Below are 144,179 nucleotides of genomic sequence, written 5' to 3' on the forward strand. Positions count from 1 at the left end.
CCTGAAGTAGTATTTCACTAAGTGGATTTCAATAATAAACACGATCAGTAGTTATATTCCCGCAGGTTTACACTAATTTTTAAAGTTTTAGGCCTCTGATCTGCGTGTACGTGTCTGACACCGAAGGGAAGCCCACCCCTCCAGAAAAAACATTTTTTTTTCGATTTCAATTTTCCAAATTGGTATTTGAGCTGAAAATGCACGTTAAACTTGAGAAACATGACAATAAATAGCCTCAGGTTGAGGAAACATGCATCAACTTCGAAATTAATGTCATAAAGTTGACCTCTAAAAGTATGGAGAGCAATTGGAGCCAAATAACGGTAGTTTGGGTAATCCCTTCCTATGACGGTCACCGCATAGTAAGGGTTAACATTGATCTTATAGATAAAAGGGATGCAATCAGACTGATTAATTTTCTAGAGCCCCAGAGTTCACCCCTGATTTTTGTCCTATCTGCAACAAATATTTGGATTGCTATGTGTGGGGATACTAGATGGTCTGTGATAATGGATGGCATTATGATTAACTATTATTGTCCCCCCAGAAACGATTTGTGGGGGACATAAAAATACCAGGCGTCCGTCCGTCCAGTCTTGTTAGCGCTCTTGAGAGTACAATTCTTGCCAGGTTTTTATGAAACTTATAGCGTAGGTTTATATCAGCAATGTCTTGGACGAGTTCAAAAATCAGTGCCGATCAATCATTTTTAAAAGAGTTTTGCCCCTTGGAAACATTAATTATATGGAAAATTGCATCGTTAGCGCTCTCGTTTGAACAATTCTTGCCAGATTTTTATGAAACTTATATCATAGGTTTATATTAGCAATGTCCAAATCAGTGCTGATCAATTATTTTTAAAATAGTTATGCCCTTTGGAAACCTTAATTATATGGAAAATTGCATCTTTAGCGCTCTAATGTGTTCAATTCTTGGCAGATTTTTATGAAACTTATATTATAGGTTTATATTAGCAATGTCTTGGATGGGTTTGAAAATCAGTGCCGATTAATTATTTTTAAAAGAGTTATGCCCCTTGAAAACATTAATTATATGGAAAATTGCATTGTTAGCGCTTTCATGTGTACAATTCTTGCCAGAATTTTATGAAATTTAAATGATAGGTTTATAGCAGCAATGTTTTTGAAGAATTTAAAAATCAGTGCAGATCAATAATTTTAAAAGAGTTATTCCCCTTGGAAATATTAATCATATGGAAAATTGCCTTATGAGTGCTCTAATGTGTGCAATTCTTGCCAGATTTTTATGAAATTTATATTATAGGTTTATGTTATCATTCGAAAATCAGTGCCGATCAACTTTTTTTAAAAGAGTTATGCCCCTTGGAAATATTGATTATATGGAAAATTGCATTGTTAGCGCTCTCATGTGTTCAATTCCTGCCGGAATTTTATGAAACTTATATCATAGGTTTATATCAGCAAGGTCTTTGACACTTTCGAAAATAAGTTCTGATCAAATATTTTTAACCAGTAAATGCCCTTGGAAATATTAATTAGAATGGAAATCTCATTGCATTTGCTCTAAAGCCTTTATTTCTCTAAGATTGATTGATTGATTGTTAGTTGCTTAACGTCCAGTGGCAAATATTTCATGCATGTTCAGGACGAGAACAAATTAACAATATATTTAATGGGTAAGTGTTGTAATTGAGGCCATCCGGGATAAGGTCGGGAAAATTTTGACTGCCACTGGAAAATGAGGGTATATTGGATAGAGACAGAGAGTTGTTGCAAGGGTTCTTAAAGTGCAGACAACGTTGCATTCTCTCCATACAAGACATCAGATTTAACATCCCCATTCTGACCGGACATTGCTGCGTACTTGATACATCCCGCAGTCAAACGGATGCCCCACTTTGGCAAAGGTTTTACTACCAGTCGGAAGAAGACCTGTAGTGACCATATTTCTATTCCCCAATCACCCTTGGGGACTATTTCTCTTAAGATATTAATAAAAAGTTTTAAAGAACAAAAAAAAAAAAAAAGAGTGCTTTTTTTAGTTATTACCAGTGTACCTTGGATAGATAAAATATGTGCAATGTGGGGGACAATGGAACTCTGTTCTTTTATATTTATAAGGTAGGAATGTCAAATATGGCATAGCTTGTATTTAGAGGCCTAGTGTTCTTAAGTTTTAAATCTGACATGTTTGCATCTTCTTTTTTATGATTCAATGACTGTAAATGTCTGTATGACCGATTTCATTTGACCTTGATCTTATTTCATTAGTCATTCATCAGCAGTGTTAAGTTATAAATTTGCAGAGGCAAGTCTAACATGTCTAAGGCGTGCTGTTTCTTGGATGTGCTTTAACAATTTGTTTTAAGTTTTTGATTAAGTCAAAGAAATGGGAATACCTAAATAATGGTAAGTCAATGAAATTTGGTATGCAGTTGCAGAAGCAATAGGACATCTCATGTTCATGGAGAAGTTTTGGTCCCACCTTTTCAATCATATGAATGTAATTAAGTGAGTCTAAGGTTAATAATCAGTACAAAAAATTACAGCAAAATCAAAATTATAAACTTAATCTGCATCAAATTAGGATCTTACTGAGTGAAATATAATTTTTTTATGAAATTAATGGTCAGAATATCCAAAGGAAGACAATAAAACCATACGTTGAAATATAACAGACAACACCATTATTGTCAACATACAACACCATCATTGTCAACAGACAACACCATCATTGTCAACATACAACACCATCATTGTCAACATACAACACCATCATTGTCAACAGACAACACCATCATTTTCAACAGACAACACCATCTTTGTCAACAGACAACACCATCATTGTCAACAGACAACACCATCATTGTCAACAAACAACACCATCATTGTCAACAGACAACACCATCATTGTCAACATACAACACCATCATTGTCAACAGACAACACTATCATTGTCAACAGACAACACCATCATTGTCAACAGACAACACTATCATTGTCAACAGACAACACCATCATTGTCAACAGACAACACCATCATTGTCAACAGACAACACCATCATTGTCAACAGACAACACCATCATTGTCAACAGACAGCACTATCATTGTCAACAGACAACACTATCATTGTCAACAGACAACACCATCATTGTCAACAGACAACACCATCATTGTCAACAGACAACACCATCATTGTCAACAGACAACAACATACAACACCATCATTGTCAACAGACAACACCATCAAACACCATCATTGTCAACAGACAAATAAACAAGCCCACAAAACACTACACAGAAAACTTGAGTTGAGCAAGAAGAAACCCCATAAAAAACTCTGGGTGAACTCATTTGCTTGGGAAGGTTGAACAGTTCCTGTTCCACAACTACCCTCCCCCCTCTGTGTTACTTTTGATTAGACATCCTACACTAATGAATTGGATAATGATATAAAATAAGGGTATGTGGTACTGTGGATTTATTATACTGGGTAATTTGTGGGATAACAATTTGAGTGGATGTAGGCAAACCACATATTTAAATGTTCATCAAAGTACATATTATCTAGCCTTGTATGCAGACTTTGGAGAAACCACAAAATCAAATATTCACGAAAATTCTTTTTTTTTAACGCAATAACATCGTCAAATTTGTAAACCTTGTTATATGTTTATCCCTTAAACTTGACTGATTGTGAATGTTTAAAATAAAAACATGTTTATACAGGATAAAGGATAGATGAATGTTATTGGGAGAAAAAACACATGCATTGAAAAATAAAATAGCACAGAATAAAACCCTGAAAACTTAAGAGCAATTCAAACTCCTTTAAAATAAAATTAGGGGTGAGATCCGTTGCTCCCGAAGGGTAGGCAGGTCCTGTTCCATTAAAGGCATTTTTTGTGTTGCTCATTGAAGTGAAAAAAACTTCAGTGATATTTCGCATTCAGTAAAGAATGGGAGAGAACCATGGATTGGATTTTGATTCATTAAAGGCTTCTTTGAACTGATTCTTGTTGTACATTTAGTGGAACTTTTTTATTCCAAGGATGCAGATGAAAAAGTGTGTGTTGACTTATGAAACTAGTTTAACCCTGCCTCATGTTTATATGACTGTTCCAAGTCTGGAACCTAATCAGTTCTTGTCATCCTGTTCACCATGGTTTTATGGAAATAAGTAATTGGGTATTTATGGCAGATTAGTTGTATTCACAATTCTAATGCAATTATTTTGTATCAATGGTTCTGATTGGATGACAATAAGCGTGAAATTCTTTATCTCCCTGTTTGTAACTAAGGAAGCCGACATTTTGAATTCCGGAATGTATTGACGTAATTTCTCCAATGATAAGCAAAAAAACTTACATTTTGCACCGAGAAATCTTCTTTTTATCAAATTTTATTACATTCTGAAGTGGACAAGAATCCAGAAAACGCCCATTGTTTACGTTTGATGCCGGAAGCATACCTATGACGTCACCTAGTTAAGGCACCAAAGAAGATAACATCATTTCGCAGAATTTTCATTTAATGAAAATTTACACTAAACTAATGACTAAAATTGAATGATTTGTTTATTTTGCATTAGAATAGAGATAACTGTATCGTATTTGAAGCTTTGCGGATGTCCATTGGAAGTTTTACTGTCGCAAATATCCGTTTACCTGTCTCGGCTACGCGTGGCCAGGTAAACTAAATTTGCGACAGTAAAACTACCGATGGACATCCGCAAAGCTTCAAATACGATACAGTTATCTTTAAATAGTACAGGTCTAGATCGTGCAATGTCAAGCTATACCAAATTAGTACAGACCCTTGCCTATCATTGAAGACTATGCGATCATCCAATACCTTCAAGAAGTTGGGTGGCTGTCTCATCATGGTATGACCTACCGATATGTCTCCTAATAAAATTATGCACCAATTTTTAAAATTCCTAGAAATAAAAATTATGACTTATACCATGAAGAACAATCATTAATGCTTTAAATGCTTGGGACAGACAAATCTTAAAACGCATATATACTTTTCTAAAACTATATCCCGACTGTCCATGTGTTTTCTAGTTATAGCTCTTTTAAGTATGGATAAGGGCTTTAATAATAGCAAACAAATTATAAAATATATCATTTAATGTGAAATCATACAAACATAGACTAAAGATCACAACTTAGTACAAATCTCTCTTTCATTAACAATTACATTTACGATCATTATTAAAGCATTAATTTTGCTTATCATTGAGAATTGTCATAACAAAATTGTTGAACATCAAAATAAAAACACAATACTGAAATAATTGTAAAATCAGTCAAAAAGCAGGAACAGAAGTTCAATGTATATAAATGAAAAAAGCTAATTGTTTTGACCAAAAACTGAAAATAACCTTATGTGCAGTGTAAATGATTCAAAAAATTGTTTCTGTGTTTGCTGGTGTTTACCGCCATTTTAAGCACTTTTGGCTTAATCATGGATGAAAAGCATAACAAATGAGTAATTTGCTAAATAATAGACCATAATATCTCATTCCTAAATAAAGGGGCATTAGCTGTCAAATAAAAGAACGTTGCACATATTTTATATTTCCAAGGGGCATAACTCTTTTAAAAAAGTTGATTGGCCACCATTATAAAACTTGTCCGAGATATTGCTGATATTAACCTGTAGTATAAGTTTTATAAAAATCTGGCAAGAATTGTACCCGTCAGAGCGCTAACAAGGCCATTTTCCATAAATTTAATATTTCCAAGTGGAATAACTCTTTTAAAAAAAGTAGATCGGCCACCACTATAAAACTTGTCCAAGATATTGCTGATATTAACCTATAGTATAAGTTTTATAAAAATCTGGCAAGAATTGTTCCTGTGAGAGTGTTAACAAAGACTGGACGGACGGATGGACTCCCTGTATTTCCATGTCCCTCGCAACGGGTTAGGCAGGGGAAAATTAGAGTTCACCAATTTGACTCTAAAATAAACAATTTTTGATGCTTGGATTCGATAATATGTATCAGCATTTTGTGTGTATTTTTGTCTAAATGCCATTTTAGTCAATTAACCATCAAGGTGACCTCCAAAGACTGTTGATGGTCATATAACCAATATAAACATAAATATAGATATAAATAGATAACACGTGCATTTTGATTTTTCTAAGTCTGTTTGATTTCATATCATAGGTTAAACAAATATGTTAATCATTGTTTTTACCTGTATAAGAATGAGTCTTAGTGGATCGAATCAGTCAACCAAAAGGTTTACCCTTGTTTCACTTTCAATGTTGATATTTTTTTCCTTTTAATAGCCAAACACGCCTAGTTTATACGTAACCCATTTCTCGCTAAAAGGTTAAATTGAAGGTCACATGAATACGGATTCAACGAGGGAAAATTATTCACTTGCAAGTGAATAATTCATCAGCGATGTTTCTTAGCCTATTTTGACAAAATTGAACAAAACTGGTTGCTAAAAGCGAATTATTATTTCACTATTTCACTTTCATTAATGATTAAACAAAATAAAAATCATATTTTATTTTTTTTCTTACGCGTAGCTTATGCCCCTATAAAAAACTGAATATGCATAGGTTTAGACAAAGAAAACTACATTGTACATTTTTAGCACATCAATGGTACTAAAGCTGTTTTGCAATCTGTTGACAGTTTGACCCTACCTATGAGCCAAGTACATTCAATTTGAAGACAAATTGTCTATTAACTTTACAATGCTGACATAATAAGTACATGAGCAGGCTTTGTGTTAAAGAGGAATTCTTAACAAATGTTGACTTTTGATATTGTAAGCAGATCATCAATGGTTTTACAGCAATATATTGAATTTTAATACATCAGTGTATAAACTGTCTCCTCTGTAAAAGGAGACCATATATTGATGATTTATCAATTCCTTATTATAATGAATCACCATTTTGTGAGAAGGATGTGTGTTGTGAATACATTTAAAAAGATCCAGGAGGAAACAATCAAACAAAGTTGCCTTTCATAAATGACGGCCTTCATAACATTTCTTACAAAAACATAAAATTGCAAAACAAAATCACATTTCGGAGACACCACAATTATAATCCATACAAACCACCAATATAAACATTATCTGTATATTGTAATAAATGGTTTAATTTACAGTGAAAAAATGTAAGTTACCTGACAAATTGGAGTATTTACACATACTGGGGTACTAAATCCTACCTTTGCTTCTAAGCATACAGTATATGTACATTCTTAGGTCTTTTACCCCACAAAAATAAATACTAAAAGGCAACTTATAAAACTGGAATGCTTCAAATCATGCATTTGATTTACAAAGGTACTACTATATCTTAGCTGGTCCTATTCATGCATATAATATTTGCCACTGAATGTTAAGCAAATAAATGGAGAATGTGTCCCCATGGACACAGATGATGCCCCCCCTTTTGCATACAACATTATAAAGGGACATAACTCAAGAACAATAAAAGTGACGCTACCCAAATTTGTACTTGATCTTAATTTTGTGGTAATAAGTATTGTGTATAGGTTTCATGTTTGGTTGGGGCAAACTTAAGTTACAGAATGGAAACTTAAAATTTTGCAATTTTTCGATTTATAAAGGGCATAACTCAATAATGGTTAAAGTGACACTACCGAAATTCAACTTGATCTGGGTTTTATCAGTGGAAGGCAAAATTAAACATTGCATTCTATAAAGCATTGATTGTAGTTGATTCAATTATAATCATAGACAAAGGAAGATAACTCCAATTTTAAAAATTACTTGAACAATGACATCATTGATATTTTAAGAAAAAAGAAAAATTTAGCAATTTTTCCATTTGTAAAGGGGCATAACTCTAGAACAGTAAAAGTGACGCCACCAAAATTCAAACTTGATCTGTGTATTGTGACGTGGTAATAAGCATTGTGTATAAGTTTCATAACATTTGGTTGAGGCAAACTTAAGTTAGAGAACGGAAATGAAAAATGCAAAATTTTTTCCATTTATAAAGGGGCATAACTCTAGAACAGTTGAAGTGACGCCACCAAAATTCAAACTTGATCTGTGTTTTGTGGTAATAAGCATTGTGTATAAGTTTGATAACATTTGGTTGAGGCAAACTTTAGTTAGAAAACGGAAACCAATTTTGGGATGTACGGACAGATGGACAAGGGTAAAAACAATCTATCAAATCAACTATAACTTAGCATATAGTTCTACAGTAAAGCTCAACTACAGCAAGACTTTGGAGGATTAGGGTAGTGTTAAATTCTCATGTATTAAATTACTGAAGAACGTTCTGATACCACATTTCAGTTTAGAAAAGATGTCTGGCATATGTATGATTTAGCTTTGAACAAGTTAGGCCTACATGTTTAATTATCAATCTTAAATCTGTTTCTCTTGCCACATCCATGAGAATTTTCAACTTTCTTAAATGTCCGAAGAATATTAAGGGCAAATACCATGAGTGCAATAACAAACCATGAGTTGAAGAAAAACAGACAATACCACGGCCAAAAAGAAAAACAATGAAGAGACAAGCAGTTTACAAAACATACACTTTTGAACTAAAAGTTAACCAAAAAAAATCCAAGTGAACTCAGCATTCCAGAAGGGCAGCAGTTCCTACTCCATTAGTGAGTATGAGAAAAAGTCAGTCTCAGTCTTCCATACTTATACAAGAAAAAGGTGAAACAGCTGTACCAATCTCATCATTAAAGTTAATTACAAGAGTTTGATCTAATGGGCTGTGGTTCATTTTAATCTCGAAAATAGGAGAGGCAATTCATGGTCTGTCTTCCTTACAGAAAATACAAATATTTCACATAGTATTTTCAATTGACAATGCTTACACAAATCTCTATTTTTCAGATGTCATTAGGTCAAATGGAGAAAAAAAGGTCAGATTTGGTAGAGTCCTGGAATGTAAAAAAGTGTCTGATTAAAAAATGCCCTTCAATCTCATCAAACTGTAGATTATCATCATCACTGCTAATACTTTAAAACATGTCCTATCATTTTCCTTATTAAAGTGCAGAATCCAACTGGTAAATATATTTCTATGAATTGATACTTGTATTTCAAAGTAGAATATGCAGTTTTAAAACACAGATTTTCAAAAACAGATATTGAGTACCTTTAATATATGTGAGGGGTTAAGAAAAAAGTTCACTATTATCAAATAAACACATATAAATCTACAAACAGTCTTATAAAACCATTTTCATTCAATACCCACAAAAGATAAAAGTGTCAATTACCAAGAAGTTTGGCTTGTGTCTAGAAATATGTTATGTTCATTGCACTTATTCAATTAACACAGGTTATCATTTTTCAGCTTTAAAAAAAGGTGTATATTGCATAGAAATCATCACTGTGATAAGAAAGCATTAAAATATAAAAGTTGAAACAAGTTGGACAGCTAATAAACAAAGCATCAATAACATAACTGCACAAAACAACCTTAACATTATTACATGACGATATGCATCTGAGTAACAAATCACAAGCTAGAAAATGATGTTTAAGCTTTTTACACTATAAATCATTTAGATGGTGCATGTATAACAATTTACATGTACATTAATATATACATTCAGAATACACTGCATTGTTTTCATTCAAGAAAAAGAGATGTGACTAGATCTGCATCCAATTATCTCTTCCATTACGTCAATCACTTTTCATTAGAACATGCATGAGGATTGCATTTATACAAAGCTTTAAAAGTTACAAATTTCGATCAATATAACGCATGTATTACAATTTCTTTACCTCAGAGAATATATATTTGAGCTTTTAAATGCAAACAAACCTTAAAATACTAGTCTTTCACAATTAAAATCTCAATAAATGCTTGTAGAAACTTAGTTTACAAAAAAATAACTTCTTGTAGTATACAATACCGTATATGTTTTTTTTGGTGCGTGTTTAATTTTTGCTTTGTTCGCGGCAGCTAAAGAAACGTGAAAATTTGACCTTGCGTAAATTTCCGTGTATATTTCAACATTTACCATTGTTGGAAAGTTTCAAACATTTAACTGTTGATTATGAGGTCTTTTATGTTGTTCCACGACAAACCACAAGAATGAGCAGACTTGATTAAGATCTCTGTTTTCATAATAGTTCAATTGGCTTATCGTACGTGTCACACCTTTTGACAACACAGCAATCAGTGACATGTTAAAAAATATTAATTAGCGACGATCTATTGATTACTGTCATAACCCGAAAAAATTGCATATAATGTCAAAATAAAATAAAAATAAATCAGATTTACATGGATATCTGTATATCTGTAATGATCAAAAACTTCAATTTTTAGCATGTCCCAATGTACATAATTAACGTTCCTTGAAAGTTCTCTAAATTATGTGTATTAAGGTTTGAAGTACTCATATTTATTTGTAATTGATTACCTGCCAGCCATTAAAATATGTTGTTTACATCTTTAACAATATGATAGTTATTTTTTCACATGTATTTTCCCAATCAGCGAAAATTATACACAGTGAAAATTTAACCTGTCCTTTTTGTCATCAAATCGCAAAAAAAGCTGACGCGATAAAAAACCTGATATACGGTACATATGAAGTTTCAACTGGTGAAGACTATTATTCTGTACAATTTTCAGTTTAATAAATGACTGCAAGCAACAAATGAACTGCCCATAAAACACAAAATTCATAAACATTTTTCCTACAAGCATAAAATTCAAGATTTCCCAAAAAACTTATGTTATGATTGTCCATTTCACAGAACCTAAATGTTATATAAAATTAATCTAGCTCCAAGTAATTTTAAAAAAAGAACACCCAGAATGAAAACAAGTCATACCAATTATAGAAGAGTATCAAACAAGGGACACAAGTCACCTTTAAACCAATAGACATGAAACAAATAAAACACTCCACACTATGTACATAAATCACATGTTTAACATGTTTAAAATGTACACTACAATATCTATATATATATATATATATGTGTACATACAATAATTTTGTTTTCAATTTTGAGAACACATACTGAGTTTTTTTCTGAGACTACTATAACACATACGTTATAGTAGTCTCATCTTTTTTATAATATGAGAAGGTATGTAAAATGTATTTATTTTAACATGAAGGCCAAAACAATAGCCCATGATGATTCAATAATGTGATATACCAGTTTTAAAGCTTTTCTGGGATAGAAGAGAAAAAATAAAAAAAATATAACAAAATATAACAAAAATATACTCTTTTGCAATGAAAGGAGCAAATACTGAAAAGAAAAGCCAATTACTGTGAATTCATAATTGTTCATGGGATACCAATTTTAGTGGATTTCATGGGCATAGGAAAAAAAATTCATATTTTATTACCTCCCCTTATTTGATTTTTTTTTTGTTAGCACAAATTACGGAACTTCAAGGATATATATTGATTATACGCCAAAAATTCAATAAATTAAACATTTCTGTAGTTTCTGTGTACGCTGATTTTAAAAAAAACACAAATTAATATATCCACGTCAGTTTTCCTCAAATTATGAAAATTTGTATCCACGAAAATAAATGAATCCACAGTAACACCATAACAGACTTTTTGTTCTCAGACAATGAAAGTTAATAATTGGAGAAATAACTGAGTCAAAAGTATTTTATCATGAAGACAAAAAAATCTAACTACATTTCGGGCTTGTCAATTTATGTTACATGTTTTGGCAGATTACAATTCAGCAATAATTGTAATAAATTCAATGGTCAGTAAAATAACATTGATTTAATAGAATCCAATTAACAACTGTATTTCTGATGGCATTTTTTTTTTTATTACATTTAAATTATCACTTCATTTTTAAACAAAACAGTGACAAAGAAAGATGAATTTTGAATAACAAAATGTGAGAACTCTGAGGTGTTAAAAAATGATGCTCATACAGGCTGGTGAATTTGAATTAGTTTAGTTTAGTTTAAACATATTTTATCGTTCAAAATGACAAATGGATCAGACACAAGTTTTACAACTTAGTAACTAATTTGAATTAGTAAAATGACTAGTGTTCTAGTCCTTAAATTGTATCTGTATATAATATAAATGCACTTGTTACAGTACACAATAAAGAAAGAACACATTAATGGTTCAAAATCTAGATTCCTAAACTACAAATACACATTTCTGGTTTGGATATGACAATTTTACTATCCAATATCAAAATGATACATTTAGACAGATCAATTTGCATAACAATTGAACAAGATGAGCTATTGATAAAAATCACAACACATGATGAAATGCCCAATCTTCCACAGTAAAAAAACATTATATTTAAGTTTTTTTCGAAAGCTGGTACCCACTACAATTCTTATGCAAGTTATATATAAAGTAAAACAAAAGTTCTTAAAGATTACAATGTACTGATATTGAACTTGTTATGACTATATCTATGGACAATTTTTCCATTCAACTCATAGCTATGGAGTGATAACAGTTCACATAATTACTATATTTATTCAAATGGTTCGATTATTGGAATCAGAGGTTCATTGTCTAAAGTCTTATTACATAATTATAAAACATATGTATGCTATAGAAAATTATAGAATTTATCATAATTTCATAAAATATGAAGTAAAAAAGATTTACTTATGTTCATATACTAATATTAATACTAGGCTAACTGTGGACTCATTTTTTTATGGGTACAAATTTTATTGGATTGAGGAAAAATTGTTTTTTCATGGATACTTGGTTTCATGGCTTTAACAAAACTGCATACAAGCCTTTAGGAAATTTGTATTTCCGTGAACATTTGAAAATGGGGGTTTACCTTATCCTACGAAGTTCATGAAAATTAATTACGCAAGAATAATAATGAATCCAGAGTATATAATTTCTATGGTTTTGAGCATAGGACTGATGTCTTTTGATGTATAATGTAAATAACAAAAGTACTCAAGCACTGGCTACTTCTAGCAGTGTTACAAACTAAGTGGTTTATTAATGGTATCTAATTACCTCCCTTTATTTGATGTTTTTTTTTTTTTTTTGTTATCACAACTTACTGAACTGCAAAGATATATAAATAATTGAAAGTCAAAATTTCATTGAGAAAAAAAAAAGGTCACACGACAGCTATATTCTCGACTTGGTATAAACACTTTCTTTAAGAAATAAATTATTAGATTAACTGAATTCAGTTTCGATGTTAATTGGCCCAGTAATTTTCTCAATCATGTTTCCATCACTTTGATCAGTATACAATTAGATGGGGTATGATTGCCAAAGAGACAACTGTGTGTCTAAGACAAAAGGACAAAGATATAAACAACTATAGGTCACCCTACAGCCTTCAACAATGAGCCAACATCATACAATATTCATAATCATTAATGTTACAGTCTGACAAAATTTCATGAGTAATAAAATCTGTAACTTGGAAAGATTCATAAAAAAAACAACATACAATTTCATTTTAATCAGCTTATAAACTCCCAAGCTTTACTTCAAACACATTGCTATTTCCAATCTCACATTTATAGCACCTGTGAAGAAACTACAACAGACACTGTCTGTGTTCAGTGTCGCTATTTACTCCTAAAACAGAGCAGAAAGACAAATAGATTTCTATGAAATATTTTTGTATGTTATTGGTCAGATCTGATTTGTGTAATTTTTCAAATAAAAATAAAATGTGGACATAAATTTTACGCATTAGTCCTGGCCTGAATGTCATTCCACAAAGTTGAAATTTGAAATAATAATTGGAGTTATTTCCCTTCCTTCATTTGTTCACTGCTGTGTAAAGCAATAGTATATTGAAGTATATATTCCCTGTTTATTCTCACTCAATTCCTTTAAAATTCATATATTAATAGGTAAACATCAATTGCATTATGACAAGGCAATGAATTAAAAAGTATTAAGGAAAATGATTAATAATATATAATTCTCTTGAAATACAACAATCAATGGCAAAATTAACTTTGAATATTTTGAAATAAGAGTATTAAGCACTTTTAAGTAAAATTTTGAAATCATTTCAATCTGTTTCCTTCAGGTTATTCATATTGTTCTTAGATCTGTGTTTGAAAACATTATTCAGATCCAAAAAAAATACTTAAAAAACACACATTTTTTACTACTAATCAAGGGTTCGTATATATAAATAAGTTCATTTAAACACTTGATATCTAATCTATTTTTTTTTTAAATCAATGATCAAAAGCACCCACATGGTTTTGTCAAATGTTTTGATATAAATATGATGTTGCATAATGGATCCATGAAAATTGTAAAATAGTAAAATTGATCTAGGATCTAGTAGATCAGTGACTGTGCAATTTTGTCAAAATCCACCACTAATGGCCTTTTTTTTAAAAGAGTGGTTTACATTGTGCATGACATAAATCATTTGTCAGTACTGCAGGCAAAATAAATTCTTCAATCAAAAAGTTACTTAAGCAATTTTAGGATGATATTAATTATAAAGCTGATGATTCATTAATCTTTTAAGATGAACATTCTAGATAAAGTAATATTTTATTTTGAGTTCATTTCCACTGAATATAAATGATAAGAAGTAAAACCTCTGAATATCATGAAATTCCTGAAAACCTGTTCTAGATTGAACCCTGACACAGAAATAATACACAATGTTATTCTCTGTTCTTCCCATCACAATTTAATACCAACACCCCACATGATAAAATATAATCCTCACAATATATTGTATCATTATATAATATTATCCTCACAATATATTGTATCATTATATAATATTATCCTCACAATATATTGTATAAATATGATGATGATAGAGTCACCTAAATATATTATACATCTCTTAGGCACAAACTATTCTGGAATTGTAGAAGATATCACAGCTGACTTTTGTGTATTTTTTTCGTCAATTCTGGTAACAAAATTACCTGAAAAAAGTTTAAAATATCGATAAAACTTTTTAAAAGTTTGGCTTTTATAATCACAAGATTTATGTAAAACCAAAAAAAAAAAAAAGAAGCAAGGAACAATTAGTCAATCTTATAGCAGTGCCAGTATATCTACTACAAAACAATTTCATTAACTTCAGATCCAGAAAAATAATGTTATAAATAAGCGTTTATGTTTTTTAATAAAAAATCCATTGACATGAAAACAACACACTTAAAAAAATTGTTCAATCTATTAAAAGGGACAGCATATATTCAGTTTTAAAGATTCTTATAAAAGTTTTTAAAATCAACCTTGATTTAAACTTGCTTTCCACATCCCACAAACACAATCAAGCTTTATTTTCTCTAATGTAAGAATGACTGAACTACAGGCAACAGAAAGAGAAGCTGCATCTTTTGTAGCCTTGTCTACTAAAATTACTTTTTATTATATCTCAAACCTATTAACATTGGACATCTGACCTTAAGTTCATACTTCTAACTCACCTGAGACTAGATTATATAAAAACTTTTCATCTTTCAAAATCATTATTTTTTATATCATTTATATGATTTTTATCTTCTTTATTTCCTTTAGCATCATCATTATCATCTTCGTCATAGTATTTTACATCTCTGGCATCTACAACACATATAACATCTTATATATAGCAGGTGACCTATATTTCACAGATGCAGGTATTTAAAGAGATCTAAACAAAACTTTTTGCAGTAGAAGACTATACTAACACTACCAAGTTTTAAATTTTGTCAGCATTACATTGTATTTGTATGCAGCATTTCCTATTAAATGTTGCAATAATTATTCTCACAGTTTTGTTCGTTTATTGAATAATCGCAATAATGCACACAAAAATTTCTGAATTTACAATATACATGTATTAATGCATTCATTGACTTAAGTTACTTAAATTTGTTAAATTTATACATTCTTTAATTAGAAGCAATAATATAAATAAACAGAATAAGATATTTTAATTGAATTTTATTGATAAATGGTTATTTCTTTTTCTTCTTCAAATCTGCTTCAGAGCTAGATATAGACAAGGTAGTACAGTTTGACTGAATCCTTGGAAAAAATAATTTTAAGTGTACCTGACTACCTGTAACTAGAAAAGGATTAAAACAAAACTTTTTGGAATTATACTATGAAAAAAAAAATTAAAGAGGAAAATTAGAGGATACAAATGGTAAAATAGCAATATTGTAAAAAATTGTTGATACAGTGATGTGTCTTGTGTATTTTTTGATAGTATCAATTATGAAAATGTTGAAACTAACATGTAAACCATGCAAAACATTCAAAGACAATTCACCATGGTTGAAGGTGTAGGGCCAAATAACCTCCATTGAAATGAGAAATACCAATGCTAATACTACTGCATATCAAATATCATTGGACTACCACTAGCAGTTCCCCTTAAACTGATATAAATAAAATGCTTCGCTGGGGCGCAGCTTGATACGACCGCAGAGGTCGAACCCTGAACAGTTGGGGCAAGTATGGACACAACATTCAAGCTTGATACAGCTCTGAATTTGGATTGTTATTAAATATTTGACACAGCATAGGTTTCTGACACAGAAAGAATGTGGTCTAAAAACTTGAATTTTTTTAATTTACCTATTATGGTCCAATGTCCAAAATCAAAATACATGGTTAGATTCAGCATATCAAAGAACCCCATATATTCAATTTTTGTTAAAATCAAACAAAGTTTAATTTTGGACCCCAACTTGGACAAACTTATAAAATGGGCACATAATCAAAAATCTAAACACATGTTTAGATTCAGCATATCAAAGAACCCCAAGAATTCAATTTTTGCTAAAATCAAACTAAGTTTAATTTTGGACCCTTTGGACCTTAATGTAGACCAATTTAAAAAACGGGACTTAAAATTAAAAATCTAAATACACGGTTAGATTTGGAATATCAAAGAACCCCAATAATTCAATTTTTGATGAAATCAAACAAAGTTTAATTTTGGACCCTTTTGACCTCAATATGAACCAATTTGATAGCGGGGCCCACAAATAAAAAATCTAAATTCATGGTTAGATTCAGCATATCAAAGAACCCCATATATTCAATTTTTGTTGAAATCAAAAAAAGTTTAATTTTGGACCCCAACTTGGACCAACTTGAAAACTGGGCCCATAATCAAAAATCTAAACACATGTTTAGATTCAGCATATCAAAGAACCCCAATAATTCAATTTTTGCTAAAATCAAACTAAGTTTAATTTTGGACCCTTTGGACCTCAATGAAGACCAATTTAAAAAACGGGACCCAAATTAAAAATCTAAAAACACGGTTAGATTTGGCATATCAAAGAACCCCAATAATTCAATTTTCGATGAAATCAAACAAAGTTTAATTTTGGACCCTTTTGACCTCAATATGAACCAATTTGATAGCGGGGCCTACAAATAAAAAATCTAAATACATGGTTAGATTCAGCATATCAAAGAACCTCATATATTCAATTTTTGTTGAAATCAAACAAAGTTTAATTTTGGACCCCAATTTGGACCAACTTGAAAACTGGGCCCATAATCAAAAATCTAAATACATGTTAAGATTCAGCATATCAAAGAACCCCATATATTCAATTTTTGTTGAAATCAAACAAAGTTTAAATACTGGACCCTATCTTGGACCAACTTGAAAACTGGGCTTATAATCAAAAATCTAAACACATGTTTAGATTCAGCAAATCAAAGAACCCCAAGAATTCAATTTTTGTCAAAATCAAACTAAGTTTAATTTTGGACCCTTTGGACCTCAATGTAGACCAATTTAAAAAACAGGACCCAAAATTAAAAACCTAAATACACGGTTAGATTTGGAATATCAAAGAACCCCAATAATTCAATTTTAGATGAAATCAAACAAAGTTTAATTTTGGACCCTTTTGACCTCAATATGAACCAATTAGATAACGGGGTCCACAAATAAAAAATCTAAATACATGGTTAGATTCAGCATATCAAAGAACCCCATATATTCAATTTTTGTTGAAATCAAACAAAGTTTAATTTTGGACCCCAATTTGGACCAACTTGAAAACTGGGCCAAAAATCAAAAATCTAAATACATTTTTAGATTCAGCATATCAAAGAACCTCATATATTCAATTTTTGCTAAAATCAAACAAAGTTTAATTTTGGACCCTTTGGACATTAATGTAGACCAATTTGAAAACTGGACCCAAAATTAAAAATCTAAATACACTGTTAGATTCGGCATAACAAATAAATAAATGTGATCAAAGATTTTACAAATCTAATGCGCCATACTGTGCAATTAAAGATTACTTCTTGAAATTTTTCAATATTTGAAATTTGAAAAAAAAATAATATTTGAAGAATAATTCTTTTTAATTTCTGAAATCTGAAATGAGAAAAAATTGACCCCCCACAATTTCTTTTTATCCCCCCCCCCCTTTTTTCCCCAAAAAAATTCTTTCCCTCAAGATATGGTCATAATCTCAATTCAAATTTCCAATGGAGTTGGCAACCATAATAACCCATTTAAATTTACCATAGTGCTAACTTAATCTATTTTATAATAGAATTAATAAAAATATAGTGTCAAATCTTTCATATGGATTTTTTTGTAAAAAAAAAAGATGAAAACATTTGCAGATATTTTTACTGGTCTTCCTTTATAAATATGCATTTCTTTAAACATAATTTAAAAGCAGTGTAAGGGAAGTAACCAAAACGTTGTATTTGGATTACCTCCCTTACACTGTTTTAGATTATCTTTATTGTTCATTAACCATTACTTTATACATAATTTAAAAGCAGTGTAAGGGAGATAATTTCAATGATGTATTTGATTTATCTCCCTTACACTGCTTTAAATTATGTTTTGTACTAAAGTATTTGTCCATTAACCAGGACAACCTTGTTTTTCCCCCTTTTTTGCCCCTAATTCCTAAACGGTTTGAGCCATAACCCCCCAAAGCAAATCCTAACCATCCCTTTGTGGTATGAAAACTTGTAGTATAATTTCAGAGAGATCCATACACCGTTCCACAGTTATTGTCTGGAAACTAGAAAATGCTCATTTTTGGCCCCTTTTTGGCCCCTAATTCCTTAACTGTTGGTACCATAACCCCCAAAATCAATCCCAACCTTCCTTTTGTGGTATTTAACCTTATGGTCAAATTTCAAAAAGATCCATTCACTTAAACTAAAGTTAGAGTGCGAAAACCAATATGTATTCGGACGACGACGACGCCAACGTCATACCAATATACGACCACAAAATTTTTTTGCGGTCGTATAAAAATTGGACCCAGACCAATATTCTAAATTTTGTACCAACTACATACCTTCTACTTGATGACCATCATCATTTACTTCCTCTGCATTATTTAGGTCTTTTTGGTCTTCCTGAAATAAGATGTCAGGATTTTATATGTAGTGAAAAAGGCATCTGAGGTTTTTGATTAGTGGAGTGATTGATTGGTGTTTAACACCACTTTCAACACTATTGTGCAATTCGTGGCTGTCAGTTTTTATTGGTGGAGGAAGCCGGACTGCCCGGAGAGAACCACGACCTTCAGCAGGAAAACTGACAATCCTAGTCAATTAAGATTTGAGTCGAGTGCACCTGCCCCGTGCGGGATTTGAACTCACAACCTCAGTGTTGACTGGCTAGTGATACAGTAGTTTGACTACTTAGACCACCTGGCCACAGAGGCCCTTTTGATTAGTGGAAACCTTTATACAAATTTGTAGAGGATCTGATAAAATATGAAGCCCCTATCCCGTTGATGATAATGAATATGGGTTTTCAAGTTAACCTCCAAAATGACAGACAGACTGAAAGATGGGTCAAAAACATTATATCCTTCTTGAGCCCTGGAAAGCCAACGTTTGGAGTGATAGTCATAAAAAGTCTATGCATTTATCATATATGACATGTATGAAGATCCATTAGGGTGGTGCCCCCCATAATCGACCCCCAAGTCAACATCTATACAGATGTCTTTTAAAATCAGCATTTCACTCCATAATGAATGCATGTAATAAATTTTAAATCTAATTTGACCAAAACTATGCTACCCTAAACTTTAACCTATTTTTAATCAAGACTGTCTGTGACCAAAACTTTAACCTGATATGGAATTGACACCTGACCAAAAATGTAATACCCCTCTATTATAGTAGGCAGTGCATAAAAGTACCAACCTGAGCATCAACATTAGGATTATTATCCAACTTCTTATTGTCGTCCTTAAATTGAACTTGCTTTGGTATAACTGGTTCCTGCACCTGAAGGCCAACTGGTCCCTGGTTTTGAATTCTATTATCATGGTCATTCTTAATTTCTTGTCTCTGATTAGCTTTTTCTTTTTTATATTTCTCTAATTCTTTATCAAATTCTGCTGCCTGTTTGAACAAATAAGATACACTTTTATTGAAATCTGAAAGAGTATTTTTTGTGTACTCTTTGTGAGAATCAAATATTTTTTAATACATCAGGCTTTTTTTCCTATTCAGAATTGCAATAGAAATGAATTCTATTAATTTTAAGTCTGCTTTTTGGCAGAAATTAATGAATAAAAAAGTATTTCAAATATGATGATTGAATTTCAAATACTGTAAATTCAGAAATTATTGCGTGCATTTATTATTGCGATTTTGTCATTTTAGACTAATTGTCTTTTTTAAGACAGTAATATACATGACAAGTGTAGTTAGTGTTTATACATCAGTTATCTTAGTATGCTAGGTATAAAACTTTCTTTTTTTTGTTTGTTTGAAATATCTGTATTGATAACTTTCACAGGAACTACTTTTCCTTTTGTAGTTAAATTCTTACGTCTTGTCTTTATTCAGACAAAAAACAATTCACTAATGAACAGGAAGGATGAAACATAACTACCCTTTTTCTTTTCTTTTAGATTCTTTGCACACAATTAATATGCATATGGGTATTACAAAATATCAGATTTTTCAAAACATTGTATTATGAAATCTATGTAGATGTATCATGGCTGCTGTTAAAGCATGATTTCCTTGTCAAATACTTTATATGCTTTGCAAATGTGAGAAGATATTCCGTGGTGTACAGAATCACACTATTTCTGATTTGTTGTCGTCATCTTTTATATGGAATAATGTTTTTGAAATTATTCACCACATCAATTGCTCCTCTTATCTGAAAATGCCCTTCCTTAAAAAAAAAAGATGACATGCACTGTGTATAATTTAAAAATAAAAACTTGTATCAGAAAAAGAGCAAAAAATACATCAAAAAGTACACCAAAAGAATCACAAAACACCAGCTTTATGAACTAGCTAAAAATAAATGTCTATGCAAGAATTACCAGGTTGAATATGCAGGTACTTGAAAGCAGGGCTCATATACATTGAGTGCAATACATCTGAAGACCATTAACAACTAGTGAAATGAATAACATAAGGATGTGTTGAAGGTTTCTTCTTGGAAAGTAGATGCACACATTGTTTTTTCACATACATTTACCAAACTATGTACCTTTAATTATGCCCAATGTATAGCTTTTATTTGTAAGTTTTTTGAAGTATTGAACCAAATAATTTATGCAAATCCAAAAAAAAATAACACTGTTACGATAGTTACTTAATCCTGGATAATATTTGGTGTTTATTACATAAAATGATAAATAATTTACTACTTTTATCAATTACTAAGCACTGTTTACACAAAAAAATCTTAATAGAAAAAGGAATTGTTAGTCATGAAAATATCAGAATAATTTCTGAACAATTTTGTTTTTAAGATTTTTTTACATAGACATAGAGATACCATTTTTTATCAGGAGCAACATTCTTTTAGCTATTTGATATTTATGTAAGCATTTAGTCAAGGCAAATAATTTGATATCAAGGAACCAAATATAAATTAAATAATCATTTTGAAAGAATGCAAGCAGCATGACAGCACAGTAACTAATTGTTGACAAGAGTTGCATCAGCACAAAGCTTATGGTTCAAGTCAAGTTATTAAAATCATACAAATGAAACATTTCATTCAATGAATAATTTACAGAAAAAAAATCAACTAAAAAATAAATAAATGCAAATTTGGTTTAATTATTGTCTGTAAAATAAACATCCAAAAACCTGATAATTACAAAATTCAAATAAAAAAAGAAATAGTGAATTAGAAAGGTGATGTAGGATGTGATAATATACACTAAAGAATGTAGCCGTCACAACCAGGGTAATTAATCAATACTAGCCAGGAAAGAAAAAGTAACCATTTTACCTTATGGTTACAAAAGTAAAAGAAAAATAACCACAACCTTTATCATGTTTATCATGCATCTTGCCACTGGTCAGTTCAATTTAAATTTTATCCACAAATAAAATGCTCCGCTGGTTGCAGCTTGATACAACTGCAGAGGTCGAACCCTGATTGGGGCAAGTATGGACACAACAATTAAGCTTAAAACAGCTCTGAATTTGGATTGTGATTGAATATTTGACACAGCATAGGTTTGTGACACAAACTGAATGTGGTTAAAGAACTGAAAAATTTGAAATTGGACATTTACCTATTATGGTCCAATATCCAAAAAATAAGTACATGGTTAGAATCAGCATATCAAAGAACTCCAAGAATTCAATTTTTGATGAAATTTAGGACCCTTTGGACCTCAAGGTGCACCAATTTGATAACGGAGCCCAAAATCCAAAATCTATATACATTACATGGTTAGATTCAGTATTTCAGAGAACCCCATAAATTCAATGTTTGTTGAAATCAAAGTTTAATTTTGGACCCTGATTTGGATCAACTTGAAAACTGGGCCCAAAATCAAAAATCTAAATAAATGTTTATAAACAGACAATATAAGCTTAGTTTTTAAAGGAGTTTGCTTCATCAAAAAAAATAAAAAAAGGGAATGTGTCCATGGGACACAGATGATGGCGCCGCTTGCTTTTAACGTTATAAAGCCTTAAACGGACATAACTAAAGAACAGTAAAGGTGATGCTACCCAAATTTGAACTTGATCTGAGTTTTGTTGTAATAAGCATTGTGTATAAGTTTCATATCATTTGGTTGAGGCAAACTTAAGTTAGAGAACAGAAACGAAAAATTCAGCATTTTTCAATTTGAAAAGGGGCACATTTCTAGAACGGTAGAAGTGACGCCACCAAAGTTCACACTTGATCTGTGTTTTGTGGTAATCCGCATTATGCATAAGTTTCATAATGTTTGGTTGAGGCAAACTAAAGTTAAAGAGCGGAATCCAATTTCTAGACATACAGATGTACAGACAGACGTACAGACGGACAAGGGTAAAACTTATTATTAATATTATGTTTGTCATTCTCTATGTATTATTAAAATTGATATGTATATTGTGTTTTTTTATCATGAGCACAAAAATAAAGAACCATATCAATAAACAATGATAAAAGTTAGGTAAAAATCGATGAGGCAATCACCAGACAACAGATTATAATGCTAATAATTAAATGATAAATTCTTAGCACCATGCGGCAAATATTTCATGCAGATTAAATGATAACATGTTCATGTCATAAAATAGAACATACTGTACTGTATTAGATTGACATACTGAGTTAAGATTTCTAACATGCTAGTTTACAAGGTGACAGTTTGACAGTCTATGAAATCATCTGAACATACCATAACACATTATTCTGACTCTGAGCCAGTTTGTCTTTGTCCTAAGTCCTAAATGTGACATGAATGAAATTTAAGCATCAAACACCAATTTTAAAGTCTGGATGATCAAACCCAGAAACTATCAATCTCAAAGTGCAGATGCCGATGCAAGACCACTGAGTTTACTATAGATGTTTATGATAATAATCCTTAGACATCAATCTACGCTCAATTTCTGTGCCAACAGTCATATTTGAATAGAGATTCTCCTATGTGTTCTCCTTTTAGTATGAAATTTGTGTGTGAGAACTATTGCCTACAACCAGCACACAACAGTATAAAATTGATTCCTTAAATACATAACTCAATGTACCAGTATATAAAAAATGATTGTCAGTTACTTACTGGGGTCAGATATTTCAGTTTTATTAATCAGTTAAACTACACCAACTGTGTCAGAAAACAACCAAACAGTATGACTTGAAAAATATTGGATCTGATCATCTACCAGTTGTCATTTATCTTCATAACTCTGCCAGGTTTCATGACAATTTCAGTATAATTTTGTGATTTAATTATTACCACGCAATGTCAATGTTCTTAATTAGAAAAAACAAGGCTGTAAAATCTCTTAAAAAAAATGCACCAAAATCAACTTTGATTTCTTCAAGGACAATTTGAATCAGAACATATTATCAAACATTGACAGATAGAGACATTCTATAAATATAAGTAAATAAGAAACCGTCAATTGTTATTTTTATTTTTAGTTGAAAACTTGTTTCAATACATGCACTATCATTACGCAAGTATACACAAAACATAACACACATTATACAATTAAATAACATTCTTCATACAATAACATCTCAAAAACACATTTTAAGTATACATCTCCATTATACTGATAAAACTGTTACCATAGAAACATGGAACTATTGTACTAAAAGATTTCATAAAATCTACAGCCAACTTAAGCACAAGGCACTAAATTCATTTAAGGACCAAAGTTTTAAGTGATATATATACCAGCCAAAATACTGGTGGTCATTTTATTGGATATACCAGCAAATGATTCATTTTATTGACCGTACGTCTTTATAAGTTGTATTTTAAGAACAGTATGCTACGCTAGTGTCATGTGACTCAGGTGAAAATTTTCAAGCAGTTCATTATTCTAATTATCTTTGACATTATTATAAGCTGAAGTCTGTCACTTAAAAAGGGCTGCAGGTACCTAATTCAAACTAAAAATGGTTATGATATTTGCATATCTATAGAATTTTTAAAAAATTGTGGAAAAAGTTATATGGTTCTTCATTGTGAAAATAGGTCTTTAATGATTTTTGGTTGATGGAATTTCCAACATAGTCTTCAGAGGCAATTGTACTTGAACATTTGACTATAGCTATTTTAGTTCAGTAATCTGAACAATGTATAAAGACATAAGATATTTTATAAAAGTTCCCCTCAAACATTTGGGGAATAATAAAGCATTAATAAAATGATTTAAGACTGTGAGAAGGGTTTTATTTATTGTTATAGTAAGTTTTTTATGGTTATATTTTCACGTTAGTTATTTCTACATATACTATTGATACTACATATATCATACTAATTAGCACCAGCATACATCTAAATGTACTGTCCCACTTAATATTTATATAAATTACATACAGACAAAAACAGATAAGTTTACATCATTATCCTGTTAAAACAAAATTCTCCTATAAAAGAGCCTGATTTGCTCTCCCGGAATTTTTTTTTAGATCTGGCATCAACGATTAAGTATCCATGTGATGGCAATACGCTCACATGACCCTTTGGGGAAGGTGAGCTAAAAATGGTCGAGAAAGTGGATGCATCTCCAAAACCTTAAAACGGCATCATAAGTTATGTAGGGCATGAAATTTGCACTAAAATATATAAGATTAACAAATCCCCAAAAAATAATGGATATATATGACAGATACTACAAAAATAAGACAATCACAAGACCATAAAACACTATACAGAAAACTAAAGTTTGAGCAAGAAAAATCCAACTAACTGTTGGTGGACTCAGACTTCTCTAGGGTAAGCAGATCCTGCTCTTCTATAGCCCCTATGTCACAAACAAGAAAAAGAGGACAGGATTGTGGCTACAATAAGTGGAACATATCTGTGGCCAACTGAACTTGAATAAAAAAATGAAACACACTCCTGTGTGCTTTGAGAATGAATTTGTTTGACTTTGATTTCAAGATAAACATAGCATATCTTAAAAAGATTTAGCCACTGTTAAAATTACCTACTTGTAAAAAATGTTGAAGGCTAGATCCAAAATGGACAACGGAAATTGTATGCTTGTACAAAATTTATCATACCTAATATGTCTATGTCTTTAGATTGAAAGGGCTAAATTTGAAACCTCACTTTTCTATATTAAAGGTAAGATTTGCCATTAAGCGCCTAAAATTTAAGTACAGTTTACAAGACAAATCAATCAAACAAAAAGAAAAAAAAAATGCATTCCTTGACTGCATGGTTAAAGACACAGACACAAGCAATTACACATAGAATGGTTATAAAAAATGCTATAGAGATCATAATATATCAAGCTAAATACAATGTACAACATTGAAAACATAAACTATGATGCCATTATCAATAGCGTAATTATGACCTTCACCAATGAAGAAGACATCCCCTTTAAATCCTTACTGACATTTTTACATAATATACTGTGTTGAATGTACAATATAAACAAAGTTCACACCGTACAATGGACTGGTAACATATTTTCAAAACCTGATAAATACGATCACACACTTCTGTATACTTGAAGAGTGTGTCAGGAAGTCAGAATTTCTTTCTATTTTCTCAAAATTGTGGTGAGCTATTTCGATAGTATTCATTAAACTGAAACAATTAATAGCTTATTACTTTCAAGAAGTGAAGATATAAAAAGAAATATACAAAAATTCCTTCCTTGTGCTAAATGACAACAGCGGTACATAATTGTATCCATCAGGTTTCAAACAAGATGATAGGGGTTGGTTGTATGGTGTGAACTTATACATGATAAATAAAATAATATCACAATATAATGAAGCACTATACGATCACAATGTTAATAAATCATCTACATCATCAGCAAAAGCTTTCCATGATCTATTAATGAAATGCCATACAGAGCATATTCGAAATTGATGCACATTTTCAGTGACAAACATTCTTCTTTTACATTAACACAGCCATGATTAATTACTGTTGTTTTAACGCCACTTATAGCACTACTGGCTATATCGTGGTTTTCAGGTTTTATTGGTGGAAGAAGCCAGAGAGCCTGAAGAAAACCAACGTTTGGCAGGCCTAGTCAGTTAAGTCAGGAGTCTAATGCAACTGTCACATGCAGGGTTCGATTATACATATTAATAAACTGTGAACACTGAGAAATACTTGGGTCCTTTGTGGCATCGTGATCTATGTAGTTCATTTATAGTGATCACATGGCTGTCAACTCTGAGGCTGTGAGTTTGAAACCTGCTTATGGCAGCTGTATGACTCCGTTGTTAATTGACAGAAGGCCAGTGGTTCAGTTAAGGTACTCTGCCTTCCTCCACCAATTTAACCTGACCCCTATGATATAACCAAGTGATAATGAAAGTGGAGTTAAACACCAACAATCAATTAATCAATCAGAGCTATATTTAACCTGTGTGACCTTATCACAAACTTAAGCAGCTGATGACACAGATGTCATAAAAAGCTGCATAAGTCTTACTTATGTAATTTTCATCAAAGGCAAGACAAAATCATTTATCTGGTACTTAATTTGATATGAATTTATGTGAAATGTGATGAGAGGGGCGAAAGGCCCTTTTTAGGACTTCAGGATTGGACCTTTATTTTTGTAGAAATTCTGGACTTAAACCTATCTGGACTCTGGAATTGAAAATTTATTTTTCAGGATCCTGGAAAGTATGCTTTATTTTTTTCGGGAATTGAACCTCACAATTCGGAATGACACCCCCTCCTACCCCCCTCTGATTGACTGTTTGGTGATAGATGTAATATGGGTTCTATCTAATGTACAACTACACTATATCCTTAGTTTGGTACTATATCTATTAAACAAACCTCCATATTGTATTTCAAGTGAAGTGTAAGTAAAGAAGCTCATTTTTATTAGGACTTTTATAAGAATATGTAAATAAGATTCTTATTAGAAAAAGTTTATAGTCACAATATATCCCATAACCCATTCAAACAATTCAAAAAGGTTTTATAATGGTCATCCCCTTGGCTTGGTACAAAAAATTTAAATTTTGATAAGGCCTTCACAAAGTCTAAGTCTTACATATTTGTCTCCATTTGGAACAATGAAAAGTGATAAAAATGTCAATGATTTGTAATGGAGGAATGGATGAAAAGCTTACAAGAAACTCTTACTAAAATTGGAAACTCATCTTCTATAGGAAGGGATGAAAAGCTTACATGGAACTCTTACTATACTGCAAAACATACTGGATTTCATAAATGTGTAAAATAAAGGATGATTTCGTAAATGAAGAATAGTCTCAAATAATATGGTGTTGGGAAAAAGAAATTAATACAGTTATCTCATGTATCTATAAAGTAATAAATATAAAAAAATATACTTTGAACTTCTTAACAAATATTATTTAAAGAAATGTTTCTCCAGAACATGAGAGCACCTCAAAGTTGTGAAACCAGGAAGCTCAGGACCTATAACCATGAAATTTTTTTTGAACTTCAGAATATCTGAAAGACACATATCTATTTCAAGTAGCTGTGATTATAGAATTGTTACATCTGAGGCAATGCTGGCTGTTTTTTAAAGTCTTCCTTTGAATCGTCAAAAAGTTTCGGAACATCTACCACTTTTTTATTAGGTACAATCATTTTATCTGGTGGAGGTATATTTAGCTCTTGTACATTACCATCAACTACTGGTCGTTTTTCATGAACACCATCACCAACATTTGGTGGAGGAATATTTTGTTGTTGATTAAGTTCGTTTGGATGTAATTCTCCTTTATTGTAAGTGTTTGATGCCAATTTTTCACTGTTTTTGCCACTTATTTTATCCTTCTTTAAAATATCAAGAAGGCCCCCTGGTGGAGGCATTTGATTATGATTTACTGAATCCTTGTCACTCATTCGGTCATTCACTTTCGGTACATCAGGTTTTTCTTCAGATTTTTCTCCATCTCTTTTAAAATTTGGTGGTTTGATATTAGGTCCGTGGGAAACTGGTTTTGGTGTTTCTTTACTCGTTTTTCCAGGTTGAAGTTGGAGTTTGTGATCCAGCTGCAGATTTGTGATACAAAATATGTATAGACATTTGGGTAATACACACATTTACATGCATACACAACTAAAAACATGCTACTATACATGTAAGCATGGAATAATTACATGAAGTGTTAATTTTGAAATTCTCTGGACTTTTTTTGTATCTTGTGGCTCTCTTATAGTTCAAAGAACTACTATTACAGATTTTGTGAGGGAGGCAGATAGCAAGCTCGTATGTGAAGTATTTTTAATTCTCAACTAAAATTCCGTGTTTACATGCAGTACAAAACAATGTCATGTGACAGCTATTCCACTTAAGATTTATGCAAGATAGTTCAAATAATTCTTATTTCCAACCAATTTAAATAATTCTTTTTTTTTAAATACAGGTTTCATCCTTTATCAAAAGTCATATGCTTCCATCACGGATAAATTTAAAAGAATAGCCATATATAACATTAAAAGCCATGCAAAAACAAATTCATTTGCTAAATATTTTGTAATCTGATTTTAATCACATGTATGCATCTGTAGTGTTAGACATGTCTATTCTATAAAGGTAGTCTATATTTGGATATTTGTAAAGTTAGTAGAAAGCAAAGACTGTTATGTTATTAATTGAGACAGGGTTTATAGTACATTTTACAGATTTTGGTCAAATTATTTTTTATCTCTTTTTTTTATTTTGCTGATTAAAATCATTGAAAATATTAATGCAATTTTGCACTGTTTTACTTTTTTCAATGATTCATTTTTGTGAAGACTTCAATTTTTTTTCAACTAACAAACTCCATTTTCTGTCTCTAAGAAGAAATATGTTAATCTACATTTATAACAGAAACATATATCTAACCTAGTCACAAGTCCAAATACTGTAAATTCAGAAATTATTACAAGGTTTTTATGAATGTGAATAATTGGACTGGGTAAGTATCGCAATAATAAGAACTCATATTCTGATATCTGATACATATAACTGTATCCAGATTTTCCATTATTCACAATAATTAATTTGGCATTTTGGTCCATTCTTTTAAAATCCTAATAATAAATGCATGCAATAATTTCTGAATTTACAGTTTTATAAAACAGAAAAACAACCATTCATAATTCCTTACCTTATCATCATCATTTTCATGTTTATTTGGTGGCGCCACCTGGTGTTGTTGTTGCTGTTCTTCTATCAGTTTATTTTTAGCTTCTTGGTCTTCTACAAAATATTTTTGTCAATATTTCGTAATAGTAATCAGTGTTGGTTTATCATTAATATCTGAAATTTCTTTTTCTTGTTGATTTGAGGGCTTTATTTTTTCTTATTCTGTTTGTAACTTTTGTTTGTTTGTACCCTTCAATATCAAAGGAAATTTTCCTATCATTATTATACAAATTTTGGCTTTATTTTTCATTTTGATAAAAGCAAATACATTTTTCTGAAAATTCTATCCAATGTGAATTTTAATAAATCTATCGACAGAATGAAAATGTTGTATACTTTGTACAATTTTCTGTAATTGCTTACAAAATAAAAACAATTCGTTTAGATATATAAAAAGATTTTTCTAAAGAGAATAGAGTTAGAGGTGTACTGAAATTTGTAGGTCTCTCTCTAAAACTATTGATTCAAAAAAAATTTCTCAATATATCCCCAGGTTTAACAATTCAATCCTTCATTGAAGCAGATCAAGAAATAAAAACATTTTTTTATAATTCATTTTTCAATTGTGATTAAGTATTAAGAGTTAAAACAATCCCAGACTCAATAATGAAATTTAAGGAACATACCAGTTAGAATTCATGTTAACATATATTAAGTAGCTATAAATTTCAGCTGCTGAGAAAAATGTTGACTAAAATTTAATATTTCAGTATGAAATTTTAAGAATAAATGTTTTCAGGCAAACAGGAAGTAGAACATCAAAGGTAATGCAAGTTACACAGTATAGGATCATCAGTTATAACACTTGTTCCCATTTATCAAGATACTAAACTTCAAGTTGCCAAGATGAATAGGACAGAAATGAGTTATGGACAAAGGAGCATTATATCCCTCTGTTTTAAGACCAGGGGTACAAATTTTATGCAGAATTTGACCATGTTAAAGGCTTGAAAGAGACAAATTGGTCTTGACAAGAAGATCAGACCTTTTACAAATAAGAATCAAATGTAGAATCTTACTTTCTTTATCTTTCTGTTGCTGTAATTTGTTCTGTTCCATCTCTTCTACATTCTGTAATTACAAAAAAGAACATCATGTGAAAAAATTCTTGCTTGAATAAGGATATTGTGTAAAACCATAAATCTAATTTTTGTTCATCTAAGAAACTTGGTTTTCATGTAAGATTTTCATTGTTTCTGTTCCAGTCATTCACATCTTATTTATTCTCCTAGCAATTGAATAGCCACTTGTCCAAAACAGAAGGCTGTATTGTAACGTCTCAGGCTAGATGTCAGAGAAGAACTTGAAGAACTTTTTAAAAGTTCTTAACCAATCCAAGTGAGCATTAAGAATGGACTTTGTAAATGTGAATTAATTCCTTTGGAATAATTTATACTTCTCAAGCAAAATCCATACCAGTAAAGTTTTCATGGTTTTCCTAGAAATGGACTGTTTGTACTCAATCTAAGTGTCATGATTTAGGACAACAAAATATGTTAAACTATTAATAGTTACATACAGTGGAATAATACACAGTATTATACCATATTAAAGAATGCTAGCATGAATTTCTTACAACAGAACAATTTCTATGTGAATTTTTAACCATTTTACCTCACAATCAATGATTTCTTGTATTTCAAAACATTAATACATTCTGTTCTTCACACAATTAATAATTATGAGAGATGGTTATAAAATATAATACTTGATTAAATAATATTATGGCACATGAACATATTTCCAAAACAAAAATGTTTAAAATGTTCTAATATAACTCAAAACAATTAAATTTTGTTGCAGAATTAAAATCATATAATTACTACTGTGTTGCATATTCTTGTTTTATACTATTACATTAATTGTTACTTTGTTGCTTGAATCAACATAAAAAAAAAATAAATCAGAAAACCTCGTGTTTTTCCATCAGTTTTTGTGCTTGTTCTCCTAAATTTTTCATAAAGTCTCCAACCTGTCCTCCACCTAAGCTATTGGCTGCCTCTTTGATATTTCCTGCAAGTTGATTGGCTGCATTTGGAAGATTTCCTATGGCTTGATTGGCTATATTTTTAAGGTTGCTGACAGGGTTTCCATCAACAACAGGATGTTGTTGATTCTGTTGTTGGTGTAGGTTTTGTTGTTGTAAATTCTGTTGTTGTAGGTTTTGTTGCTGTAAATTCTGTTGTTGTAAGTTTTGCTGCTGTTGTAACTTCTGTTGTTCAAAACTTTGCTTCAATAATCCGAACTGTGTCTAAAATAGAGTATTTTGTATTCTACTATTACCATGATAAAAAAGTAAACACATTTATTCTAAAACCAGATGTTGGCATGATACGGATTATGTTCTTATATCTTATATTTTATGATGGTATGATACTCTACCCCTAATGGGAGGGATTGTGCTTGATTTTCATATGATGAAGACATAATCTTTCAATCGTTAAATTTAGGTCTGGAGCTGGCATGTCAGTAACTGCTGGTATTCCTTTGTTAATTTATGTTGATTATTGTCATTTTGCTTAGTTTCTTCTGTTACCTATTCTAACATTGGACTAGGACTTCTTTTAAATAGAATTTTACTGTGCGTATTGCTGTGTGTTTGTTTATTCCACATTGGCTAGAGGTATAGGGGAAGGGTTGAGATCTCACAAAACATGTTTAACCCCGCTGCATTTTAGCGCCTGTCCCAAGTTGGGAACCTCTGGCCTCTGTAAGTCTTGTATGTTTTTTTAAATTTTGGTTCATTTGTATGTTTCGGAGGTTAGTGTTCATTTTAGCTGAGTATACATTGTTATTTAGGGGCCAGCTGAAGCCCGCCTCTGGGTGCAGAATTTTCTCACTGTGGCCATTGGTGGCCTTGGGCTGTTTGACGCATTCCCCGTGTCCATTCTCAATTTTACTTCACAAATTTCACCTGGCATGGAATGGCTTAAATAGCTATATAGCTAGGGCATATTCTATTAAGAAAACGTAATTCTTACAAGTGTATTACATCTGTATACATGCATGATGATAATTATAATACTTAAAAAAAATCACTATTTACTTTTCTCAAATAGAATTTCCCTAATATGTACAGCTTTTTAATGTCACTCCTAATCAAGTGAAACTACAATACTAATCTTCATTGCTGTCATATGTACATCATTGCTGTCATATGTAGGTTTTTTTTATAAAGTGGTGATTTCAAGGGTCTAACATGTCTTTGCTTTATTTGATAAATAAATTGTAACTGTCTTTGACTACAAACTTCACTGCATAAAATATTCACATTAACTAAAGTGTTAATCAAGAATTCAGCTTTAATAATTTTTTTGAAACAAATATTAATTATTTCAAATTAGGAATTAAAAGTACTCATTATCATGATTTTCCATACTGATCATGCTGATATAGTTATAATTCAGCTACAATTCACAATAGAATTTTTATGGTAAGTTGGGAAATGTGAACTAGCGTAAAAGCATTTTACCTCCTCTTTTCCTATAAAAGGATCATTAAATAAGAGAAAAATAACTTCAGATTTTATATAAGAAGTAAGTATTGGTCAGATAAGAATTTCTAAAATCAATAATAAATAAATTGCTTCGTCGAGCACAGCTGGATACGACCGCAGAGGTCCAACCCTGAACAGTTGGGGCAAAAATGGACACAATATTCGCACTTGATACAGGTCTGAATTTGGATTGTAATTAAAAATTTGACACATAATAGGTTTCTGACACAGAATATCTGTAGTCAAAGAACTTAGAATTGGTTATATGATTTGAATTTATATTCAATTTTTTGCTTTTGTGCAATACACTATGCTGTTGCGAATTGACACCCCCATCAAAAAAAAAATATTTGAAGAAATTTTCTTTTAAATTTCTGAAATCTGAAATGAGAAAAAATTGTCCCCCTCTCACAATTTCTTTTTACCCCTCCCCCCCCCCCCAATTTCTTTTTTAACCTCCCCCCCCCCCCCCCCCCCCCCACCCCTACCCCTTTTTCCCCAAAAAAAATTCTTTCCCTCAAGATATGATCATAATCTCAATTCAAATTTCCAATGGAGTTTGCAACCATAATTACCCATTTAAATACATTATAAAAGTCTTAAATACAAAATGACATACATAATCATGGCTAAAATTAATATTCCCTAATCAGCATTTTTAAATAGTAACTTCTAAAAATAAATTGACAGCTAATCACCTCAAGACAATACATTTCTTTAAACATAATTTAAAAGCAGCGTAAGGGAGGTAATCCAAACATAACATTGTACTTTTTTTTTAATTGTCCATTAACCACGAAACCCTTGTTTTTCCCCCTTTTTTGCCCCTAATCCTAAACAGTTTGAGCCATAACCCCCCAAAGCCAATCCCTAACCACCCCTTTGTGGTATGGAAACTTGTGGTATAATTTCAGAGAGATCCATACACCGTTCCACAAGTTATTGTCTGGAAACTAGAAAAATGCTCATTTTGGCCCCTAATTCCTAAACTGTTAGGACTATAACCCTCAAAATCAATCTCAACCTTCCTTTTGTGGTTATAAACCTTGTGTTTAAATTTCATAGATTTCTATTTACATTTACTAAAGTTATTGTCCGAAAACCAAATGTCTTCGGACGACGCTGACAACAACGACTACGACGTGATACCAATATATTGCAAAATTTTTTGCGGTTGTTTAAAAAATATATCGAAACTTGTTTCTAACCCAAATACTATCATGGAGCATCAACTAATAAATAAACATATTGTTTTCTCCTACTATAATGTATGCAAAAACTGATATAAATATATATATATATATATTGGCATTTAATACGTACCAGGTATACAGATATCAAATGTTTATAGTCACATGCAAGAGTAAATAAGAAGAAAAAAAACCTTGAGGCTAGTTATATCTTTCCACATTTAAAAAAAAAAAACAAAAGCAAATGGTTTTATGATTGATCATCCAGGAAATTGTTCAAGAGGAAATAATTATACATGTACCTTATTACCATGTGTGTTCAAGTCCTAGAAAAATTGTTTTATTCAGAGTTTTGAAAAAAATTATATATGTATGAAGAATCATAAACTATGTGATACATTTTAGGTGTAGAAGTATTTATTTCATGTATTGGTTTCAGGGTTTGCAAAAAGCTGGGTTTTATAAGTATTGCCCAGCCCAGTAGGAAATACTGGGAAACCCCAGTTATTATTTGGTATTACAAGGTAATACTTGGACAAAATGAACAGGTCTTAAAACTGAGATGGTGTTAAACAGAGGATCTGAAAGAGTCAGCGGTATCCCTACTAATAAGAAACTAGAAGTGACACAAATTAATTTTCAAAATAAAATGCTCCACTTGGCGCAGCTTGATACGACCGCAGAGGTCGAACCCTGAACAGTTGGGGCAAGTATGGACACAACATTCAAGCTCGATACAGCACTGAATTTGGATTGTGATTAAATATTTGACACAGCACATGTTTCTGTCACAGAATGAATGTGGTCTAAGACATAAAAAAAATTTTAATTTACCTATTCAAACCATATCATTATTATTTGCTTTTATATATAAATCAGAAATAAATCAATTTAAAATGGAAAATTTTAAAGAAAAAAAAATCCCCCCCCCCAATTTTTTTGAACCCCCTTATGATTCATCACCCCCAAACTCAATCCCAGCCTTCCCTTTGTGGTATGGTACCTGCAGTACAATTTCAGAGAGATCCATACACTTGAACACAAGTTATTGTCTGGAAACTAGAAACATGCTTGTTTTTTGGCCCCAAATTCCTAAACATTTAAGGCAATTACCCCCAAACTCAAACCCAGCTTTCCTTTTGTGATATGGAACCTTGTAGTACAATTTCATAAAGATCCATACACTTAAACACAAGTTATTGTCCTGAAACTAGAAAAATGCTTGTTTTTTGCCCCTTTCTTTGCCCTTAATTCCTAAAATTTTGAAGCAATTACCCCCAAAATCAATCCCATCCTTCCCTTTGTGGTACGGTACCTTGCAGTACAATTTCAGAGAGAGATCCATACACTTGAACACAGGTTATTGTCTGGAAACTAGAAAAATGCCTAATTTTGAGCCCCTTTTTGGCCCCTTATTCCTAAACATTTTGGGCAATTACCACCAAACTCAATTCCAGCTTTCCCTTTGTGATATGGAACCTTGTAGTACAATTTCAGAAAGATCCATACACTTACACACAAGTTATTGTCATGAAACTAAAAAAATGCTTGTTTTTTGCCCCTTATTTGGCCCCTAATTCCTAATATTTTGAGGCAATTAGCCCCAAAATCAATCCCAGCATTCCCTTTGTGATATGGAACCTTGTGGTACAATGTCAGAGAGATCCATACACTAACACACAAGTTATGGCTGGAAGTTACAAAAATGCTTATTTTTGGCCCCTTTTTGGCCCCTAATTCCTTAACTGTTGGTACCATAACCCACAAAATCATTCCCAACCTTCCTTTTGTGGTATTGAACCTTATTGTAAAATTTCAGAAAGATCCATTCAATTAAACTAAAGTTAGAGTCCGAAAACCAATGTGTCTTCGGACGACAACGCCAACGTCATACCAATATACGACCCCAAAAATATAAGTCAAATTGACTTTATTGCAAATAGATACAATGCTGACCTGTTTAAAAGAACTAATTTTTCAGTTTGAATGGTTTTACACTAGTAATTTTTTGGGGCCCTTTATAGCTTGCTGTTCGGTGTGAGCCAATGCTCCGTGTTGAAGACCGTACCTTGACCTATAATGGTTTACTTTTATAAATTGTAACTTGGATGGAGAGTTGTCTCATTGGCACTCATACCACATCTTCCTATATCTAATTAAATGCAGGCTCTGATGGTCCTATAACCTACAGCGTCTAAAAACAAACTTTTCAACAATCAATTTAAGTATTTCAGCTATAAAATATATGTCTCGCAAGCCTATAGCTACTAATGAAATGAAACATATCTTCTCTTCAAAGCACATATCCTTCAAAAATTTATATGCTTATTTGTATTTCTGTGGCTATGACAGGGCTCTTGATGTGCTTACATATATGAATATTGTCATGGAAGAAGAGAGTACAACTCCAAAGGTCCCTTCAACTTCTTTAAGCCAAATAATGGAACATGTATGCTCTAATGCATGACTTAAGTTTTTCTGCGTGACTTTTATCTATTAAATGCCTACCTCTAATGCTTTATTCTGTTCTTGTAAAGTATTAACCGACATCTGGTAACTGTTAACCTGCTTCTGTAAACAGAAAAAATAAACATTATGTTAGTTTGTAAGTAGGGTTGTACTTGTTTAAATATCTAAAATACCACTATAAATCTTTAATTTCTATTTGCACAGACATTTTAATTGTGATTTGGAATGATTTTATTGAATATTTTTTTTCCTTACTACATTACCCATAATTATTATGATGCTTTTGAAATATCAGTATTTCTGTTATTTAAAATTTGGACTGAATATCTAAATATCTCTGACCTATGTCACTGTTTAAATGAAGGTGATGAAATGAAAGCAATTTTCTTAATTTTCATGAAATATGAGAATTCGTGGAAGCTGTTTAAATTGATAGTGAAATTATTCAAGAAGTTTTCACTAATGGCAACAAGCTTCATAATATGAAATAAATGCAGGATATTATGTGAAAAAAAGAAAAGGAAATTTACAATATTTCATTTAAAGGTCATTATGTTACACACCAAGCAAAATAAGCCTTATCTAATAGATTCAAAACATAAAATACACAAATTTTGTTATTTACAGCACTATGTAAAAGAATTTCTACACTGAAAATAACTTTACATATGTCAGTATAAAGGTGATGTTGACAGAATCTTTAAAAAGCAAATTTGACTGTTGACAAACTTTTCCGTACATTCTGTACAATAAATCTGCATCACACTATCACTTGATTGATATTTAATACATTTCAAATAATCTTTTTAATACAAAATAAAATGCTCTGCTGGGCACAGCTTGATACAAATGCAGAGGTCTAACCCTGAACAGTTGGGGCAAGTATGGACACAACATTCAAGCTTGATACAGCACTGAATTTGGATTGTGATTAAATTTTTGACACAGCATAGGTTTCTGACACAGAATGAATGCGGTCTAAGAACTTAAAAAATTTTGATTTACCTATTCAAACCATATCATTATTATTTGCTTTTATATATAAATCAGAAATAACCAATTTTAAATGAAAAATTTTGAAGAAAAAAAAGGGAAAAAAAATCCCCCCCCCCAATTTTTTGAACCTCCTTATGATTCATCACCCCCAAACTCAATCCCAGCCTTCCCTTTGTGGTATGGTACCTTGCAGTACAATTTCAGAGAGATCCATACACTTGAACACAAGTTATTGTCTGGAAACTAGAAAAATGCTTGTTTTTTTGGCCCCAAATTCCTAAACATTTAGGGCAATTACCCCCCAAACTCAAACCAAGCTTTACCTTTGTGATATGGAACCTTGTAGTACAATTTCAGAAAGATCCATACACTTACACACAAGTTATTGTCCTGAAACTAGAAAAATGCTTGTTTTTTGCCCCTTTTTGGCCCCTTATTCCTAAAATTTTGAGGCAATTACCCCCAAAATCAATCCCAGCCTTCCATTTGTGGTATGGTACCTTGCAGTATACTCAATTTCAGAGAGATCCATACACTTGAACACAAGTTATTCTCTGGACACTAGAAAAATGCTTATTTTTGGCCCCTTATTCCTAAACGTTTTAGGGAATTACCCCCAAACTCAATTCCAGCTTTCCTTTTGTGATATGGAACCTTGTAGTACAATTTCAGAAAGATCCATACACTTACGCACAAGTTATTGTCATGAAACTAGAAAAATGCTTGTTTTTTGCCCCTTTTTTGGCCCCTAATTCCTAAAATTTTGAGGCAATTACCCCCAAAATCAATCCCAGCATTCCCTTTGTGATATGGAACCTTGTGGTACAATGTCAGAGAGATCCATACACTAACACACAAGTTATGTCTGGAAGTTACAAAAATGCTTATTTTTGGTCCCTTTTTGGCCCCTTATTCCTTAACTGTTGGTACCATAATCCCCAAAATCAATCCCAACCTTCCTTTTGTGGTATTGAACCTTATGGTAAAATTTCATAGAGATCTATTCACTTAAACTAAAGTCAGAGTGCGAAAACCAATGTATCTTCGGACGACGACGACGACGACGACAACGACGCCAGCGTCATACCAATGTACAACTGCAAAATTTTTTTGCGGTCGTATAAAAAGATCAACAAAATTAATACTCCTTCACCATCAATGACCATGGAACATTGACATGCATTTTTTAGTTTTAATATTTATAGAATTCTTAATGTATTTAATTGTTCAATGTATTTAATCTGATCATTTCAGAAATTGACATATTAATGTCATAACCACTCAAGAAAAATGAACATACAAAAAGGGAGGCAATATATACTTCTTCATTTAGAAATTTAATAATGGCTATATATAAAAAAATTGTTTGTATGATCCTTTCTCTAGTACCCATAACTATTATGATGCTATTTTCATAACCAGCAAGTGCTTCTGTTAAAGAATATTTTACCTTTTGAAAAGACACTTGACCCAAAATTTTGAATACAGTATGTATTTGGTCAATATATTTCACCCTTGTTTTCTAATAAATGATTCACTGGACAATAATTAGACAGAAACATTGAACTATTATGACAGTCCAGATACCCCATTCATAGAATGGATGATGAGAACAAGATTAACAATGATAAAACTCTTTCTTTAACCCAACATTCTTGAATTTACAAACTGATTTCTCCCAGTTGTTGAATTTTGACATTTTCAGCTGTATTAATGTAATTTCAACTATTTTTTGATTTTCTATAGATATTAACCTAACTTTTATATTGGTAGCTAGTGCATCATGATGAATGGTAATTCAAGTTTGGCTTCATTCAAGGCCATGAACTGTTTTACAGGAATAAAAGCCTTCTGACTTAACATGAAAACTGAACTTGTACAAACTGCACCAAAATATCCTTACATAATATAATAGAAAAGCAAAGGATATGGGGTATCCATGACACAAAATCAGTACATGATTTCTGACATTTCAAATTACTGGAAAACAAGTAATAAAAAACAAATTCTTGGTACATGCATGCACATTCTGTTAAGCTACAAAGTAAAATGTTTGTTTCCTTCTAGTAAATCTGAACCTAGTTTATATTAAAATTAACTGACGTAGAAATCGAAAAATGAACATACAAAAAGGGAGGCAATATATACTTCTTCATTTAGAAATTTAATAATGGCTATATATTCAATTTAAGACCAACTCTTGGTAAAACAAGCATCTGAAAGCATGTACCCAGCAAGCAAAATTGTTTTCAATAACATTAAAATAGCATCAATCAATGTTGATTAAACACTTTTATCAGCTGAGCAGTTGACTTGAACAATAAATCATAGGTTGTCTGCATATTTGAAATCTGTTGAAAACATGCATCCCTGACCTAGCAATCACCAATATAGAAATATATAACCTTCAAGCTGCCCACTTGTATCTCCAGATGTAAACGCTCCTTCCTTTCTAAACTTTTTTTTTTCTAATAAGCAACAAAAAATCTGATATATCTACTTCTACTCTAATCTATTCTACATTTACTAATGACACCATTTATATAAGGTTATTCTATTTCAACATAACTTTGGTCCCAAGAAAGGAAGGTAAGGGCTATTCCATTAAAATGTATGTTGGAGGGTAGGAAGGGACTTTCAAAATATCCCTACAACCAAGAACCATTTTTTAGATAATTTTGCATAATGGTAATAGACGCATACTGAAAAAAAGACCCATGACCCACATTCAATAATGAAACTTCCCTTCCTACCCTCCCACATACATTTTAATGGAATAGCCCTAATTAACAACTAGCAACAGAAGTAATTTTCAAAACTGAACAGAATTTTGTTTATAAAGTATTTGAAAAATATTGAAACGGTAACAGGCATTGAATTGATTTCAAAGTGTCTTGTTTGTGAGCATGTTTAAATGGAATAAACATTTCTTATTTGCTTTCTCTGTGTTGAACATAATTTTTAAATTATCAATTCAATAAAGTGTGGAGACTGATTGTAATTTGAAAATAGTATTAATTTTTTTTATATGTACATGTATGCAAAATATTTGTGAATTAAGTGTCTGATAAAAAAAAATTGTTCACAATTTCAATGTAAAATCATGTAAGCAGAAAGTATGAAAACTATGATCATTTCTTTTATTTATCAAACTTAATATTCTTAAATACTAAATGAACTACAAAGCAGACCATTTAAGGAAAGCTTTGGAATATTATAAGTTATTCAGTAAAAACATGCCAGTAACACAGAAAAGGACATTGTAAACAGAGGAACCACTTATAAGAGACAAGACATGAATGATTGATTAATGTTAGTGACAAAACATTTAGTGTGTTCTACCTTTACATAATTTGGTATTGTTCCCTGGTCTTTGGTAGTCTCAGATGAATTTATTACCTACTTGTCTTATCTTCAGACAATAAAGTGCATGACATGTGGTATAGACACTTATTTATTGTTGAAGAGGGTGTGTTGACCTCTAGATGTCTTTCTGACTTGTTTTATTTTCTTTTTCTTTTTTTAAGTGCCAGTCTTTGTAAGAATCAGGCAATTTTGAAAAAAATCCAAACATGGCCGAAAAAATCCATCAACCTTACCATCCTATTTTGAAGTTACCCTCATCCTGAGTTAGAAATGGTAGGTTTTTCTTTTAAGCGAATCTGGAAATTTGATAAATCTCTAAATTTTGGTTAGAATGATAGCAAATTATGGAGTTAGCTCCCCTTAATTGTTAATTTCTAGTGCACTTCAACCAAATTATATCTTGAATTACCAGAACAGGACAAGGAAACGAATGTTATATTGGTGCACCATTATACATTTTGAACATTAATTAACGTCAACTTGAGTGGGTTTTTGTTTGTCATGTTTTCACCACTGCCTGATTCTTAGGCAGATTGGCACTTCAACACGATAGACTCCTCAATGTATATATTAATATATATAACTAACCTGACTGACATCTAAATCTGCTTGTAATTTTGTAAGCTGGTCATTTAGACTATCTTTATCTCTCTTTGTATTAGCTACTTCATCTGAAGAGAGAACCAACAGTAATTATATTTTTTCATTTCAACCTGAACTTTCAGTATGGATTTTGCTTTTTCCACCGGCCTACCGTGGGCAGTCCACCCGTGCCCACTCTAGCTATAATCTCTTTTTTGTAAAAATATTGATTACAAATGCTTATCTGCTTTTTTCAAGTGATTGTACTTGCAAGTCTTTAGATGAAACATAAGAAATTGAATGCCCACTCCTACAGGTGGGCAGAGTGGACAAGGTACAAATTTTGCCCACCCGGTGCCCACTCCCATGGTGGGCCGGTGGACAAAGCAAAATCCACCCGAGCTGTAGTGTACATCACCAATTCAATTCATATGACAATGAGGCATTTGAATGTTCTGACAGAGTGCCAGAAAGCACTTTTCATTTTTATTCTACTATGTTTAAAATTCAATTTAGTATGTCATTTATTACCAAAAGATAGACTTAACAAAAACTACCATCAAAGTACAATAGAAGTGTTTTCTCAACATACAAATGATATATGAATTTGGAAAAGAAAATTATCACTATTTTCTTTAATTTTTCTTTGATCTTTTTTTTGTGATAAAGTTTTCATTTTATGTTACTAAGAGTGATATGGGTGACAGGGTCAAGTAGAAAAAGGATGTATGATATCATAAGCGTACATCATTGATGTTGCCTAGGAAAACAGCGATAAACAGATTACCAAAAGTCTTTCAAACTCAAAGATGAGTCCCTGCAACATCTCAACTCAGGAATGTACCTTTCGATGAGAATACAGCTGAGAAACACCCTCTAGTTTGAAATAGCATTGATAATATATAAATATCAGCTTTAACTGATTATAAGTATTTTTCTGTCTCAATATATATAAATTGTAGACTGACATGCACACTACAGGGTTAACAGTTCTGTTATGAGTCTGAAGAGTTTACAAAAAAATAAACATACAATGTTAAGCCTGATGTATTGCTTCTTCTCAACACAAAACATCTTTTCAAAGTTTAATCTTACTGTGATAAAGCATATACATTCAGAAATTTCTGCATGCATTTTCAATTGACATTGTTGGTCAAAGGAAATAAATTGTGAGAATAATTATGATTTCAGGAAATGCTGTGTACAAATAATTTGCAACTTTTTATTTCACATTGTATAGCAAATATTTCTTAGTTAACAGTTCTGTTTCATAGATATAGGAAGATGTGGTATGAGTGCAAATGAGACAACTCTCCATCCAAGTTACAATTTATAAAAGTAAACCATTATAGGTCAAGGTAGGGCCTTCAAAACGGAGCATTGGCTCACACCGAACAGCAAGCTATAAAGGGCCCCAAAAAATTACTAGTGTAAAACCATTCAAACGGAAAAACCAACGTTCTAATCTATATAAAAACGAGAAACTACATAAACAGACGACAACTACTGTAATCAGATTCCTGACTTAGGACAGGTGCAAACATTTGCAGCGGGATTAAACGTTTTAATGCATGTCCATTTTAGTTATTACTTTGCACATCTTAAGTTACAAAATTTTGTGAAATTATTTTTAATAAAGGAATATATCTCCCTCATGCAAAACTCTGATTCCTTCTCCGGCTTTAGCTACAATTTTTTGTCCTTCTTGGATTTTATGCTCTTTATTTTTTAAACAAGTTTGGATTTATAAATATTTTGGCTACAAGCATCACTGAACATTTATTGTCGAAATGTGCATCTGGTGCAGAAAATTAGTACCTACTCAGTGTTCTCCCCAGGATTTTTGGATAGCACCAGGGTAACGCGTGTGAACAGCTTGGTGAAATGATTCATACAATCAGTTGTGTCGTGTGGCATCGCTATATTTCTAGTTACTACAGTTTTTATGTCTCTTGTTTTGTTTTAATACTGTGGTACTGTGTTATGTCAGAATATTATTGGTTAAAAAGATCAATAAAGAGTTTGTATACTTTTAATATTTTTTTATAAATAAATAAAACATGATTCATTACATAATATTCATCTAAATTTAAAGTAATAAAATCTTTTATAAAATCCATGATCAATAAAAATAAAATATCATTCAAACAGGAACATATATGTTAGATATACTGTTCCCAGATTCAAAAGAGAACAAAAATGTACAATTTAAAAAACTTTCTAGTTTCTAGAAAGAAAGTTGTTGTATGTGAAAGGATTCCTGTCATAAGGAGATACAAAATTGTGTTATAATTTTAACCAGTTTCTATCTTAAATTTTAATAAAAAGAAATTTTTCATAAATTTTAAAACATTTTGCCATAGATTTCATGTACATGTAAATATTAACCTTTCTTGTCTTTGGTGATAATCAAACATAGATACAGACTTAATACTGCACTAACATGTAAATCTTAATTTGTCATGATCCATTTAAAAAGAATTCCTAAATCTATAAATTTATCTTAGGTCTATAGATCTATAAGTAACCATATTCAATGTCAACAACAAAGTCTCCCTATTTTCCCGCCTAAATGAAAGGAAGCAGATATAAATAGATTTAACATGTGCTTATGGATTAAAATTGCAAGATCACTTCTGTTATTCATTAATGATCATATGGATATAGATATCCAGTTTGAAGGTACAGTCATGCATTTTATTTATAAAATAGAATAGATTGCAGTTAATTGTAAATAATCTTGAATATTCTACGTGAACTAACTGGGTCATGTGATCCTTCCCCTGTGAATTACTTGTTGACAGTTTGAAACCGGAATATCATGCAATAGTTATGTCATTATAAAAGATAATTTTGGCCATGGTTTAATCAGAGACATATAAAACTATAATATAAGTATTGGGCTAACTTTATAATGTACAAAATATGTACCGTCGTGTGCACAACTATCGGGTCAACCTGGGAACAGTATATATAAAAAAAAAAAAGTCAATATATATGTTCCTGGGTCAACACGGTTTGTGTTCAAAGTATTTGCCGACTTGTCAGGCGGTGAGTGAAGCCTTAAAATAGTTATCTTTGATCATAAAGTTATGATCTCTAAATTAAAACACAAAAGCATCATGTAAAAAGTGTTAATTACATCAATTAAATCCAATCAACAAAGGTTAACCTCATAAAGGTAAATCGATCACGTGGTGTAAACAATCCGTGTTGAACTGGTTTGAACTGGTCAAATTTCACCTGGAATTTTATACCGCACGGAAAAGATTTAACAAGTCGTTTAAAACTTTACCGATTTACGATTTTTTAACTGAAAATTTTAGCACCACGGAGAAAAATTATACATCGCGGTAAGAACGATACCACCACGGTAAAAAATTATACATCGCGGGCCCGCGGTCCTTTAAGGGCCTGGGGAGAACACTGCTACTATGTTATTAAGTCAGTCCCAAAATTAATCAGTGAGGATGTCAAGACGGGTCTACTAATAATAAATAATATAAACCTTTAAGACTAGATATTTCTAAATCTTTCTCTTGTTTTAGCTGCATATACTCTTGGTTTTGTTGTGCATCATGTAATTTATGATCATCTTTGTCTTTTTTTAAATCATCACGTAAGCGTGTAAACTCAGATTGTAGATCTTCATGCTGACTCTAAAATATAGTGGAACACATAAAAGACTATTCCATAGCAAATTTGGTTTTTGCATAACTCAATTCGAAGAAAAAATCTTTTTTTTCTTCAATTTAACATGTTTAATGGAGCTGAAATGCAACTGAAATTTACTTATCTTGGTTTGTTGGATTTTATTAAAAAGATAAAAACTGTGTTTACATGTGTAGATAGCAGGCATACTATTGTTGTGATTAAACAAATTGTCATTAATTGGTATCATATCACATTTGAATTTGTGAAGTGTACTGTGAATTCATTTTTTTCATGGGTATTAAATTTTGTGGATTGAGGAAACTTACATTTTCATGGATATTTGATTTCATGGTTTTGACAAAGTCTGCATACATAGAAAACTTGTTATTCTTTGAACATTTAAATTCGTGGTTCACCTGTACCAACAAAATCCACAAAACGTGGTATCCCATGAATAATAATGAATCCACAGTAAAACAATTGCTAATAAAATGCTTCGCTGAGTGCAGCCTGATACAACCGCAGTGGTCGAACCCTGAACAGTTAGGGCAAATTTGGACACAATATTCAAGCTTGATATATATACTATCTGAATTTGGATTGTGATCAAATTTTTGACATAATAAAGGTTTCTGACACAAAATAAATATGGTCAAAGATCTTACAAATCTAATGTGCAATACTGTGCAATTGAAGATTTCTTCTTGAAACTTTTCAAAAATAATAAAAATTTTGAAAATTTTGAAAAAAAAATATGAACCCTTTCAAAAAAAAATTGGAAACCCCCCTTCTCCCCAAACTTTTTGAATCCCCCTTTTAGCATTAACAATCAAACTCAATTGCAGTCTTCCCTTTGAAGTATGGAACCTTGTAGTACAATTTAAGAGAGATCCATACACTTAATCACAAGTTACTGTCTGGAAACTAGAAAAATGCTTTTTTTTTACCATAAAAGCCCATTTTTCATCACCTCCAAACTCAATCTCAGCCTTCCCTTTGTGGTATGGTACCTTGCAGTACAATTTCAGAGGGATCCATACACTTGAACACAAGTTATTATCTGTAAACTAGAAAAAAGCTTGTTTTTTGGCCCCTGTTTTCCCCAAATTCCTAAACATTTAGGGCAATTTACCCCCAAACTCAAACCCAGCTTTCCCTTTGTGATATGGAACCTTGTAGTACAATTTCATAAAGATCCATACACTTACACACAAGTTATTGTCCTGAAACTAGAAAAATGCTTGTTTTTTGCCCCTTTTTGGCCCCTAATTTCTAAAATTTTGAGACAATTACCCCCAAAATCAATCCCAGCCTTCCCTTTGTGGTATGGTACCTTGCAGTACAATTTCAGAGAGATCCATGCACTTGAACACAAGTTATTGTCTGGAAACTAGAAAAATGCTTATTTTTGGCCCCTTTTTCCTAAAGGTTTTGGGCAATTACCCCCAACTTAATTCCAGCTTTCCCTTTGTGATATGGAACCTTGTAGTACAATTTCATAAAGATCCATACACTTACACACAAGTTATTGTCATGAAACTAGAAAAATGCTTTTTTTTGCCCCTTTTTTGGCCCCTAATTCCTAAAATTTGAAATTTTTTGCGGTCGTATAAAAACTTATGATATAAAAGTTAGCCAAATTTATACCTGTTTGAAAAATCTACTTTTATGTATCTCCATAATTGTAACTGTACATACTGTACTTATACTGAACATATTCTGAACTTTTATTAAAAGTTTTAATTGTCAAAAAACAAATAAAATCGTTCTCATGGTAATATAGTATAAATCTTTGATCATAACCTGGAAATGCTGTATTCTGGTCATAGTGATAAAGTATGGATAAATTTGATTTAGTCTGTACTAATGTTTTAGTCTGATTTGTGATGCATATATGTCTCTTTATATTCATATTTGTTTTAAGAATTGCAGCTACCAGTACCTAAACTAAAAGCAAACTACGTCTTCTTAAAGAAATGCAGTATTCAACATCACAAATAGCCAAACATTATCTGTTCTTTTATTGCTTTGTATTGTTCACATGTACACATCAAAGAAAATAATATTACGAGACAACAGCTTGGACATTATCAATTTCCTCAACTATCAATTTTCTGAGAAACAACATATGTTTTATTTAATAAAAAGACTGTAGTAATGTGATATTTCTTACAGTTATATCTACAAGTTACAATCAAGTAGACAACTTTCATAAAATTTAAAAAAATATATGATAATAACTGACATATACTGTGAACCTCATCTCTTAGTTAATTACTAACATATACTGTGAACCTCATCTCCTAGTTAATTACTGACATATACTGTGAACCTCATCTCTAAGTTAATTACTAACATATACTGTGAACCTCATCTCCTAGTTAATTACTGGTATATACTGTGAACCTCATCTCTTAGTTAATTACTAACATATACTGTGAACCTCATCTCCTAGTTAATTACTGACATATACTGTGAACCTCATCTCTTAGTTAATTACTGATATATACTGTGAACCTCATCTCTTAGTTAATTACTGACAGATACCGTGAACCTCTCTTAGTTAATTACTAAAATATACTGTGAACCTCATCTCCTAGTTAATTACTGATATATACTGTGAACCTCATCTCCTAGTTAATTACTGATATATACTGTGAACCTCATCTCTTAGTTAATTACTAACATATACTGTTAACCTCATCTTCTAGTTAATTAACGACATATACTGTGAACCTCATCTCCTAGTTAATTACTGATATATACTGTGAACCTCATCTCTTAGTTAATTATTGCATAGCATGATATTATTCTCAAGATGTGAAAAAAAACCCATAGAAAGCTTTCCACGACCAATCATACCAAACTTTGAGATAGATACTTTGTGCCTTTTGTCTTAATGTTTGTTTTTTGTGCTTCAAGATGAGGGCTGTTCCAGAAAATACTATGTCCCCCCCCCCCCCCCCCCCCAAGGGACGGCACTTTTTTTTTAACTCCCACAACCCACAGAAATAAAAATAAATTTGAACAACACTCCCTTTGCATTTTGGTATTTCAAATACAACCAACCACATAAAATTAAAAAAAATGCCTTCCCTGGGGGGACATAGTATTTTCTGGAACAACCCTTATATGATGGGTCTATCCCTTTTCAATAGATTTTTTAAGTTTGTTCTTCTGCTACACCACTGACCCGGGTTATATGGATGGTTACATCCATATCCTTTGGTCTCTTGTAGATAGTTGTCTCATTGGCAATCACACCACATTTCCTTATTTCTATATTGCTTTAATAAGGAAAACAATTAAGGTAGAATTTAAAATACTGTTCAATAATTTTCAAGTTATAGAGGGGAAATGAGATGCCAGTAAGAACACAGTAATCTGAAATACATCACCATTCTTATAACTATGGTGTCCTAGATAGCTAAAGAAAGAGGGACACACTTCCCCTCTGTACACCCGTGCCCTATTCATTTTTGTTTTCTGGAGTAAAATTAAAAATAATAAAATTTAACTACTGGGAAAAGCTTTTAACAATCAAAAAATACTACAAATCCAGCAAAAATGTTTTTGATTATTTCAATTTTCTATTGACCAACATACTCAAGTTGACCCGTTTCAGACAAGAGAATGAGTTAACATGCCCTTAATCTTAAAACTGTGCATATCTAACCTTAGTCCTAGCTAGAACAGCTAGATATCATTGAGATGGGAGCCATCTCTGTGGGCCCCGCTGTGAATAATGTGTGGTAAAAAATTTGTATCTTTATCATTGGACATGGGGTTGTCAACTGAAACCGAAGTTTATGACCTTGACCTTTGACCTAGGAAGTTGTACATACATTATGACACACCCTCTGGTGTTGGTTTATATACATGTCAAGTATAAACTTTGAAATCATAACGGTTGTCAAGATATAGAGCAGTCACAATCTTTACCATAGGACATGGGGTTGTCAACTAAAACCAAAGTTTTTGACCTTGACCTTTGACCTAGGAAGTTGTACATACATTATGACAAACCCTCTGGTGTTGGTTTATATACATGTCAAGTATAAACTTTGAAATCATAACAGTTCTCAAGATATAGAGCAGACACGATCTTTACCATAGGACATGGGGTTGTCAACTAAAACCAAAGTTTATGACCTTGACCTTTGACCTACATAGTTGTACATACATTATGACACACCCTCTGGTGTTGGTTTATATACATGTCAAGTATAAACCTTGAAATCATAACGGTTCTCAAGATATAGAGCGGACACAATCTTTACCATAGGACATGGGGTTGTCAATTAAAACCAAAGTTTTGACCTTGACCTTTGACCTAGGAAGTTGTACATACATTATGACACACTCTCTGGTGTTGGTTAATATACATGTCAAGTATAAACTTTGAAATCATAACGGTTCTCTAGATATAGAGCGGACATAATTTGTTACGGACGGACACACTGATCACTATAGGGTGGGGCCCTAATTACCAAAATTTTACATCTCAAATACTTGTCAGAAGCATCCTGGATTTTATCCTGTATATGACTATACCTGCCTTCTAACGTCTAGTATAATTACCTGTATCATTTTATACTGTATATGACTATATCTGCCTTCTAACGTCTTGTATAATTACCTGTATCATTTTATCCTGTGTATGACTATATCTGCCTTCTAACGTCTAGTATAATTACCTGTATATGACTATATCTGCCTTCTACTGTCTAGTATAATTACCTGTATATTACTATATCTGCCTTCTAACGTCTAGTATAATTACCTGTATCATTTTATCCTGTGTATGACTATATCTGCCTTCTAACGTCTAGTATAATTACCTGTATATGACTATATCTGCCTTCTAACGTCTAGTATAATTACCTGTATCATTTTGTACTGTTGATTAGAAGAACTTAGTCTGTTTTGATATTCTTTCTGAAATTAAGGAAAAATACTGACATTTTTGCTTATATCATTTCCTTTGAATAAGGATGTTACTGCATTTAAGCATGACAAAATATTCTTAATATAACTGTTGAAGACATTGCTTAATGGTTTTCTGACAGATCACAGTTAAAATAGTTTGTAAACTCAGAACATTATAATTTTGTGTAAACCATGTAGTCTCCCTATGTGAGCTTAAAAGTAATAAACAACATTTTTGCTACTGAAAACCATATCAAATTTGGTTTTCATACTCATAATCATGTTTAAAATAAACTTCTGATTTTGAACAATTGTTAGTAGATATAAGATGTGGTATGAGTGCCAATGAGACAACTCTCCATCCAAGTCACGATTTGTAAAAGTAAACCATTATAGGTCAAAGTACGGCACCTTGGCTTACACCGAACAGCATATTTTATATGCAGCAAAAAATTGTGCATATTTGTTGATTACAGAAGTAAATACACCATTCAACAGTGCAAATGTAGCAGTTTTAGCATTTTTGCTGCTAGATACAGGAAATCATATCTGATAAACATGTTGAATATAATTAAAAAAACAAAAAAACCAATAAGACATAATTGTATGTTACCTGATATCCAAAATTACATGTCTCAAACTACATGTATGATGGACAAAAAATTGTTTATGGACTGAATATATAATATACCTGTTCACCAACTTTTACAGCTTAAAATCCTAACTAAGATTTATGCATTTTTTTGTCTGTTTTTTTTTTTAATTAAAACTAGTCTGCTTTCATAGTGTGTGTATGTTTTGTATTAATCTGTCAACACTGATGTTTAAACTAAACCTGAAGAATGAATCAAGGTGTTCAAATTAGTGTAAGTCCTAGGTCTGGAACTTAATTTTTCTGGTAATGGATTTTTCATTTTCAAATTACATAAGTTAAGAACCTGCCATTCTTTACACTGATGATTTGTATAGGAACTTTGACAATCTGTAGGAGGATCTTTCACTAGAAATTTCAATTGTTATGGACCTTAAGCTTTCATTAAGTAAAGCTAATATGAACACCTGGATATTTGTTAAATACAAACCCTTTCATTGTCACATCTCGACTGTAAATTTTCTTTTTCTGACCTAAGATCTGAAAAGAAATTACATAAACATTATTGAAAAAATTGCATCTTCCCATCAAGAATGTAATAAAATGTATTCCTGACAATCACTTAAAAATTTCCGTCCTAAACATGCTTCAACAAATAATTTAAACAGAATTTTACATACATGAGTATAAGACTTGAATTTCAGGACTTTACATCATTATTTTTCTTATTTTTTGTATTACCATGATTACTGTGTAATTTTGGAAAAATATTTTAATGAAAAGTCCTATTTTTCACAATACGTTTTTTTTTCCATGTTTACCTACACATGTACATGCTACATTGTATATACAATATCCTATTCCTTGATAGTAATATGCTCACTCTACATGCATGTCACTGAGAAATCCCATGAACAGATCCATTTTTCATCATCATGCTCATTGAAAAAAAATGGAAAAACATAGTAGTTGACTTAATACCTCCAAAAAAGGAGTACCCCTTTTAATTCTTGAGGTTTGAAATCAAATTGTTTTATATTATGTTGTACATTTTCAAAAATTATCCCAAAAGAAAAGGATTGTATTTTCATAAGGTCATGAAGGTGACCAACAGACTATTCCCACTGGAATGCATGATAATGAATGACCAGTTTGATCAAAATTAGGAATTGAAAAAAATTGCTTGATATGAATAAGAGTCAAGCAACACAAAATTTTAATCCGTAAGTATTCGAATAAAAAATTCCACACATAAATTTCTTTATTTTGGAGTACAACACTTGTTAATTATTAATTTGTTATCACATACATGTATGGACAACTTTTTTAGTTTGAATATGTAGTAAAATTCTGACCAGCAAATCATTATGGAACTTTTCTTATCTGAATGAAGGGCATCTATCAATGGAGCCTCTCCTTCATATTTATTATATAATTACTTCCTGGAACAAACAAATGTTGATGTCTCATTGACTTATATTTTTATACTATAGATTTTATATTGTCATGATTGTAATGTCTTATTGTTAACTAAATTACTCCAATAATTTTATCTGATTTATACATCATGTACATGTATGCTCGTTATGGGCCCTGTAATTTGGAAAAATATTCTATTCTATTCTATACTCCACATCTCATTTTATTGCAATATCGTATCTTTTGAATGTGAGCGTGTATGTTTAGGCTAGTCCAACTCTGTTGCAAAAGAGGAGATTTAAGAGTTTGATAATTTTTTAAGCAACTTTAACATTTATGATCAGTGCATAGCAGTCAGGACAGTACTAGATTAGATAACATAATCCTGTAACTCTCCAAACAGAGTTACAATTCATAAATGCAATCTTTACTCTCAAAACTGACAGTGGCTAGGATTGCACAAATGTTTGAACATGTATATGCCTCAGAAGGAAGCATAAATGGTGGCAGGGTTGTTTCGGTCTTTACCACTATGGCACTGATAAAACTTCCACAGCATGGTGGCTTATACATTTTTTCCAACTCTTTTCTTTTAAGGATTTTTCATTAAAATTCAAACATCATAAGGGGCATATAATCTCGTGCAAATTTGTATATCTGATGGCTGGAATATATGATTATACAACCATAAACATAATAAATAGTAGCTTATGGACATTACACTTGTTGTACCAGATCATAGTGTTGTCATTCTTGTAATTAAATTACAAAATCATTTAAAGTACAATGTACTATCTTTTATTTTTCACAAGGAATCAGATAAATCTCCTTCTTTGTGCATATTTTTAAATTGGAAAAGTCAACAATCACTTTTTGTCGAGCTTTTCGACTTTAGTCGAAAAAGCGAGACATAGCGATCCTAAATTCTGTCGGCATCGTCGTCGTCCACAAATATTCACTCTGTGGTTAAAGTTTTTGAAATTTTAATAACTTTCTTAAACTATCCTGGATTTCTACCAAACTTGGACAGAAGCTTGTTTATGATCATAAGATAGTATCCAGAAGTAAATTTTGTAAAAATAAAATTCCTGTTTTTCCGTATTCAGTAAATGGACTTCGTTTTTCTGCCGGGAAACATAACATTCACTCTGTGGTTAAAGTTTTTAAAATTTTAATAACTTTCTCAAACTATCCTGGATTTGTACCAAACTTGGACAGAAGCTTGTTTATGATCAAAAGCTAGTATCTAGAAGAAAATTTTGTTAAAATTTTGTACCTGTTTATCGATATTTTACTTATAAATGGACTTAGTTTTTCTTCCAGTTAACATTAATTATATAAATACAGTCTGCAGTTAAAGTTTTTAAAACATTTATTAGATTCATAAACTATCCTGGATTTATACCAAACTTTGACAGAAGCTTCTTACAATCAAAAGATAGTACTTATCTAAAGGAATATTTTTATTGATTTTTTTCCTCATTTTGTTGAGCCTTCGATTAACAGCAAAAGTAGGCGAGACACTGGGTTCCGCGGAACCCTTACAAATTTTTATATTCCTAAACAAGAAAATATATATCCTAGTATTCTAGCTACATGTTAATCTTTTCTACACAATAATTTAAGTACTAGAATCATGCAAATAAAAAGAGGAAAAAGGTTTATAAGGTCATCATCAGTATACCATATAAAAAAAAGATACAACACTTTTTCTAGAGCACAAAACAGTGTGTTCCAAAAAAACGCTGCAAAAAATTGTATCCTTTGAAATTGTTGTCACCACCAAGGATTTGTATAGCTATACAAATCCTTGTCACCACTAAAACCCCCATGTGGATTTTCAAAAGTTGGCAGGTATGTATAACTAAAACAACATGCAAAATCAACTTGTTAAAAACCAATATCCATTGTGTAACCTACTAATGTAAATTGCAGCTCATTAGGTAGCAAATCTGATAGTTTATGAGGGATTGCAAAGCTTTCAAGGTACAATCGTGTGACCGTTTAGTCACAAAAGGTGTCATAAAGTAGAAGGCAGCTCATCATTCTGATCAAACTTATTCAGTGATTGCATTGTTTTAACACCATTGACATATCAACATCATGTAACATATAAGGTGTGGCTTAAGTTTACCAGCTAGCTGAGAGGACAAGGCTTCTTGTTCTCTTCGATATCTGTTCGCAACTCGCTCTGTATCCTTCAACTTCCCACTTGTTTGATTGAATACATAAAAGAAGTACACAGCTCCTACAACAAAAACTGCTGCTGCAACAATTTTTGCAACTGAACCATTTCTTCGTGTCATTTTCTCGAAAGTGTTTTGGGCCTCAATTGTTACGGAATTAGTGCAATAAAGTGAGGAATTAAGACAGGTAAATGTATCCCTATCGAGATAACATGGCGACGTGTCAATATTGTTTTCCGTCGCTGTAACTTGTTTGGCTAAGTTTATGTACCATGTCCCTTGTCAGTAAACGTACAAGTGACTTTGATGGAAAAGGAAAATTATTCAGTAAAGAAAGTACCGAAAATATATTATGAAATTGAGGACCAACAACGTACCATATAGAATCATGTGCAAAACAGTGTAGCCGAGACCATTGATTGGCGCGCTGAAATATCCCATTGACTGGGTCAGATTAGGTGAACGTTCGTCTGTAACGCCCACAACTCACGACGTATTTATTATAAACATTTAAACTGTGGGGTTGCCAAAGGGTTTCAGTATATATACGAACTACAGTGCACAGTATATTATATACATATTTTATTTGCGATCATAAAATGTACGAAGTCGTCCATTACTATGTAAATTGGGTCGATTAAAAAAAAGCTGAATATGTTTCTGTTGCCAAGGGTTTTTCACAAGTATAGTAGTTAGCAGAAAAGATCATCAAACTATACATTTTATACTGAACTGCGGCCAAGCTTAGCGAAAGGTCGTGCAACAATAATCAGTCAAACAAACTTTATTAGATTAACTCGTTAAGGAACGATCGTTTTCATTGGTCAATTCAAACCTTCGACCTCACACCTGCGAAAATAGAACACGCGTACTATAAAGCTGAATGGACTGATCAGTATTCACGTAGCCGATCAAGGTCGTTAAAAACTTCCATCGTCATATTCACGTACATGATTGTGTTCTTGATTATCCCATGGCAATTCTAGCTTTTATACATGTGCATGTAAAATTTTAAACTTTAATCTTAACAGTCACGTCGAAATATTTAATTCAACTGTCTCCTCTCAATTGGTTCTGGATTAAGGGAGCTACCATTTTATTTTGATTGGGGGTGGGGGACTTGGATGAAACATTTTGTCCTGCATTTTTTTTAGTTGTTATCTCTGTCCTGTCTTTCTATTTTTCAGTCTGTTAGGTCCTGACTATATTTATTAGTTTATCCTGATATTTTTACATAAATCGTCATCCTGCCTTTTTTTGTCAAGTTGCTCACCCTGCCTTATCTTTTATTCAATGGACTTGATGAATTAACGTTGTACTTGAAATGAAACCGTACTTAACTACAAAAATAACCAAATTACATACTAAAGATATTGCTCGATTTTTATAGTAAATGGGTTTGTGTTATAAACTGTCATGCCGATTATTATGTTCATTATTCATATTCTTTCATAAATTTTAGGATAGTGTGATTTTTTTTTCTGATTTAGTTTACTTGATTTTGAAAAAAAAATCCCGAAATTGTAAGTAAATTCAGAACATGTTACCAGCCATGCTTTGTTTAGAGAAAAAATGGAGATGGCAAACCATGGCACAGTGGAAGGAAATGTACTTTATAAACTCCAGCGATATACTTTCTTAATTTATAATTAACTGTTTTGCTATCCTCGGTTGAAAATTATATATTGTAAATATTTAAATAGTTGCATAGAAAACAATCAGTTTTAAACAGTGTGGTTATTCACTAAATGTATTGATAAAAGGTGACTCCATTTTTGTACATACTTTTACAGTAGTCATCCTTAATTTCTTAATATTTCGATTATAATTTTATCATATTTTACATGTATTTCATTTTAATACGCACGCATGCCACACGTTACTTTGGCGGATAGTTCAACAATGTTATGCAAAGCTCTATTCTTACGGTATGAAATTAAAGGATAAATTTTCAACCAATTAAAATCGAAAACAGTACATTTATATAGTTCCTTATAAACTACGACGTTTCTCACAAGTATTTATTTATTTTTTAGTTCCACACATGCAAAAATAAAATCTTCGCCGATGAAACATTTCAAACCTTTTTACACCAACATGCCTTCACTGAATTCATTTGAATTTCGTGGTGACCATGATAGTACATTGCATAGTACATCTATATTCACGTGCACACATGATACGATCTTTCGGGGACAATTTGCTCGTTTATGACACGTCATTTCTGAATGACCAAACGCTTAGCTACTTTATTTTCGTTTTATAGCATGAAAACAATAAAAGAGGAATGTGCAACCCATCATAAATTTGAAATGGATCAGTATTATGAGATCCTTATTATAAGTAACTACGACATTGTCAGGGTAATAACCTAGCGTCAATATGAAAGAAATTAAAGTGGTTCATACATTCATCCGTATAAAAGCGGCACATGTATTTTATTTTATCCTTATATTTTTCATAGTGCGGTACAAGTGCTGCATGCATAAAGAATATTACTTGACACAAATTATTAGTATAATATTTCGACCCCACTATTTGAAATTCACAAAATACTTATTTAATTATTTCGACCAAAAATCATTGTTTTTTACGTTCGTAGTAACGTAGTACATTCCATTGTCGGTCACCTGTGTCAATTCACGTGCACACTACAATTGTTGTTGTATTTAAATCTTTCGGCCAATGAAATGAGACGTTACAAGTTGTTTGTTTGTGATACGCCAGAATGTTATCAATGAATTATCAATCGCTAAACTTGACTGCATTTCAGTGTACCTATTCAAAAACGTAAATGCAAATTTCACATGGCTTGATCCAAATAGCCTTTTTACTGTCTAATAACTTGCAAGTATGAAAAAGACAGGAAAGAAGTATATTTTGTCTATATGTTTTGTGTTTGCACACTTTTTAAAGTTGATCATGCATTCGTTCTAAAATAAAATTTTGACCAGATAAAAGTTAAAAAAGATGACATAATTGGACAACCGCAATTGTTAAATCGCTTTGACGTCCGAAAAAAAGATAATAATCAACACATCCATTGTAACTTTTAAAGCCAGTTAAATCCATTTTTGCTGAAAGAACGTCCGATATCATAAAAATTCATTATCAAAACATAACAAAAACACAAGTAAAGAACGTTTAAGTATTCAATATAAATCAAAACACAAAGGTTATTCCTGATTAGTTTTTCGAATTATTTTATTTAGGCGTTGAGACCCTTTGGTGACCCCACAGTTTAAATGTCTATAATAAATACGTCGTGAGTTGTGGGCGTTACAGACGAACGTTCACCTAATCTGACCCAGTCAATGGGATATTTTAGCGCGCCAATCAATGGTCTCGGCTACACTGTTTTGCACATGATTCTATCAGCTTGAACATTGTAAATAAACAAACAGTTATCACTCCCATATTCAGGTTATTGATTTAAAAAAAAAAAAAAAAATCAAGTAAATGCTCACGCCCATATTTTTAGTTGAGACCATAGAAAAGTAAATATGTTACTGTCATGGTCTGATCATGAAAAGAAAGAATACCATGTTAATTAAATAAAATAAAAAAAGATATCCTTTAATAGAAAGATAACTAGACCATATAAGTCAACACTTATCTTAATGCCTGAGGCTGGTCCACATAGTAAGTCGATACCGTGAACAGAATTAAGCATTTATTTTCTTTAATAAATGGATATAATTATGTTGATTTCAAGTTTTAATCAACTAAATTATTGATAGCATGCTTAGTATTGGATGTTTTGTCTTGTAGTCATAATTAAACTGTAATTATTCTGCCATAATACGGACACTGTGATTAGTAAATAAAATTTGTATTTAATATGAACGGTAGATATTTTTATACATGTGAGGGACACATCAGCATTCGTTATGTATATTTTTAACAAAAACTTGCATCTATTTTTTTTTGTACACCGTGAATGTTCTAAAAAGGTTAAAGAATCATCCTTTCAATTTGAACAATACCAATGTATACTGGCTTCTTTAAGGGACGAGAAACTTAATGAATCAGAGTACTGTCTTGACCATTTTGACAAAGGTTAATTCAAGACATATGATACTCAGAATACTAAAGTTTACAACAACGTTTAGAATAATATTATTATGACTGTATATAAATCTATGTTTTAAATAGCACATATGAATAACATATATGAAAACCGTAGATAACTTTATCATGTACACAATCGGACTCAATATTATGGATACAACATGTATTAATGAATAATCAGCTATCATACTTTGAATATTTAACCTTTTTAACCGGACTTGCCAACTACAACGCCTTCTACATTGGCGAGAAGTTTCTTGTTTCTCACAGCAGCTCGAAGATCAGTTTACATTGGAGACAACTGTTCCATGCACTTTCAAAATGTCCAATCTTGCATGATTGTATAAGTAAATTCCAATGTTTCAAAGATTTTCCATGAGTTTGAAATTTTGAACTCGAGGAAAATATTCATTGCGACAGAGACATATTCAAATTGTATTATATGTCTCTGATCGCGATAACAAGATAAGATGAGGGAATTGCATTTCAGTGGTATAACGACATTACCACTTTCATCTAGTCCATTCAAATTTACGTTCCGAGTCTTTTTATAATGATCTTTCATACTATAAATATACTGTCTCAGTCTTCAAATATGATTTATTTTAAACATTGAATGAATATGCATATGTAAAAAATAGTTCCACATTGTTCTATTTGTTGCAGTTAGATGTCTTTAACTTTTTTATAAATTTTTTTATATTGTAGATAATGTGTATTTCTTTTATGTAAGCTGTCTTATTTTATAATGGACCAATTTTCAACTCTGAAAATGACATATGAATATTTTTTACTTGTCTGTATATATTCATTGCATATGCTGTTAGACGCATTATTTTGTGGATACCCCGTCCGCATGTGCCCACGTTGTAAAGGGGTAGTTTTTAGATAAATATATATATTAACCTAAAAAGTAAGGAAAATCTTATCATCCGAATGAATGAATGATTTTATTCTCATAAACTAGTACATAGTTACAGAGAAAATAACAGTTCATATATAATACATATTTTGTTTCGCATGTGTGAAAATAAATAACAATATAATAATATTACAGTTCCTCTAACCAGGAGGACAGACTTTCACTGATATGTATCGTATAAATCTACACAATTTTTCTAGTTCAACAACATTTTCAGATGAGAATATTTGATTAAATTTAATAATGTTAGCATTTTTGTTACAATAATGTGGTAAAATAATATATGTTGAAATAATTGCATGACATTATGTAGTGAAATTCATCGCCAATATCTGTAGAGCTGCAGACGATGATTTCCGCATCTAAATTTTTACACAAAGTATATAAAAAATTAAAAGGCAAAATCGATAAATATTTTTCAAATTTAAATTCGGTCTTGTAAATTCTAAAACATAAACTTTTCGAGGATTGATGTAAATCTGCAAACCAGTCTTGTCGAAATTGGACTTTTAGCTTTTGCTCAATACTTAATTTTATCCATTTTTTGTTAAATGGATCTTGGCAATGCCATACATTTGACATGCCACATTCATCAAATATTTTCTTAATAAATAACATCCATTTATTTCCAATACCATAATTGTTACAATTAATGTATAATAGTTTATAAAGTATACTGGATAATTTATCTTCATTTGTATTATCAAGAAGGCGACACCAAAAGTTGATCATTCGTAGTTTAGCATATAAAGAAATAGGGTATCTCCCAAGTTCTCCATAAATCATAAAACTTGGAGTCGAGTTTTTAAGTTTTAAAATGTGCTAAATTCCCTTACAGAATTTCAAATGCACTCACTCAAGTATATCAAAATTTTCGTATCCCCAAATTTCAGCCTCGTATAGAAGAATGGGTACAACAGCTTTATCAAACATATTAAGTTGGTATTCAATCGATAAGTGGTTTAATCTGCTCTTCTTGATAACACTGTACATAGCTTTAGATGCTTGGTCTCGTAAATATTTCCTAGTTTCGAAAAAGATGCATTTCTAGAGAAAATAACACCAAGGTATTTATAATGTTTAACTATCTCTATTTCTTCTTTTTATATAAAACTTCAAATTATTTGATATTCTTCCTCTTGTAAAAACCATCACTTTGGTTTTGCTAACATTGATTCTTAATTTCCAATTATTACAATACTGTGAAAAATTATATAAAAGTAACTGTAAATCTGAACTTGATTCAGCAAGTAAAATAGTATCATCGGAATATAATAATACAAACAGTTTAAGGTATATATTTATTAGTTCATTTTCTATATCCAATGTTAAAGATTGTACACCACTAATGTTAACATTTTCTAAATACTGCTACAAATCGTTCAAATATAAAGAGAATAACAAAGGAGAAAGATTTTCCCCTTGTCTAACACCAATTTCACTAGCAAACATGTCAGATAAATTATGGATTATGTACAATACGTGATTTAACATCATCATACATATTTTTAACAACTCTAAGAAACTTTCCTTTTACATTACTCAAAAGGAGTTTATATAATAAAGAATTACGGTGTACAAAATCAAAGGCCTTTTCAAAATCTACAAAAGCGCAAAAAAGCTTTTTCTTTTTAACACTGAGAAGTTCAAAAAGTGCATATAAAGAAAAACTATGATCCGTAGTAGAGTAACCATATCGGCAGCCGGCTTGATTTTCATTTAATATATTCAATTAACGAAAAAACCCAACCTGTCATTAAGAATACATGTAAATATTTTCCCCAAGCACGACAATAAAGTTATCGGTCTATAATTTTTTGGATCTAATTTGCACTCCTTGTTCTTAAATATTGGTATCACATTACCCGTAGTCTGAGACCTTATTTATTTGCACTTAATCTATATTTTCGTTTTATTTTGTTTTTTGTTTTTGTTTTGTCGTGTTATATCTATTCATTTATAAACGTCTGCAAATAGTTCTGTGTTATTAACATGATTAAAAACATAGACAAAATGGGTTCACTCCAATGCATTGTTCGCTTAACTTGAAATGTCAATTGTGATTTTTTTTTAGTAAACAAAAATCTTATGCCCCCACGTATAATACACAATCATACACATACAAATACTAATTACAAAAATTAATATATCTTTTTTAATACAATTTATTTGTGAACGACGACAATTTTTATTTTCATGAAAAATGAATATTGCAGTCAAGATAAAAAAAAATCGTCCAAATAAATGGAACTGCTAGAACATACATTTTTCAATCAATTTGACAGCAAATTGTTAGATTCTATTGAACTCAAAAGTCGTTTTCCTGAATGACAGATCTATCATTTTGAACTAAAATTATAAATTCTATATGAGAAATAATGTAAATTAGCACGTTTATGGTATTACACAATCTTTATAAGCGTATCTCGTGGATGTTAGTGCCGGTCTGATGAGTCATGTCGTTTCGAATGGATGTTCATAGTTTGCTCTTATGTTGTTCTGTTACACCACTGTCCCAAGTTAAGTGGAGGATTGAGCGCGCAAACACAAGTTGAACCATCCACATTCAATATTTGCCTGTTTTTCATTTATTGTTTTAAATAAACCAGGCCGTTTTTTTTCTCTTTTGTATTGTTTTACAGTTTGTCACTTCGGTATATTGTATGGATTTTCTCACTTTCGAATGCCGTATGGTGCTCTATAATTGTTTACACCATCTTCCATTGTTCTTTGGCGGAAATTATAATACTGTTGTCTCATTGGCACTCATGTCGTATCTCCTTTTTATATGTTATGGAAACTCCAGATTAATTTAAATGTATTAAACCTCAACCGATATGTTAAAGTTTAGGTCAATGATAGTATGTAACTTAGTTGACAAGATTTATACCTGACAGACCATACATATGAAAACTAGGCATTACACTGTTTAATATTCACTATGTAGTTTGTGTCCCGATCTTTTCCTTCAATCATTTTCAACTCAGCTTATCGCCATATATACATGGCTGTTGTCTTTTTTCAGTGCATTATCTGTTGCTTTTTGTTAATGTAAAAGATGTTATTAAGCAACACTGGTGAGTCTGATGTTACAGTAGACAAAGCGCGAGTCTGGTGAACCAAGTAATAAGATTGGTATCTGATGAGTTTATACAACCACTGGGTCGTTGCCATTGCCAGTGGACGATTCTTCGCCGAGAATATCATCAGTCCAGCAGTCAGCACTTTTGTGTTGACATGAAATATTATTGAAATGTGTTCATTTTATTTTTATAAATTTTGAATTATTAAAAAAACAAAGTGTTTCTATTCCGAGGTATATATAAAAATATGAAGATGTCGTATGATTGCCAATGAAACAATTTTACTCTCCACCAGAGACAAAATGACATATAGAAGTTAATAGATATAGATCACCGTACGGCATAGATTGCTTAAGCCGTATTTGACACTTTTTGGAAGTTTTGGTTTGGAAGTTTTGGTGATTAATACTCTTCAACCTCGTATTTGATTGGGGCTTCCAACTGTTTTGATTCGAGCGTCCCTCATGTGTATGATGTAGACGAAACGCGCACCTGACGTACCAAACAATAAGCCTGGTACCTTTGAAGATCTTTAATCTCTAATTCTATACTGCCCCTTGCAGAAATGCGGATTAGAGTTAATTTCCAAACTAAAAGGGTTTTATTATGTTTGAGTCTTTGTATGTATTAATTATGAATGAAATAAGTATTTTCATTTATTAGTGAGCTACATTCCTTTGCATTAAAGCAAACTATTGTACAGATTGTATATATATATTTATTGTTAAAGTTTGTATGTTGCCCTCTTTTGGCTACCTCATTCACGTTCAACATAATATTCAAAGCAACAAGTGTTGAAAGCAATATATATATATAAGTAAGTCTAAATTGAAAACAACGTTCAAACCTATGATTGCGTTGGATAAAAACCACAATTTTTATACTTGTGCATGGAAAATAAATTTTTGTTAGAGTGGTCTAAATACAGCACAAACAATATTTTCCAAAAAACCAAAAAAGTGAAAAAGTATATTTAAACAAAACGCATTTGACTAACAGGTCGAACAACGGATGTTCTTAAACCCTGCTGACTGTCATTGACGATTGCCAAATAAACGGATCACAAGATGTAACAAAACCGATCTTTATTGATAATTTAATACCAAACAGAAAATAATAAACTTGCGGAAAAGATGGTATACCGCAAACATAAGGTGCAAAAATTTGTACACCATATTTGGATTTCGACAATTAATGTCTCTTCAGTGATGTTAGGAATCGAAACGGTATTCGGAAGGCCTATATATATATATATATATATAAGTCTAAATTGAAAACAACGTTCAAACCTATGATTGCGTTGGATAAAAACCGCAATTTTTATACGTGTGCATGCAAAACAAATTTCTTGGTAGAGGGGTCTGAATACAGCACAAACAACATTTTCCCAAAGATCAAAAAAGTGAAAAGGTATATTCAAACAAGACGCATTTGACTAACAGGTCGAACAACGGATGTTCTTAAACCCTGCTGACTGCCATTGGCGATTGCAAAATAAACGGATCACAAGATGTAACAAAATGGATCTTTATTATTAATTTAATACCAAACAGAAAACAATAAACTTGCGGAAAAGATGGTATACCGCAAACATGAGGTGCAAATATATGTATATATATATATTTGAATTAAAAGACACATAAAGAGCCAAAAACCCTCTATAGTCAGTCAAAGAATTCGTTTATATTTCGTTGACACATACATATATATCTTGCCAAGAAACAACGTTGCGAATAACCATTAATGATTAATTTTAAAGCCATCTTTACATGGATATAATTGAAAAATGCAAACAAGTAATGGCTTGGAGCTTTCTTCATTTGTTTTATTCAATAAGATCTATAATTATGAAACAGCACAGATCATAAGAATTTTGTATTTGTTCCAAAAATACCGATATTTCAAATATTCAAACAACAAACCAACCAAATTGCATATAAAGAATTTTTGAATTAAAAACTAAGTCCGACAACATATTCTATATGTACAGGTATGGGTATACACAGTTATATCCATGCAGGAGGGAGAGGTCCATTTTCTTCAGTATTTTCAAAATCATACTCCATCATCCCCATTAGCTTTTGACATGGATACCACAAGGCAGTTGCCGTTGGAAACTTCACCGCAACATTTTCAACTATGTCACCCAAGGCATTTCTTTTGACTGGTCTCCTTTCCGATATAACCTTCTGACCTTGGGATGCCCAATGTGTCGTCGTGGACAAGTCCTTGAAGACTTTTTGCTTCAATTCAAGATCATCCTTATCTGCCCACAAAGCTGGTGTCATGGTAACTAACGTGATGGCGGCCCATCGGTCAATATTTTTCCTGCCGCATTCTGGGAGCACAAAGTCGAAAACCATCCTTGCATCCCACAAGAGCAATCCACCTTTAGGAACCGATACACTGACAAGGTTGCAGCCTTTGTTAAAATACCATGTTCTTTTATTCTTTGTCAGTTTAAGAGACTCAGTTTTCTTGGATTTGGACGCAGCTCGAGGAAAATCGTCAAAGAATTCTGAATGATGTTTGTGTGATTCTGTCAACACACGAAAGCAGAAATCTTCGTCGGTTGATTCCTCAAGATAAACTGCACCTCGATATGCATGTAAGCCTTGCCGACGAACACCTTGTTCCAAGTGTAAATTACAAGCATCCGGGGTACGGAAATCACCTTCACCTAAAATTATTTATAGATATAAAGTTAATAGAACAGTGAAGATGACAAAATTCTAACACAATAAAACAATACAACTAAGTAATACTATGTTTTGACGAAACAATGCAAGCATGCGATAATATACTAGTGCGCATAATGTTTTGTACGTATTTTATTTGTGGATTGAAGTGTTATTATGAGTTTTTTGTGCTAATTGATATATTTGAGATTAAGATCACTTCAAAATTTTTATTTCAAAACAACAAAGATGTAACAAAATATATATTACCCGACATAAAACCGTGACTAAAAAGTAAATTTTGCTATGTTTGTTTTGGACACAATGTAGTCGATCAAATGCTACCAACACAAATGTATGTGGTGGAATAGTAACTATTGTGCATAGATCCACCGAACATAACAGCTCTTGACAAAACTATAAGGATTGATGCGATTGGCGCACATAACAACAGATTTGAAAGTAAGTTTTAGACCCACACTACACACCTTTTTCTGGCGGGTTGAATAAAATAACTCCTTCTACACTGGTCAAAAGTTTATCAGTTTCCCAAACAAGACCAAATAACTGTCTGACTTGACCACGTATACCCCATGAAGCTTCAGAATGGCTGATGCGATATTTATTTATGACGTAATCATCACATTGAATGGAATTCCCAGTTTCTTTGAAGCCTGCCAACCATTCTTGGTATTTCAAAAATTTCTCATCACATCTTTCTGCAGCATTAGGTATGATCGCATAACCGTTATTTTCTAATTCCTTTAGTAAACTGTCCCTTTATATAAAAAAGGACAATAATTATTTTGTATGATATATAATACCTAATAAATATACATATACCATATACCACTACCAAAGCATAGATAATTGACACAAATATTTTAATATTCTACCGTCATACTGAATATACTAAAGGCCGTTCTGTAAAGGAAAAGATTGTAAACATATTACACTTGTCTTTTAATTTTATCAAAGCAATATCAATTGCAAGGCAGGACTTATGTCATATTCATCATGATGGAAACATAAAAGTCTTTTAAAGAGGAAGAACTTCTTACCTGTTAATCTTCGATAGCATTGGATGAGTTCTATTCCGTCCCATTTTCAAGATAAAACGCGCTGTGGGTGATTTCGCCTTTGGGTTCGGCTTTAAATCAAACAACCAGGGTTTCTCTTAATATTAACCAATCAAAGTCATTGTGAACAATAATTCAACCAATGACAATACCAACCATCGACGTCATTTCCTAATTTTGTATTACTAAGTCGTTTGGTTGAACATGCGCTTATAGTTTTTAATCATTTAGTCACATGGTTGTTGTTGAAGTTGTTGTGCAAGAAATACCTGTCGGACGTAATGGTTATTTTTAGAATAATATGCAAGATCAATTCTATCATTAGAAATGTAAAAGGTATTTAATGATTGTAATGGTTGATTATGTTGCGCAGTACATGGCTGTCGAACGTAATGATTATTTTTAGAATCAGGTGAAATGTCAACATTGTATTTTATGGTCGTTATGGTTGATTTTGTTGTGCAATACTGGCTGTCGAACGTATTGATTATTTTCAGAATCAGGTGACAGGTCAACGTTGATCATAAGAAATGGTTTAATGTGAAATGTATTCTATAGTTGTTATGTTTGATTATTTTGTGGAATACTGGTTGTTGAACGTTATATTTATTTTTTTAGATTAGGGTGAAATCAACTTTGGTGAACAATATTGTTTTGTGTGACATGTATTAAAGTCTACGCATTAGTTTCAGTCCAATAAAGATATTTAAATTTCAGTATTAAAATAACTCACATTTCGACTAAATATAAACCACATGACTTTGTGTGATATGTAATTTACCTGAATACGATTATTTTTCAAAGGAAAATTAAAACTACACATTCTGTGTTTAGCCATGATGAGTTCGATCAATTTTTAATTATGGCATATGTATCAGCATTAAGGGATTAAAATGTCTGTTTGTACATTAGAGTCTTGTTCGTACCTTTATGAAAACAACAACTCATTGGAGGATTTTGATTTCCAACTTACATACACATGATACAGTAAATCATGTTAAATTCTGTATATCTAAGGTTATTTTTTTCCAATAGATTTATCATTGTTTATTGAAAGGTCTCCTTCACAAAGAATAAAGATATCAATTTTAATTGTAGGAATGTCTAGAATAAATTGTATACAAACACCTATCAGAAATCTGAAAAAAGTACAAAATATACATATCCTGCGACACAGAATAAGGAAGAGTGTTAATATATCCTATGGCTGTATACTTTAATAGTTTCAATTTCTTATCACACAAAATATCACAGTTTTTTAGGACAATTGCTATTTTTTCATTACGCTCACTTTGATTGACATGCATGCAACATGTGTAATTGGTATTTGCTTTATATAATTAACATTCTGAATCAATCATGTAAAAATCAATTATCAAGTAGGTATGAAAAGTGAAAAAGTTTAAATATTGTTTTTCATTCACATAAATTCTTATAGCCGCATATAAATTTTTTTTAACAATTTACAGTCGAAACCCTTATGGAAGAACCGTTTTCGTTTTTGTGTTTGGAGTCTTAGGCAACAGGATTGCAATGGTTCGTTAAACAAATTGAAAGAAACAGTTTTATATTCATACTCTAACAATTAAAATCTTATGAAAAGGAACATTTCTTACCTGTTAATCTTTGACAGCATTGTATGATATTTTTCGTCCCATTTTCGAGATAAAACGCTCGTTGGGAGATTTAACCAGTGTGTTTAGATTTTCTACCAACCCACCATGGTTTCACTTAACAGTAGAAACTCAGGTTTTAAGAACGACAGTTTAACAAATGACAATACCCATCATTGACGTCAATTGTTATTAATAGTCTGAATTATTAAGAGCGTTTGAGATTTTCGTCAGGTTTTAATCTGGTTGTTGTCGTTGATTATACTGTTAAATACATGACGGTCGAAAGTAATAAAATCTATTAATGCAATCAGTAAGGTTTCATTCATTCACACCCATTGTTCAGTTCAATGAATGATGACATATTCAAAAGGCTTCTGCCGCATCTGCCGTTTAGTGTCCACCATCATTTCTGATTATTCTGCTACTTTTGGTCAAACTACGGCGTGCGAATACGCTTTATACAAAGAATTTCCAAAATAATTAACAAACAAACCGTGCCATTTTCAATTTATCAATTATATGTATTTTTCACTGTTATATTTCAATATCATCAGCAAAAGGTATCTAACTCTGGATAATTTAAAATTTTTGGACATGTTGGACATTAAATCGTATATGGACCATGAATCTTGTTAAGGAAGAGGATCGTACTTTTTTTTTAATTGCATAAAAACGAACGGTCATTACAATATACACATTGTTATGTATAAATGGATCGAAAGTGCATTGAACGGAAACGTATTAACCAACCCCTTTCTTCGCACAGTCTACGTTGTTTTGCTTCATAATTGGAGTTATTTACCCCTCCAACGACAAATGTAGGTGTTTAATAGGACAACACAATCAAAATCGATAATGAGAAAGGTCATTCACTTATTTTAGTTTGATGTCCTCGCGTCATAGCATTCTATGTCACAATTCTGGTTATATACATTTGATCATATTATATTTTTTTGATTTTTGACTTTCAACTGTAAGTGAATACGTGTTTTACCACATCTTCTTATTTCTATATAAGATGCTCTGGTTGATAACATGGTAAAACCTATGTAGGCCAAACAGTGAATATAGTGCTTTATAGATAACACAACATTACATAATACATATATTGCACATTTGCACCTGGATATATATACAATCAAGTTGTGGTGGTAAGTTATTTCTTTTGAGTTGCGTTATTTGCTGCATTTAATGTTCACGTGAACACACACACATACATGTACAAAAACACACATGAATATAGATTTACACAATCATAGAAAATAAATGAGAGCGAAAGAGCCATGTATGTTATTGAATTAATTGGTTTGCACTGTATACTTAGACAGACAAACACACGGAATCCATCGTAAACTAAGTGTTTTTCTGGATTAAGTTTAGGGGCAACCATTTAACTTCAAAAGAGGGGGGGGGGGGGGGGGGGTGTTATGGTTTTTTTGTCTGAGTCAGAAAATAGGTTTTCGACGCTTTCAATTAAATTATTTTTTTCAAAATTTAACACTGTAAGGTATGGGGAAAATCCGGATTCAGAATGTTTTCTTTTGCCATCTGCTTGACCACAATATATTTTTTCATCAAATTGGGGATCATAATTATTTTTTAGGCCCCTCCCCTCTTGAAGTTATCTAGAACGACTTGTGAATTGTTATTGATAGTGATGCATTTTGTTTAGAACAAATCAGAATGGTTCTAAACGCATTACTTATAACCTGCTACCTCGGACATATTTATTTTATTATTATCCTTAATCTTATTATTATCATTCCACATACTGAAGGTAGATCTTTGTTTTTGGTTTAATAACTACGTGTATTGCCGTTATAGCGCTTTTCTGTGTCTTTTTTGAAGATCTTGTGTTGACTTCTTATTTTAATATTTATCACTGAAACAATACAAACAAACGTTTAAACCCGCTGCGGTTGTTTGCGCCTGTCCTGGGTCGGGAATCTGGTGTTCAGTGGTTGTCGTTTGTTGATGTGGTTCATTGGTGTTTCTCGTTTCTCGTTTTTTATATAGATTGGACCGTTGGTTTTCCCGTATGAATGGTTTTGCACTAGTAATTTTTAGGACCCTTTATAGCTTGCTGTTCGGTGTGAGCCAAGGCTCCGTGTTGAAGACCGTACTTTGACCTACAATGGTTTACTTTTATAAATTTTGACTTGGATGGAGAGTTGTCTCATTGGCACTCATACCACATCTTCTTATATCTATAAACACATTACTACGTTTTCATGAATTAAAATCGATTATTTTCATACTTGTTGTCATTCGTTGATAATAACTGTCAGTAAAGAAAGAAAAGTTTGGACACCAAGAGGGAGAAACGTAATCATGGTAACGTTTTTCGAAAGATGGGAAGTACACATCAACGAGAAAATAACCTAACGACTCATATATGCATAACAACAATTTTGAAAATAATAGATTTTAATTCGTGAAACGTAGTTATATGTTTATTTTGTTTCAGTAATGAATATTAAAATGAGATGCTGTGTTTTGATTGCCAATGAGACAACTTTTCAACAGAAACCACATGACATAGAAGTTAGCAACTATACAAAACTTACAGATAAATAAAAGCAATATTCGTATTTAAGTTTATTTCGTTAATTCTCAAATACTATTCCAATAAATGGTTTTGATTGATTGGTTAATTGGTGTTTGCTTTACGCCGTCTCAGCACAAATGGTTTTGATTGATTGGTTAATTGGTGTTTGCTTTACGCCGTCTCAGCACAAATGGTTTTGATTGATTGGTTAATTGGTGTTTGCTTTACGCCGTCTCAGCACAAATGGTTTTGATTGATTGGGTAATTGGTGTTTGCTTTACGCCGTCTCAGCACAAATGGTTTTTAGATTGATTGGGTAATTGGTGTTTGCTTTACGCCGTCTCAGCACGAATGGTTTTGGTGGCAAAGTATAAATATAACAAATATAAAGCACTAGTGACTGACATCGAATTGATTTTTACCGTAACTGGCCATGGGTCAAAGTGGGCGTTACAAAATACAAGTATGCATTGAATACCAAATATCTTTTTAGTTAAATCAACAACAAGGATCATATCATGTTCGTTTACTTAATGTTAGGTAAACCTTGTGTGATATTTTTGTAACATAGTTACATTAACCTTGTGCGATATATGGTTATATTTAGAACTGTAAATGTGTAAATATACACGATAACAAGATCAATGTCAATACAACCGTTTGCAATATGTATAAAATTGAGAATGGAAATGGGGAATGTGTCAAAGAGACAACAACCCGACCATAGAACAGACAACAGCAGAAGGTCACCAACAGGTCTTCAATGCAGCGAGAAATTCCCGCACCCGGAGGCGTCCTTCAGCTGGCCCCTAAACAAATATATATACTAGTTCAGTGATAATGACTATAACAATAAATTAACGACAGGTAGAGATAAAAAAAAAAAACAAAAACTAACCAAAGAAACCGGGCTTGTAAATTTGTACCCCAGACGCACGTTTCGTCTACAAACACTTATAAGAACGCTAGATAAAAAAAAATGAAAAGGTCAAATAAAGTATGAAGTTGTCATGAACAGGATACAACATCGATGGACCATAAAACACTAATGACAACAGAAAAATAAAGGAGAAACACATTAAATAAATGACATGTTATTTTGAAATGAAAACTGACTAGAGAAAGTAAATATCTGGTAATCACACTTTAAAGATCACATAAAAAACGATTTGCATTCATTTGATACTGACTTGCAATATCCATTTATGCATTGCAAAACTGAAAAAAAACCAATCTCATAGGATCTTGAATCGCTTAACTCTATCAAACCCTAGGGAATATCAAATCCAAATTCATTATTTCTGTTTACAGTTTCATATATAATTTTAAAAAAAAATGGGTATTAACTCTAGTGAGAGGTCGATTAATGATTTTCATAATGTTTGACCTGTGTTGCTCTTGTCATTTGAGTTACGATGACCTAATTGTAAAATTTGTTTTGATCATCATTGGTCTTTTTATTTTTTTTATATATCTCGTATACTTTCAAATAAAAGCAAAAGTCAAAAATGGGAAACAACCCCAATAAGACATCCATTAAATATCTATGTCATATGACTTTTTTTCAATTCTATGAAGTAAAGACTTTACAAATTTCGTGCGTCCGAATATTATTCAAGATGATAAGAGATAGACATGTTAAAAAATAGAGGCGAAAGATACTCAAACGCATAAGTCGAAACCAAACTGAGTCAGGAACCTGTTGTTCAGTGTTTGTTGGTGTGGTTCTTAGGTGTTTCTCGTTTTTTATTTAGATTAGACCGTTGGTTTTCCTGTTTATATTGTTTTACACTAGTCATTTTGGGGCCCTTTATAGCTTGCTGTTCAGTGTGAGCCACGGCTCCGTGTTGAAGGCCGTACTTTGACCTCTAATTGTTAACTTTTTACAAATTGTGACTTGGATGGAGAGTTGTCTCATTGGCACTCATCCCAAATCTTCTTATTTATATTGACAATGTCATGGAAAAACACGAAAAACGACCAAACGACAAACAACAATACACAAAACACAACAAAGAAAACGAAAGACTGAACTCCACCAAATTGATTTATATCAAATGTTCTTTAAGGACAGACACTTGCTTAAGAAGTCAACCTAGAATAATGGTCAAACAGACATTATTTTCAATCTTGTCTTGTGAAACATGTTTTCTGTTTGAAGTTTGTTTATAATTTTTAAGAAAATGGGCAAAAACCGAAATAAAAAATTGCAAAAAATTATTTTGTTATGTATGTTCAATAACTTCTATAAGCCGAAAAATAACTATCCAAAATCACTACACAAATAACTAGATTCAGCAACACTTTCCCTCCAAATATGGTGCATGGTCAGGCCAGTGCTTTAAAAAGGTAATCATTTCCTGGGCCACTAGTGGCGTTCGATGTGTTTTTGTGTCTAGTGATGCTTTTGTTAAAGAACGTATCCGTGGTCACAGATATCTTTGAAACGCAATTATGATAATAATTCTTTAATCTAAGAGGGTTAAACAGTTAGCTACAAAACTAATCTTCCCTGGAGCCATCATAAAATACATTGAAATATAACAAACAAAGAATTACAAAATAGAAAAAACAAACACATACATAAGAAAGAGTGAGACATTGTTATGAACTATAAAATTTTCAAAATAGGTGAAAATAGTAAATTCATATAGTATTGGCATCATTCATATATACTTTTACGGTCAATTAATCATCATGATGTCCGTAAAACTTCCGTAGAGATAATTTCAGCCAGCTTTATCTCATCAAACCCTTTATCCAATAGCATATATTAGCATGAGCAATAATCTTTTAAAAATACCATGACAGGAAACGATAGCCCTGAAATCTTGTATCAAGTTAGAGATTGGAGATATATGCCATATACATAGGCGCTTCTGAAAATGTTGCTACAGAGAAATGGAAAATTCAAAATGGAAAAATTGCAATCATCTATGCAACTGTCATACAAGTGAGAGGTTTAACTAGCTATACAACCAGGTTTAATCCACCATTTTCTACATAAGGAAATGCCTGTACCAAGTCAGAAATATGACAGTTGTTTTCCATTCGTTTGATGTGTTTGAGCGTTTGATTTAGCCATTTGATAAAGGACTTTCCGTTTTGAATTTTCCTTGGAGTTCAGTAGTTTTGTTATTTTAATTTTTATGTCATAAAGTTTATCAATCGATCATCATTGTCAATTTTCAAATAAAAGTCAAGGTATGAAGAATATTTAATTGTATCTGTTGCATTTCAAACTCGATGGGTTGGACACCACATATATAGCTTCTTCTCATTGTTTTCAGACGCTCCCAATGAGTTTTATTAAATATAAACGAGGAAGCAAGTCGACAATAAAAAGGATACTTGAGTTTTCAACCTGTATGGTTCGTGTTGCTTAATCTTTTGTTTCCTTGAAGTGTTTTGTTGACTGTTGGTATTCTTTTCGTCCTTTTTTTTTTGACATGGTGGTGTTTTGTTTCAGACTTACAGTAACTGTTATTAATTTGTTTCAGGTATTTTCACTTTATTATATCGTATAACAATGCTTTGAGCCTTGAATGATCAAGGAAGGTCGTCAATAATAAGTAAAAGTTATCCCATGAGGACGCGGTGTGTCAGTGTAAGATCACCCCGACAGTCGGAGGCCAGAGGGTGATCTTACACTGACACACCAAGTCCGAATGGGATAACTATTTTACATCCCAGCTGTTTTAGATTAGACGAAAAACCATTTACAATTCATAAAATCTAGTTGAGAACGCCACACAACTATTATAATATACTTTATATATTACTATATAATATATACCCTTTATGTCCCTCGAACGAAGTTTAAATATGAAACCATGTCAACTCGCCCCATTGGCCAATTGGCCCACACTAAATCGCCACTTTCTATAAAAATCGCCCCACACTCTTGTTTAACAACTCACCCCACTTATGAATAAGGGTAAAATGCCATTGAACAATCAGTCTGACAACTCGCCTTATTTATGAAAAGAGTTAAAAATCCCACTGAAAAAGGTCTGCCAACTCGCCCCACTTATGAAAATATCTTGCTTCCTTTAAATATGTTAAATTACTGAGAGTTGGTATCCAGTCGTCCTGATCTAGGGGTATGTGTCGTGGGATGATATGCTAAAGGTCTTGAGTTTGATTCCCAGCATAGACAATGGATTTTTTCTACATAAAGTTTGAAAGTGTGTCTTTTCTCAATAAATAATTCTAAGTTTTATTGTGGATTAGGCATTCCCGCCAAAATGTTACAAAACAAAGAAACTCAAGCTGGGGTGATCTGGTAGGGATGATCCGGCTCAGATCACCCCTGGTAGACCAAAGGAGCTGGGATGTAAGCTAGTTTATTTAATTGAACTATGTCGGAAATTCGAAACTAACATTCTGATTGAAATAAATATATCTTGATCCTGTGTCCACGCTCTGTTAACAATGATTTGACAGTCCTTTTTTCTACGTTCTGTTTTAGGGTTATCTCTGGTTTATGTCGTAATTATGTATACACACTTTCTAAAATTTGAAGGTTGTCATTTCATTCGCAGTTGCATTGATTATCAGAATAGAAAAATGATGTGTACTTCAATCAGATTGGTCTGGATATTTAAAAAAGTGTACTCGGTCGATCAATATTTCGAAAGCGGTTGTCCATTTCTGACAAAGACCAGAAGTTAACAGACAAGGTACCCCTTTTGTCAAGACTAATACATTCGAAGATTACGTAGTAGAGAATTGATAAGAAGTATTGGATTCGTAAACGATAATCAACGAGCGACTTTAGTTGCATGCTGATTATCGTTTCCGAATCCACTACTTCTTATCAATTCTCTAGCTTAACCCATTTCTAGTAAAAAGACTGTCTGTTTTATGTTTTGACAATGAATCAACGGAATTTCATAAAAATAATTTCTTTTTCTGTCTTTTTTATTCTACAATAGCTGGAAATGATTATATCCACACGGTTCACGTCTATATTTAAGTTAACATAAGTTTAATATAACTTAAATGATTGTTAGCTCCCTTTTTTTTACCAGATTTCATACTTGTAAATTTATATTTCATTTAAAGTTTTATCATTACAAAGTATTTAAATTATATAGATTTTGGTATTTATGATTTATTCAAAAAGACATATATAACTATACAGAATTTATATATCTTTTTTTGAATAGTTAAAAAAATCTAATAACCAAAATTTAGAAACCTTTGAAATTTACATATATAGTATTTAGCAATCTTTTCTTCTTTACAGCTGATTAAGGATTGCCTACAATTTAACCGTACTAAATTATCAAGATAAAACAAATTTGACCGTACTAAATCGAATGCATAAATTTAGCGTAGTTGCCATAATATTACAATTTCATGATGCTCCAGTTAATGATGCTTTCCGAAATAAATAAAATAATTGCTTAACATCTTTTTTGAACAATTATACATGTATTTTGTTTAAACTGTTTCCCTTTCATTAAGTTTAGATTATTTTAACGTTATTACATTTGGCATCCATCGTAAACCAGTCAATAAACTAGTATTATCTGTGGTACGCATTCTGAATCTCCATCGGAATTGCTCGTGCTACAGATGTACAATGTATAATTATGTCAATTTTTTACTTTCATGATTCAAGCTGTTCATAGCCGTGATCGTCTAGTCGTTGGTACCAAAAGACATAACTGTGATATTAACAGTGCAAAGTTCAAACCTTGTACCCGAATTGAAATTTTTCATTGTAATTTTCTTCTCGACAAACATATTGTTTTAATCTTAGAGGTATTATATACTTCATTTTCATTTTAAGGCGATGATTTTGTTTCTGGTTTTACAGTCAAAGAAGTAGTTTTACGGTAGTAGCTTATATATCACACTTTATTCAAATTAGAGTCCGTTCAATGTTGACGTGATGTATATTTGGACTGGGACTATTATACTAACAATATGGCGTATCGTCAAGTCTCGCGTGCGTTTTAACGACCGTGATCTTGAGTATAACTACACTGAACAGCGTAACGGTTTCCAGACCCGTTAGTATAATAGTCCCTGATTTTGACCATTTATAATCAAACAAAGAAAAAAATATTGATAGTTCGATATCATTATAAGACTAAAACCATAAGTAAGCATTTGCTATGATGAAAAGGAAAAGTCCCTGTACGTTAAAAGTGTCGGACAAGTGTAATGGGCATATGGATGTTTATTTTATCAAGGAATTGTACTAATATATACAATTCCTTGATTCTCTAGTGTTTAGAACCAGTGTGTAATAACCACAATCGTATAAAGACTCATTGGTTCATTATAACGATGTTGAAAATCGACCAATAGTCAAACCTGGTTCGTGAATAAACTCTTTTTTAAGATATTTCCATACTGCTTTATAACTATACCCAAGAACGTTCAAATGTAGAACATTATCTTCCTTAAAAAATAACGCCCAAAATAAAACAATTTACATACATTTGAAAAGAACATGAACAAATCCAGACATAGTATATATATTTTATTAGATAACAAAAGCGATTTATCTCTGAGATAGAAATACAGTTTATTGACATGTATTGACAGTTGTGCGCTTTAAGAGTGTTATTTAAATATTGATTTATGTCAGCACTCGTGGTATAGTGGTATCATGCATAGACTGAAGACTCTACTGATTACGAAGAAAATACGCGCGAGTTCGAACCCTTCATATGCCTTTCGTTTTTGAGAGGATAAAAAATCGGAAGTTAAAAGTTTAAAGATATAAAATAAGTTCACGAAGTGGTCAGTGGATTCTTGAAAAATAATCTGCTGTAAGAACAATAGACTGACGTCAGAGAAATGGGTTAAAAGTTTGGCATTTTTATACTTCATTGTACGTTATGTATTCATACGTCCGCCATGTATGAAATAAAGTCTAATCGTTTTATTTTTAACAGTTCGTCTACAGCAAAGAGTGCACATCATGTCAAACGCCAGAGAAAAATCAGTACTAGCTGCTTTTGGAATGACAGGACTTTCCTTGGTAGCATGGAAAACAATGTTTCCTTGGATACAATATGATCTGCAATCAATGAAGACAAATCTCAAAGTTGCTAAATACATGAGCAATAGTGCAAACAGCAAAGGCTTCGTAATTGACAATTTTGAAACGACAGTTGCGCGCTTTCCAAAGAAAACATATATCATATGTGATGATAGGTGTTACACATTTGAATACGTCAACTCTCAAGCGTGTAAAGTGGCAAATATAGTCATGCAGTGGGATTTGAACAGGAGCGACGCCGTTGCAATTTTTGTACACAACAGCGCAGAATATATTTGGACATTCCTCGGTAATTTTTAAGTTTAAAAAAAAGATTATAAATCATCAAACACACAATGGCATGTCGGCAGAGTTAAATCAAAACATCGAGTCAGGTAACATTTAAGATTTCAGATACTTTTGGAAAAGATCTTCCATGAAAAATAAATCTTCGATTCTCTATATTTCAATATAAATATGTTATATTTTAAATATTGATACCGCTACAAGAAATATTCCAGTTACCATTCCGATATTTATCTAAATTTTTATGAATCAACAATTGATTGACGGATCAGTAGATTACACTTTGTCTTTAAACTACAAATCTGTTAACCACTGTCAAATAAACTCATCATAGATACCAGGATTACATTTTGTACGCCAAACTCGTTATTGTATGTAACGTAAGACGAGCATTTCGTCTACACAAGATTCGCAGTAGCGCTCGAATAAAACCACATGAATGGAGAAAAAAAAAGATAACGGATCATGACCATTTCAATTATATTTTTTTGTCATCAAAAAGTGCTACCTACTGAGCTGGTGATACCTTAGGGCAAACTTCCATCAGAAATGACATCTACCCAGTGTTTGTAAAATCTCATCGAAGATACCAGGCTTATAATTTGTGAAGAAAAATGCCGGGAAATGCAATATTTAATGAAGATTTACAGAGCTTCGTAGTGTTACTTGATATTAACTACTTACAGTTTGCTTCTAGTCACTGTTAACATTCTTGGGTACGGTATTCAGTGTGTTGTTTATTATAGTTTATTTCTTCGAGGGCCACAGGCTATCTTTTAAACACCTGTCGGGTTATGCATTTATCTTTTTTTTTTTCTTGTTCCTGTATGTAATTTTTTTTCCTAAAATGATTAAAAGAAGACGGATTGATATTTAGAAAAGACTAATCTGTACCCCTTTTGGTTCATATACAAATTTTGGAACCTCACGTGTGGTTGCCTATAGTCCTAAGGTTTTATTGTAAGAGAAATAGGCTTTAAATAAAAATTTTGTATAGACTTAATTAAAGAAATAAGGAGATTCACTCTACCAGACTCGAGGAATTTGGCACAAGTTATAGGCATTTCACGACCATGTGTTGAACTGTAGACGTATTTTGAATTTGTGTCGTTGGTTGCTGTCTTATTGACATATATTCAACATCTCCTTTTATTCACATGTATTATTTATAAATGTAGGTTTACTGAAAATTGGTTTTCCTGTAACCTTATTGAACATCAATGTACGAGGAAAGTCTCTGTCAAATGCGATCCAACAAACAGACACAAAAGCTATCATTGTTGGTCAAGGTGAGAGTTACTGTTAATTCAAAAAGAAATATTGCGTCCATTTTTGCAAAATGAGATTAATTATTTCGATTTCTTGAAAATAAACATACAAATGTAATCCGTAGGTATCTAAATGCGATACTCACCCAGTCGCATTATTCTCATGAACAAAAACCTAACAATAATTTCTGAATTTACAGTACATGATGATAATTTGTGTAAGCTGAGGTTCAATCGAAAAAGGACAACATGCAATACATCGTTGCAACCAATATAAAATACTCAAGATAAAAATCAGCTTTTAACCACAAATGATTGCCAAAATGTAAAAGTTATTACACACTTTGCATATTTACACATAAATCCTTAGATTCATAACAAAACTTAAAAATGCACAGTACATAAGACCACAAGACTCATATATAGGCGTAAAAAATAATTTTCACATGTGCAGATATATATATTCATAAAATAAATAGTAAAATAAGTAAACAAGTTAACAGTTCCAGTTCAATCGATTTCATCCTTCCATTGGGACTCTTCAGGATAACTGATTTAGCGTCGTTATGGGCGACGTCGTTAAGGAGGCTTGTAACGGTCCGGCATTGATCATAATTAAAAGTTCTCGGGATTTAATCTTGATCGGAACGTTCTATGAAATAACTTTCCATCTCCTTTCGATAAGCTTCATCCCGTCTACATTTAATAATAGGCATTATTTGAACTTGTTTACTTATTTTACTATTTATTTTATGAATATATATATATATATATATACAAACAAGTCTAAATTGAAAACAACGTTCAAACCTATGATTGCGTTGGATAAAAACCGCAATTTTTATACGTGTGCATGCAAAACAAATTTCTTGTTAGAGGGGTCTAAATACAGCACAAACAACATTTTCCAAAAGACCAAAAAAGTGAAAAAGTATATTTAAACAAAACGCATTTGACTAACAGGTCGAACAATAAATGTTCTTAAACCCTGACTGCCATTGGCGATTTCCAAATAAACGGATCACCGATGTAATAAATGGATCTTAATTATAAATTTAGTACTAAACAGAAACACAAATAAGTCTTTCAGACTTGCTGGTCTCGGAAAAGCTAAGACAGGAGGTTTGGGAAAGATCTTGGATAAATAGTGGTTCTTGACAATAGTTTATTAGATTATCAATTTGAAATATTAATATAGAGGATCGGGAATTATATTTTGTGATAAAAATTCTTGTATATTCAATTTGACATTTTGTTTTAAATGAATACACTGAATTGAAATTGTATGTAATGCATTTGTTCAATAGGAGAAGATTTATACGAAGCAATTAGTGAGATTAGAAATGAAATTGACATACCAGTCTACGTCATGGGAATGGTTTCTGAAAAATGGCAACATAATTACCAGTCATGGGACCTGTTAATGATGACATCATCACCAGTAGAGATTTCTCAAGTCTTCAGGAGTCATATAGACATGCATACAATTGGTTGTTATATCTTAACTTCCGGAACAACAGGTTATATTATTTTAAAATATGGTATTTAACAAAACGTATCTACAACTAAAACAATACCAAATTACTCACTAGCATAAAATACAAATAGTGTAAAGGAAAATAACAAAAATATTGAACTCCAAGGAAAATTCAAAACGGAAAGTCCTTTATCAAGTGGCAAAATCAAAAGCTCAAACACATCAAACGAATAGAAAACAACTGTCATATTTCTGACTTACTAGCAGTACAGGCATTTTCTTTTGAAGAAAATGGTGGATTAAACCTTTCACTTGTGTGCCAGTCTTAAAGAAACTGAAATTAATAAACCCACTTTTATAGAAATCACACCTATTTCCATGGTTATATCCACAGCTGTGCTTCAAAATAATTGTCATACAGCACTTGTTTGGAAAGAGCAGGAATGCATGACATTTTGTGTTCACAGAATTTAAAGATCGAAAAACAAATGGAACATTTCAATCTTGTTTCAAACTATAGATAATTTAACTGATATTACAATTATTATGTTTTGTAGTACGGTCCTTCTTACAAAAATGCTTATACATATTTTTATTGTTATACGAGCTGTTGTAATACTTTACATGCCCTACCTACGATAGTAAGACATTATGTCTTTCGATATGTGTATCTGTCCGTTTTTGCATTCATCCGTCCGCCTGTCCGTCCCGTATCAAGTTTAAATTTAAAGAAGCGCATGAACTTGAAACTGAGTAAACATGTTCATTATGATGTAAGCTTTTAAAAATATATGTCAAATGAGGGTTTAGACACATGTTTTGAAGTATATCGACCAGGTAACTGTTTCGGTTAAGGTTGTTTTCCATGAAGTTGTGAGATCGTACTACACGTGTTTCGAATGCTGTGTTACACTATATGTATACCAAATTTGTGTATTGATCTTGATTTAAAATTGAGAATGGAAATGGGGAATGTGTCAAAGAGACAACAACCCGACCATAGAGCAGACAACAGCCGAAGGCCACCAATGGGTCTTCATTTCGCAGTTGCCATAACTTTGAAATGAAATAGTATGTCTTATTTGACAAAATGGGTAAACAGGTTTTGTTTTGTTTTGCAGGTTTACCAAAGGCAGTACGAATCCCACATTTTAAGCTTGCATCTTGTTCCAGATTAATGCGTTTGTGTGACCTGCAACCAGAAGATGTACTGTACACTGTTTTGCCCTTTTATCACGTGGCTGGTATTTCCGGATGGTTAAGTGGGGCCGAAATAAGTTCGTTATATTATAAAAAAAAAACATTTGCATTTACGGATTTGACTAGTAAAATTATTCAGCGTTAATCAACTCTAGCGCTAAAGAGATTACATGTATGGACAAAAGCCTGAAGACTAACAACTGCTGTACAAAATTACTATAAAATAGAGGCGAAAGATACCAAAGGGATTATTATACTCATAAGTAGAAAACAAACTGCCAACACCATGGAAAAAAAGGAAAACGATCAAAGACTGACAGCAGTATTCAAAACACAACATAGAAAACTAAAACAACTGAGCAACACGAACCCAAAGAAAAAAGCCGGGGTTGATATTAAGTGTTACGGAAGGGTACGCAGATCCAGCTTTACATGTCCTACCCGTCCTGTAATGCAAGACCATGCTGTGAAATAGCAATGTGTTGTCTCATTTGTAGAAATGCAACAGCATTGACAAACTCTGATAAGTACTATAATATAGTACTAAATTGTCAAATCGGTGAATATGAATTTGACTACTAATGCACTTTAACGTGTTTACATTAACAATAACACATGCCTTAATGAAGTTTATACAGTTGCTCGAATCATTTGATTTTTGTTTGAGTTTTCATAGACACCTTAAATTGTTTAATTTAAGTTTTTTAAAGTTCGGTGTTTTTTTTCTTGTTTGTCGTTTCGTCATCTTTTCGTTTTTTGCCATGACTTTCTCTCGAGTTTTGAGTTTCCCCTTGTTCCCCTTGTTCCCCTTGTTATTATTCGCCTTTTTTATACGGCGATTAAACTTAGATCAAATACTACAAATGCTGTAGGGAAGGAATGTAGTGAAAAATAATAGTATATATATTTAAGTGAACAGAAATTTACATTTCAGGTAACACTGTAGTGATACGTAAAAAGTTTTCTGCCAACCACTTTTGGGATGATTGTAGAAAATACCATGTAACTGTTGTTCAGTATATCGGTGAATTATGTAGATATATGTTGGCATTACCTGAGGTAATATTTAAGCATAAACATCATGCATATAACTTGACCCGCTATAGCTATCATACCTTATCTTCTAGGTAAAACAAAATCATACGAAAATACAAATCAAATGCGCATTTTGAAATTTTATATCTCGTCAGAAGTGCTTAAAATCAAACATTGGACATACACAATTGTCAAATATTGAAGAACAATGAACCAAAATAAGACCAAATAAAGGTACAAACCAGCAAAAGATTACTTGTAAATCTGGAGTATAAACTTAAATTTAACACATTTTGTATATATGTATAAAGTATTTCAACATCGATGTAATGTTAGCCTTTTAAGACAAATGACTGGTTACCGAATTGTAAAAACATCGTGGCCTTAGTTAAATCATTAACAGCGCTAGCATCGACCTGGCGGTATTTTACCAAATTACAAGATATCGAAATAAATTTGATATATCATATAAGCACCGTATCATTTTAACAGTGAATAACAAAGATATGACACAATAATTAAATTCAATAAAACAATAATTCAGACAACCACTCACGAGGTTCTTGGTTTACGGAATGGCACATGCACTTCTGGAAGGACACGAAGACACAACTAAATCAAAACGCAGGAAAATTAGATAAAACCTTTTTCAATATTTGTTCGTCAAAACAGTGACTTCTTCTGCATTTAACAACCTGCAAAGTAACTAGAGTATGAATATATATGTAAAAATTACAGAACCCAAAAGATGGCACTAATAATATCAAATGTTTTATTGGTAACGGGCTTCGTCAGGATATCTGGCTGCAACTGCAGAAACGATTTAAAATACCTAAATTCGTAGAAGTTTTTGGAGCAACTGAGGCCACAGGAGGACTAGTAAATGTTTGCAACAGACCAGGAGCAGTCGGCAGAATTTCGCCTTTAATGGTAGGTGTTGTTAAGAAATTTTACTATTTCAAATAAATACGATAATTTTCTTGAAATGAAAAAATCTTGCAACTATCCAAAAAGAGTAGTCAGTGTGTTCCCAGATGCCGGATAAGGAAAGCCATTGTCCATCGAGTGGTAATGTATTAATACAGAACACCTGTTCGTGGACCACAATGCATAACGTATGTGGAAAATGTAACATGTAAGGCATATTACTTTTGGTAAATTTTGAGGAAGATTGACGTATGTCATAAGACAAACTTATTCGTCCCATCACAACTCTACACCAATCTCTTATAGCAGTCGAAACTCGTTTAATATATCATCCAAAAATCATTTTTATTTCGTGTTTTTTGTATAAAGTCCGTTTTCTCGAGTCGATTCACGAGATTCAACATCAGTAATCTACTGCCGCCTTAATTTGTTTCCATCGCATCAATAGCTTTTTATGGGTTGCCTTGGCGTGAACTAGTTAATTAGTTAATAAATCTTAAATTTTTTTTTCCAATCTATTGTTTTAACTCTACATTCTTTAACAATATTCAACAGAACTAATGAAATAAAAAATGCAATCAGCATCGAATTCTCCGATAACAAACTAGATGGAGTAACGACATTTTTTTTATTCGGAGAGTAGGACCTTCTGTAGGAACAAAATAAAAAGAAATACCAAAATCTAGTAAAGGTTTTATTGTTTATGTAAAATAACATGCATTTGAAATTTAATTATTTAGTTTCTGTCATGCTTTAAATCTCTTCCAGGTGAACAGGTTTTTCTGCACTCTAAAAATATTTTGCAACGTGAAAACGGCCATGTTTTTAAATTAATTCTAATGAATCTTAATATTGCGGAGCATTTATTTATTATGTTATTGCTGTGAATCCTGAGATTATATTGCACTGAAGCAATTGTCAATAGAGTATGCTTGCTGTACATTTTCTAATTTATGACACAACTATCGAATTAATATTCTATTTTAGAATAAGCTGGATCCTGCTCCCAAGTATTTACTAAAATATGACGTTGTCACAGCAAATCCACTACGTAATAAATTAGGACGCTGTATGGAAGTTCAGATAGGTTGGTATCACATGCGTATCTTTATTCGAGCTTGCTATATTTTTGAATATTTACGTTACCAATATATTTTGAAAAGTAGTTGCCCATCAAAGAGAATAGGTTATTAAAGTTACTTTCTCATTGAATCTTACAATTTATTCCTTCACTACAGCCTTTAAACGAATTTGTTATATTTTCCGATAGATTTAGTAAAAGGTTTCCATCATCTAGACACTTTGTTAACATGACATATCTGTAATACCAATTTTCATGTAGGTGAACCGGGAATATTGATATGTGGAATTCCTCCTTCTCATCAAGTTGAAAAAGGTTTATACAAAGGTAACATGGAAATGACAGAAAAAAAGATTGTACGTAACGTGTTTAAAGAAGGGGATGCTTACTTCAACTTTGGTGACTCATTGTATCTAGATAAAGATTACTTCGCTTATTTTCATGACCGAGTTGGAGACACTTTCAGGTAATTATATTACTTAAAGATTACATTGTTTATTTATTTCTTATTCTGGTATTTTAAGCTGAAATAAAGATTTAGGGCACTTAAAGTAAATAGACGTCCCAAATTGAGTGCCCTTTTTTATGGCTGTTAATATACAACATTTCATAGAAGATTGGATTTAAGTAATAGTTAAAGTTCAATGATAAGTTAATATTGATATTAAAAGAACTCCGAACAAAAAGGGATTTGAACAGCCCTTTTTGTGCGGAGGTCTTTTAATGTCAATATTAACTTAATCATTGAACTTTTACTGACTTACAAACCGTCAAAAACATAAGAAAAGTACACAAAAAGCACTCGCAGAAACCTAATTCCCCTGAATTGGACGAGTCTAAATATGTTTACCTAAATGATAGTTAAAAAGTACTCAGACTGATATATACAATTAACAGTTACCAAATTGCAACGGAAACGGACCGATTAAATGGCAGTACATCATTCAATTATTCATTTATTATATTTTGTTTAGCATTAAAATAACACCAAATGATAGTTTTACAAAATTAGGGGGTAAATTTATATTTTTGATCCAGTTTTTCAAAATAACGATTTCTTATTTAATAAATGAGGCATTCAAAACCCTATACATACCTCATTTATAACTGACCAATGAATATTCTGCACAACAACTTCTTGTTATATATATTTATATATATATATGATGTTTTTAATCTGTCAGTAATCATGAAACAGATCAGACCTAAGAAAACAGTAAGTAAATTCTTCCACCAATTAGCTTTTTAAACAGCTTGTTTCAGAACTTTTAATCGAACAGACCTAGATGCATAAGGTCCTTCACAATATTCATCCGGTAACTGTTCATTCCTTTTTGATTCTGTAATTTTCCTACACTACGTTACATGCGAATGCAAAATAATTAGTGTTGTCTGTTCAGTCCAATTAATTAATAGATCTTGCTTTGGTTTTTTTAAAATAAAAACTATGCATGCAAACTTCAATGAATAAAATCGTATTAAAAAGCATAAATGTGACATCTATAGCATCAACTAGGTTTCACTGACCCGATCAAAACGTGTTTAGGTGACATATTCGTAGGTTCGATGTATTATATGAAAACAAACTCTTTTATTTTAGTCGTCCGTTATTCCCATTTCATGTCCAACTGAAGCAAAACACCTGAAATTTTTTTTTTACCTTTCTTAGTTTTATCCTTTCCTGACAAAACATCATGTTATAAATCGTATTAAAACAGTAGATAAGAACCATAGTAAAAAAGTATTAAAACTTTTTTATATCACTTATGTAATAAATTGAAGGAAAAAAAAAACACCAAAAAAAACATAAAAATTTATAAGAAAGAGTACCTCGTAGCAATTTACAAGATCTTGTCTTTGAGTGCTAAGTACATTGAACAATTTATGAAGTTGATTGATTGGTGTTTGCTTTACGTCCAGTGGCAAATATTTCATGCATGTTCATGACTATAACACATGAAGTCTTTAAATAAAATACTCAATAGGTAGGTCGTGCAATAGGAGGTCGACAGTGAGATTGGACGTGAAACTTTAAAATACCACTGGAAAATGAGGGTATATTGAATTAGGACAGAAATTTAGACTTGCAACAGCTGGCCACATTCGGGCCACCCAAATAATTTGTGCAAGAGTTTTTAATTTGCCGAGAGCGTTGATCCATGAAATCTACACTAAAGTCGATCATCGATGTTTACGTGTAGTTTACAATATCATTTCACGCATTTAATTTAGGTTAGATACTTTTAGCTCGCTTTAGTAACTGTGAGAAGTCTGTGAAACTGTATTGTTTATTGTACTTGAGGTTTTGGTATATTATGTACTACCGCTCTACTGGTTGGTCTCATGTGAAGGTGTTCCCCTCGAGAGCGGGAGGTCGTTTGTTCGAATCCCGACCGGGCCAAACAAAGACGTTAAATTAGTATTGGCTATTAATTGGCGCTTAAAACGTGACATCATAGAGTAGGAGCACATACTGGTCTGCTCAGAGTCGGAAATGTGTCCGGGTCGGGTGACATTTTTTCCTGCGAACTAATATCTTGGGAACTGACGTATAAAAACACCGACTCAGCGTGTCAGTCTAGTAAAAAGCGGGGTTAATATTCGTATTGTATCTACATGTTATCGTCCTGAATATTCTTTTTATTTGCCGCTGGTCGTCATCCATTATCATCATTTATTTTACCGTTTTATTATACAGTGAAGTGTTTTTCTTCTACTGGTTTATATTACAACTTCTTAAATTTTCACCGATCAAAATTAAAATAGGGCAGGTGAAATTTTTCAACCAGAGACTAGTGATTGTTGGGATATCTTTGACGGGATATATAATATTTGACGGTAATTATTATTGAGTTAACTCCTTATACCTTTTATAGCCGGGTAAAATGGAGTTCCGACGATATGGAAATCAAGAAGGAATATTTCGCTCCTTAAACTTTTATTTTAGCAGTCCGGCAAGACCGAACAACAAACTCCAAACCAAATGTAAAGTAACATACAAACAATAACAATATATATATAAGCACAAGCAATTAAAGGATTAAGAAGATTAACATATGCCAAATAGAAATAACAATAGATTAGAAGAGTAATTAATGTCCGACACGTATAAGTATATTATTGTCTAAACTGTTACCGAGAATAAATAATTAAATGAATAGAGTAAATGAATTTAAGTCCTTTGTCCAAGATTATGACACATAATCCGTGTAAAACACTTATGCCTAAATTTACGACAAAGTTCAGAATAATAAAGTAAATGCAAAACAAGAATATACATTAAAACAATTGAATTCATAAAATGTTGTTTTAAAACTAATTTCATTGCACAGTCCAAATTGTCCGGTCATATATTCCCGCGGCCCATGAAGACACGACCCGGGTCTTACTGTTCATCTGAAATTGTTCCGAAAGTTTATTCTGTCGTTGTGGCGTCCTCTGTAACGATAGTTTTGGTTTGAATAGTTATCTTCTCTTGTATTTTTCCGAAAATTGTCCAATTCGTCTTCTAGTTTGGTGATTCGATCCCGCATATGTTCTTTATCGCGTTGTAGATTGAATTGCTTATCGATTGCTTCACATCTTTGATCGCACAGGCCAAAATTTGATTCTTCAAGGTTATTAATGCGTTCACGTACTTTTTCCATTTCTTTTTGGTCATCTGCGTTTTGTTTTTGAAGTTTTTCTAGATTGCTAACAACACTGGTATGCTGTTGTCTGTTTTATGGTCGGGTTGTTGTCTCTTTGACACATTCCCCATTTCCATTCTCAATTTTATTTTGAATTAATTCTTTAAATTTCTTTTCATAGTGTACACTTTTAATTTTGAATTTAACTCTCTCGGAATTGAATCGGTCGTGCCTGAGTCTTACGTTATCTATGAATTCCTTGTTATATTCTAAGGTTGGAAAGAAGTCAATCAGTTCTATGGTATTAAGGAAACATTAACATAGCTTTCTGTTCTTTGAATTTTCTCATTCGTTCTGCGTCACGACGTATCTTGGATTTCGATTTAACCTTAACAACTTTCACGTCCGGTTGTCTGTGAAAATTACACATTCTGGCGTAATGTCCAAAACTTCTGCACTTATAGCAAAATGACGTTTTTGCTATACATTGTCTAAAATGAAATTGATTGTTCACAGTCTTTCCACAAAACTTACATAGGTAGTTGTCCATATGTTGTAAATTTCTTGTCTGAAAGGTAGTTCCATGATCAGACATCTGGTATCTCCAGTCTCGGCCAAAATTTCTGGTTCTCCGCGTATCCATTTTTCTGTTTGCTGGGGGATCAGCTTCACAGGTAGAACAAGGTATCCGATAGTTGCGTTGCCCGGATGTCCTAACACCAGATGTAGCCGGGTAAAATGGAGTTCCGACTATATGGAAATCAAGAAGGAATATTTCGCACGACAAAGTTCAGAATAATAAAGTAAATGCAAAACAAGAATATACATTAAAACAATTGAATTCATAAGATGTTGTTTAAAAACTAATTTCATTGCACAGTCCAAATTGTCCGGTCATACTATTATTAAGTCATTAGGCGGTTTTCACTGATTATTTTTCTGTATACGGATCTTTCTATAAAAAAAAGACTGAAAGTTGACTATAAATGTTTTGATATGTCTGTGTATTTGTGTTGCTCTCGCATTAATGTACAGTATATCTTTATCACCTTTTATTCAAAATCAAATGATTCACTTGGGTATAGAAATATTGACATCTCGAGACCTCTCCCGTCCCACAGTATACCCTTACTAAATGTTTGGCTTATCGGATATATAAATACGCAGTTTTGTCCCATCGAAATAGGAATGTATATCAGATTCCTGGTGTAGTGAGAATTTCACGCTATCTATACGTTAAAAAAACATTAGGGGAAAAACGATCTATGCACGAGTTGAATGATCGAAATGTGTTATATCAACAAGAAAGGTCAGCTAAATCTTTTCAAATAAGTCGCATGGCTGATTTTAACACATTTTTTGCGAATTTTGCTAGGACAATTGTAGATGAAAAAAAAATATAACGAAACCGATTAGCAAAACAATATCTAAAAAATAAATAAATGAAACGCCCAAAATAGGTTGAATCCTTGAAAAATTGTTGTCAACATTTTTTTTATCAATTTTTGCTTTTATGGCAACTATTATACCAGTCTGAGATATAAATAAACTTGAAACAGCAAATGGTGATACGTAGACGAGACAGCCGTCATTGTTCGCTTCAATATATGAGTTATTGGCACTCAATGAAGATCGTTTTTCTGTTCTTATCCCCTCTCCTATTAATTTTGCTAAAGGATATAATGTAACCCCTGATGTGTACCACAACAACGTTTTTGTAATGATAAAAAAAAAGATTAAATGCAAAGAGAAAAATGATGGAAGAAAGATTTACTCTTAAAAATTCATACTTAGATAAAAATGAAATATAAAAATTGGAAAACTGTTTGAGACGATTATTTATTGATTGTTGGTTGCTTAACGTCCAGTGGCAAATATTTCATGAATGTTCAGGACGAAAACAAGTTAACAATAAATACAATAGGTAGGTGTTGTAATAATAGAGGCCATCTGGGATAATGGTCGGGGAAATTTGGACTGCCACTGGACAATGAGGATATATTGGATAGGGACAGAAATTTTGCCTTGCAACAGGCCACCTACGGACCCCTCAAAGAGTTGTTACAAGGGTTCTTAACGTGCAAAGAGCGTGGCACTTTCTGTACACGAGGTATCGGATTTAACGTCCCCAATCTGACCGGACGTGGCTGCAAACTTGATACATCCCGCACAGCCAAACGGACGCCCCACTTTTGCAAGCGTTTTACTGCCGGTCGGAAAAAGACCAAGTGACCATATTTGTATTCCCCACAAGGGTGACAATTATTTACTGAAACAATATGATTATACGTCACTAAATGAAGCTGATTAATTAATTGCTCCTTTTATGTCCAGTGGCAAATATGTCATGCATATTTACGACGAGATGCAATGTGGATCAACCTGAGGCAAATGATTACACTTTTTACAATAAGGCAGAGCGTTCGCTAGAAGTAAAACGTATGCCGTAATAGAATACAGTTGAATCATGATCAAGTCGTAAGCTAAGCTATTAGCCCTCTTGGGGGCCTCGGTGGCCGAGTGGTCTAAGTAGTTACTACTGTAATCACTAGCCAGTCAACACTGAGGTTGTGAGTTCGAACCCCGCTCGTGCGGGTGCACTCGACTCCAATCTTAAATGACTAGGATTGTCAGTTTTCCTATCGAAGGTCGGTGGTTTTCTCCGGGCACTCCGGCTTCCTCCACCAATAAAAACTGGCCGTCACGAAATAGCCCAAAAGCGGTGCTTAAAAGTGGCATTAAAACACAAAAAATCAAAATCAAATTAGCCCTCCTTCCCTCTTTTTTCTCCACGGTAGACGAATGCCAAAAAACAGAACGTCATTAATTTACAAACAATAACGGCCACTATGAGTAAATGAGATATTTTTTATTTAGATAAATTCCTATTGCAGCCAACATCTCTCGATTCGGGACAGGTTAGTATTTCCACCGATTGATTATTGAATGGAGATATTAAAGCAACCAAAAGCATTTTGAATCAAAAATTTTCTAAAATTGTAAATTATGATATTTTGCTGGGTGTTATTTCCCGATCCTATTTCGGACCCCTTGATTTTAAGAGGGCGTATCTAATTAGTCAAGCCCGATTAACTTTTAGTAAATTGAACCTCAACTTAAAGACCTACACCGGGTATTTAAGTTCGAGGTACAATAAGAAGACAATAGAAATCCATTGTGAAATGAGATCGTCCCAGGTATCTTAGATAATTATTTTGCGTTGAATAACAATGAAAAATGCACGAGCAGGTTTGTAAAGTAAAAAACAAAACATGCGTATAACTATATATCTTTATGGACTTTTTTTGGGTCTCGTTGGTTTTGCAATTAACGAATAGAAATATTTGAATTTCACAAGGATTGTATTTAAACGATTCACGCTAACTGATTGCGAATATTTATATGATTTAAGGCAGAATGATTTAACCATCAGGTTTTGTCTGATAATAAAATTTAAAAAAGACGGGTACTGGGATGCAATATAAGAACTAGACCAGTTACGAAGAAAAAAGTCATAACGCGGAAACCGTTTTACATGCTCCATTGAATATTTCGAACATGTATCGATTTAAATCATTAAAGTCTTGAATTATTTTGTACAGCACTGTCATTCTTTGGATATCAGAGAGTAAATTTATAGTATATATTTGGGGCCAGCATTATCTATCTTGCTGATTTGTTTCTTTACTAGTATGATGCAACTTCATTCAGGAGCTTTTCAGGAAGTATGAAAAAGAAGCTAGTTTTATCCTTTAACTCTACGTCCGCTATAAAGATGATGTTCTCTCAATAAATAGGTCAAAGTTTGGGGACGATGTTGAATGCATCTGTCCCGTCGAATTTTAAATTAAAGATACCACAGACACATTTAAGTCTGTCTCATATCTGATCTTAAATCTAGAAATAGACAATAAAAGGTCAATTGAGAACAAAACTTCACGACAGAAGGGATGATTTCAGTTACACAATTGTGAACGTACCAATTGAATGTATCAATAGTAGCACCTGGATATGGAGAATTTATCTCCCAGCGGTACGATATTCCAGAGCATGTGTTTTCTTCCGTAGTTTCTTTGATAGAGGGTTGCTGCTTACTAGGAAGCTAACGAACCAAGAGTTAAAGTTTTATTCATCCAATCAAAAGTTTTACGAACGCCATCATGAGTTGGTTGAGCGTTATAAAAAATCTATGTCACAGGTGACAACAAATGTGTTTCTATTGTCGTAATAACATTTGTTTCCTCATTTCCACGATTGTGACATCACCAAATGTGGATTATCATAGAATTTGTATAAACATTATCCTGAGCCACATGACGTGTGCCATTAGTGGAGAAGGATCTGCTTATCCTTCCGGTGCAAACAGCCCCATCCCCAGTTTTTGATACAGTTCATATTGCTTTAGTTTTGTATATAGTGTTTTGTTGACCTGTTTTTTCGCCGTCTTTCGTTATTTGTCATTGCGTTGACGGTATTTCATCGACTTTTGAGTTTTGAATATCCCCTTGATATCTTCCGTCTCTTTTTTTAACACATTGCAGATGGAAAGGCGAAAACGTATCTACGACAGAAGTTAGTAACATTATTTCACAGCTACCATTTATCTTAGACGCAAATGTATATGGAGTATCAGTTCCTGGTGAGTATGATACATGTATGTGGATTATATGTTCCTGGTGAGTATGTTGAATGCATTTGGAGTTTCAGTTCCTGGTAATTATGTTGAATGTATATGGAGTATCAGTTCCCGGTGAGTATGTTAAGCGTATATGGCATGTTAGTTTAGTGTGAGTACGTGTATAAAATATATACGAAGAATCAGTTTTCGGTGAGAATATTAAATGTAAAACGAGTATCAGTTCCCGGTGAGTATGTTTAATGTATATGGAGTACTAGTTCCTGGTGTGCTCGTTAATGTATGTGAAGAGCAGTTACTGTTGAGTATGATAGTTGTATATGGATTATCAGCTCCTGATGAGTACAACAAATGTATATGGAGTATTAGTTTCCTATGAGTACATTAAATGTATATTCAGTATCAGTTATTTGTAAGTATGTTAAATGTATTTGAACTATCAGAACCTAGTGAGTTTGCAAAATGTATATGAGGTATATGTTCCTGATGAGTTTGTTTAAAGTTTATGGAGTATCTGTTCCTGATGATTCTGTTTAATATATAAGGATAAGAATAAGAAAAAGAATATTTCATTGTCTAATTAAAGGGCCCAATAAAGAGCTTTTATCACATTACATACACATAAGATTAGACATAACTTGAGAATAACTTAGATCCAAATATTTTTCAAAACAAAATAGAGTTTTAAAGGAGAAATAAGTATTAAGTTTGCGTTGATCTGATTGTAATACTTCTATTTTCCTTCAAGAAATGGAGATAGATAGTGAAAGAGTAGATACTGGTTTTTAGTTGCATGTTTGTAGGTCAAGCTTTTTAAAAATACATTCTATGCTTTAGAACCATGTATTCACTCCATTATTGCGAAGTTCTTTAGTACATATATATGCATCATATAATAACTATTCTCAGAATTATTTAGTCGATGATAATATTTTAAAATTCCTAATATAATATAAATATACATTGGGAATCTATCTACCTAGCTCAGAAGTCACAGCAAGATTACTGAATTGTTTGTTTACACCTTATACATATTTCTCATAAATTTGATATTTGATTTTTCAGATGTATTGTTTGAAAACATTTTTCCTAAAATATATTCATCATTTTTCTTTCATGCAGATTAGTTAACTGAAAACATACACCAAACTTCACATCAATAGGTTAAAATTGGCTTTACAGTATGGTCATAAATGAAGTAAAGATGAAATAGTAGGGTTTGAAGATGACATACATTGTTGTAATTTAAAAATGCTTTCATAGACTTCTTGTACAGTTCATCTATATATTGAAAAAAATGTATGTAAAACCAATAGCTTTCTCACCTAGGTAAAAAGGGAGATTAAAATGTCTCCCTGCTGTATTAAAAATGATACCTATTGTCTTGTTCTCTTTTACATTTAAACACCATTTAGAACAGTAACTATTAAGCATAGTTTACCTCTCTTGCAATCCCTCTGTTGAATATGGGAGAATTACAATGTCATCAGCATACATTAAAAAATCAACCCTTTGGTTATTAACACTGACATGGTTAGTACATAAAGGGAAAACATCAGGGAGATCATTAATAAGACGTTTGAATAAGTTGGGGCTAAAAATATCCCCTTGCCTCACTGCAATAAATTATCTAAACAATGGAGTTAATTGGTCGCCAATTTTGACACATAGCTTACTTTTATTATACATATCTTTAACTATAGCATAAAACTGTCCTGCTATGTTGTGTTGAAGTAGTTTATGTTATATAACTGTATGAATAACAGAGTCGAATGCTTTTCTGAGATCTACAAAGCATGCAAATAGCTTATCATTTGTGTTATTAATACACTTGTCAATTAATGTCTAAAGAACAAAAATGTGATTGGATGTTCTTGATTTTTTTGTAAATCCAATTTGACAAATGAAGTACTAGTATCATGTAGCAATGAGTATATTAAGTGCTCAATTAAACTATAAACAATTGGTGTCTTACTGATGCATCTGAAACCAAATTGCATGAATTCTGCTGTTCGTGCAGTTTATGTATATGTATTTTCTCTATACAAACCTTGTGTTTAAAGTTATTGCAAATGGCTGATATTTTTGTTCGAGCATATTGTTTTTCTTTAATTGTTTAACATTTCTTACCGATATAACATGTTACTTTTATTATTCTTCCCTTTAAGTTAGTTTATTTATTTTGTATTTACATTGTGTCATAGGTCAAATTTATTTGTTCAGTGTATGTTCAATGGTGTTAATATGTCCTTTGATTGAGTTAAGCTATTTCAGTTGATATTTTATAGTGTGTCTTTCTATGTTGTGATGTTACACTATTGTTTCAGAAAAAGGGTGAAGGTTTAACCCCGCTGCATTTGTTTGCACCTGTCCTAAGTCAGGAATCTGATGTTCAGTAGTTGTCGTTTGTTGATGTGGTTCATAAGTGTTTCTCGTTTCTCGTTTTTTATATAGATTCGACCGTTGGTTTTCCCGTTTGAATGGTTTTACACTAGTAAATTTTTGGGCCCTTTATAGCTTTCTGTTCGGTGCGAGCCAAGGCTCCGTGTTGAAGACCGTACTGTGACCTATAATGGTTTACTTTTATAAATTTTGACTTGGATGGAGAGTTGTCTCATTGGCACTCATACCACATCTTCTTATATCTACTTTCCATGTTTTTTGAAAAATTGTTTCTATGTGTAAAAGTACAAACTTGAATTCAGAAATATCCAGATTCCTATAAGTTCAAATTTGTACTATTCATTGTCTACGACACATACACTATCTGTTAAAACTGAGTGAAGAACAGGTATAGTTCCAACTCCACACAATTTGCATGTCCTTCTGATCGTCCAAAAGACTTACATGGTACCTTGTTTGTGTAATGTCTAACTCTGACGGTTTTTCGTCAGCAGTTGTCATAATTTATCAATGATTAAACACAGATAGCAATGATCATCTCCTTCTTTTAACAGATTTTTCAAACTGGTCAGTAAATTGCACTGGAATGTATTTTGCAGGGATAAACAATGATGATGTTCTAGAGTAACTGTTGTTTGAGTTAGGCAGAGATATACATCTTGTAAGATAAAATGAATTAAACATAATGAAATAAAACACTTATAAATTATATGCATCCGAAAGCGCTTTCTGGATTTAGACTCATCAGGAACGCTTCAAGTTAAATATTTGAAATCCAAGGATGTATAAGAACCGTAGCAGGTGAAAAGCGTTGTGACCATCATGCATACAGAGCATTGTAATATTAGCCAAATCCATCTAAGGTACACTTTGCTTGAGGGAGTTGAAACCTTAGTTTCTTAATGATATCTAATTTTTTTAACGGACTATTTAAAAAAGGTATGTTATAAAGTGTGTCAGTACCGAAGCACTGACTAAGGAGCTGATGATATCCTCGGGAACTGATAGTCCACCAGCAGGGTATAGACCCAAGGCTACAAAAAGGAAAATAATGCTTTATAAGTTGTATGCGTCCGAAGCGCGTTTTTTATTTCTTTTAAAGTGTTATTTATATTCATTATCTTTTTCAGGTCATGACGGGAAGGCGGGTATGGTTTCCCTGACACTTATGGAGAACATCGAACTTACAGCTGAAAAGTTACAAGAAATCTACACTCACTGTGAAAAGGAATTACCAAGATATGCAAGACCTTTAGTATTAAGAATTGAGAAGGACATGCGAACAACTTCTACATACAAACAACATAAAGTAACTCTAATGAAAGAAGGATTTGATCCTAATGTAGTGTCTGATCCAATGTTTTATTTGTCAGCGGAGGCCAACACGTATCTTCCTCTAAATTCAACAAATCATCATCTTATGATACAAGCTAAACTATGAAAAAGACATTTTGAAACTTTTAAAATAAGTGTTGTAGCTCAATATTCAAAAGTTATTTGATTTTTTATGCAATTCCACTTCATGCGCACTTTTTCATTTACAGGAAGATCACAGTTACAAGTAAATAAAATTTATAAACAGGCTGAGTTTGAAGCGATTTTCTTGATTAACCTGCACCAGGAAAGCTCAAATCCAAGCTTTTGAAAGTCAAGTGTTGAGAAAAAATATATGAAACGATGAATATTTCATTTGTATAAGAAACAACATCATAGGATAAAAAGTAAAATAACAAAAATACCGAACTTCAAGGAAAATTCAAAACGGAAAGTCCCTTATCAAATGGCAAAATCAAAAGATCAAACACATCAAACGAATGGTAAATAATGTCATATTCCTGACTTCGTATATGCATTTTCTTATGTAGAAAATGGTGGATATTTGTAAAAGACATTTGTAATCAAGAATATAACGTTAGTTTACGGTCGACTTTGGACCAATGCTAAACGTTTAATAAAAGATAAAAACAAATACCCGTGACAATGCAGGTAAACATAGACACATTATCAAACAACAGTAATGAATGCATTTATGTTCTCATTTGTTTTCAATATGACATAAGGTATTTACCTTAATGTTCTATATTCCAACTGATTTTTATATGATTGTAAAGAAATCAAAAGCTCTTGATTCTATCTATGTAGAACTTTGAATTCTACCAGTAATATTCCACGTTTTGTGAATGAATTATTATTAAAAGAGACAAACTGCATGCGGTAAAAAACCGACTGTGTAGCATTCAGTGAAATTGTTAAATGGTTTACTGAAAGTTGAACTTCTAATTTATTATTGTTTTGTTTATCAGATTTGTTGAATCAAGTTCGTATATTTGGTTTGCTATGCTTTTGATCACTTTTTCACGGAATTGTTGGTCCTCAGTGCTCTTTAACTTCGTACTTTAAGAACGTAAGGGGCCTTAGTTAAATGTCCACGGACTTTTCAGAGCTCCCGAAAAAGTAAACTGATTTCATAGAAGAACTGTCTTATCAACGTATTTATTGGGATAAATATTTGATAAATAATCAACCTAGAAGTATTTATCTTGAAGTAATGGTAAAAATGAGTAACGAAGAGTCCTTTAATGAAAACTCTGAAAGTGACCAAACAACAACAAAAATGGCGTCGTATGCGGATGCCTCAAAAACTGAAAATGATAAAAGTAATGCTCAAAACAGTGACAACGGGTTCTCTGCAGCCAAACCCGTATTCATATTAGAGACTGATCTCTTCGGAATTATAAAACCAAAACCTGTAGATTTTTTACATCATGCTGAGTTGTACAGTGATATTGGCCATGTTGTGGAAGACAGCCATTTGAAAGGTCTTCAAAGGGTAAATGGAATGTGGCGGGTTTATCTTGATAGTGAGTCAGATAGGGAACATTTGATAGCTAATGGTCTCACTATCAGGAAAAAACACATACATGTATATGACAGAAACCCAAAATTTGTAGTTAAAGAACACATCAACTACTTACGCATCCGGATAAAAAACGTACCCTTATCAGCAGACGACAACCAAATTGGTAGATATCTTGAGACCGAACATAATCTCAAAATTCACAACTTCAATCGGTAAAGGCTACGTATCAACGGATTTCTTACCAACTGCCAAACCGGAGACCGGTTATTCATGGTAAGTCCAGTACCTGGTATACAGCTACCTAGATTCATCAGTATAGGAAAATACAAAGCGCTACTCATCCACAAAGACCAAATTGTAGTAAATCCTTATGCTAAATGCAACAAGTGTTTACAGACGGGACACAAACAGGAGACCTGTGACAATGACTGGGTGTGCAACTCCTGTGGTAAATCAGGTCATAAAGCCAAAGAATGTCAACAACCGATGGACGATCCAGCAGCAGATCAAGATCAGAATGGTGATTCGAATGTTCCTGATAGTGTACCTGAAGCTGCTAACGTTGATAACGTTCAAGATGAAACTAAAGATAAGCAACCTGCAAGTGAAAGTAGTGATGATTCAAATGATGATAGTGAAGATGATGAACAACAATTAGTAGTCTCAAAAGAACGTAAAAAAATTACTACGAACAATAAGCAGACAAATAAAAAAGACAAAAAGACAGATAAAAAAAATTAAACAAAAATAAATCAAACAAACAAAATCTGCCCAAGTCAGCTTCTGGAAAATTGGGAAAAGGCAAGCAACAACACCGACTGATGAATTACATAAACGAGTAGTAGAGCCGACAAAACAGAAGACAAATCCCTAATCAGTGACCTAGTTAACTTTAATGTACAGTAGTGTGTTTTTCAATGCACAGTTTTTGTGCATATGTATATATGTTAGTTTTAGTTTTATCTTAACTGAAAAATGTGAAAAAAATAATCCATTGTGTGATACAATAATATTAGATTGTATACACTCTGTAAGAAAAAATATATTAAATGTTGATATGAAATATTTTATTATGATTATCATGAAAACAAATGAACATGATCAAATAGTTGATCCATTGAAAGTTATTATCATCTTTTTATTAACCAAGAATGAATTCAAAACATGTGTAAATCCCAATCTGAATGGTTCCAGTATGATTGGTAAATTGATTAACTGTAGCTGTGTTCCACATCACTTAGTTGATGAAATCACTTCCTTGAAAGATGAAATCCACGTTAATAAATGTCTCAATTCCTCACATACATGTACCAGGAATAACTTTATAACTGAACAAGATCGGCCATACACATGTACATTATCTCACTTAGTTCACCTGGACACAATTAGTATCAATTTCAAAGATTGGCAAATTAAAAACACCACTATTGCCTTAGGTACCCCAAAACTGAAAATTAGTTCCTTCTATATAGTTCATGTATTTTTTGTACAAGCTACTTCCACATCCATGGTGATTGCCACTCTAAAATACCTGAAAAGAATTGAAACATATGTAAATAATAGTTATTTGTTTGTTCTTTTACAATTAAGTTTATATCAAACGCACACATCAATAAACAACTATTTAAGTAGGTCAATCAATGTAGTCGTCAAAGTAAACATGTATCATCTGTCAAACACAAAATTTCTGCAACTATATTTAAATGTTCAAAAATATTTTCTCTTTTTAATTTGCATTATCGTCATACATGTGACATACCTAACTAAAAACAGTATAACTACAGTTATATTCATGCAGACCCTATTCCAAAAATCCACAAATTTCTCGGTTTTCACCGAATCTAAAAATAGATTACTCGATAAAACAATTCAGAGATCGATGGGAATCATGATAGCGTCTTTCCTGATTATTGGAAAAGTGTATAGTTATTTGAATGATATATTTGTATATTTAAATACACTTAAGCTTTGTTATTCTTATATTAGATACATAGTATTGATATGTAAACAAACAAAATTTAGCTCGAAAGTGGTTAGCATAATCAAATCTGTTATTTATTTTATGTTACACTGTTATAATGGTCATTTCTTACAACTATCCTTCTTCATAATGATATTTTTATTACTATATTGTGTCTTTGAAAAAAAGAAGTTAACAGTGCATTTAACCTTGTGTATATACAAACATGTAAAGAATGTAATAAGGCATGTTGTTCTAATAATAGTCTCATTAACATGTACTATTGGGTGGGTTATTACACTAATTATGAGTACCATAATTGTACAGTTACATTTAATGTATAAAAGTGAACAATTCCTAAGTAAAAACAATGAGTGACAATATACATATTATATCCTTAAACTGTCAAGGTTTAGGACAGAAAGAGAGAGATTATATTTGTGGAATAAACATCAAAAATGTAATATATATTATTTATACAAGAATCCCATCTAATAGAGAAAAATGAACATATTATTAATAGTAAAGTAAAAGGTAAATTTTTTCATAGCTATGGAAGTTCCTAATCCAGAGGCGTTTCAATAATGATTAAAGACAGTTTAAATTATAAACTAATAAATGAAGTTAAAGATAATGATGGGAGAATTATTTTGATCAACATTGAAGTTAACGATAACATTTTTACCTTAATAAATGTATATGCCCCTAACATTCATACTAACAGAAATAAATTTTTTAAAAGCGTAAATAACATCAAAGAAAATAATCTCTTAGGTATCTTAATTTTAGGAGGGGACATGAATGAAACCCTATTAAATAGCTCTCATAAATACTACAAACCAGTAAATAGTCTTAAACAGCTCATTAAAAAAAACAAATTAATAGATATATGGAGGGAAATAAATCCAAACAAAACTCAATTTACATGGAGAAGGAAAAACAATACGAACCTCACAAGTAGAATAGACTTCTTTTTGATCAGTCCAGACACAAGGCCACACGTAATCAATTCTGATATAAGACCTGCTATGATATCACATACTGATCACTAAGCCATTTCGTTAAAAATAAGACAAAATCCCCATGGCAGAGGAAGAGGTTTCTTTAAAATAAATAATAGTTTTTAATAGATGATAATTATAAAAACCATATAAACAACCTTATTTTAAAATATGAAGAAAAGGCACTTACCAGAGATTCTAGAGATATTTGGGATATCTTCAAATCTGAAGTAAGGGACATAACTGTAATGTATTGTAAAAACAAGTCATCTGAAAAGAAAAAGAAAATAAAAGATTTAGAAATGAACTTACAAAGATTAAATAATAAAATTAATCCTTCAAAAAAAACTAAAGATGAAATAGAAAAAATTGAAAAAAATCTAGAAAATCTTTATAAAAATGAAGTTAAAGGTGCACAAGTAAGATCCAGAGTCAAATGGTTAGAAGAAGGGGAAAAAACACAAAAATTCTTTTTAGGTTCAGAAAAATCAAGACAAACAAAAAAAAATATTTCGGCATTGAAAGATACGCAAGACAAAATCATAACAGAGCCATCAGAAATTTTAAATTTAGAAAAATGTTACTATGAAAATTTATATAAAAGTACAAATCCAGATGTTAATAATATTAAGCAATATGTTGAAGAAACAAAAATAGATCATAAATTAACTGATAACGAGAAAAGCTCTCTAGGCGGCAACATCTCAATAGAAGAATGCACAGAAGCCATTTTTAATATGAAGCTAAACAAATCACCAGGTATAGATGGTCTAAGTGTTGAATTCTATCGCGCATTCTGGGATAATATAAAAGAACTAGCTGTAGAAGTTTTCAATAAGTGTTATGAGAAAGAAGAATTAACAACATTACAAAAATAGGAATAGTATCTTTATTGTACAAAAAAAAAGACCCACTATCCCTAGACAATTATAGACCTATAACTTTAATAAATGTAGACACCAAATTAATAGCCTATACTTTAGCCCAACGGTTAAAACCTGTTTAATCGAAAATAATAAAAAGTGATCAGAATGGATATGTAAAAAATAGGTACATTGGTTTCAATATCCGACCAATTCAAGATATCATAGATTACTCTGAAACTTTTAATATAGATGGTGCTTTATTATTTATAGATTTTTCAAAAGCTTTTGATTCGTTAGAATGGTCATTTATGTATGAAGCTCTTAAAAAGTTGGTCTCCCACATTCGTTTATTAAATGGGTTAAAACTTTATATAATGGTGTCAAAGGTTGTATGCTCAATAATGGGTGGATTTCTGAAACCTATAGCATCTTTCGTGGTATTAGACAAGGGTGTCCCTTGAGTTCGATTATTTTTGTTATAGCTGTAGAGATTCTGGCATGTAGAATAAGACAAGATACAGGTATTAAAGGATTTCAAATCAAACTTGATTCTAAAACACATAGTCTTAAAATCTCACAACTTGCAGATGATACTACACTTTTTCTTAAATCAAAACAAGAAAAATGCCTGGCATTAAATTTAATTGAAGAATTTGGAGCTCTTTCTGGTCTAAAACGAAATAAATCAAAAACTAAATGAATATGGCTAGGTAAATTAAAACATTCTAAAGATAAATATGAAAACATTAGCTGGAATAAAAGCCCCATTAAAAGTTTAGGTGTATATTTTGGAACTAATAAAGTTGAATGCAATAAATTAAACACAGAAAATATATAAGTCAGAAAAAGCATTTCAAATTGAAAGAAAAGAAAGCTTACAATGATTGTACGAATAACAGTAATAAAAACATTAATTATACCAAACAAAACCTTTTTAGCATCAGTAACCAATTTATCGAGAGACTTTCTAACACAATTTAAAAAACTAATATTTAACTATATATGGCAAAACAAAAATGAGAAAATCAAGAGATCTACTCTATGTAATGATTATCAGGAAGGAGGTTTAAAAATGATTGATACAGATAGTTATATAACATCAATTCATATATTTTGGGTTAAAAGGTTAACAACAGAAGAATTTTCAAACTGGAATGTTATACCTTTATATTACTTTAACAAATTTGGAGCTAACTTCTCTCTATTTAACATGAACCATGAAAATATGTATGACATACCAAATTTAAAAAAAATTGCCAGAATTTTATTTAGAAATATTAAAAAGTTGGTATAAAGTACATAATAGTTCCAAGATAAGCAAGGGGTTAAATTTCAAAAGTGTAATACAGCAATTCATTTGGGGTAATCAATCAATTAAATTAAATGGTAACAGTCTTGTTTTTCCAAACTGGATAGAAAGTGACATTTTTTTTATTAATGATATCATAGATAAACAAGGTAATATCTCCCAAAAAGTAATCTTAAATAAATTGAAAGAAAAATCAAACTGGATAGCAGAACTTTCTAAACTAAAATCTGCAATCAAAAAGTAAGGGAAAATCATGTAAAAATCAAATCAATCAATTTCAACTAAAGTTCAAATAGACAGAAATCTTTGCTTAGAAGCAAAAAACAAAGCCAAATCAATCTGCATTAAAACATTAAAAGCTAAAGATATATATAATTATATCAAAGGTATAGAAAGTGACACACCTATTGGCTTCATAAAATGGAAAACAATATTCAATCTAAATTCTTCAAATCATATACATGATATATTAAACTTTACATTTCACCAGTTAAATGATAACAAACTAAAAATGTTTAGGTGGAAATTGATCAATTATATATTACCATGTAAGCAACTGCTTTATCAATGGAAAATAATGAAGGATAATCAATGTCATATATGTCACCAAGTAGAAAATTATGATCATTTTTTTAAAGAGTGTGAATTTTTACAAGAATTTTGGATTAAAATTGGGTTACTACTTGATAAAATAAAAATAGGTACACATATTTTATCAATGCAAAATTTAATACTTGGATTCAAAATTCATGACAGTTCATATTTTGATATTAATGTGTTGTTAACAATTGTTTTATTTGCTGTTTACAAAAGTAATTATGCATCAGAGTTAAAACACAAGTACATAGATGTATATAGTGTTATTAAATTAGAATTCTTAGAATGGTATGAAAATAGTATACTCTTAGAAAGAAAATGTAGTATATTTTTGAAAGATACATTTAAATATATCTAATTAACCGCAAAGTAATTCAATAGGAGAGGTGTGCAAGTACTCATGGTTGAGTAGTTGTGTGACAGGGAGAGTGAGTGTGCAAGTTTTGTGATCATGTTTTTGTGTAGGTATATGTGTGTGTCTCTGTTTATGTGAAAGTTAAGACATTATACTCGTAGAGCAACACTATGTTTCTCATTTATGTTTTATGTAAACTGTTTCTCTGTTTACACGAAACGATTGGCAATACTTTATACAAAGTATCAACAAAAACTCATTCTTTATCCATGTTTTTGATCATGTTAACTTACCATCAGAATGTCATCAATGATTGATATGATTTCCGAGTATTATCACTCAATACTAATACTACTAATACAAATCAATGCCTCTAATTGTACTAACTTACCAAATATCCTATGATACGCTCTGGTAATATGTTTCTCGTTGCGTCCTTATTCCCGCCAATACGCCAACTCTCGTTACCTTGTAACTATCCGAGATCGTATCCTGAGTTAGGCAGTTTACAATGGATCATTCCGGAAACCGGGCTACGCGGTATATCTAACTACCGTACTGTCTACATAGTAATGTCACGTCCATTATGCCATATTACACAACACTCCCCCCACTTTGAAAGGAGGGAGTTTACTTCCTATTCGAATATTCACTATCTTCCTTTAGTCCACCCCGTCTGGTCGCACCACGGGGATAAAAATAAATCTCCAAATATATCCAACGTTGACATTTCAACGACAGACATATATTTTTTCAAAATTCAACAATTCTTCCGTCTTCGCTCTGCGGAGTTATTTTAAAATTAATATATCATTCCTTGATATATATATTACACACAATCTTCACTGTAATGTCCAATCAAACTTTACAACTGATTTGCGTTATCCTCTATGTACACACGAATCTGCTCTATATGTACATCATAGTATCCTGTTTTATATTTTAAATTACCTTGCGGTACTAGAGTCCTGGCACCGTGGACATCTGAACTTTACCATAGTGTCAGCCAGCTCTGGTGTCACATCTATACAAGCTCCAAGGTACCACTCATGACAGAAATCACACTGTATCATAAACAGTCCATCATCTGGTTTTCTGCACAAACAGTACAAGTCTGGGTTAGTCGCCTTGGTCACATCTTCACCGTTCTGTAACCGGTGCTGGCACTGTTTTAACCAGGGTGGTACTTCTCTGTCTTTACATGGCTTTAAACGGTCATGATTTATTGTCAGTACAGTTTTTTGCAATTTTATCTTGTACACATACGAAGATAATTTGGCACATACAAGTCCTGGACCTTTCCAAGGTGGGTCCAATTTCTTCGCCCGACCTTTAATCTTTGCCGTGTCCAAAACATAAACTAAATCTCCTATTTTGTATTCTCTCTCCAGAATACGTACATCATAATCACGTTTCATGGTATTCTGTGTAGTTTTTAGCGTGTTGCGCGCTATTTCATGTGCAGATGTTATGGCATCTCGGAGTCTTATCACATACTCATCTTGTGACTCGTCTGTTTTAGCACCAGGTACGCTGTACAATAAATCAACAGGCTGGTTAACCTCTCTCCCAAGCATCAGCATGTTTGGCGTAAAACCAGTACTTCTGTTAACTGACGATCGAACAGCTCCTGCCAACTGTGCCAAATGTTCATCCTAATTGTCTTGTTGTTTAGAAACGAAGCAACGGACGGCGTCCATTAAGGTTCTGTTGCAACGTTCTGCTTGTCCGTTTGAGGATGGTCTGTACGGAGTTGTTCTCGCTTTGTGCATTTGCAAGATTTCACAGATGGATTTGAAAAGCTTGCTTTCAAAATTGCGTCCTTGGTCTGTAAAAACCTGGAATGGGAATCCAAAACGAGAAAAAAACTCGTTCACAGCAGCTCTTGCCGTATGTTCTGCAGTTTGTGCTGGTAACGGAATACATTCCATCCATTTGGAAAACTGATCAACCATAACTAGTACATGGGCATTCCCAAACTTCGTCTCTGGCAGTGGTCCTAGAAAATCTAAGTGGACACGCTCCATTGGTGCACCTGCATGAAACTGGGTAAGCGGACATTTAGCTTTCCTGTTCGGCTTCTTATATAAATTGCATGTACTGCATGTTTTGACAAAGTCTCTTATTCGTTGGGTCATACCATACCATTGATATTTTGCCTTGATTCTCAATGTGGTCCTATTCATACCTTGGTGACCTGCAGCAGGAATATCATGACATAATGATATTACTTGTTCAACAAGATCTCTTGGTACCACAAGTCTTGGTGTTCTGTCTTTCTTGTCCAAATTTCTCAATATTCCATTATCATCTAAATAGAACATATCTTTGTTTATCCAATATTTCTTAGCTATTGGGCTGCATCTGAATATTGTAGCCTCTGATGACTCTGTTTTGTCCCTGAACCATACCAGTATTAATTCCAAGTCTGGGTCTTTAGATTGATAATCTCGTAATTGCTCTGGTGAATAAGTACTAGCTTCTATACTTGTCTCAGTAATGGCATTTACATTTGGAAGGTCCAAATATGTCGCGTAAACTGACATACCAAGTGGTGTAGTGACTATTTCATCTGAACTGTGACAAACATTTTGGTTCTGGCTTATTGAATCTTGATTGGTACTGTCAAATACTTGTGGCTGGACAGGAGATGTACCTAAATTCTCATTCACGTGACTTGTCACGTTCTGGTCCCCGTCTTGTGATATTGAACTATCTGGTGTAGCATTGTCCTCTATAATTACATTTGTATGTTGTGCAATGTTCTGTTTCAGTAAATTGTTCTCAGAAATCAAAGAACTCGGTAGTACTGTAAGTGGTCCTGTACTGTGTGTTTGCTCAAATGTTTTACAGTCTTGATGTGAAGCTAAAGGAATAACGTTAATTACGTCTTCTTGAAAACCAAGCAAACTTTGGTGTGCACGAGTACAATAATCGGATGCTCCACAGGGTAGATTGTGTTTTAGCACGTTTCCAGCTGCTAATCTATTCTGTGGACAGGCTAAATCTGGCAGACGTGATAATGCGTCCGCATTTTGGTGTCTATTACCTGGCCTGTGCTTTACTGTCATGTGATACTGGCTTAGCTCCTCTAACCACTATACTTGCATCTAACATTTTCTTTAAATGGTTTTCTTCTTCGTGTGCAAAACACATGGGTGTTCGTCTTATTCGCTGTTTGATAGGGCGCGCATCACCTGTATCAATCTCGTGTTCAATGTGGTTAAATGTTCACAAGTAAAAATCATCTAGTGCAAAAACATCAGCAAATTCATGAAGTAAATTTGCAACTTTCGATTTTTGGTCTGCAGCAAGTGTACTGGATTTATCCAATATGTTCTGCAACTGTTCCGGTAGTTCATTGTTATCTCTGGTTATTCCAGTTGTTGCTACTGACGGGGCGTGCCCAATTTCAACAACATCAGCTTCAATTGCTTCGCCTAATAGAGTTCCGTTTTGCAAAACTATCTTGTTGTTCGTTACATTAAGTAAACTGACACATGGCCAAGAACTAGCGTTGTAATAACCACGTGGGATTAACAAATCTATCTCTTTGTTAGGTTCAACTATAAAATCAGTTAATTCCGCTGACAAATCTGACTCTTATTGTACGACTGAATTAGGAGGTATGACTGTTCTATGTGGAACGGTAATTTTAGCTACTCTTGCTATCACGTTCACAGGCGGTACCAGTCCATGTACCATAGGTAGTGCTTCTCCATTGATGAAAAAAATTAATTTTCTGCAGTCTAAAATTACTTTTGCTTTGACTAGAAAATCAAGTCCTAATAGCATGTCATTATCAATAGGCGCAACATAAATATCTGTCCTATATGTTCTTTTACCAATTTGTAATTCAACTGGTCCAACTACAAACGCATCCATGTGCATACCACGCCCTGCTGCCTGCAGTGTTGTTTTTCTTTTCATGGGTGGTTTTTTGCTAAGAGATTCATAAACTTTGTCAGAAATGATTGTTACTTCTGCTGCGGTATCTACTACCGAAATTACAGGCTGTCCATGCACTTTTAAAGTGAATCGAAGCATAGATGCTGAGCCTAACTGGCAAATAGTTCATCTTGCAACTGAAGGTCAATTACTTTCTGTAAATCATTATCAGGCTCCGTTGTGTGCAATGATGAATTAGACAGAGTATCTGTGGATGTTGACATGTCACATATTTTCAACGGGGTAATCTTGTTTCTTTCGTTTGAAATAGTGTTCAACGTTAGGCGGTTAGGTGTGGTCTGAGTCAGGGTTCCGCCCTTTAGCCCGACTCTTTCTAGTTTAAATGGTCTGTGTACTTATTTCCTGTCGGTGAATGTAATTCAGGACAGTCCCGTTGTATGTGTCCAAACTTATGACAGAAATAGCAAGCCATATATGCTAATTTTTCAGGTTATATAGGTCCCCAGCGCCTTTTAAATGGTGATTGTAGCTGATTATCTTGCTTATTATCCCTGTTACGCCATTGTTGGCGATTACCTTGATTTTGCTGGCTGAATGGTTGGGTTGCTGGCTGGACTTCATTTTGTGCATGAAACTGTTTTGCCTGCTGTTGTTTTTGAAGCTGCTGTTTAAGGTCTCCTATTTCCTGTTTATGAAATGCTTCCATAGCAGTCATCTTCTCTAGCAATGTTTCCATTTGTTTAGACAGTTCAGACTTTGTGTCTGTCTTACCAATGGCGTGGACAGCTAGGTCGCTATCATAATCACTTGGTTCATCCTGATTTGGTGTTGGGTCACGTCTATCGGTTGGTTTACGAAATATAGCTGTGTGGTTATGTTGGAACCATTTTATCTGGTCAATTGCTGCTTCAACAGATGTTGGTCTGGCTGTGGCTCCATGTTGACCAGCTTCTTTATCTGAGCATCCCTGGCATATTTTCCAGATAGCTTGTGTATACATATAACTGCCGGGAAGATTTCTAAAGGCTTTACAGGCTAACGAGAGAACTCTGTCTGCCCAATCTTCCAATTTCTCATTTGTATTTTGTCGTGCACTCATGAACTGAACTTGCAACGTCTCTGGTAAGTCTTGAAAATTAAACCTTTTCTCTAATTTGTGAATTAATTCAAAGTAATCCACACCTTGGTCTCTATCCAGTAAATTTGCATAGTAATCACCTGCTTTACCATGTAAACACCAACACAGTTGGTCTTTTCGTTCCGTGGTAGTCCACAATAAACGATCAGCATACCTTTGAAACTTGGTGTAAAAAGTTTTCCAACTTGAGGAACCATCATACTTCAGTCCTTTTGGTATTTCTAGGTTCTTTGATTTTGGCTTTGCTGGAGACATTAATTGCGGTGACTCTTCATAACTTAAATATGGTCTTGGAGGGTACATATTTCTATTTATCGTAGAAGAGTATGTTGGATTTGGTGTTCTCAAGGAATATACTGGTTCCCTAAATATTTCTGGTGAAGGTATTCTGCGACGGATTTCAGGTGAAGGTATTCTGCGACGGATTTCAGGTGTAGGTATTCTGCGTCGGATTTCTGGTGAAGGTATATGTCATCTAACTGTTGACGACGTCTTTGGACTGGAACTGGCCTTTCTAATCTAGTTTCGTGCTCGTTGGGCCCTTGCTGCCATCCCAATTGTGATGTCTGCTGCTGTGTATTTTGGTTACGTGAATAATCACGTTTTTCAATGTTTTCCTCAACATTTAATCTGATACTTGGTTTCGTGTACCCTAATTCGTCTGTTCTATGAATTCTGTCTGGCTTAAACTGTCGATCAATTGAAAAATCTTGAACTTTATCCTGGTCATCATACTTGGTTTGTAGTAATGGTTTTCTTTCATCAGGTCTTGACAATTTTGTTGAATACTGGTGGTCCCCATACTGCAAAGTGTAATTTAAAGGCTTGCTGAACTGGGACGTGATAACTCACGTTTGACTTCCTCAGGCTCAGGTTTAAGCAAACATTCATCAGAAGTTGTGTCAGAATCTGAAAAGTCATTGATTTCTGCTTCTCGTCTTGCACATTCCGAATGAAATGCAGATGTTTTAACTTCACCATAGTCAACATAATCTTGTAAATCATAACTTGACTGAGTCCGTGATTTGTATTCTTGTTGCTGTGTATCCGGTGAAAAATCTATCAAATCCATCAGTTTCAGTAAGTCGTAGTCTTGGTATTTCAGAAAGATGCTCAAACTGAATATTACCATATGTCTCTCTCAAAGAGATAATCTTGTCAGCTGTGACATTTGCAACACCAGGTAACAATAATAATTCTTCATAAGTACAGCTATTAATCTTAGTACGCTCCTTCTGAAAAGCTAAGTCTGCCATTATGTTATGATAACACAAATACAATTCAATTAATTCACTGGTTGCTGAACCAGAAAAAAAAATTAATGTGTATGTGCTATATGGCTAACCACAGAAAAAAAACGGCTAATTTTTCCGAAAGTGGCTAATTTCCTCTAATTTGCTCTGATAACGGCTAATTTGTCTAATTTCTACACAAAACGGCTAATTTTAGCAAAACGTGAAACAATTTTCGAAAATAACTTCTGTAATTAACGCTTTATATTTAATTAAAGTTTTTATGCTTATATTATCTCCGTGTTCAAACACTTCATAATATACCAAATATAGCAATATGAACTTCGCAATTACACGTGACGTACTCACTTCTGTTTCTCGATTAATTCGTCTTTTTAACACAGGAAACCCTGCTCGCCAAGCGCCAGTGATGTGATTTCCGAGTATTATCACTCAATACTAATACTACAAATACAATTCAACGCCTCTAATTGTACTAACTTACCAAATATCCTATGATACGCTCTGGTAATATGTTTCTCGTTGCGTCCTTATTCCCGCCAATACGCCAACTCTCGTTACCTGGTAACTATCCGAGATCTTATCCTGAGTTAGGTAGTTTACAATGGATCATTCCGGGAACCGGGCTACGCGGTATATCTAACTACCGTACTGTCTACATAGTAATGTCACGTCTATTATACCATATTACACAACAATATATACTCATAATGCTTCAAGTTTTCAGTATTCTGTAGCGTGTACAAGTTATCGTTAAAGAAAACAAAACATTTATTTCATTAAACTTAAAACTTACCAAATAAGTTAAGAATATTCCAACACACAAGAATGAATAAAATACACGTGTTCGAGATACATAATAAACATCTATACCACGTGATATACAATTAAAATAAGTAGAAAAACGTAAACAGAGAAAACGTATGTTTTCCGGATTTGTCGCTATGCAGATTTTGTAAACTATATCGATTGTAATGTTCCATTAACCACTTTTGAAACTTATAATAAGTTTATCTTGTGAATCCCCTGGTTCATTTGATAATTCACATAAATAAAACGTGCAAGTTAAGCAATTATAAGATATCAAGCTGATGACAATGAAAAAGAAAACGAAAAAGAACAAGTCTCAAATACGAGTACTACCTACAGGTTGTTATGTTTAAATATATAAATTCTGTGGGATTTTCAAATGATAAACTTAAACCCCTTTTTGAAAAAAGACAAACAATAAGATAAATGAAATAAAAGATTAAAGGTATTATACAGTCGCTTGTTAATTTTTGGGAATTAAATTATTCTGTTAAGTGTTATTTAATTTCAATATCAACTACAGTTGTTGGATATTTTATTTTTCCCATATTTTTAAAGACTAAATAACAGGTTCACATCTATGCATGGTATCCAGTAGTTTTGCAATGTTTTTTTCTATGTGAATTTTCAAGGTTTAAGATTAAGAAAAATATACACATACGATGGACAGACAGACAAAACAAAACAATATTGTTCACGTTAGTAGATATAGGAAGATGTGGTATGAGTGCCAATGAGACAACTCTCCATCCAAGTTACAATTTATAAAATTAAACCATTATAGGTCAAGGTACGGCCTTCAACACGGAGCATTGGCTCACACCGAACAGCAAGCTATAAAGGGCCCCAAAAAATTACTAGTGTAAAACCATTCAAACGGAAAAACCAACGGTCTAATCTATATAAAAACGAGAAACGAGAAACACGTATGAACTACATAAACAGACGACAACTACTGTAATCAGATTCCTGACTTAGGACAGGTGCAAACATTTGCAGCGGGATTAAACGTTTTAATGGTACCAAACTTTCTCCCTTTTCTGAAACAATAGTATAACATCACAACATAGAAAAACACACTATAAAATATCAATTGGAAGGCTGAACTCAATCAAAAAACGTAAATTAACACACAATGAACGAATAAATTTGACCTGTGACACCTGAATGCAAATACACAGTTAAATAAAAAATTACAAGGGATAAATAATTAAAGTCAAAAGTAAATAAACAAAGTTAAAGTATGTATCACTGTGAAATTTCAAACAATTTATAGAAAATCATCACTTTGGAAGAAACCTGCGTCATATTATACACAGGTAAAGGAAATTAATTTTGTTGTTAAGTATACTTCTTCTTCTGTGTGTATAAAATCTTTCGTTTAGAAATACCAAGAAATGTCTTTAATATCAATAAAACTAATCTAACACTTGGTACATATGGGGTGCATCACAATTATCACTTAAAAAGAACTATGATGATTACATGTAATCTCGAAAATCAACCAATTCTTCCATATATTAGGCAAGTAAAAAGAGAAATATATTCCTCTCTAGGATAATTTGGTTGCACATGTCGATATGCTGGTACTCATTTTTTACAATTTGCTTATGATTGAATGGATTCCCTCCAATCTTTAACTTTGTGTCAAAGACTTTCATATCTAGCATTAGTAGCATTAGTAATTGTCATTTTCATTGTCAATGCAATATCGTGAAGATTTGGCGATTTTCATTGATTTTTTTTAACAATTTAGAACATGTTGTAGCATACTGAATCAAATGTCCGAAAGGTTACAGACGTATTGAGATTGTTGTCTTTGTGTAGTTTGACACTTTATTGTTTTATAGCTATTTTTTGATAAAACAAAGAAATAGAAACATACCAGGAACATTAACTGTAATGTAAGCTAATTACGTAGAATGCAGACAATATAAGTTAAACTCATGATCAACTATACGTGTGCAGAGACATCTTATAGGTAATCATAGTCAATTACTTTTATCAGCCGACGGTACATAATAAATGTCTGAAACTCTTTAGCACGCTCAACGATGGACTTAATTGTATAGCTTTAGTATGAAAACCTTAATTTCTCCTTTTGTAGCATTATAATATTCGAGACTTCTTGGATCACTCTTTTTTCTAAATAGTGTGAGAGATTGACATCTAAACAGTACAACTTAACATGGAAATCTGGTATTATGCTAACATTTTCGCAGCAGTTCCGGATTTTTCAAAATGACAATTTCCTTTAAAATGACATCGATTTAAGAGATTATTACATAACCTCCAGACCAGGACGATAATGTTTCGATTTTTCTGCAGTCACCTACTTTGGAGACTATGAAAATGTAAGTTGTGACAACAACATCTAGATACGGAAAAGGAAATTGTACTAATCTATTTACATGTTATGATGATTTGACTTTATAAAAATAAGGAGATGTGGTATCATTGACAATTAGACAACTATCCACCAGAGTTCAAATGAAGTTGATATAAGTAAATATAGGCAATCGTACGCAAATTGAATAATGAGAAATACTCTTACCGTATAGTCGACTATAAAGGACCTGACATGAAAAATGTGAAACAATTCAAACTAGAGAAAAAACGGCCTAATTTATAACAAAAAAATTTACTAAAAACAACTATGATAGACATGAACCCACACCAGCCACTGAACTACAGGATCCTGACTTGGGACAGGAGCATAAATTTTGTGATTGCTTAACACTCCCCCATACCCGAGACAGTGGTGTAACAGCTCAATAAAAGAACACACTGTAAAAATCAGTTGCAATTAGGTTAACTCAAAAAGATCGATACGAGATATAAAACAACTAAAAATAAAAGATACACAGTACCGTTATAAGAGTACTCGCAGTTACTGAAAGCGAGTTCAAAGCTAATTACAACTGATGAGTAAATCATGTTGTCCCAGATTAAAATATTTGTGCTTTTGACGATGCATTGGTTCAAATGCATTATTCTAGACGTCTTTATTCCAGACAAAACATACAAAACAGATGAAAACCAGGCATTTGTAAATTATCATCATATTTAGTAAAACGAAAATCTACTTTGTTTCTGTTGAAATGAAAACAGAATTTGCAATGTAAGGGTGTAACCCATGAACACACAATTCAGATAGGGTTCAACTTTGAAGCTGTTACAGCATTATACATGTTATATTTATATATAGCCTAGAAAGTATACAAACCAACTGCAATATTTAAAAAAGGAAACAATTATCATTAGTATATATAGGAGCTGAAATACTCATTATTAATGATTGACTGATTGGTTCATTGATTGTTTTTTATTAAACGTTCAGTCGAAAATTTAAAGTGCACTTCTGGACAATAAAACGTAAATACATATATGTACCTTGCTTTGTAGAAGATCGACTCACTGAGCTAGCTCACAAGAAAGACGAAAGATACCAAAAGGTCATTCAAACTCATAAGTCGAAAACAAACTGACTACGCCATGGCAAAAAAACGAAAAACGACGGAAAGACGAACAACAGTTGACAAAACACAACATAGAAAAATAAAGTCTGAGCAACACGAACCCCACCAAAACCGGGGGTGTTCCGTAAGGGCAAGCAGATCATATTTTACATACGGCACCCGTCGTGTTTCTCATTTAAGTACACACCCGATGATAAGTCTAATTCTGTAGATCATATTTGAGGAAAGGAGGACGGGTTTGTCGTTACGACAATTGGAACATATCCTTCGTCATCCGTGAAACAGATATTCCATAATGATCAACCAACTCGTGATAGCGTACTTAAAATGTTCGAAGGAATAACTTCAACTTCAACACTTGAAACTCTTGGTTCAATAGCTTCCTTGTGAGCTGCAATCATCAATGAAGGAAATCATTATATGAAATGCATGTGTTTGTTTAACGTATCAACTGGGAAATATATACTCCATATGTAGGCGCTTTCTTAATGTTGCTGCATAGAAATAAAAAGTTCACAATTGGGAAGCTGAAATCAACCCTTTTGTCGTAAAGCTATGTACTCATCTGACTCTCATTGTCAATTCTTGTCAATATATAAAGCAGATATGTCATCATTTTGAGATATATTATTATTATATTACCAACCAGCCTTTGTACATACTACTAAACGCCTCTTACTTTGAAAAAAAAACACATAAAATACCAATGTAAAGCCTTCTTCAAACCAGAGATCGAACAAATGAACTCTGCTCACAACGAGAACGCTACCTCGACAATGCAAGGCATTTATCAGTAATCACGACTCAATGAAGAAGAATTGTTTTGATTGATTTGATCTGAATCCTATATATACTTGGTAACTTCTTCTAGTAACAGTAATGTATTAGGTTGTAGATTTGTATTCAACATGACCATTTTTTTTAGGAGGTACACTCCGTTACAAAAGCTTCATTTTATAGGTTAATATGAGATTTCCTCTTTACAAAATTAATCGTACTAGACAATTAATGTTAGATAGAAGAATGAAATCAATATAATTTTAAGAGCTTTTGATCTCTATTAAACTGAGTGAAAATATACTTATCATAAATTAAAAGTTATTAATAAAAGTTGGTTTTGGTTAAAATAAGTCCATTGCTACTAAAATTTGTCTGGCACTTATTTTCCTAGGAAAAATTGTCCTAAGACATGTTTTCTAGTAAAATTATTATCATGGACTTGATTACCTAGGAAAAAAGTCTGGGACATTTACAGTTTACATTCAGAAATCAAAAGACAAGGAACACTTTTTACCGGATAAATACAATGCCATAGATTGACTATGATTAACTAAAACTATTGACAAAATGTAATTTAATTTTCACCTGCATATTTATATACATGTATGTTTATTTGAATACATTTTTCATAGGTATTCATAAATGCTTTTTTGTTTCCTTTCCTTCCGTGTTTTCCTTTCTACTTGTTGAACTTCAACATCTGAATTCATACTCGATTGTGAAAGATTAAAATTAATTGCCAAGGTATTATCATCTGATTTCTCATCATTTTCATCTATGAATTTGTTCTTCGTCAGAAACAAACTGTCATCATTATCATGCCCTCCGCCTTTTCCTCCATCTACATCATCCTCATCCAGTTCTGTACTGATATTAGTGTTATCAGTCTGATCATCATTATCATGCCCTCCGGCTTCTCCTCCATCTACATCATCCTCATCCAGTTCTGTACTGATATTAGTGTTATCAGTCTGATCATCATTATCATGCCCTCCGCCTTCTCCTCCATCTACATCATCCTCATCCAGTTCTGTACTGATATTAGTGTTATCAGTCTGATCATCTTGTTCATCATCTCCAGTGGTATCATCACTGTCACTTTCTGGGTTACTTATCCAAAGTTTAAAATTCTTTTGGTTATGAGGACCAACTTTCTTTGATTGTTCATTGTTCCAAAGAAAAAAGTTCCCTTTGCCTTTGTATTGTATTATTTTGTACGGACCAACATATTTCCTTTGTCCAATAGTAGCCATAACAGCTTTCTGTCGGAAATTTATTAGCAGGACATATTGACCAATTTCATATAATTTAGTATCAACATTTTGACGTCTGTCATATGCCTCCTTCTGCCTTTTTTGTGCCTTTTGTACATTTTGTTTAAATTTTTCAGTGACCTATTGTCGAACAACTTCCAGATTTGATATAACATATTCAGTACTCTTCTCTATTACTTCATCCCCTACATTTTCAACATAATTGTCTAGTGTCTCATTAGGCAGTACCGCCTGTCGTAGATATATACCGCTGATTGATATATTCAGATTTTTTAAATTTATGAAATAGTTGCTTAAAATTCCTCGAGTTTGTTAAGAGTTGGCTTTTCATGTGGAAATGTGCTAAATATATTATTGTACGCTTTTTTAATAACTCCTTTCTTTGAAAGTTTAAACAAAGTCTTGCATTAATGAGCATTCAGCGTTGTTAATGTGTGAAAGAATTAAATAGATCAGATCATGGATCGATTTCACTGAGGGTCTAATATTTCAGCTCGGTGTGTTGATAACAGTTGAATGGGCGTGTGCGGATTACTTAAGGTTGACACTTTCATTTTCATTTTAAGTACGAATTATAGAACAATTATATGGGAATTTAGGTATTTTGCTAGAATAAATATAAAAATGGAATCATTTGTTTTGTCATATAATTTGTAGTGTCCAGATATATAAAATTTGCCAACTTGGCTAGACTGCTCCACGAAACCTCATTCTAAATTATCAACATCAATTTTATCAGCAATCAAAGCCGGGCTTCAAAGTTATTGTGAAACTGCCTATTCTAGAGGTGGCGTGAATCAGATGTGGATACTAAAAAATTCCAAAGATCTTTTAGAGTACATACAATCTAAGACTCTTTCATCTTGCAATAGTATTAAAACATTTGACTTTTCTACACTTTACACAAGTATTCCCCATTTCAAACTAAAAGACGAATTGAAAGAGTTGGTATTGGTTTGTTTCATAAAAAATATTGGCCAACGTAGATAGAAGTATCTTGTCTTAGGGAGGGATAAATCCTACTTTGTAAAAAATCACTCTGATTTAAACAAAAAATTCTCTGAAACTGACATTATCATGATGCTTGATTTCTTTATTGACAACTCATTTGTTATGTTTGGAGGACGTGTTTTTTATGAAAAAGCAATACCAACTGTTTCAATTTGTCTTTTATGAATGGTTCTTTCCTAGGCAACGCCAATAACATAGGCTTATTACTGCATACACATTTTCATCTTTATTTTTCTTCTTCTTTGTTTTCGATGTCATTTTTGTTTTTTTTATATATACATCTAATTGAATATTTCAACTTATAAAAGTTATAAATAATTTACTTTTCTTCTCTTTTTTTCGATGTTATTTTTTTTTGCCGCATTTAATTGAAATATAAAAGCTAAGCAACTGTCAAAGCAGATAATACATTAAGTATAAAAAGAGCAATTCAATACCTTGAGACATTACTAGAAATTCGAGATATATAAAACAAGTTATATTTTAAACAATTGTTGACTTTTGATGTCAGTTAGTACAACGATTTATCAACCAAATAGATAAGACATTCACCATTGGGAATCGGCCTCGATGAATATCATATATCTAGTTGATAAATCATTGTACCAACTTCATCAAAACTCAATAATAATATAATAACACTGGACATCCATGTACCAATTTAAGGATATGACACTTATTCTGCATTAGTCCCGTAAGTTGGTATAGTTGCTAGTAGAGCATTTCATTTTGTCAGGTCTTTCCCCTTTTGACCTTAGAGTTCTGTATCTTTATTTATTATGCTTACCCTAGTAGATAAACTCATCATAGATACTAGCATTAAAATTTTGTACGCCAGACGCGCGTTTCGTCTACAGAAGACTCATCAGTAACGCTCGAATCAACAAAGTTATAAGGATTGAATAAAGTACGAAGTTGAAGAGCATTGAGAACTCAAAATACCGCAAGGTTTGTCAAATATAACTAAGGTAATCTATTCCTGGGGTAGAAAATCCTTAGTATTTCGAAAACTTCAAAGTTTTTGAATCAGTTAATTTATAATAAAGTAGATTTGAAACTGATATTCCTAATGTGTTAATTGTATTGGCATCTCATACAGCCAACTTTAGACTCCATGAAAATTGAGTTAACAGATTGTGCGATTATCCAGGTAAAACGAAATTTATGCCAAAAATATAATAATTTTAGTATTTAGGACACTGTATTCCTGAACATGCTTTGAAAAAAGTAAGCAATTACTTTAAATTTGTGAATTTATTTTTATAGTTAATCGAATAAACAGTTGACTTAATACTTTTTTATATGAAGATGCGTTTCTCGCTTCTCTCTAGATAAACCTTTATCAAAACACTCACCATTTTTAAAGCCAAAATTGTATGATCTCAATCTTCAATTTGATTATTATGTTTTGTTGTTTGTCTTCCCGGCATGTTTTCCTTTTTGACTATGATCTCGTCATTTTGTATTGTTCTTCTATTTTATTACCCCTTTCGCATCTTCTCTTTCTTTATACTTGAATGTAAGAGGAACTTTATTATAAAAAAGTAATTAATAGATTAGGCAAATCTATCAAAGTTCAACTTTGCTTGATGGAGTTTGAACTTCAGCAGTATATTATATTATTAAACGACAGACCTCTCCATGTGAGATGTTTATTCTTTATCAACTGATTTGTATGTCCTTACTCAAAATGTTTAATAATTACTACACAACTAGTTGGTAGATGATGGCCTTGCCAATTAGTATTTGGTAGGTACGACATGCATAGGAATATGCATAACATTTTTATCGCGTCTGTAAAAAGCAATTGATACCATATGTTCCTGGAGATAAATAAGATTAAATAATACAACGAAATACTAGTATACTAGTTCAGATCATGCAATCGTTATGACAGCTAAGAAAATGGAAAATAAAATGAAATCCACGCACTATATTTAGCTTTGTGGAGAATAACTTATATCATTTTTTAAGGACAAAGCTTAGGTGAAAGAGGAAATGAACTTCCTTAAACGTTCGTGATCAAAAGATCTGAAACATTTCACAAATTAAATAAAAGTATGTACGTGATATTACACTGTCTGTATACTGTTTTGTTCTTCCGCTTATTCCAAATAAAAGAGCCTAAAGGATAAAACAAAAAAGATAAACATGTAAAGAAATGCTATGTTTTACTTTAGAACTCAAATTTGAGTTTTACTTAAAAATTGAGCAACATTTTGGTTTCTCATTGAAGTCAAATTTCGATCTGAAACATCCAGTGTAAATTAAGGATGTTCTCTCCTTTATTTCAAAATAACTAGCTTTTTTAAAGACTGTTATCAATTGATAGTATATGAATAATGGAACTTAAAAAGATAAAAAGATGAAATGTCAGTGTCCTTGTTATTGAGATATCAGCAATTCTTGATTGTCAAATATCAAATTATGCTTTGCGAAATAGTAACAATTATGTTGTACCCCATTACAGACAAGATATAACCAGAAAATACTTTCTTCCATCTACTACCACTAATGAACTAACCTAAACCCCGACATACGAACCTCCCAAAAATAAATATATTCAAACGAAAGATGAAAACTAAATTAATACAGCCATCCCCTACTTTAGTTGAGGTGATAGAAAACTTAATATCATGCAAACACTTTTAAAGATATGTGAAGTTCTGTAAATGCAGATCTGCACCGTGTTAATATTAAACTCAATCCCGCGTGCAGCTATGGCCACCATGTTGATGATTGTATTTACCAATTTTTCGAATTCCCTTTTCACAATGAAACAAACGGAATATTGTTTTTGGAATTAGAAAGATATGTTATATCAATTGTCCTTCTATTAGCGTGTGACGATGACCTTAAATTTCTGCAAAATAAAGAACTTTTTTAGTTTGTACAATCCTATATCAGAATTATTCAAAGATTCGAACATACAATTAAATTTCAGAATTTCGACTATGTCACAATTACCTCCAGTCAAGTCCAGTCTAGTCTTATCCAATATTTCATATCATATTGTGTTTGTGTTTCTTTTTGTATAGGGAGACGTATGAAGCCATTGCATAAGATCGTAAAACGTAGAGTGTACAAAACAAACAAAATTATTTATGCACTTTATAGACAACGCTGACCTTTGTATACAATCGAGTTACTCTTTTCCTGGGATTTATTTCTACTAAGACTCGTTATAACAAAGATTAAATAGATTATCCCTTAGGTGTTTTCCATAAACCTCCCTAGTTTGACGCTGACATTCTAAATAATTAAATAATTGTGATCGAGAGGTTCAAAATTATAGCTAGTCTTGTTTTGTATATACATGTAGTCTTTATATATACACATTTCAAGTTATAATTATAGACAATCGATTCCCTTAATCTATTATACAACACATTTTATTATATCACTATAAAAGATCTCTTTTCTCATTGGTTAAACACGTAGGAAATCTCCTTTGATAGAACGTTATATTCACCGCGGGAAAAATCACGAGAGGTTAATATAAGATCTGGAACAGCTAGCGTGTACCAATAAATAGTTTTTTTTATCCAAGGCAACGCCAATAACGTAAGCTCATTATGTCATGCCTTTTCTCATTTTTTGTCTTGCTTTTTTTCGATGTTATTTTTTTTACATACAACTAATTGAATATTTCAACTAATAAAAGTAATAAAATAAATATGTTTCTCTTTCGTTTTTTTTCGATTTTTTTTCTTTAAATACAGCTTATTGAATATTTCAACTTATAAATGAAATGCAATGCCAAAGCAGATAATACATTTAGTATAAAAAGAGCAATTAAATATCTTGAGACAATACTAGAAATTGAAGATTGACAAAAAAAGTTATATAATTAAATAATTGTTGACTCTTACGGAAGTGTATTAGGGCCATCCTTTTTTATTTATTTTTTTCAAATTGTCGACTTTAATCTTGGAAATATCAGCTTTAATCTTGGAAATATCAGCTTTAATCTTGGAATTTCCAACTATAATCTTTGAATTATCAACCTAAATTTTGGAATTATCAACATTAATCTTGGAATAATAATCTTTGAATTAGCAACATTAATTTTGGAAAATCCAACTTTAATCTTCCGACCCTCATTAGTCCAACACCGTTTTTTCCGACTTTCATTAATCGAGTGTATCTCTACATTGAGAAAATCGTGAGTTTTGGCTCACTGGACTCTTGCCTCAGTCAATAAATATATACAAAGAATGATCTTTACTTATATACAATATTTTAATTTTAAAATGCATAGATTCAGAGACTTTATATATATGTAAATATAAAGCCCCTGATTGATTCAACTACAATTGGCCTTTATATAAGATTTCCACTAACATATTTATATAAGATTTGTAGAAAATTCCTCAAATTAATATAAAATTATTAAAGAAAAATGCATATCAAAATGGAATGTCATTAAAAGTAGTGTCATATATATAAAATTTATGACCCATATTTTTGTCATATCCACGTATATCCATTAATAGGAAGTTGCACCCCCTTTCATTAATATTAAGCTACGTGAAGATATACAAGACTTTAGATACACGTCTATTTTTCTTTAACATTTAGCTGCGAAAAAATATTTATATGTAGATTAAGTTTACGGAGAAACACAATAAACTATGGGCTAGAAGCAAAATATGAGTCATTTCCAAGATTAATTTGATAATTTCAAGATTAAAGTTGGAATTTCCTAGTTTAATGTTGATAATTCCAAGATTAAAGTTGGAAATTCCAAGATTAAAGTTGGAAATTCCAAGATTAAAGTTGGAAATTCCAAGATTAAAGTTGATCTAAGATTTAAGTTGATAATTCTAAGATTAAAGTTGATAATTCCAAAATTGAAGTTGATAATTCCAAGATTAAAGTTGATAATTTCAAGATTAAAGTTGGAAATTCCAAGATTAAAGTTGACAATTCAATGATAAAAGTCGACAATTTGAAAAAATAAACATAAAAAAAGGATGGCCCTAATACGCTTTCGTAGACTTTTGATATCAGTGAATACAATTATTATCAACACCATAGATAAGACATTTACCTTTGGCCATTGACCTCGGTGAATATCATCAGAGCTGTATGATCTAAAAGGACATTACATAATAGCAAAATCAATCTAAGGTGAAGTTTGCCTGTGGGAGTTTGAATTTTGTTTCTTATTAATTTCTTAGTTTATCGATGGAGAATTTATGAAAGGTATGTTAAAAAACAAGTCAGTACTGCGGAAGTTACTACTTGGATGTTTGTGACTAGCAGTCTACCGGCATTATTTATGGTTCATGTATGTCATTAAAATTTTGTGATAACGCTCAGCTTAGTAATAACGAAACGTTAAATGGCCGACAGCAGTATATTCTATTATTAAATGACATACCTCTCTATGTAAGATGTTTATTCTTTATCAACTGATTTGTTTTTTTTCTTTCTCAAAATGTTTCTAACAAAGCCAGTCTATCAGTTTTGTAGCCGTTAGATTTGGCTAATAACACACATTCATATAAGTACTACATAACCAGTTGTGCAGCTGATGTCCTTGTCAATTTGTATTTTGTAGGAACGACATGCATAGGAATATACATAACATTTTTTATCTCGTTTGTAAAAAGCAATTGATACCATATTTCGTTCTTCCGCTTATTCCAAATAACAGAACCTAAAGGATAAAACAAAAAAAATAAACATGGAAAGAAAGGCTATGTTTTACCTTTGAGCTCAAATTCGAGTTTTACTTTAAGTTTGAGCAAGATTTTGATTTCACATTGAAGTCATAGCTCGATCTGAAACATTCAGTGTCTGTTGACGATGTTTGCTCCTCTGTTTCAAAATAACTAGCTTTTATCAATTGATAGTAAATGTATAACGGAACTTAAAAAGCAGAACAAAATGAAAGGTCAGTGTCCTTATTTTAGAGATATAAGCACTTAAAAGTTGGCGGGAAATATTTCTCTCTAGAGTTTTCATAAATTTACCATTGGTATATTTTCTCTTTCAACAACTTTGAAAAAGTAACAAGGATTTTATAAGATTTGCAAAAATTGCTTTATGAAGAATATATAATGAAATTATCAAAAGAAAGGTAGAGGTTTGCGGGCATAAGTTTAAATAGCATTACATGGATCGAGTAGCGAACATCTTTAAATAACTCGAACAAAAACTGAAACTAACAAAATATTTTGGTAAACGTATACATCACATCTCTATTTATAATAAAATTTTCAATAACAATCAACTTACATCTATTCCTTCTTTATGTAAAATACATGAATGATAGTTTTTCCTCCTATCTTTGGTGATGACTCTCCTCAACTGCTTATTCAATACATGTTTCGTTCTTTTTTCTAATGTCCGAAATATCGTCACCGACCAAATATACTGGATGTCTATAGATTCATGTATATTAAATCTGAAAGAAAATAAACCATTTCTGCAAAAACTGGATCATTTTGTACAAATATCCAAAACTTTCTTATAACACATGTTAGATCCTTATATTTCACTATTCAATTTGTTTTGCACATAAGAGTAACAGACAAAAAGAAATAGTGAGATGGGAAACCTAATCTAGATTTGTTTGGAATGGATTGAAAATTAACTAAGACGTATTAACATATTACATTGTTTTCAGATTTACGTTTAATCATGGTTTTCTGACTTCAATATGTAATAGAGTTCATCCTGTTATTTCTAAAACAAAAATAATAAACTTCAAGTGGTTGACGCAAGAGGTGAACTCTATTGTGTCTTAATATCTCTGTAATAACATTTGAAATTTACGAAACGTAACAAAACAGATTCATTGATTATGCTTGTTTCCTATAATGATGTATCAGAAGACAAGGAATTTCCGCTCTGATCTTTGTCTACGACTTTTTTAAACACTTAGTTCAATGATTTTGACGTTGATGGTTAACTTGAGTGTTTGTATCTATGAACCATATCCAGAATACTATATCATGTTTAATTAAGCTTCGTCTGATTTTGTATACAATTGGACTACTCCTCTTGTGTGAAATAGCTATACAAAGGCCTCCAAAGTGCGTTCCATGAACTTACTGGATTGAAGCTATCATTCCAAGTAAAAAAATAATTCACATTAAGTTTGACAAAGTCAGACAATAATGTTACACTCAACACGCTCTTTTAAACTTGTCTTTCTGCAAGAGAATACCAAGACCTTCATACTGATATTGTTTCTGTCGACCTTCACTAGATATATCCTCATCAATGCGATTCAAAACTAAATATTCAAAGCCAAATATGTATAAACTCAATCTTTACTTTTACGTGTAATTTTTGTTTTTGTTTTCGATGGTTTTGTCTTTTGTCTGTATTTATCAGACTTTCGATTTTTTAAATACCCCCTTGATATTTTCTCTTCCCTTATACTTTAATATATGATGAGTTATATCACCAACATATCATAAAAGAATAGCCAATTCTTTGTTATGACACCTTACCTGAGGGAGTTTTACCTTTATTTTATTAATTTCTTGATTTATTAAGGAGAACACACGAAGGGGATATTTTAAAATCAATTTTGTATCGAAACAATAACTAGGATTATACCCACGTTGCCAATAACATATAGCTACCAGCAGCGTTTTACCGCAAATATGTGTCAATAAATTGCATGAAAAAGCTCAACAGGAATAATAAGAATCATTAAATGGCCGCTGCAGTGTTTTAAATAATTAGAATGCTATTATTCAAGCACCTGATGTCATGCGAGGTTTTTTTTCTGTTTGAGCTGATTTTTTTGTTCTTACACTTATAAACTTTCTTACAAACCTATTGTGCCATTGGTTAATTAACAGCAGAAGTACTTGATAATCGCTATCATAGCTATAGGTTCTAGACATTTTGTATTTTGTTGTTAGGACGTGCATAAAATTTCTATTTATAAATTTCTCTGTAATATAAACAGAATTAATACCACATCCCCTGGAGACACATTACATGGAATTATACTACAAACTATACAAGTCTGGATCATGCAATCTTTATGACAGCTTAGAAAATGAAAAAAAAAAATAATGAAAATTAAATTGACTCAGAAGGTTTAGGTTTGTGAAAACTAACTGATATCCTTCTTTAAGGACAAAGTTGTGATAAAAAGAGGAAGTACACTTCCTTTAATGTTCATGAGTGATCATTAGATCGGAAACATAAATCTTATTACATCAAAGAATGTGCATGATATCACATTGCCATTACAGTGTTTTTGTCTCACGCTTATTCCAGATAACAATGCATAAATGATATATAAAACATGTGACAAAATGTATTTATATTATTTACTATTTGTTTTTTTTTGAATTTTTTTCAGATATTAGAAATGCTCTGGCTTTATCTATGTAGTGCCATAGAATATATGGCGCGCTAACCATTTCATTTCCTAATTTTATAAAATAAAGTTTAAAAAGCCATAATTGAAAATCCTATAAAACCCTGTAATTTTTTCTTAATTTTTTGAAAGAACGCAGTGCCAATGATAAATCTATCAAAATTCTAAAGAGAATAATTTCCAGCAAAATTTTCAATGGCTTATATAACAAAAACAAGCACACGGACCCTTGATTTTTTTCTGTTGTTTAAGTTCTTTTATGCTAACAATTTATAACAGTCTTTTAAAAATATTTTTATTTGAATTAGAGTAGCGAACATCCTTAACTTCGAGTTTCAATGGAATTCAAATTCTATTTTAACATACAGTGTCAGTTAAAGAAAACAAATAGTGATTAAATTTTACCAAATTTTTTAATTGATGAAAACTCAAATAACTCCTTATATGATTTTATTTTCAGTACTTTCATTTTGCATCTAAATACAAGATTTATCCTGTTTAATTAGGGTTGAAACGTACTGCTGATATGATTAAAACAAAACAAAAACGAACAGACCAAAAGGGAAAAGAACACACAATTATTTTAATTGAAACATATATTATTCAGAAAATAACTGAAACGAATGGAGCATTTAGATCAATTTTTAAAAAATGGTGACTTAACGATCAAGTATTTGTATTTTGGACTCAATATTACGTCCGTGGCTGATTATGTAAAGTTATGTTATTCTTTCACGACATGTTGGAGGTCAACGTGAATAAATTCCTGAAAAATCAACCTAATTCGACTTGTTGTATAAAGACGACTTGACTTGCGAAAAAAATTGTATTTGTTCATCCTGTAATAATTCATCACATGCGACTTAATACTCCACGTAATATGTTTTATGAAATGGAACTTAGATGAGATATGTGCCGGAGATTATATATTATCAACTTTAATTTGAGAATGAATAGAACATTCTTGAAACCATCATTACCATTCCAAACAAATGCCTTGACAGATTTTACAAAACCTTTTGATTTATTCTTGTTTGCGATGCTCTTTTTTACATTCACTATTGATTATGCTTTTCAAATGACCAGTCTTAACACCAGTGGTCTACTAATTTATAACCCTTGTATATGTTTTAAGTTTTATTCAGCAATTTGGCAGTCTAAAGGTCTTTATCAGCTTTATGTGCTTCTCAATGTATTTCAGTTCTGATATTTTTATATTCAAGGTTATTGAGCATTCTGTGCATGATCATTTAACCTTTTATAGCTTGGAAAATGTCTACTCACTCTCTACTAGTCAGGGTCATGGACAATATTTTTGTTTTCAGTCAAATAAATAAGGTGCCTGTTCAATTCCCGTATTTGACCAACCCATGTTTCCCATTAAACCGGGAGCTGACGATTATATTTGTCACCTCTTGTTATTATTTTCAACAAAATAGTTGTTGATCCAAATGAGTACATTGCATAATTTTATTGACCATTACAGATAACTTTACTTACTTATTTATGTGATTATAGCCGATTCAACACTGTTTTTTTTGTTTTATTTTAATTTATATTAGAATACAACTTATGATATATTATGTTAACTTGAAACTTATTATTTTTTTCAATCATTACGTTTTAAACCTTTATATTATTTAGCCTTTTTTAACGTGTAAAAACTGTAATACTAAGGTTAAAGGGAGGCATGTTAGTATAATACCATAGACATATCTTTTCCAGCATTTTACTTCTTTTTGAGTGGGTATCACAGTGACTGTTTATTGCCAATTCTGTTATGAAAGAATACCATATTCTCTATCGCAAATCAACGCCTAGTATTAAATTGTAGTTCTTGGATGGATCTGTAAAATAACATATAACTAGCAAATGTGTTGCTTTTACACTATCTTATCAGAGATGGACCAAATCTCCCGTTCCTCATCAATGTCAACAAAGCGCTTTCCTGGATTTACATTCATCAGGAAAGTTCAAAGCTGAATGTGTGGAAGCCATGATGAATAAAAAAAACAGTTGGGGAGCTTGTAGTACTGGTTTGTTTTAGACTGCATGGTTTTGAATAATCCTTTGATATCTTTTGTCTATCTTTTAAAGTAAATATAAATCATAAATTATAGTTCATTAGTTTATTTTTGGCATTATAACAATTTTTCAATGAAGAAATTGATACGATTGTTTTCATTTTCTTTTATATTGAATTCACTACCACTCCTTTGATTTAATTGAATCTATTATTCCACAGATTTCTGAAATCCCGATTCTCTTGAGGAAGTCATACACATTTTGTTAAATAATCAAGATAAAAAAGAATAAATGGAAAATAAGGAAATGTCTTTATTTTACCGTCTTTCTATGTGAAATATAATATTAAAAATCCGAGAACAAAACAAAAATTCCGGAAATCCTGAAGAAAGATATTTAACACTTTAATACTGTATTCTATAAAGCATGCGTTTCTAAACAGCCACTTATAAAATTTCAAAGAAATGAAATAAATCCTTGATACTACAATGTATTACAAATAATATTGGAAATATGTTTCTCTCTCCTTAGGCAAGCAAATATTCATAGTCAAAAATAAAAACCAAACAAAAATAAAGTTACTAGTACAATTGGTACAATTAAAAACTTTGTAATAAATAAGGTTAACGAAAAAAGTGGAGTTAATTACTTTTGGAGTGTTAAAAACTCGTTAGACGTACTTGATAAATTGAATGCTCATATTAGTGCTTACGAATCTGTTCAAATTTAGGACATTTCTAACTTATATACCACTTTGCCTCATATTCTTAATCAGAAAAAAATCACATGCCTTATTAAATTGGCATTTAAAAATTCAGATTGTGAATATATATGTTCAAACTGTTTTAAGTCATATTTTAGGAACGACAAACAAAATAACTATGTCAATTGGACCTGCTTTGGTATGATAACTGCACCTGAATTTTACTAGATAACATTTCTGTACGCGATGGAGATTCCGTATATCACCAAGTTATGGGGACTAGCTTGCATCAAGTATTGCGGACCTGTATCTGTATTGTTACGAATTACAATATACGTCTAAAATCAGCAAAGACCAATAAAAACAACATATGTTACAACAATTTAATAACACTTTTAGATATTTGGATGAAATTTTGACTCTCAATAACGACTTTAGAATGTACAATAAAGAAATTTATCCTCTGAACACTACCCTTTCTTGGATCTTGATATTTATACTAAAATTTTCGATAAAAGATGATTTTTCATTTCTTTTTGTTAATTATCGATGTTTAGAGGGTGACGTTCCCGTGGCACCATCATATGGTGTTTATATATCTCAACTTGATCGATTTTTCTCTTTTATGTAACAATGTATTTGATTTTAACGAAAGAAATCTCTGTATTCCTGAGAAAAAAAATCACCATGGTTTTCGATATCACAAACTTGTCAAAACGTTTACTAGATTTTAACATCAGGACATCATTTGAAATAAAAAAAATAAGACATCTTATACGTTCAGGTATTTCACATCCCATCTTTTATTGTTTTAATAGAGCGAACAATTGTTCTCATTCACCTAAAAAGAAATCACACAGTTCAACAGACTTATCCACCGAGAGATATAGTTACGATACTGTTTTCAATGCACTAAACATGGCATTTCTTTTCAAATGAGTTTTACTATTGCTGTGTGTTAATTTATTCTACATTGGCTTGAGGTATAGGGAGAGGGTTGGAATAATATAAAACATGTTTGACTTCACCGCATTTTTGCGCCTGTCACAATTCAAGATCCTCTAGTCTTGAGTGTGGTTTTTTGTAAATTTTGGTTCACTTGTATGTTTCTTGGTTTAGTGTGGCTAAACACATATTCTGGTATAACGATGATTTACAAAATTCATTTAAATCTATGACGTGAAATTAAAAGACCTAGACAAATCGTCTTTATACTAATGCACGTGCGTGCTTGATTTCTACTTAAATTTATTTTTATGTTATCTATCGGGTCACATAACCATCAGTGGTATTTGGATTTTACTTCTATGCATGGATAATGAAACGGTGTTTATTTCAGAAATACTCACGAATTCTGATACGTTTTGTGGTTATATGCCTTGTTTCTTGTTTCCTCTTAAACTTTTGTAATTCTGTATTTGGTTTAAAATATCGTAAATAAAATAAAATATGGTCTCTTAATATAATGCCTCTTGAGGCCCAGGTTTTTAAACTTAAGTTACTGTTGAGATTGATAGATATTGTTTCTCGATCGATAAAAATGACAGATGAAAGGATGTCAGGGTTATTGATCACAAACGAAATAAGATGCTTGAGATATTGCAAAAAATAGCTCATCAAAGATACCATGCTTATAGTGCTGTACGTCAGACGCGCGTTTCATCTACAAAAAGACTCATCAGTGACGCTCGAAAAGTTGAAAGGCCAAATAAAGTCTGGAGTCGATGAGCATTTCAGATCGAGAAGTTTTGAAGTAATTTGAGAAAGAACAAGCTTTTTTGCGTAATCCCCATTAGAGGTTAGGGCCTGACGCTTTTTATTGGCGAGTTAATGCTTTCAATCATTAGCCATTTAGATTACTTAGAAATCATATTTATTTAACGTCTTGAAATTTTTTTATCATTATTCCTGGTAACTATTTATGTCTTTGATGCGGCTCTTGTACGCGTAGATAAACACGTGATATTGTGTTCATGTATTGCAAAAATACAGTTTCATTGGTTGATCGAAAATAAGACACAATGACCGGATTGCTGTTTTAAAAAATGTATTCATTAACATGTGCTAGCTGTTATTTTAATAGACAGTACATTTTGCATTTTGAGGTGAATGTTTTAAAAGATGAAGTTCATTGAATTATAACGATCATATTATATACTATGTCTTTTTGACGAATACTGTACTCTTGTGTGTAATCGTTTTAATTATCAAATACCAATAGATATTTTGTTTTGACATAATTCAATTTTTGTCATAAATCAGAATGTAAAAAGATAGTTAAACAAGACGTGTTTGCTGACATTAAGTATTGCCACAATAAACATTTGTCATAGATCAGAAAGTAAAAAGATAATTGCTGTAAAAATATTTATGTCATTCATATATACCTACAAAAAATGTACAGTATTCTTTATTGACAGTAAAAACCAATAGAAATAATCATTAAAATTAATGCCATTGAAATATTTTGTTTAAGAGCCAATGTTCAGTCGCGAAGCTGACCCCAATTTGACCCCATTTTAAAGACAACAATGGAAGTCATGTGACTACCATATATGATCATATTTGTGGTCATTATTTGTCAACTGAAACGAGTCTGTTTCTTTCCAAAGTCATTTCAAATGAAATCAAATTATGCTGTATGTTATAAATGACAACTGCGTGTATTTTTTTTAGAATTTCTTACAGGAAACTTGTTCTTATCAAACGTAGTGAATTAGAATACGAAGCCTTCATACCTAAGGTCGTCATCCGTCGCATCAATATTTTTGAACTGAGGAGTTGAAGTTTCTTTCTTAACTTTTAGGTATCATATGCTGAATGTTATAATGTTATAAAAAATATGTCAGGATCTTTGCATAAGAATGAGAAGTACATCTTCTGTAACTTCATAGAAATGTCTTGTTCATGATGCACGAAAGCCTCTTAACAGAATCTGCTGTTCATAAAGTACTATGTTTCCTTGATTAAACACTTGTTCAACCACTGTTTTCTAACCAATCACATAAGATTCTCAACGATGTAATTTCTATATGAAGACCTTACACAAACACATTCTTTGTTCTGCTATAAATATGTTTGCCCAGTTCCACTATTACGCTTTTGCACAAGCTAAAAAGAATTAGATTGATCACAAGTGATAATTGATACATGTCTCGGAAAAAAATAACACATTGTTGAATTGTGTTCATGGAATGTCGAATCGTTGTGATAGATTTGATCTCTTCCTGAAACATTGGTCAATTAGGACTGATATATAAGGGCGGATAACCATTTGTCTTGACTCTTCATTCGTGGACTGATGTCCGGACATATTTAATGTTTTCAAAATCATCTGCTTCAAGCCATTTGTGTTATCTTTTTGTTAACTTATTGGTACCATGTAAGGATAGAGTTAAACTATTGACTTATTGAACCAGGTTGTCATATATGTATTTCTGGTTAGACAATTGACAAAGTGCGTGTCAAAAAATAGGTAATTATAAGATTCAAGTATGAAACGCATGGTTATATTTCTTTAGTATTAAGGATATATTTTATTCTATAGTATATACATATACACTAAGTTACAGCAATACTAGTAATACGAACAGTTGTGCTGGCGAATAATATATTGTAGGTGAAAGTACCAGAGATTATAAGGGAAATACATATATTTCAAAGCATAAGGTTATGAGGAATTTAGACTATAAATAAGAAGTTAGACTTAGAAGATGCTGAATATAACAATTTTTTAGCCTTAGTTTTACTCTTGTTGTTGTCAAATTTGTCCACAGCTGCTGTTGTAAAACCATCAGGATTCGAGGGAGGGACCACATATTCAATGTTGAATGTTTCAAAGATGGAATCTTCTAGTACTGTAGATAACTGGATAACTGGATCATTCATAAACGACAAACGTAAACTGTACATTTTGGTCATTTAGGACCTCCTTTCCTGGTTCTAGCATTCATAAGTTGGCCTATATACATTAAGAGATGGGTTTAGTTCTGTTGAATATAATATTAAAGAAGAATAGAGAAAAGCAAACAGAAAAAACTTTGAAATGGATACTGTCGTATTTGCCTCAATAGAATAACTCGACTGCATCTCAATATTAATCCGAACGATTATCAACTAATGTTTTAATGACTGTGGAAAAAACTTTTGCCTACATCATGTCTTTTTGAACTACCAGCATGTGCAGCTTTTTTTCAAATATCGTCGTCAAACAAACAGATTGTTGCTTATTTAAATGCAACACCAAAATAATCATTAAACAGGATAAGCAAGCACATGCCTTGTTAATGGCCTGGCAAGCCTGAGATTACTGCAATTTTTTTCAGAGCATTACTATGTCCTCTTCCAATTGATCATACAGAAAACTACTGTTCAAATCGAGAAGAATACACTCTAGTTTAGTCTAGCTTAAATATTGGAATAACGCCAGTGTCTATACGTGATCTCTCGTTGTTGACTACTGTTCTGCAATAATGGTACCGTATACGTAGTAACCATTTTCTATACTTTCCTCACAAATGTTTTGATGGATGTCTTAAGTATATAAATGTAGCATGCCCTTGGTATTTTAGGGCACTTCTTAGTTTTACTCCAGGTACGTCAAAATAAAACACTTTATAACCTTATATAAAGGATATTTGTTGATTTGGATATCTTATGGCGGCCATCTTGGAAAAAGCCGCCATATTGAAATTTCAATTTGGGTCCATAGCTTATATTGTTTGAACTACCTAGCACTAATAAAATGACAAATTTGAACTAATGTAAGGGATATTTGTTGATTTTGATATTTTGTGGCGGCCATTTTGGAAAAGCCGCCATATTAAAATTTCAAGGTGGGTTCATAGCTAATATCTTTGAAACACCCAGCACCACTGCCATGCCTAATTTAACCTCAAATGTGACCTTATATGAGTGATATATGTTGATTTTGATATTTTATGGCGGCCATCTTGGAAATAGCCGCCATATTGAAATTTCAAGGTGGGTCCATAGTTAATATTGCTTGAAACACCCAAAACTACTACCATGCAAAATTTGGTGCTTTAATTATCAAACCCACAATTTTTACAGCCTTAATCATCTCTTTCACACGTACACCCAGTAAGTATATCTTACATATTTACGTATCTCATTAGAGAAGAAGGCTGTAAATGAGTTGCAGCAAATATATTCGCAATCAGATCTGGGAGGGTATGCAGATTCTGCCTCACATGCAACACCCGTTGCGTACTCCTGTCAAATACATAAAACTACCAATTTTAAAACTTAATTGACAGTTTAAGACAAAGAAAGGACTGAATTCTCTTTGTTGTACATGCACATTTAAAGAGTAGATAGTGTATACAAAATCAAAGACAACCCTTTTTCTTGGCTTTAATGGGTGTTTTTAATTGTTAATAAAAACAAATTTTAAGACAAGCAATTGTTAATTTTTTCAACTTAAATTTTTCAATTGTGCGTAAAGGGAGTGGTTCTGTGGCACAGTGTGTATGGTATATTCCAATGCATTTTGATTAATATTCAAGGCAGTAAAACAAACAACAATTTAATGACAAGAAAAAAAGGCATATTCAATTCATACATTTTATACATCAAAACAACGCTAAGTAGAAACCTATCCTCATATCGAATACAGCCAACTAAGTCAGATGAGCCATTATGATGCCACAAGGCTGGCATATAGGACCCACCATGCATCGCACTCAGACAGTCGATCCGTCTTAATCTTTCTAAATTGAGAAGTCTTTCTCAATATATGAATACTAAATAGAATAAATCAAATGTAAATGTATTATTATCAAGCAAAAAAATTAACAGCCAGAAATGATTTGGTAATGAAAATGGAAATAATCCATTGCTCAGCACCATATATAGTAAAATATATGGTAACATTTTTATGAACATCTCATTCTTTCTTTGTAAAGTACAATGGTGGTTAACTATTTTTTTTGTTTTTTTTTGTTTTTTTTTTTGTTTTTTTTTATTTCATGGCTTGTAATTGAGGAAAAAAAGAACGAAATTCAATAAGAACAATCCCACTGCCGTACAATTGTAGATGTTTCTCTTTATATACAACATATCTCCCATATTTCATTAAATTAACTTTTACGCTTAATAGGAAATCGTTACACCGCTACCGTTTTTAAACTCAGGGACGCTCTTCCTCTGATGCATAATTCATGTTCACTGCTTTAAAGAAAGGACAGTGCGTGACAGTCATATACAAAACTTTAAATGTTCAAACGGATGGACTAAACAGTATTTATAAAAAGATAAGTCTTATAATGATTACAAGTTGACTTAAATCGTACTACTAGTTTTTCTTTTGCAAAACATCAATAGGTTTGGGGCTGCAGCCCTACACCCCTGCCTATGTGAAATCAGAGGTCAAGGTTAAGTCTTATTCATAAGCAAATGATCTGATTCCTGTGCGCATAACACGTGACCAAAAAGTTAAATCACAAAAATACTGAACTCCAAGGAAAATTCAAAACAGAAAGTCCCTAATCAAATGGCAAAATTAAAACCACAAGCACATCAAACGAATGGACAACAACTGTCATATTCCTGACTTGGTACAGGCATTTTGACAAACGTTTGACAGCATGTAAACCTAGAGTTTTTACATTTTGAATAGAACAAGTCTGTCGGTTTAGTCATGTATCAATTTTGACAACACATGAAAAAAATCTTATAACATACAACATTACCTTTTTCGAAATTGCATGTTTCAATTATGAAAAGCCGGAAGATTTTAATAATTTCCTGTTTACATAATTGCAATTGGTAGCAATGGGGGCAACAAAGTGAAATCTACGACAGAAAAGCACTTTAGTAATTATGGTTTTTATAAAGGAGATTATTAATGTGTAAACTCTGTCGACTTATTCACTCAACAATTGAATAAAGTCAAAAGTAACAGAAAGGCAGAGTTTATACATCAATAAACCCATTAAAAAAACATTAACTACTTATAGTTCAAATACATGCACTAAAAACTATGCCCATTATGGTCATTGAACAAAGGCGGAGATGGCTCACTGACACTTATGGATAAGATCTCCACTTTCCGCAATATAGATGATGTAGTAGTTTGAAGATGGTAACTATGTTGAATGCATCTATCCAAACGAACTTGAAACAAAGGATACCACAGATATAGTTTAGTCATCATCCTATAGTTATCTTGACTTACATCTCATTGACAATGAGGTTCGGTTGAAAACAAAACTTTACAACAAAAGGAATGCTTTCATCTTAGCAGTTGCGTACTTTCCATTTATATGTTACATCATTCCAGCAGTGCTGAGTAATTGTCTCCCAGTTGATACTATATACAAGAGCTTTCCTGTCCTATCCAGATGTCCTTGATGTATGGTTGGTCATGTAGTCCTTAACGCATTTTGATTATACTTCATCCCTGGGTTATATATTTTTGGCTTTGAGCGTTTTTATAAAGATAAATCGAGAAAAACGCTTGAAGCACATATAATTCATAAAGAGTTATTTTCATTTTGAGGTCTTCCCTTCGTAAGTTTTATGGACGCCATTACCAATTAGTTGCCCGTGATGGAATATCTGTGCCACAGGTGAGCACGGATATGTTTTAATTGTCATCACCACAATCCCGTCCTCTCTTTCTCGATTGTCACATCACTGAATGACACTTATCACCAAGTTTGTACTTACAAAAAAAATATAAGCAACACGACTGTAATAACACTTGTGTAGCAGGATCTGATTACTCTTCAAGAGGCCCGTGTTCGTCAGTCTAAAATTTCTATATTGTGTGTTGTGAACTTGTTAGTTTTTTTGCCATGGCGTTTTTAGTTTCATCGACCAATGAGTTTTGAATATCTCCTAGGAATGATTCAAACAATACTTTTCAACGTACAAGTACTACCCAAATATCCGATTTCAAAAGAAACAGAATATAGGATGTCAGCATGTTTGGAATATAACCACCTAAATTTAAACAGCCATTTTTTGTGAGGAGGTCTTTTAATGTCAATATTAACTTAATCATTGAACTTTTACTGACTTACAAACCGTCAAAAACATAAGAAAAATACACAAAAAGCACTCGCAGAAACCTAATTCCCCTGAATTGGACGAGTCTAAATATGTTTACCTTAAATGATAGTTAAACAGTACTCAGACTGATATATACAATTAACTAAATTGCTACGGAAACGGACCGATTAAATGACAGTACATCATTCAATTATTCATTTATTATATTTTGTTTATCCATAAAATAACACCAAATGATAGTTTTACAAAATTAGGGGGTAAATTTATATTTTTGATCCAATTTTTCAAAATAACGATTTCTTATTTAATAAATGAGGCATTCAAAACCCTATACATACCTCATTTATAACTGACCAATGAATATTCTGCACAACAACTTCTTGTTATATATATATATATATATGATGTTTTTAATCTGTCAGTAATCATGAAACAGACCAGACCTAAGAAAACAGTAAGTAAATTCTTCCATCAATTAGCTTTTTAAACAGCTTGTTTCAGAACTTTTAATCGAACAGACCTAGATGCATAATTCTGTAATTTTCCTACACTACGTTACATGCAAATGCAAAATAATTAGTGTTGTCTGTTCAGTCCAATTAATTAATAGATCTTGCTTTGTTTTTTTTTTTAAATAAAAACTATGCATGCAAACTTCAATGAATAAAATCGTATTAAAAAGCATAAATGTGACATCTATAGCATCAACTAGGTTTCCCTGACCCGATCAAAACGTGTTTAGGTGACATATATTCGTAGGTTCGATGTATTATATGAAAACAAACTCTTTTATTTTAGTCGTCCGTTATTACCATTTCATGTCCAACTGAAGCAAAACACCTGAAAAAAAAACTTTTACCTTTCTTAGTTTTATCCTTTCCTGACAAAACATCATGTTATAAATCGTATTAAAACAGTAGATAAGAACCATAGTAAAAAAATATTAAAACTTTTTTTATAAGCAGTCACTTATGTAATAAATTGAAGGAAAAAAAACCACAAAAAAAACATAAAAATTTAAAAGAAATAGTACCTCATAGCAATTTACAAGATCTTGCCTTTGGGTGCTAAGTACATGGAACAATTTATGAAGTTGATTGATTGGTGTTTGCTTTACGTCCAGTGGCAAATATTTCATGCATGTTCATGACTATAACACATGAAGTCTTTAAATAAAATACTCAATAGGTAGGTCGTGCAATAGGAGGTCGACAGTGAGATTGGACGTGAAACTTTAAAATACCACTGGAAAATGAGGGTGTATTGAATTAGGACTGAAATTAAGACTTGCAACAGCTGGCCACATTCGGACCACCCAAATAATTTGTGCAAGAGTTTTTAATTTGCCGAGACAGTTGATCCATGAAATCTACACTAAAGTCGATCATCGATGTTTACGTGTAGTTTACAATATCATTTCACGCATTTAATTTAGGTTAGATACTTTTAGCTCGCTTTAGTAATTGTGATAAGTCTGTGAAACTGTATTGTTTATTGTACTTGAGGTTTTGGTATATTATGTACTACCGCTCTACTGGTTGGTCTCATGTGAAGGTGTTCCCCTCGAGAGCAGGAGGTCGTTTGTTCGAATCCCGACCGGGCCAAACAAAGACGTTAAATTAGTATTGGCTATTACTTGGCGCTTAAAACGTGACATCATAGAATAGGAGCACAGACTGGTCGGCTCAGAGTCGGAAATGTGTCCGGGTCGGGTGACATTTTTTCCTGCGAACTAATATCTTGGAAACTTACGTATAAAAACACCGACTCAGCGTGTCAGTCCAGTAAAAAGTGGGGTTAATATTCGTATTGTATTTACATGTAATCGTCCTGAATATTCTTTTTATTTGCCGCTGGTCGTCATCCATTATCATCATTTATTTTACCGTTTAGTTATACAGTGAAGTGTTTTTCTTCTACTGGTTTATATTACAACTTCTTAAATTTTCACCGATCAAAATTAAAATAGGGCAGGTGAAATTTTTAAACCAGAGACTAGTGATTGTTGGGATATCTTTGACGGTAAATAGTATTAAATCAAATGTGACTTTTGGGATATATAATATTTGACGGTAATTATTATTGAGTTAACTCCGTATAACTATTATAGCCGGGTAAAATGGAGTTCCGACTATATGGAAATCAAGAAGGAATATTTCGCTCCTTAAGCTTTTATTTTAGCAGTCCGGCAAGACTGAACAACAAACTCCAAACCAAATGTAAAGTAACATACAAACAATAACAATATATATAAGCACAAACAATTAAAGGATTAAGAAGATTAACATATGCCAAATAGAAATAACAATAGATTAGAAGAGTAATTAATGTCCGACACGTATAAGTAAATTATTGTCTAAACTGTTACAGAGAATAAATAACTAAATGAATAGAGTAAATGAATTTAAGTCCTTTGTCCAAGATTATGACACATAATCCGTGTAAAACACTTATGTCTAAATTTACGACAAAGTTCAGAATAATAAAGTAAATGCAAAACAAGAATATACATTAAAATAATTGAATTCATAAAATTTTGTTTAAAAACTAATTTCATTGCACAGTCCAAATTGTCCGGATATATATTCCCGCGGCCCTTGAAGACACGACCCGGGTCTTACTGTTCATCTGAAATTGTTCCGAAAGTTTCTTCTGTGGTTGTGGCGTCCCCTGTAACGATAGTTTTGGTTTGAATAGTTATCTTCTCTTATATTTTTCCGAAAATTGTCCAATTCGTCTTCTAGTTTGGTGATTCGATCCCGCATATGTTCTTTATCGCGTTGAAGATTGAATTGCTTATCGATTGCTTCACATCTTTGATCACACAGCCCAAAATTAGATTATCCAAGGTTATTAATGCGTTCACGTACTTTTTCCATTTCTTTTTGGTCATCTGCATTTTGTTTTTGAAGTTTTTCTAGATTGCTAACAACACTGGTATGCTTTTGATTTAATTCTTTAAATTTCTTTTCATAGTGTACACTTTTAAGTTTGAATTTAACTCTCTCGGAATTAACTCGGTCGTGCCTGAGTCTTACGTTATCTATGAATTCCTTGTTATATTCTAAGGTTGGAAAGAAGTCCATCAGTTCTATGGTATTAAGTTCCGCACAAGGAAACATTGACATAGCTTTCTGTTCTTTGATTTTTCTTATTCTTTCTGCGTCACAACGTAACTTGGATTTCGATTTAACCTTAACAACTTTCACGTCCGGTTGTCTGTAAAAATTACACATTCTGTCCAAAACTTCTGCACTTATAGCAAAATGACGTTTTTGCTATACATTGTCTAAAATGAAATTGATTGTTCACAGTCTTTCCACAAAAGTTACATAGGTGGTTGTCCATATGTTGTAAATTTCTTGTCTGAAAGGTAGTTCCATGATCAGACATCTGGTATCTCCAGTCTCGGCCAAAATTTCTGGTTCTCCGCGTATCCATTTTTCTGTTTGCTGGGGGATCAGCTTCACAGGTAGAACAAGGTATCCGATAGGTGCGTTGCCCGGATGTCCTAACACCAGATATAGCTGGGTAAAATGGAGTTCCGACTATATGGAAATCAAGAAGGAATATTTCGCACGACAAAATTCAGAATAATAAAGTAAATGCAAAACAAGAATATACATTAAAACAATTGAATTCATAAAATGTTGTTTAAAAACTAATTTCATTGCACAGTCCAAATTGTCCGATCATACTATTATTAAGTCATTAGGCGGTTTTCACTGATTATTTTTCTGTATTTTCTATAAAAAAAAAGACTGAAAGTTGACTATAAATGTTTTGATATGTCTGTGTATTTGTATTGCTCTCGCATTAATGTACAGTATATCTTTATCACCTTTTATTCAAAATCAAATGATTCACTTGGGTATAGAAATATTGACATCTCGAGACCTCTCCCGTCCCACAGTATACCCTTACTAAATGGGTGCGTTCGTTTGTCTTATCGGATATATAAATACGCAGTTTTGTCCCATCGAAATAGGAATGTATATCAGATTCCTGGTGTAGTGAGAATTTCACGCTATCTATACGTTAAAAAACATTAGGGGGAAAAACGATCTCTGCACGAGTTGAATGATCGAAATGTGTTATATCAACAAGAAAAGTCAGCTAAATCTTTTCAAATAAGTCGCATGGCTGATTTTAACACATTTTTGGCGAATTTTGCTAGGACAATTGTAGATGAAAAAAAATAAAATATAACGAAACCGATTAGCAAAACAATATCTAAAAAATAAATAAATGAAACGCCCAAAATAAGTTGAATCCTTGAAAAATTGATGTCAACATTTTTTATCCATTTTTGCTTTTATGGCAACTATTATACCAGTCTGAGATATAAATAAACTTGAAACAGCAAATGGTGATACGTAGACGAGACAGCCGTCATTGTTCGCTTCAATATATGAGTTATTGGCACTCAATGAAGATCGTTTTTCTGTTCTTATCCCGTCTCCTATTAGTTTTGCTAAATGATACAATGTAACCCCTGATGTGTACCACGACAACGTTTTTGTAATGTTAAAAAAATGATTAAATACAAAGAGAAAAATGATGGAAGAAAGATTTACTCTTAAAAATTCATAGTTAGATAAAAATGAAATATAAAAATTGGAAAACTGTTTGAAACGATTATTTATTGATTTATTGATTGTTGGTTGCTTAACGTCCAGTGGCAAATATTTCATGAATGTTCAGGACGAAAACAAGTTAACAATAAATACAATAGGTAGGTTTTGTAATAATAGAGGCCATCTGGGATGATGCTCTGTGAAATTTGGACTGCCACTGGACAATGAGGATATATTGGATAGGGACAGAAATTTTGCCTTGCAACAGGCCACCTACGGACCCCTCAAAGAGTTGTTACAAGGATTCTTAACGTGCAAAAAGCGTGGCACTTTCTGTACACGAGGTATCGGATTTAACGTCCCCAATCTGACCGGACGTGGCTGCAAACTTGATACATCCCGCACAGCCAAACGGACGCCCCACTTTGACAAGCGTTTTACTGCCGGTCGGAAAAAGACCAAGTGACCATATTTGTATTCCCCACAAGGGTGACGATTATTTACTGAAACCAAATGATTATACGTCACTAAATGAAGCTGATTAATTAATTGCTCCTTTTAAGTCCAGTGGCAAATATGTCATGCATATTTACGACGAGATGCAAAGTGGATCAACCTGAGGCAAATGATTACAATTTTAAAGTGGCACTTTTTACAATAAGGCAGAGCGTTCGCTAGAAGTAAAACGTATGCCGTAATAGAATACAGTTGAATCAAGATCAAGTCGTAAGCTAAGCTATTAGCCCTCTTGGGGGCCTCGGTGGCCGAGTGGTCTAAGTAGTTACTACTGTTATCACTAGCCAGTCAACACTGAGGTTGTGAGTTCGAACCCCGCTCGTGCGGGTGCACTCGACTCCAATATTAATTGACTAGGATTGTCAGTTTTTCTATCGAAGGTCGGTGGTTTTCTCCGGGCACTCCGGCTTCCTCCACCAATAAAAACTGGCCGCCACGAAATAGCCCAAAAGCGGTGCTTAAAAGTGGCATTAAAACACCAAAAATCAAAATCAAATTAGCCCTCCTTCCCTCTTTTTTCTCCACGGTAGACGAATGCCAAAAAACAGAACGTCATGAATTTACAAATAATAACGGCCACTAAAAGTAAATGAGATATGGACTTTTTTATTTAGATAAATTCCTATTGCAGCCAACATCTCTTGGTTCGGGACAGGTTAGTATTTCCACCGATTGATTATTGAATGGAGATATTAAAGCAAACAAAAGCACTTTGAATCAAAAAATTTCTAAAATTGTAAATTATGATATTCTGCTGGGTGTTATTTCCCGATCCTATTTCGGACCCCTTGATTTTAAGAGGGCGTATCTAATTAGTCATGCCCGATTAACTTTTAGTAAATTGAACCTCAACTTAATGACCTGCACCGGGTATTTAAGTTCGAGGTACAATAAGTAGACAATAGAAATCCTTTGTGAAATGAGATCGTCCCAGGTATCTTAGATAATTATTTTGCGTTGAATAACAATGAAAAATGCACGAGCAGGTTTGTAAGTATTTCAAATTCGCCATCGATCTGGTCTAAATATATGCAGTTGAGATGGATTTACTAAGGGAAAAGTACTTTGAATCTTTGGGAAAATTGCTTGCTTGTGGTTAAACTTAGCGCTGCCTAAAGGTTTGATATGTAATTCACTTCATCAATATTTTTCTAGAAAAAATGAACAATACCTACTGATGTTAATATTATGAACGTATCTAATAATGAAGGGGGAAATTGTAATTATAAAATCATTCACGTAATGACATTTTTCGACTTTTCAGGGGCGGATCCATGATTTTTAAATGGGGCATAATTGCAAAAACAGATTTTGGACGACTTTATGCTATACAATTATATATTTTTCAGTCCAAATGGGGTGGATGCCTTCTACGACCCTGCCCCATTCTTTATTTCATTGCTGAACTATACATCAAATCAAATCACATATTGATTTTTATTATTTCAATCATGGTCCAACAGGGGGCATTTACAATTAACAATTATAGTTAGATAT

The 144,179-nt window shown here is 32.1% G+C and overlaps 3 protein-coding genes and 1 long non-coding RNA gene across 8 annotated transcripts; 1 reads left to right on the forward strand and 3 right to left on the reverse strand.

The window, feature by feature from the left end:
- Nucleotides 1–5,099: 5,099 nt before the first annotated feature.
- Nucleotides 5,100–55,184, reverse strand: LOC127719955 (Golgi integral membrane protein 4-like). Of its 4 annotated transcripts, XM_052226329.1 has the most exons (14): nt 54,853–55,184; nt 51,790–51,839; nt 50,663–50,716; nt 45,633–45,783; nt 42,131–42,213; nt 40,582–40,644; nt 37,220–37,282; nt 31,938–32,276; nt 31,045–31,096; nt 29,988–30,079; nt 20,132–20,332; nt 19,270–19,330; nt 15,409–15,544; nt 5,100–14,898 (listed from the first exon to the last, which is right to left on the reverse strand). In XM_052226329.1, the coding sequence occupies exons 1-13, from the start codon at nt 55,022–55,024 to the stop codon at nt 15,435–15,437; spliced, it is 1,491 nt and encodes a 496-aa protein (XP_052082289.1). In that variant the 5' UTR covers nt 55,025–55,184; the 3' UTR covers nt 5,100–14,898; nt 15,409–15,434. The 4 variants fall into 4 exon arrangements, with proteins under 4 accessions (XP_052082289.1, XP_052082287.1, XP_052082286.1 ...); XM_052226327.1 differs by lacking the exons at nt 5,100–14,898; nt 15,409–15,544; nt 19,270–19,330; nt 20,132–20,332 and adding an exon at nt 28,010–28,884 and having other exon boundaries at nt 31,998–32,276; XM_052226326.1 differs by lacking the exons at nt 5,100–14,898; nt 15,409–15,544; nt 19,270–19,330; nt 20,132–20,332 and adding an exon at nt 28,010–28,884.
- A 9,309-nt stretch (nt 55,185–64,493) lies between these two features.
- On the reverse strand, nt 64,494–67,023 carry LOC127719959 (uncharacterized). The gene is made up of 3 exons (XM_052226336.1): nt 66,720–67,023; nt 66,147–66,436; nt 64,494–65,660 (listed from the first exon to the last, which is right to left on the reverse strand). The coding sequence occupies exons 1-3, from the start codon at nt 66,761–66,763 to the stop codon at nt 64,987–64,989; spliced, it is 1,008 nt and encodes a 335-aa protein (XP_052082296.1). The 5' UTR covers nt 66,764–67,023; the 3' UTR covers nt 64,494–64,986.
- Nucleotides 67,024–69,360: 2,337 nt separating this feature from the next.
- Nucleotides 69,361–97,448, forward strand: LOC127719952 (long-chain fatty acid transport protein 2-like). 2 transcript variants are annotated; one of them, XM_052226320.1, is made up of 11 exons: nt 69,361–69,504; nt 77,819–78,214; nt 79,389–79,499; nt 80,786–80,998; nt 82,077–82,232; nt 83,090–83,214; nt 83,929–84,120; nt 85,105–85,204; nt 85,460–85,664; nt 93,369–93,466; nt 96,997–97,448. In XM_052226320.1, the coding sequence occupies exons 2-11, from the start codon at nt 77,845–77,847 to the stop codon at nt 97,305–97,307; spliced, it is 1,881 nt and encodes a 626-aa protein (XP_052082280.1). In that variant the 5' UTR covers nt 69,361–69,504; nt 77,819–77,844; the 3' UTR covers nt 97,308–97,448. The 2 variants fall into 2 exon arrangements, with proteins under 2 accessions (XP_052082280.1, XP_052082281.1); XM_052226321.1 differs by lacking the exons at nt 69,361–69,504; nt 77,819–78,214; nt 79,389–79,499; nt 80,786–80,998 and having other exon boundaries at nt 82,129–83,214.
- A 2,323-nt stretch (nt 97,449–99,771) lies between these two features.
- Nucleotides 99,772–112,024, reverse strand: LOC127719967 (uncharacterized). Its single transcript, XR_007990568.1, has 3 exons — nt 111,911–112,024; nt 101,878–101,957; nt 99,772–100,257 (listed from the first exon to the last, which is right to left on the reverse strand). It is a non-coding gene; the product is annotated as an uncharacterized LOC127719967 (long non-coding RNA).
- Nucleotides 112,025–144,179: the final 32,155 nt, after the last annotated feature.

This window comes from Mytilus californianus, unplaced genomic scaffold (genome assembly GCF_021869535.1).
Source record: "Mytilus californianus isolate M0D057914Y unplaced genomic scaffold, xbMytCali1.0.p SCAF_11, whole genome shotgun sequence".
In the NCBI taxonomy this organism is placed as follows: domain Eukaryota; kingdom Metazoa; phylum Mollusca; class Bivalvia; order Mytilida; family Mytilidae; genus Mytilus; species Mytilus californianus.

Bases quoted from the DNA above. Each gene is read 5' to 3' on its own strand.
- LOC127719952 (XM_052226320.1), top strand. From the start codon at position 77,845: ATGTCAAACGCCAGAGAAAAATCAGTACTAGCTGCTTTTGGAATGACA. The intron at 80,999-82,076 runs GTTATATTATTT...TTTGTTTTGCAG, and splicing joins CTTAACTTCCGGAACAACAG to GTTTACCAAAGGCAGTACGA. The intron at 83,215-83,928 runs GTAATATTTAAG...TAAAAATTACAG, and splicing joins ATATGTTGGCATTACCTGAG to AACCCAAAAGATGGCACTAA.
- LOC127719955 (XM_052226326.1), bottom strand. From the start codon at position 55,024: ATGACACGAAGAAATGGTTCAGTTGCAAAAATTGTTGCAGCAGCAGTT. The intron at 45,784-50,662 runs GTAATTATACTA...ACTATATTTTAG, and splicing joins AACAGTACAAAATGATACAG to AGTCAGCATGAAGATCTACA. The intron at 42,214-45,632 runs GTTTATATTATT...TTCTCTCTTCAG, and splicing joins AGAAATATCTAGTCTTAAAG to ATGAAGTAGCTAATACAAAG.
- LOC127719959 (XM_052226336.1), bottom strand. From the start codon at position 66,763: ATGGGACGGAATAGAACTCATCCAATGCTATCGAAGATTAACAG. The intron at 66,437-66,719 runs GTAAGAAGTTCT...TTTTATATAAAG, and splicing joins ATGCTATCGAAGATTAACAG to GGACAGTTTACTAAAGGAAT. The intron at 65,661-66,146 runs GTGTGTAGTGTG...AAATAATTTTAG, and splicing joins ATTCAACCCGCCAGAAAAAG to GTGAAGGTGATTTCCGTACC.